The sequence below is a fragment of the Strongylocentrotus purpuratus genome, unplaced genomic scaffold (genome assembly GCF_000002235.5).
Source record: "Strongylocentrotus purpuratus isolate Spur 01 unplaced genomic scaffold, Spur_5.0 spur5_scaffold_3, whole genome shotgun sequence".
Taxonomy (NCBI): Eukaryota; Metazoa; Echinodermata; class Echinoidea; order Camarodonta; family Strongylocentrotidae; genus Strongylocentrotus; species Strongylocentrotus purpuratus.
The window spans coordinates 10,988,509-11,109,089 of NW_022145609.1; the positions used below are offsets into that span (position 1 = coordinate 10,988,509).

Consider the following 120,581-nt stretch of genomic DNA (forward strand, 5'->3'; position numbering starts at 1 on the left):
GAACAAGCAGTTTACTTAGTCAACCATAATATTTATTCAAGCACATTGGGAGACACGTAGGGTTATGGAATTGTGCAAAATTTGTGTACATGAATTTAAAATAATGATGATGATAATAATAATGCAATAAACCAGACTACTAATCAAACAATGATCAAACAATGTTTTATTGGAGCGCGGTGGTAGATTAGTGATGGTCCTTCTCTCCCATACGAGAGGTTCTGGGATCCGACATCGCTTGTTGCTTTAACATCCTTCGACAAGGTGTTTTGCCCGCATTCGTCCCACTCACAATTCTGTAACAAACCGCACTCCATAAATGAGTGGAGAAAGTTCGAATAAAACAAATACGGACTGACTAAAATGTCTTTCAAATGGCATTGCTGATTTGATTTATGTTGTCCAACCCCCAGCCTTTTTAACAGTCTTAGTCGATAGAAAGTAAACATTTCTCCTGTGGTGATCTTCTAACTCAATGAGTTACTCTGAGGATATTGTGCTCCTTTTCATCAAATTGTATTTTACCCTCCATTTCTAATGATTTATTTCCTTATAGGTCTGGGGATTTTCCTACACCTAGGCTTTATACTTTTAGTAGAAATTTAGATGGAGACAACTAGGAGCATTTCATTGAAATATCAATGTTTTCAATGCACAACTAGGCGTTGTTGCGTGCGCCTGTAATCCAGCTAAAAGTGGAAGTTACAAACTGATTCAGCCGAGGACGCATGCAGGTTCGAAGCTGAGTCACGTCTTTCGGATGGTGACGTTAAAGATCGTTCACCAGACGTAAATAATCATATCTGATTGAAAAACGTCTGTAAAAACCCAATACACACACTTATTTTTTCAATTGTTTTTTTTATTGATTCCAAACAATACAAATCAATCTTAGAAATAAAATACAGTTGTTTTTCCTTGACATGAATTCAAAACATTTTCATTACATAGATTGTACGATTGATGAAAGCAAAAAATGAAATCAGTTGTAACATAAAACAAATAACCCCCATCCAACCAAACACACTATGTAAACGTAAGGCCAATTTACCTGCCCTCCCTGCAATATTCTTTTCTTCTACCCTAAATTCCAACAGTTCTTTTTGAAACTCCCCCAAAGACAATATTACGGACTTTTCCCTGCATCTATCCTTTTATCCCCAAACAATAATAATGAATGGAATCAACTCCCACAAACAGTAGTAAACAGTCAATCGCTAAATATCTTTAAATCGGCTCTGGTAAAACATCTCAATCTAGATTTTTAAAATAGAAGTGTCTTGCAATTTCTAACTTGTATTTCTGTTGTTGTATTTATATTGAACTATAACCTATGTCATACTTCGATATTTTATGTATTAGTATTTACTGTGTAATTATGTATGCCATTTTACTGTCCATATCTGGGATGCAAACTTGTATGGGTTTTTCTAAACCTTGTTTTGTAACCCAAGACATGTATATATTTTTATATTGTCTGAATAAAATAAAATCAAATCAAATCAAATCTATATATCCAATATTTCATTGCAAAAATACAGCAAACACACACAAACACACGCACACAAACAAACGCATACCCTTTGGTCGCCACACAAGATTTGACTCTCTTAGCTTTTTTAATCCTTCCCTTACGAGCCAACCCACATCTCCTCCAACACACAAATGCACGACTCACTCATGTTTATGACGCACATCGAAACAATCTCAGGCTAAATGTCAATACAGATGCTCATACAAAAACACCTTTGTGAACATCGCATTTGGAACTCGATATGTATACAAATCAATCACCCTTGACGTTTTATAGTTCCTGTTTTATTCACTGCATCGTTCATGGGAATGAACTGTAAAAACCATGAAAACATCTATTGCTATTCAAGCACATTTGGAGAAGAGGAAGAAGGCAACTTAAAAACAGCGCTCATTTTAACCTCTAGTTCCTACGAACACGTATCTGTTTTCCGTATCAGATTTGAGACTTAACCAGAATACTACATTAAGTTTCGTCCTCGATGTTTCCTGGTTGGATTAAAATTCCGAAAGAAAAATCATTCTGATTACTAATCGGTTTTTTTCTCTTTTTTTCACAGCATGTTACATCGGTATCTTAGAATCCAGTCACCAACAACTAATTTTCGATAAAATGTGTGATCTCGAGCAGTAATGACCAAATTTACTTTATCAGCTTTTTAATTACTTACCACTAGTAATCTAAGGTAGTTGATAATAATAAAGTTAATAGTCACAATAATTATAATCATATATAAATTTCAGTGTTCCTGTTATGATTACTATCATTTCATTTTTTTTCTTCGCGCAGTAGCGGAAAAAACAAAAATGCTATTTTTTTTGTTACGATTGTTTATAAACATTTTTGCACATTTTAAAGTTAACATGTGAAGCAATAGGAATTAAGTTTAAGGATTATATTGATTTTCGGGCAGTGAGATGTCTCAAGTTGGAATGTCGCCTGGGTTGTGACACTATGGCGAGAGCGGTGAATAAGTATTATCAGACACTCTCCAGAATCATCCATTATTCCCCCCAAATTATGTTAAAGCCACACATCCCTACTTAAGCTACTTGTGCCCTCTAGATAGCAAACAATGCCTTCTCGATAACCGTTGGGCCCCAATGATCCCATTTTTCCTTATGTTAATTGAGAGCTGATTTGATGAGATAACCACCTGTCAGTGACCATACAGGGAGGTCTAATCCCTCCTGGCCAAACTAATGCAGATGGGCTTTAATAAAGTGTTCGTCATGATCACTAAACGTCCGCCCATTTTCTGAGAAAATATCAAATGTAGAGAACATAATCTATATTGTTCCACAACTTTTGGCGAGCATGACTTCCCCCCAAATGGTCTACAAATATTCACCACTGTCATAAGCTATTCTTCATTCAACTGGTCTGAAAACCTTCTTTTTAATCGACAACTATTATTAAATCTTTTGCCCCCCCCCCCCCCCCCCACCTCCAGAACGTGACGAATAGTTGAATAATTGCAGAAAAGTCAGCGAATACACCGACTGGTTGGAAATTAATAGCAGAATAGTTACAGATACATTGAGGAATTGTGTAAACCATCTCTTAATTCTGGAAATCCTTCTTTAAATACTGCCTTTCGTCAATATTTGAAAATGTATATATTGAAAATGCTGAGCTCTGATTCTTCCGGGAATGAAGAGGAATGTTGGACCTACCATTTTTTTTTTATATAGAGATGGATGATTGAAAGTTACATTTCGTTCCTTCTCACTGACACTTTGGGAAACAATAAACAAATAGAACAGTATACAGGAATCGGTAAATATATTCAAAAGCAGAAGGAGTCGAAAAACCCAGAAAGTAAATGCTTGTGTTGGGAACGTCCATTACAATTATGATAAGTTACAGTAGAAACTGAGAAGAGAGTTAGGCATTGGAGGATAGATTCATTTGAATTACATTTTTATTGCGTGCATTGCTTGGAACCTTCTATACTAAGAGGTGTTTGCAATGACACCAAAGAAACTAAATATATCAGTGTACTTGAATGTTATTATTAATAAGGAACACACATATCATTTGAAACCGCCTGACAAAACTGTCCCGAGGAGTATTAAATTGGAGTATATAGGCCCTACATTAACATTTTCAATATACAAAACATGATTTCTTCTTCAAAAAGCTAACATACATTGAATAATAGTATATTATTCTGCAAGAAGGTAACAACGTCAAATACAAAACGTAAATACTAGCAAGGGGATAAGCGGGTAGTATAACACGTTTTGTCTTTCGAGAAAAAGTTTACATAGAAAGCGACTTCTGTAAGCTTTAAGGTAGAATGTTCCAAATATTTAGACCCAATAGGGAAGGCTCCAATTAAGGATTGTGATCTCACGAGGATATTATTCCCGGCTATTCGCAGACTGTTTAAAAGCTTTTCCTCAGTCTGTTTTAAAATTTTCACCAAGCAATGTAATGATCGCTATAAATTTGTCACATTCGGCGTATAAATGTCACTGACTGTTCTTCAAATCGTGAACAATTCGTCATATTGAGTTTTTCTTTAACTTTGCTTCAGTTTTTTGCCTGATGTTCTTCAAAATGTCGCCAATGAACATGCCACAAAGTATTTATCAATCACGGTTAGCACATTACTGCAATGACCCCGAATAGCCACACATCTTTAAGACATGAAGATAGGACCCACTTTGTACATTTTGAAATAATCACTCCTACAGCGATGGAGGTGGTATATAAATAGCCTTTGTTTCCCCTTTTCAAAAAATACTTCCAGCTGTGTATCATGGAGTGCACTGCTTGTGCATAAATGAATAATGATTACATAACTTTCATGAGCGCGTATCAAGAATAAACCTCTCCATGTACTTCAAAATTTGTTCTGCAATGACCTTTATCTGCTCATGCTCAGACTGCAACCGTAAACTGGCTTATTAGGGACTTTTAGATTTGCGTGGACTGATACGTGTGACGTCCATTCAAGGCAGTGTATGAAAAGGACGTCGATCGTAGCAATACACGTTGTCGTTGTGCAAATCTAAAAGTCCCTATTATTAAGATTTGGACTCCCACTGACTTGTAAATACTTCGCGGATATTATAGGGCCGCCAAAAATGCGTCAGTAATTGTGACGAACGCAATTTGCCGCTAATTCCGCTATCGCCATACTTTCGCCGCTCATTGAAATACAATCTTAAGGATCCTCAAACTTTGAAAGTGGGTTAATTGCTTGAATATCGTTATATTCGGGTAGCAACAATGCCAGAATATATGATCCTCGTATCCTCTGTATTGCATCTGGATGACGAAATAGCAGTTTACCATGACCATAGTAAAAATCTTATATTTTTACTTGCTCCCTTCGCCTAAAAAGAAAAGAAATTCCAAACAGGATGGTTGATGTTCTAGCAAGAGGCCTCAGCCCCCTTGCGGAAAAAATGCGCACGTATCCCTGTGGGATTAACCCAAGGTTTGCATATTAATATTGATAATACATGAGATTTATATAGCGCCATTATCTATTTTAATTAAACGCTCAAGGCGCATGAAATTAGCATTTTGGTGAGTTCAAAGGTGGCTGTGAAAGTTCCCAACATCCCTCATTTGTTGTGATATCTTACCTTTACTCTGTGAAGGAATTGCAGCTTTTAAATGATGGAAACTAAGCTTCCACGGAGCTATGCATCATGACTTTATATAGCAGATAAATAACCAAGACAGCAAGCACAGCAACTGTTCTGCAAACACCACCGAACCGTTCTCGAATCAGGCGGCGTGGAGAGTAATGTACAGGTGGCATTGTGTTGCATATATATATGATTTGCACGCATGATGCACAAGATCAAAACAGAATTCGCACATGAACTACGGCGTTCAAACAGAGGAAATTTATTAAATAAGCTCACTATGTTTTCGTTGATGTGTCATAAAAGAGGAATTATTTGAAAAATAAAATAAATGCAATTTCAATATATAATTATTTGATTTTTTAAAAATATTTTTTGCCATGAGGCTGAAATATATTAAATGAAAAATTCAAGATTATAAAATAAAGGTCCATTAATATTAAATACATAAAAATCTGATTCAATGAAATACAATAATAGAGAAATAGAAGAAACATTGAATAACAACATCAACGGTAGCCTTTAATCACGGGGGAATTGCTGCCTCCAGTCCCATAATGCTTGGTCGATCAAGCTGTAGACGTGTGTGGACTCCCGCGATCAGCGGACTATTCCGCGCGTTTCAAGGATAAACCATGGGATCGACAGAGCAGCAAGACTGCCGTGATTAAAGGCTATATCAACAGGGAAATGAAAAAGAAAACCCTCAAGGAAATGAAAACGACGGATTTTACGGATTCAAATTAATAGGGAAAAGAGGAAGAGTAAGAAGGAGAAATGGAAATGAATGTAAAACAATTGCATGAAACAATGATGATTAAAATTGGAACTACAGTCAGGTATTCAAATTCAGGCATTGACAATTTGTATATTGCGATCTATTTATTTATTTGTATTTTGTATTTGTTAACATTTATTTCCTTCTCAACAGTACAATATGAAACACAATGTATATACAAATTATATAGGTAACGATTATTTCAACATAGAGTATTACAGTAAATAATTCAGATACGGAAGGAGACGAAAACCCGGAAAGCATAGCTTGAGTAATTGGGAACGCCCATAATAAGTTAACACAGTTACCGAGAGAACAGAATTGAGATTTAGAGTAATAGATTAATGTCAACAGTGACTAGGAATAGTCGTGAAAGTATAAAATTACATCGGCAAGACATATACAACTATTATCATATGTATGGCCTATCATTGTTATTCTATTAATATAGTTTGTATTATTATTGTGTATTGTTTGTTATCAACATTAGTATAATTATTATTATAATTATCATTAAATTTACTGTCATTATCAATATCAGAATTGCAGTAGTGTATGATCAGCATTTAGTATTATTCATCTAGAGTTTGAAAAATATTAATATCAAATAACAGATATGAAACGTAAAAGACTTCATGTCGTCTATCGATAAATGAGAAATGATTTTTTAACACGTGAAAAAGCACAGTAATAGGTGTCTAGGACAATGACCCCTGAAAAATTACAAGCGGTACAAATACTCCCGAGGACAATTATCCGCCGGATAATAAACTCCTGGATAATCACCCCTAGGGCAATTACCTCCTTAGGACAATTACCCCAATGACAATTACCCCCAAAGACAATAATATACCTCCCGGAAAACAAATTACCCCCTAGGACAATATTACACTCTGAGGTTAATGACCACCTAGGAAAATTGCCCTCGGACGCATATCATCTAGAAGATCACCCTAGTACCTTCTCCAAATTATCTGCCGGATAGATGCCTACCAATCGTCACAATTATCGTGAACCTGGGTGATAATTATTGTTGACTGATAATCATGAAGGTAAATGCATCTGAATGTGTTTGATTGCCATCCAACCGGCTTGCACTTTCTTTATATGATATATATATATATATATATATATATATATATATGTATTTCATAGGAACCGGAAGTGAAGGGGGCAGGGGGCGCCCCCCCCCCCCCCCTCTAACGAAAATTTGGGGGCAAAACGTATTCCCCCCGACAAAAAACGATTTAAAGGAGGGCCCCGGATGCTCATCTGACCGAAATTAAATACATAAAACCCCTGAGCTTCCGGGGGCTCTGCCCCCTGGAACCCACCAAAGGTCCTAAGGCAGGCCCCTTTGATGCTCATCTGACCGTAATTAATTGCCTTAAACCACTGAGCTACAGGGGGCTCAGCCCCCTTGACCCCACGCTTATTAGTGACCTGCCAGTGCCACAAAAAAGGTAACTAAATATGCTTATATGACCGTAATTTAATGCCTAAAACCCCTGAGCTTCCGGGGGCTCTGCCCAATGACCTCCGCTGAGGCAAAGCCCGTGGACCCCATGCAAATTTACGCTCTACCTGATCGTTATTACTCAACTTTGAAAAACATTTCGCGGGCCCTGCATGTAACATGTAGGAATGGTGGTGATGCAGATTGTTTTTCTCCCCCCAAACGTGTTTGCATATTACGCCACTGCCCCTGAAAGGTGAGCCCCCTGGAATGTTTGCCCCGCCACCATCCCAAACTACTTCCGGTGCGCCTAATGTATAAACATGATATATGATATGTTTTCTTATATGACATACTACCTGTCTCTTGATTTTACCTACTCTCATTATTCTAATCACATGTAAAAATAACTACTTCCATCACTATAACTGCGTATCACGATAACAAGCCCCTGGAAAATCTCCCCCGGGAAATTAGAAGCGGGAAATTAACCCCCGGAGTTTTAGCAATAGGACAATAACCCCCCCCCCCCCCCAGGAGAATCACCCCTGGGATATCACCCCTAGGGTAATTTTTCTCGGGGCAATACTCTTGTCAAGGGGGTAATCGCCCAAGGGGGTAATTGTCCTAAGGGGAAAACTTTCCTGGTGTGATTTGTCAAGGGGGTCATTGTTCTAAGGCTATTATGTTCATTGGGTATTTATCCAGGAAGTTGTTGTCCTAAGAGGTTATTGTCCTAAGGTGGTAATTGTTCTTCGTGGTAAATGTCCATATAGATAATAGTCCAGGGTGTAATTGTCCTAGGAGGGTTTTTCCGGGTGACATTTTCCTCAGGTCTGTTTTTTTTATTGGGGGGGTGGGGGTAAACTAAATGTCATATTGTCATTTTTTTATACAATGGGCAGCACTACCAACAGAAAGGTGTATGTGGGACAAACACGTCGCTAGACTAAAAGTTTGGTTGAGTCTTCGGAGCTATTGAAAAGCAATCTCTTTTAGTGGACATTCGTTTTCTGACACACTGGCTTCCCGCACAGCCAAAAAAAGAAGAAAAAAAAATCAGCAAACTAATTTTGTACCTTTACCATAACTCAATTTTCTCTTACAAGCCAAGCGAACAATTAGATGCATGACGCTATGCATTCATTCCACAGACGAGGAATTATATATAGAAAGAAAAATATATGAGTCGAAACAATAAAAGGGGAAAACCCACATTTTCCACTGCGCTCGGTTGAGAGACTTAAAGTGAGAAAAACAAATAAAACGAGCGACCGTCAAGGTGAATAGGCCGCTATTCGAATGCTTCAGTTTAGTTCAGTTCAATACGGTTTATTTTACATTTTATACTTATATTTATATTTCACGTGTCAATTTCTTTACATATATAATTGTTATAGCACTACAGATGTTTATTGAATGAACTAACTATAAGATATATTAAATCACATTGGTTTAATTGTAGTTACTAGTAATCCAACATTATTAAAGGGGATACCTATCCTGATATTAAGTTAATAATAATAATGCAAATAATAGGCATTTCTATAGCGCCGTCTATCTAGATAATTCTATTCCGAGGCGCATTTATCATTACACCGGCTTTAGCTTAGCTGCCGTTTATACAGCGCTCCAGCATTTCAATAAATTAATTCCTGCCAGGTACACATTTACATCACCTGGGTTGAGTGTGGCAAATGTAGATCAATGTCTTGCCAAAGGACATCCGTGCCGAGGCGGGACTCGAGCCGCGGACTTTGTGATCGGAAGTCCAGCGACGTATCCACTGGACCACGATACCTCTACCTTGGTTTAAAAGCAAGCATAAAATGAGAGACACAAATTCGTGAGAATTGTGCAATATCCGATTTAAAACAGGAAAGATGTAAATTTTTGAAGTTGTCATCAGTGAAACACAAATTGGCAACACTTTTATTTTGTTAGTTAATGCTAACAGAATAGATTTTTTGATATACCTCACTTAAGAAATCCAGCCATCTGATTGATCGAAATTGCATTCATAAACTTTAACTATTCCTGTAAAATTCCCGGTAAAATTCCAAACCCGTGTAATAGTTCTAAAATAATAGTTCTAAAATCCCAGTTACCATGATTACCGGGAAAATAGTTGAGTCTTGGTGAAATACCCATAGGTTCACATGTTAAAAACTGGTTTGAGCGATCGAGGATACCGTACGTGTGCGAAGAATTGGTCGGTAATTTCAAACCGAAGGCAAAAATGGCTGAAGAAACTCTCCCAAGATTTCAACTTCTTGATGATGATCAAATGCAAGACTTGCTGACAGCACGGACATGCTAGACAGAGCACCAAAAAGGGTACGTTAAATTCTCCATAATTTTTTTCTCAAAAGTCTAGGCCTAGATTCTAGTAAGTACTGTATGTCTAGTAGTGCTAAAATCCTTCCCGTAGAAACGGAATTCAGATTGCACACATCCCTATGCATTGGCATTGCCCACTGGCATTGCATTGCAATATGCATTGGCATTGCAAACTAATATTGCTCGTGATTCTGAAGGTAATACTCAATAAGTGAGGTGTCATATGAAAGCGCACGTTCTTCTCCATATTCCCCACAGGGCCGGCCCACCCCAAAATTGTAAAAAATATCTTGCTTAGACTAGAATCTAGATCTAGTCTACTCTCAAAGATACACTCATAAAAAAACAACCGTGCAGATAAACTAGAGAAAGGCCAAGGTGGTGTCATAATTTGACTCTTTTGTTTTCGGCATATAAAAGTATTAATGACTGCTTTAATATTCGAGAAATAGTTGTTTTTATACGCTCAAGGGAAGGTTAGAATTGTGCTATTGCGTAAAGCAGTCATTAATACTATATTATCACACAAAGCTTCCATAAAAACATATTTGCAATAATTATATTTACGGTGAAAATATGATTTATTTATTTTTGAAGTTTTTTAGTACTGGGCAGTTGGGAGTGGAACTCTGAAGATTCGTCACAGAGTTGCCAATTCGTGTTTGATTGATCGCACCTTTAAAAATCCATGATTTTCTTTTCCTTTTCTTTATTTTAAGCTCATTTTTCTGCTTCTATTAAAAACTAACTTAATTTCAGGGTAGACCTCCCTTTTAAGGACAAAGTTAAATTGAAAATGAGGATATGATCGAAAAGGAAAGCCTGCAATTGTTGGTTGTAGGTTCCAGAGGATAATGCAATAATTGTAAATCGAGCAAAGATGTGGGTACGAACTGACAAACAAGTAAAACCATTTTATTTGCTAATAAACTATAGCGTTAAAGAATCCATCACATTTAAATGATTAGTCATTATTCAACGAAGAGTACATCAATAGCTTATTTTGTATTATCTCACAGTTCCAGTCTCGAGGAAAGAGACAAAGAATACACCAGTCAGGATAAACCATCGCTTGACTCCCCTAGTCAACCGGTGACGAATCTCCATTGTCACGTCACAATTAGTCACTTATCATACAAAAGAAGCTCTGCAAGAACAATTGGAAAAGAATGGAAAAGAAAAAAATAATGTAAAAACATAATAATATCCAGCCACATTACGCTGTATGCGCATTATGACTAAAAAGAAAATGTGTCTGGAAAAAAATATCCATAACGCAATTAAATTACGAAGTTTCAACTTTGAATTCATTTCGGCTGATCGATGTTTATTATGTTGGTTACAATCGACAAGCCATTTTATTTTCCTTCAAGTTTTCTTAAGCAATATTGTTTATTTTTTGTTGTTTTTTTTTGCACTGAATGGTGTGAATGTTAAAACAAGCGCATTTAGAAATTAAAAAGGAAAAAATCAAGTAGAAAAAGAAATGACAGGCACCCAATGTTCTGCCATTCATATTGGAATCTATGGAGTTGCAAGTTCATGATACAACACAAAGACATGCCAGGCACATTTAATTTAGTGATAGTGGCGTAGCATGGGTATAGCAACATATGGGGCTTTCGGGGGGGGGGGAGGAGGGGGTGCACCTGAAGTATTTTGGTGGGTGAAATGAGAGATGGCAAGGCAATAGCGTGATGACGGGAGGTGGGAGAGCTTTTAAAAGTACTTCTCTCACTACGAATACGGATTGGATAATAATTTATAATAGAGAAAATTTCTTAACGATATAATTTTTACCATTATCAAGAGTATAATGAGTACATTTCAAATTACTTTTTATTACAAAGAGCAACTTTTATTATTATATATCTCTGTTACAAACCAAACTGTAAAGATAGTATTTCAAATTGAAGAAAACAATAATAATAATGGACTGGGGGGGGGGGGGGGGTTCGAGGAACAATGGGTAAGCGTTGCTCCGTGTGTTTTTCATGACATCCATTCAGTACACGACTGTTTAATGCTGTTGGCGCATTAAACAGTCGTGTACTGAATGGATGTCATGAAAAATACACGGATCAACGCTTACCCATTGTTCCTCGACCCCCAGCCTTTTTTTCGCTCTGTCTCTATTACTCGCCTTTCACGCTATGGCTACGTTGCGTTCACATTTTGTTAGTAGGGACTTTTAGATTTGCACAACGACAACGTGGATTGCTACGATCGACGTCCTTTCAATGCACTGCCTTGAATGGACGTCACACGTATCAGTCCACGCAAATCTTAAAGTCCCTACTGATTGTGTCATATGACGCACATATACCTAGGTTTGTCGACAAACCTCCTTTGTGAATTCAGGCCTCAATGGTGCCTTTGCCCAACCCCGCCGGCCTATTATGGATGGATGTCATGAAAATACACGGATCAACGCTTACCCATTGTTCCTCGACCCCCCAGCCCTTTTTTTTCTCTCTCTCTCTCTCTATTACTCGCCTTTCACGCTATGGCTACGTTGCGTTCACATTATGTTAGTGATTGTGTCATATGACGCACATATACCTAGGTTTGTCGACAAACCTCCTTTGTGAATTCAGGCCTCAATGTTGCCTTAGCCCAACCCCGCTGGTGTGACCGCGTAGAATGTAACCCGCACCCATCGTCCGCCTAATAGAGATCGATCGAGAGCGGACGATCGGTGCGGATTTTATCCGCTCAGAATGTACGTGTCGGACATTCCGTGTGCGCCTCAAATGTCTGACGGACAATCTGTGCGGAAAAGGTCTCGCACCAATAGTCCGCCGGGCGCACCGAATGTCCGTACTCTAGTCCACAAGTATACATATTCAATACAATTATAATTATACTTAATGAATGAAACGACTGGATAACCCATATTCAGCTTTGCCAGCTAGCTAGGGATGACACTACAGGTCTTCCCGGCGCGGATCCAGGGGGGGGGGGGCGAGAGGGCCTTAAATTGACCCCCAACCGCCAACAAAAAAATGAAGAGAGAGAGAGAGAGAGAGAAGGTAAAGCGGAGAGTAAGGGAAAGGAAGAAGAAAATAAAAGGGGAAAAGAAGGAGATCGGGGGCGAAAGGCCTTCGCCACCCCCCCCCCCCTCTTAGCAAAAGAGAGAGAGAGAGAGAAAGAAGGAAGGAAGGAATAATGGAAGGGAAAGGGAAAGAAGTTACAAAGGGAAAAGAAGAAGGAGATCGGGGGGCCGAAAGGGCTTTGCCTCCCAGGCTGTTGCCCCCCCCCCCCAGCAAAAAGAAAGAGAGAAGGAAGAGAAGGGAAAGAAAAAAGGGAAAAGAGGAGATAAAGGAAAGGAAAGAAAAGAAGGGGGATATCAGTTGCAGTTTTCCCGCCAACAAGTTGGGGATCGGGGGGTGGGGGGCAAATGGCCCTTGTCTCCCCCCCCCCCCTTCTACAGCAAACTTAAAAGAGAGAGAAAGGAAGAGAAGGGAAAGGGAAATAAAAGAAAGGTACGGGAGATCAATAATGATTTTTTCCCGCCATCGCGGTGTGGATCGGGGGCGAAAGGCATTCGCCTGCCCTCCCCTGGTCCCTCAGCAAACAAAAATAGAGAGAGAAAGAGAAGGAAGGAAAAGAAGGGAAAGGGAAAAATAGAGAGAAGAGGAAAGGAAGAAGAAAAGAAAAAGGGGAAAAGAAGGAGATCGGGGGCCGAAAGGGCCTTGCCGCCCATGCTGTTGCCCCCCCCCCCCCTCCGCCAAACAAGAGAGAAGGAAGGAAAGGGAAAGAAACAAAAGAAGAAAAGAAAAGAATGGATATCAGTTGCGATCTTCCTGCAAACAAGATGTGGATCGCGGAGAAAGGCCTTTGCCTCTACCCCCCCCCCCCTCCCTCCACGACCACCCCCACCCCCTCCCCGCAAAAAAAAAAAGAAAGAAAGAAGGGAACGGGAAAGAGGAGAGCTAAAATGGAACACAAAAGACGAAGAAGAAAAGAAAAGGATGAAAAGAAGCAGCGATCAGTTGCGATTAATCCCTCCAACATCGTGTGGATCGGGGGGGGAGGGGCGAAAGGCCCCTGCCTCCCTCAGCGAACTTAAATGAGAGAGAGAGAGAGAGCGAGAATAAGGGAAGGGAAAGGGGGGAAAAGAGGAAGAAGAAAGGGAGGGGAGATCAGTTGCAATTTGTCCTGATTTGTACCCCTCCCCCCCCCCACCTCAGCAAAGAGAGAGAGAGAGAGAGAGAGAGAGAGAGAGAAGAAAGGGAAGTGAAAGGGAAAGAGGAGAGAAAGGGACAAAAAAAAAACAAAGAGGAAGAAGGGGAAAGGAATTAGGGAAGATAATAATAATAATAATAATAATATGTCTTGTTTACCCAGGGCAGCCTCATCAGTATTCAAACTGTTGCGATTTGCATTGGTTCTTCTATATCATCATTGTACAACTATCATTGTACAAATGTATTTATATATTCATTTATTATTCCTGTTTGATAACAAAAATATGAATATAAACTCATAACAGCAACAAAATTAAATGTAGAAGGAAACTATCTTGCTGGGAGCAAGAAGCGCAAAAATGATCTTTCATTTGCATGTACATGACTTTTATTATTCATATTGTTAAATTAAATCATGTGAAATAGTATGCATTCAAGCTTTTGGGACTTTTTTGGTGTATTTGTATGAAAGAAAGCGTTTGGAGCTTATAATGCACATGTTGCAATTTCAGGTGCAACTTAGTGTTCAAATATGGGTTACGCACGGCCAGGCATTAGTGTAGGAAATCTTTAGATGTTAATCAGGTATATGACTAAATTACTTGTTTGTTGCCTTACGAACAAAATTATATTTAATCAGGCCTGAATTGAGTCGCAAAACAATCATTGTGTTAAAAGGGAAAAAAAAACATATTTGCTGACATTCGAAATTCCCCAATAAACAATACGATTGGAGAGCGAGTACTCGTTTTGTTTTTCTTCAAAACTTACTTAACTATAAATAGCTGGCCTCTCACAAAACGCAAGTATAGGCCTGATGTGTCATCAGGGGCGTCGCTAGACCTTTTTTCAGTGGGGGGGGGGGGGGGTATAGAGGCCAACGATTACTGACAAAACAAGCTACCAATTAGCGACAAAATTAAATGTCCCAATATCTACAAATTTAACCCTATAAACCCGGGGCCGAAGGCTAAATTGTTATGCGCAAATAGTCATTTTCGTCGACGACATAAATATACAAATTATTTCGTCAACTTAGTAAGCACCATAACTCTATATTTTAATGCAGGCGCGTAGCTAGGATCTTATTTTAGGGAGGGGCGGTATTGAGCAAGCGATTCACTTAAAGAGCGCGCAAAGCGCTCCCTAGGTGGGGGAGGGAATGGTGAAAGGCTTCCCGCGCGAAGCGCGGTAGCTTAGACGTTTCATTAAATTATTATGAAAAGAAGACGATTTGTTGTACCGTTCTCGACTCTTAATCCTTGTCTGAATTCAGTTTCCCCATCCCACGCGAAGCACGGAAGCTTAGACGTTTCATTAAATTATTATAGAAAGAAGACGATATTGTATACCGTTGTCTACTCCTAACCTTGATTGTCTGAATTCAGTTCCCCCCCCCCCCCTCTCGGGCGAAGCGCGGGAGCTTCGACGTTTCATTAAATTATTAGAAAAAGAAGACGATTCATTGTACCGAATCTAAATCATTGTCTGAATTTTCAAAAATGTTTCTTTGTCCGATAAAAAGTCACAGTTCGAGGGGGAAAACATTGCTGGCCGACCGACATAAAATATCCCACCGACTTCAACCCCACCCCCACCCCTTTAGCGACGCCCCTGAATGTAGAGTGGCCTGAGCGGGTAGGCACAGGGCGTGGTTCTAAACTTACAGAGACACTTCGATGAAGACTCCCTTATTTCATGAATGCGTGTGTTGAACTGCCCTGGGTTTTACAACTTTAAACCTCCAGGGTTTATCTTGCATATTTTTTACATGTTCATTTATATAATAAAAGGAAATATTGAATATTCAAATATCATAGGTAGCAAATAAAGGATGACTATTAAACAGAGGAATGAAAACAAACAGATAGGAGAGGATGGTCAAGCATAATGATGTGCACCAATCTATAAATGTGAATGACTAAGTAGCCTGTTCACACTACAGATTTACAGTAACAAAGCATTTGTAGCTTTAATTTTAAGCAGTTGAAGAAATTAATAAAAGTAGGCCTACTTGAAGAAATCGTTGAATTGTAAGATATTCAGTTTATTTTTATTAAGTAAGACAAAGTACTAGGTGTTAACATAACAGACTTTTCTTCTTTTGAGGTGCACATGCAGCCTCAGACAAATGTGCCAAAGAAGTTTTGTCTTCTTGTGTTCCTGGAAACAAAGTTTTGGGCAATATTTTTCAAGTCCAGTTTATCTGTACGAGATTTATATATGAGTAATATTAAGCATTATTTGAGCTTTCTTTGGGTCATTGTACTTATCAGATAAGTTTTGAACCCTTTCAAGACAGAGAATGTTCTCTCGCAAGTTGCCGTTGTAATTGGGATGGTAAAGTAAATGAGAAGAAGGATGTGCACCTCTGAGAATGATCTCTTATAGATTGGACTGTTGTTGAAAATCTCACAGATTGTTTTAATGTATTTGATAGGTTTCCTCTCATCGTCACACACGTCTTAGAGGCTTGTTAGCTGTCGAGTTAATGCTACGAAGTCAATATCTCCGGCATACACTTCCCTCAACTCATCAGCACGAACAAAATATTGGGAAGGGGGGGAGGGCTCATGATAACCGAGCCCGGCCGAAATATTGGGGGAGGGGGGGGGGGGGGAGCTCAATGATATCCGAGCCCCTCAAAAATATCGGGGGGGGGGGGGCTCCGTGATGTTATCCGAGCTCCACAAAAATATCGGGTGGCTCCGTGATGTTATCCGAGCCCAACCAAAAACAATTGGGGGCTAATGATATCTGAGCCCCACCATCATATGGGGGGGGGGGGGCTCAAAGATATCTGAGCCCCACCAAAATATGGGGGGGGGGGGGGTGCTCAATGATATCAGAGTCCCGCCAAAATATTTGGGGGTTTCAATGATATCCGAGATCCCCAAAATATATTTTTGTGGGTCAATGATATGCGGGATCCGATGTCTGAGCCATGTCTGTCCCACCTTGGGACCTACAAGGCTGGCCCCTGGATGCTAATCTGACCTTTATTTTAATGCTTAAAACCCCTGCGCTTCTGGGGGCTCGGCCCCTTGGACCATATACGCCAATTAGTGACCTGCCAGTGTCATGAATAAGGTATTAAAATATGCTAATTTGACCGTAATTAAATGCCCCACCCCCTGAGCATCCGCCAATTTGTGCTATGCTCTACCTTATCTTAAATACTCTAGCATCCCCACTCACTTTCAACCCCATTTTTAATCACTTTTATTTCCCATTTAACTCCTTCATTAAACCTCGAAATGCCTCCATATACTTGGGGCGGGGCCTGTATCACAAGAATATACTAGTAGTGAGTTGGTTGAAGTACGAAGCCACGTACAAAAGTATAATCGATTACAACAGTTGTGGGGCCGATATCACGAGTATGCCTTCATAGAATAAAGGTTTTAAAGAAAATATTCACTTCTACTTTCAAAAGGACTGGCCCATTTGCTTTCAAAAATTGTAGAGTTATTATTATGTAATTTCTAGAAAAAATGTCAACCACATGATTTACAATGAGTCTAAATACGTTGATTTGCCGAGTTGCTTCCTTTTATCAAATATAGGCCTACACGTAAAACAATGGGGGGACAGAATGTGCGGATAGCAAACGAGCAGAAAACCGCGTTATGTCTGACGGACAAACGAAACTGGTAGGACAAACGGCGCGGTCACACCGGCACGAATTTTTTTTTAAGTATGAAAAACTATAGAATTAGAAAATCACTACAAAAATTGGCAATTTGGTTATCAGTTTGAGACGTCATTGCCTCACTATTTATCAATTGCTTTAACTATTTTTATCCCATTATTTTCCCTTTTAACCCCCTAAAATTGATTTTCCCATGCCTTTGCGGCCCAGGTAATATGATATTTATCATATTGCGTGCATGATATTTTAACAAAATCTATTATGAACTTTGAAGAATCGATACTTTTTTTCTGATATTGTGTAGGCCTATTCATAATCATTGGTTTTTATATGGACTAAATAGTTTATTAAAATTTACATTTTTCATAATTTAACTGAAAAAAATTACTAAAAATTAGTGCATCCACACAAAAGCATATAACTATCAATAGGCCTATAACTAGGATGCTAGTGTGAGGAAATAACATTTTTTTTTGGGGGGGGGGGGAATTGGAAATAAATTATCAATATAAAGAAGTTCATTCAAAATTCATAAATTTCTTATTAGTTATCCGAGTTTGCTCGTTTTTTAAAAAAAATTGGTTTGTCTGATTTTTCTGCTTCTATTGAAAATCAGTTATTTTTGGAGTGGACTTGCCCTCAATACTAGCAGTAAACATGAAAATAAAAGATCTATTTAAAACATCATGTCTGGAAGAGAGGCTATGGGCTGGACGAGCTCGAGGCCAAGAATGTAAAAGCTGCATGACGTGACGTCGTAAAATCAAGTGACAACTTGAAAGAAAATTGTGAGTTTTAGATAAGGTAGATGAAGTATATTCCTTTCATATCTGTTTTTAAGATTTAATTCATTTACTAAAGGAAAATTTTGTTTGGAAGTAAAATATCTGCTGTCAAATGCCAGAGAAGGCGACCGCTTAATAAAATACCTCTTCGATTGGGGCCCGGTTGTTTCATATCTACGGTAGACCGCTTTCGGGCCGCTTTACGCGCATAAAAGCCATAAGCCGTAGGCCTAGCAGGTTGAGTGCTTCGGACTTTATGATGCGTAACTATGTAACAAGTTAGGTCTAGGCCTAGACCTACTAGTACAGTCGACATTTCTAGGTAGGCTAGAGCTAGCCCCAGATCTAGAGTACACTAGTATTAGTAGTCTCAGAATGGTATTAGAAGCACTAAACGTCTAAAGATGGTGTGTCTCTTTCGTTCGTTGCCTCTTACTTCTAACGTTAGTCTTATTTGGGTAAGGTCGGTCAGCTCCTCTAATAAATTAGAGACAAAGCCAACCATAGCGTCTGCTCTGCAGAGTCGGAAGCTGAATCTAGTCACCAAATTCCGGCCAAACTTTTCGACTAAGGGCGCTTTTTGGGATTTTCTTTGTCAAAATTGAACTCGGCTCTGTGTTGAAAATTTTGCAGCCATAGTTTACTGCGCATGCAGGATGTAGGGTCTTGCTCTATTCTTTGTATGAAAAATATGTGCAACTTGGGAGGCTTTGTTGTGAGCGTGCACTAGATTCTAGATCTATTCTAGTTTCCTGTCAATTGACCTCTTTTGGCTTATGATGATTCAAAAAATGACTTTCGTATAAACTCTCCTTAGTCTTATTGGCTATAGGACTTTATCACAACTGACCTAGAAAGCTAAGGCATATTTTTGTATTTTTTATATGCAGAGAATGGACGACTCGGAAGGAGTACGTGGTGAAAGCTCCAATTTTCAGTCAGGTAAAACAAATACTGGCGGTAATGAATACAGCAATGAAGAGCCACATTTGTGTTCAGCAGAGTTGGAAATGGACAGGTAATAGAGGGGTCTATTCTGTAACAATTAATGTATCAATCTTAATTCTATGAATGCAATATCTTAATTCTATTCTTGTGATTGTCATAACAAATGTAACTGATCTTGAATCACATATATTTTAATCACAGGGCCATAAACATTCATGATCAAAATGCAGCTCATTAATTCAAACAGTACAGATTACTCGCTGCTGCAAGAATTGTTCCATACGCACAAGTTTGGAAACTTTTACAATCATGCATGGTCGACGTTGGCAAAGGAATCTTTAACAATTTCAACTGATATATTTGGACATTTATTTCAGGGCTTTACACTAAACCGGGACACATAGGCACTCAATATATAATTCCGGACTCCACAAATTATAGATTTTAGCAAGGGGCTCATGCACACAGATCCAGATATCCTATTCCAAACCCCTACTGAAAAGTTATTAACATGGAAACCTGCTTTTTCTCAGAAATAAACTCTTATGTTTTCACTTTGTATTTGGACTACTTTATTGACCGTTTCCATTAGTTGACCCCAAGACTAGAGAGACGTTTGACTGAATCGTTGACTACTTTCTTTTTCAGTACACAGCAGAATTTACAACATTCATCTGGAGACGCATTTCACCATGCAGCTGGAATGAGCAACGTAGGTCCAGTTAGGAGTGATGACAAGATTACCAGACAAAGACCCTTGCTTTCAAGGGAAGCATTGAATGACCAAGCTCAGCAGTTGATTGAGAAGATCAACGAGAAGAGGAAGAGAGATACCAATGTACTCGATGACTTTAGGAAAGTTCTCCAGGATAAGGTAATTTGTTGGTTGAATTAGTGGCTCAACCATGTAGTTGGTTTAAAGGTATAGACCAGTTTTGGAAACGCCCCCCTCTCAAGAAATGAAATGGAAGCTCTCATTACCAATCATGTGAAAGAATATGTTTTGACTAATACGCAATGATACAAATTTTGCCGGGATACCGCCTACTAATTGATATATTTCGTAAATTGTCATATTGATCAGGCCTGGGCAAATATCGTGAATGTGCTTCAACATTGAACATAAGGGCATACATTTCTGCTTTTTTGCAAACTTAGGTTGAAGTATTGCCATCTAAACCACTGAAGGCAATATTTAAACAATATTGAAGGGATATTTTGTACCCAAAACCCTTGAACCGCAATTTTACCACAACCGGTTTTTATCTTTAATAGTCAGCTTTCCGTAGGATTGCAGTTTCCCTCTGGCAAGAATTATCTTTCATTTAGAAGATTTTTCATTTTTATTTTCTTGAATTCATGTAATGAGTTGGAAAGAGCAGAATGTTTTGTATCTTATGAGTGTTTCACTGTCAAAATCCATCAACTGTAGTAATGTCATTTCATCAATAGTTTGATTTTACCGGGCTTAATTGCGTCTTCATGATCACTATGCAATCTGAAACTCTGTTTGATCATGATTAAAGATAATAATCTGCCTAGAGGCAACATGTTAACTCACTCAACTCAGAAGCTACGGCCCTTCTGGCTTTCAATAGATGACATGAGAGTATTTGCTTTCAGTGTAGTTTTACATCTTGCACTGATCAATATGTGTTGTATTTTTATGTGTTCTTGGAATCTAGAATATGGCATAATTGAGATGAAGAAACCATTTATTTTGCCTGAATAGAATATCATTTTACTTACGGTTCACTGTCTTTGACTGCAAATGTTTTATATAATTATTCTATTGACTCCTTCATTTTACAAGATGTAAGATGTAAAATGTTATTCTTAATGAGGATTTCTTGAACAGGTAGGCCTACTGTCTGATATTTCACATTATGCTGTATACCAGTACTAAACTTTCTAGTTAACATTAAAGAGATTTCAATATATTTGTGTGCATCTGTCTATTCTTACAGGTGGCGTTGACTTGCGGTGCTCTCGAGGAGCGAATGTACAGAGTCTATGAAACAAGTGGGAAGAACATGCAGCCCAAACTCCAGGAATTCTTTGCAACCTTAGACAGAGTAGCAGCCATTGAACGGGAACTGGCACATTTTAAAGAAGCTCTTGGGGTGCTGTACATCGATATTCAAAAAACAAAACGTTAAATTCATAATTTTTTTTTATTTTAGTCACATTAGAAATAATTGGTATTTTTAATTTGTCACTTGTTACAAATCCATGTCCCATTTGTACATATATCTATAATTGCCAGTTGTCGTTTTCATTTGAGATCTGTATCATTGTGACTTTTTATATTGTGCATATTGACAAATTTAGTTGGCTCTGAAATCAGTCATCTTTTCTAATAATTTATTTAATTTCAAATGCAAATCTCCTGAAAAATTCAGTACCCACTTCCATAAATATTGGTAAGTTATTGTAGTCATCAATTTCGTATTTTCAGATTTATTGTATTCATTATGTTGACCTTCATATTGCCACTACCAACATTATCAAAGATTCAGTAGAGGTAAACAAATTGTACATATAAATATTTCCTGCATAATCATCTTCATTAGTCCTTATCAAGATCATCATTATCATCATCACCATCATCACCATCATCATCATTGTCATCACCACCACCATCACCTCTACCGCCAGCACCATCATCATCATAACCATCATCATCATCACGATCACCACCACCACCATCATCATCATTACCACCACCACCACCATCGACACCACTTCTACCAGCACCATCATCAATATCATCACCATCACCACCATCAACATCTTTGGCATTGTACAAATCAACAAGTGGTTAACAGATATATAATAGGAGCACAATGCATGGAATGCAGTATACAACACCCAATGTTCTAGGTACAGAATACCGGTATTGAATATGATTTGGTGGTGTGACCAGTTCCATGGTTGTACTTTCATAGGCAAGGGAATGCCAGGCAAGAATTGCCTTGTTCTTAAATCTTCTGCCATGTTTAATACGTGCATGTATTTTAAAAGTAAATGCAAAAGACACATTTGGCAACAATATGCAAGTCTGAATGAAGGGCTTTTTAAATGCACAAGTATACATAATTTACACCGCAAAGTATTCTTTGGTTTTTCTCTTTCAGGTGCAAATGTGCATGTTAAGAATCACAGACATTTGATAATTTGTGGTAGTTAGAGAATGCAAACTGTTAAGCCCAACTGAGAAATTTACTAAACTTGCCTTCCAAATAGCAAAGACTCTTTTTGCAAAAATAGCAAACATCCCTTCCAAATATGAAAGACAGTCCTATTGTGTAAAGGAAATAATAGAATGGGAAGTGGATCAGGTGAAAAAAAAGAACATTACACATTTTTATTTTCTTATTCAGTTCATATCAAATTTCATATGGCCTTATATGTTTAAAAGAGACATGGTGAAATCATCCATTTATCATCTATTTTGGGAATTCTAGTCCTCAGACTGGACTCTTATCCCGCTAGTTTCAAATCGACTTGTGGAAAGTTGTGTATAAAGTGTGTGCTCACCTGAAATGGTCTAAAACCCTGAAATTGTAGTTGGAAATCTTTAGTATCATTTACAAAATATGATATCTCTATAAATATCTGCTCTGAGCAAACTAATTCTACAGCAGAGGGCATGATAATGAGTCTATTTTACTTTCATGCCTTTGATATTCAATAAGTGCCTCTGTTGGAAATATCGTTACAAATGTTGGTTTATTAAAAGGTGTATGATCAAGTGGATTCATTTGCTCATGAATGCTGTATTTTATTCATATTCTCTACTTTAATTACATGGAAAGTAAAAGAAGGCCTGTGGAACTAAATCATGAAGATGAGCATGATTTGAAAACTTTTTTTTCAAACTTAGGAGGATAGATGAATCGATTTATTCCCAGGTGTGAATAGGTATTGTCTTGGCGACAAAGATTATTAGCATTAAAGGGGACCAAGTACCACAAAGGTTTTGACTGTATGTATAAATTCATAAGCTGGTATATTTTATTCAATGGGTCAGATTCAAATATAAATATCCGTTAAGCGATATCACGAGTTTCAATTCACTCTAAAGAAAGACCAAACGTGATTGTGAATGGACCAAACATGATTGTGAACAGACAAAACGTGACTTGCGAACAGACAAAACGTGACTTGCGAATAGACGAAACGCGACTTGCGAATAGACAAAACGCGACTTGTGCATAGACCATTCATGCATGCATCAGCGAGGAAATTGACGCTTGGGTTAATTTCTGATACATAATTTGTGCCCTTGAATCTGGCCTTAACCAATTGAATATCTCATGGTATTTTGGGTGATTTTTATGTCTTCTATGAATATACCAGTCATTGTATTTCCTTTTGGTGATTGGCCCCTTTTAAGGAGTTTATTTCTGTTAGGTAATTATATATTCACACAACAACTTATGAATTGCACTATTGTAAACACATGTTGTAAGCTTGACTGTTTAAATTTAATATTCACTAGGTTTGCAAGATATGGTGAACTGATCACAATAACAATTTATTAACATGACACATTTTTAAAAGGTTTAATCTGAAATCTCTCTAAAAATCTGAAGTAGGAAATTTCTCTACTGGCTGGTTAAAATTTGTTTGATTTCATAATCTATATGGTTTGCACGAATATAATAGGAAATACTGGTATGTGAAAGAAATGGCAGCTTGCACGTTATAAAAATACATATAAGTGCAAAGTAGTTTATTTAATACTTTAGAAGATGATAATAACATTATACTTCACAAATAATGGGTAGTGTCTATTTTAGATGATAAGACACAAAAAACCAATGACCTCCGTTAGATGGTCAAAATGCTGTCTAGTGAAAAAAAGGCAATCTAAATACTTTATGATAGTTATGGAATATCAATAATGAAAAAGAAAAATACCTTAAATTTAATTCACAATTATTAGAGCATATGTTATAGAAATTGTTTCTGGCATTAATCATACAAAAATGAATGAAATCAGATGGATATAGTAGACATCGCATATACAATGTATATCATTTCATTTTAGAGAAACTTTTTTCAAATATCAGGAGAGACGTATATATGTAATTATTGTTACATGTACATAAATATACATCTAGTCTATCCTCTACATCCAACTCATTGACTAGTCATAGAAGGGGTTTCTATTTCATATTTCAACTGTAAAAAAAAACATGCAGTGATTGGTCTTTAAGCCTTTTGAAAATTTATTGCAGTGTTTTTTTCTTCTTTGAAATGAAAGGTAGCTCAATCCAAGTATATCACTGGCATATCAGTTTTTCACAATGGACATGAACTGCTTGGCAAAGGCAACAAGATTCTCTTCCACAGCAATTTAGCTGGAAGTTTCGTCAGACATCCTTCAGAGATCAATTCAGAGCAATATCAATTAATATAACTGCCATTTTCTTTTTTTAATTTGTATCCAATATTCTTTGAAGAGGGTATAGCCCCATTAGTATTTAAAATACTGTTGCATTTCATCACAAAGCAATTTTATATCAAAATCACACACCACTTGACTGGAATGATCTATGATCTAGGAACACACCCAGTATGCATGTCGACAGATCCTTGGATCTTTGCCGTGAGCTGGAAACACTTTGATTTCTTGCACTTGAGTGTGACGCAGCTGAACCTGGCAGGAACAGAGATCGTTCCACTTGGTTCGCAGGTGCTTTCATCACATCGAGGAACTTTGGAGGTGCAGTCGTAGGACAACCCATCTTCCAAAATGACATTCTGCTTGGATATATGCCATGGGGTAGGGACGCATTTATCGCCTGGAAAGGAATAAATACAAGAAACGCATATTAAAGGGATTTACTCCAGAGTTAATACTCGATTCGACCACTGATTACCTCAACATTATGTGCTTGTTAGAGCTCCTCTCTTTATTGATCACTTTGAAGGCTCGTTCGGATATGACGCAGCAAAATGTAAATGTAATACGCTCTACATATCCTATCTTATGACACAGAGTTTTGTGAATATGCGTATGACCGTCATTGCACAGGTGCCATTCATTTACAAATTTTTAAAATGAGGCAGCTTTATTGTGGCAGTTTTAATACCTCGTCATATCTGAACGAGCCTTGATACCGAAGATTGCCTTTGACATCATGAACATACCACTTATATCACTTAAATTAAATCTTTTGGGGAGATATCACCCTGTACGTTGGAAGTCTTTGAAATGTTAAGAGACCACTACTATACCACTCCCACATCATCCCCCTTCAAATGATAATAACCACCATAATGATGATAATACCAGATATTTTTATAGTGCAAATATCCAACATGCAAGGTGCTCTAATATTACCCTAGCTCAAGTTAGGCTCCTAAATTTCGTGCTCACAGCATTCAAGGAATTCCTACCAGTACCCATTTAACACCTTGGTGGAGAGTGGCAAATGTAAAATAATTAGTTGCTAAAGGAGACTGGTGCTGGGCCAGGGCTCGACCCCATGACCTTCGCATCTCTAATCAAGTGTTTATACCACTTGACTATGAGAACAAATACTTATTGACTGATGACTACATACCTCCCGTGCATTCTGGTGTGGCTACTTGGTAGGACCTGGCAAGTTGAGGTCCGTTGGAGTAGACCTTTCCATCTGGTCCAATGAATTCCATCTCTGGACTAGGATCCCCGTTGAAGTTACCACACAACCCACACTGGAGACCCTGGTAGCGCCGAGCAATCTGATAAACAAAACAATTACCAGGTTTAGTATTCTACTTATAGTTATCATTTTCTTAAAATACAATGTAGATGTATATATAGAATCTAAATGGCTTACAAATAAATACAGTTTCTGTTAACTCCTTCTCAATCGACTATTAATTGTTTCTAGTGAATTAAGTCTGTGCAATTACTAAACTTGTTTTAGGAAAAGAGACGTGAAATTCACATTTTTTTATATCAGAATAAAACGTACAAGAATTTCCACACTAGAAAGTGAGCAAAAGAGAATGGAAAAAAGGTGGTTATGGGTGGAGGGGAGGGGGACTGCATATAGGGATGGGCATTATTTCTATTTCAGTCCCAGTAATTGAACTTCCATGTGTTACACATCTTACAGAGCACATGGATTACATTTAAAAGCATATGTACATGTTTTTGTTTTGAAAAAAAACACTAATAAAATCTTTATTACAAAAAAATCAGGACGGTCTATTGTGAGAAAAAAGTCTGTATTTATTGGACAAAAGACAAAATACAGTCGTTTTGATAGCGTGGGTTCTTATCCCACTGCTGCCACCAACGTAAACTTATTATTTCTTATCTCAGGCTCTGCACAAAAAGTGTACTCTTCTTGCTTCATTTACTTTAATCACCCTTGCACTCCTTAAAAATACATCAAGGAGAAAAAATGAAGAGATGCCTTGGTGAGACTAGATCCTGTGTTGCACTGACTTTACTTGGAAAAACTCATTTTTTATCATATTGGAATATAAGTGACATCATAAATAAAGAGCCAATCAGAAATTTATAAATGGAATAGTACAACATAAACGGAAGAACCCAGGGAGAAGGATGGACCAAAAGACAGCATGGAATGGTTATCATGAGGAGTTGTGAATATAAGTGAGAACCAAACAATAGAACCATGTGAAGTGGAAATGGAATGGAAAAGGCTTGGATGAAACTTATAGGCACGGAAATGGCAATGAGAATGGTGTGCGAAGGTTGAGAGGGAAACTGAGGTTATGAGCTCAAATGTAAATGAAATGTAAATCATAGCGAATAGAAAGACAAGTGTAAGACCTCAAATGAAAATTAAAAGAATAAACACTGCAAAATATAATTGGTAATTTTTTAGTCCCAGTCCCAGTACCTGGACTCTGACAGTGGTGCCATCAAACAGGACAGCAAGCCCTTCCTTCCTGGCAATGATCAGATATGTATTCTCCATCCTGAGCAGAAGAAGGGTCTCCTTGGGTTGGGGTGGGGCGTCGGTGGATCCGTTCAGGAGGGGCTGGTAGAACCTCTCAAAGTCCTGTTCCTCATCATTCAGGGCCAGTTCTACGTACCGAGTCAGACCGCCCCAGTAGAGGTCATCGCTACGGACCTGTGTTGTGCAAGGAGAGATCGATGCAAGCAGCTAGACTAGTGTACTTTATTTATTTGTGGAAAGGACATCTCTAACTTTATGTCCCAGACTAGAATCCTGTATAAAAAGGTTTTAATAAAACCTCCTTGTTTTCTTGCTTTGAAGCAGTTTAGAGATACATGAACATATAGATTCGGATGTTTTAAATGGTATTGTCAAACCTATATTGTGTCCACCTCTATATAAAGGTGATTTTTCATTGGCAGCAACTTTTGTCTTTTCCACCAAGTAAAAACTGTCAGTTATATATCAAACCAGTCTGTTGGCTTATTAAACTGTTGTTGTCTTGATTTATTAATGTATAGATAGCTAAATATGCATAAAAGATGGCATTTTCCCACTAAGAAATAATTGCGTCTTATAAACCTGTCAACAGCATCATAAAGTGGATGCATCATAATGTAAACATCAAATAAAAGAATTTCTAAACTTGGTGTTTTGCGTTTCACGTCCACTGTTCCAACCCCAAAAATATACATGTATTTGTTAAAAAAAAAAAAAAAAGAATGACTGGGGCGATTATCTCTCAGACATTTTCCTACATCGACGTTTCACAGGAAGATCGACGTACCCTATCATAGCTATGATGACTGTGATGATGATGCTGTTGATGATGACTCTCTGATTGAGGTGTGTCGTGACTGTGGAGGTCTTCGGAATGACCAGTCAGGATCTCGTGGACAGTTCTATTTTGTTGCTCCTGCTGGGCTCCTTGAGTATCGTAAGTCACCTCTACAGGAGTATCCTCTAGGTTGGCTTCCTGGTCCGCCTTCTCTTCTTCATTCTCTAGGTATCTCCTGGTCTGTAAAATTCCAGAATTTTTTTTTTTAGGGTCTAACTTTAAAATAAAAAAGGATTATATATAGCTTAATTCATTTTTCTTTTTACAGCCATATTGTATGACATATCAGTATATTCTCTATTTCTTTCTTAAAATGTTCTTTTTCTTGGCCGTTTTTCACCTTTCAGTCAAAACAAGACTAAAGATATGTCCTGTTGTAGCAATTCAACGCACTCTTCATCATTAACCACCCAACTTTCTACAGTTTATCCAAGAACCTTGTAAGGCAAATTTAGGAAATAAAGGCTACATTTTTCTTTTGCGTAAAAGCTACCAGAAAACAAGAGGAATCCTACCATTACTCGTGAGGCTCCCAAATAAGAACCATTTCTCCAAGAGTAATGGTTGGCAACTAGATTTCATCGAGAGATTTTGGAGATTTTAATGGAAGAGAACTTCAGAATTACTTGTGCATTAGAACACTAGCCTTCAAGTATTTCCTGGGTAATGTGAGAGTGATTTATCGCAAGTGTATGCAACGTAGGACCTGCGCATATATTCTCTGAGTTTTGTGTTATAAAAATTGAGAGATGTAAAGCGTATTGGACTTTACGTCATCATAAAAAAAGCTCTGCGGTTTGCCACACCATATCTGAACAACCCTTAAAGGTAAAGACCAGTTTTGGAAACGCCTCCCTCTCAAAAAATGAAATGGAAGCTCTTATTACCAATCATGTGACAGAATATGTTTTGACTAATAGGTGATGATACAAATTTTGCTGAGGAACCGCCTAATAATTGATATATTTGGTTAATTACTATATCTATTTGGACCTGACAGATATCGCGCACAGGTCGCTTAGTCACATAAACATTTTTCTATGTATGGTGCTTGTAACTTTACCAAGACTGGGCCAAATTTCTTATCATTTTGAGGATTCCAGAACCTTGCAGTACACATATGCTAGATGATCAACCTTTTCTGATGGATGCCACAACGTTTCTTTCACAATGCAATCGCATGACCATCTTTAAAAAAGTTTACTCCTTCTTTGATCTATAATAAATCAGAAGCAATCGAACTAATTCCTCTTACCACATCAATCACTTGGGGGCGTGGTGCTTGGACCCGCAGATCCCTGCCTTGTTCCAAAACTTCTGTCACATTCGTTCCATCGTCATAAAAGACCAGTTGGGATCGTTTGGGAAGCGTAACAATCTCACCGTTGATCACTATACTCATGATGCTGGACTGCTCATAGGGAGTCAGCTCCAGCTTGTTAGCCCCAGCAAAGACTGAGATTGCCTGAAAAAAATGTACATGTATGTAAGTTATGCTTTTTGCCTGATTTAATTCATGTTGGCACAATTTGTTTTTTCATAGATAATAAACATACTTTTATCATCCTTTTAACTCTCAATCTTCCTTATATTTCTCTCTCAGTACCTCATTCTCACCCACCTCCTCTTCTCTACCTTTCTGTCTCTACTTTAATTCCTGTATATCTTTTTCATCATCGAATGTTAAATATTATCTTTTGAAATCTCACTATCTTGCTAGAAATCTCACTATCTTGCTAGATATTTCTTTCTTTTTATCAAACTAAATGTCATTGTGTGTATCTGTTTTTCTTTATCTCTCAATTTTCAACATTTTTCCATGTATCAATCATGTCTATATGAGCCATAGGTGTATGTGTAATTCTCTTTACATTTTTCTATTTTCTACCTCTAATTTTATCACTTCCAGTTTTACTCATATCTATGTTACATGTATGACAAGGCATGGTGGCTCAGTGGTTAGAGCGCCCGCCTCATGCACCGGAGGTCGTGGGTTCGAACCCTGGCCGAGTCATACTAAAGACTTATAACAATGGGACCTTCTGCCTGCTAGCTAGGCGCTTAGCATATTAGATTGGAGAAGGGTAGTAATAACATATTATGTTATGCAGGGCCCGCTGGAAGAGCAGTTTCATAACTGAAGTGGCTACCCTGGGTAAATAAAACGTTGTTATTATTATTATTATGTGCGCGTGTTTGTGTTTCTTGTATCATTCTCTCTCTCTCTCTCTCTGTCGTTCTGTCTGTATTTCCATTCCCCTCTCTTACCTTCTTATCACCATGAAGCTTCCTGGTCAGTACAGTGAATCTCTGATGTTCAGAGCAATCCTTAGCCACCACATGTTCGCATTCAGACCAGACGTAGGGGTAGCTAACATTGTCAAACGTGGTGATCTGACCATCACTTGATAGCGTACATTTGGCTGAATAGAAAATGAAGTATTGTAATAACTTTATCAATGTTTCTTAAAGTTTATGAAAATAGCTGTATTCAACATTCATATTTCTATAACAAGTAATCTGAAGAAAAACACAAAGAAGAGTCTGTTTTCAGAAATGAGGGGAGAATACTAGCTAGTATACTGATATGATCTATACTTTGAATGTTAGGCTTCCTGTGAGTAATTTCGATTTGTGAGGAAGTTTTGGCTTGCTCCCATTGTTTCCAGTTGGTTTCTTGCTGGTTACAAGACTCTTTTTGACTTGTTTTTAATCACAACATTGAACAAGCCATCTCTATTTACTGGGTTAAAGCAACAAATTCTCACAAAACGATCTATGTACGTCTTTACAGTAACAAAGAAACAAAATATATATGTGACCTTTCATGCTTCTTTCTCTGTACACGAAGACACAAAAGAATGTTCTAGGTAATACTACCATTATTGAAAACTATGCTACAAAAAGCGTTTAAGTAATCTGTATTTTACTGATAGTACAAATAATTTGAGATTAAACCACTTTGTTTCCTCCAAATAAACTGAACACAGACCAGCAATACATTTTTAACCCAATATATACTTAAAAGCCTGTTATAACAAATTGGAGTCGTGGCTTTGAAGAAGGCAAATCCTTAAACTTGGCATCACTGTAATTTGGAAGACAACTTGAAGTGAGAGAGTTTAAATGATCTTACGAGAGTAAGGCTGTTTCATCGCGGTGCTCATGAATGCTTCAAGGTAGGTTTTTCTTAAGGTATACGGCGTGACCTTGAAAGGCAGGTTGACATTGTTGAATCTCACCAGGTCATGAGGCTCAGACATGGTGAGGTTGACCTTGTCCAGGGAGTCATCAAGGATAGCTGACAGCAAGATCTATATGTTTATCAAATGAGATGAATAGAAGTGATATAGATTTAACTAACAAATTATGTAGAGGAGAATGTTTTTTTCAGAAGACATAATAATCTAGCGGCGATAAAATGTCAGTCTGATGATGCCTGCAGCAACGAGTAGGCGAAATTCTCACAGGTAATACAAACTTTTTGATCGTAACACTATGAAAATTCAATCTATGGAATTACTGCCAATCAGATGAACCTTTTCAATGACATTAGGATTAGATGTTAGGCACTATAGACATTGTTGAATAGCACCATGTCATGGGCTTGACATGGTTAGCTCGACCCTGTTTAGGGAAGTTTTTCTAGATAGATTCAAAACATACATAAAATTAACATCAAATATCAATTCATTGAATTCTGAGGTCATGATTATTTGTACTGAGACCCCTTTGAAATGCCTGTTGAATGTAAATGATTTCATGATGTGAATAAGACATATACCTGTCCATGTATAGATCTGTACCATCAGAAGATTAGTTGAACCGAGACCCCTTTGAAATGCCTGTTGAATGTAAATGATTTCATGATGTGAATAAGACATATACCTGTCCATGTAGATCTGTACCGTCAGAAGTCTCTGTCTCAGCCTTGTTCCACATGGCATGCTTCAAGTTCTCAACGGCATTAGATATACCTGTCTGCACAGAATAAGGTAGCTACAAAATAAGAAGAAGAAAAAATATATAGATTAATATTACTTGTAGTAAATACTGTTGTATAGACAAAGGTCAGTTCCATTTTGATCATCACATGTGTGGTTTTCTCCAATGATCATCTACATTATTGTGTTACAAGGCCCTTGCATGTATATCAAGCATCAATTTTACAGACATAGAGACAAGTATTTTGAACAATTTACATCTTCTTAAATTTAGGTACCACTTTTTAGTATAACCCAAACACAAATTATGCGATACAGTATAAGAGAAATATTAACCCATCGACTACTGAAATATCTTATTCCCATAGATTTCATACATGGGCCACCAGGGGGGTGTTTCACAAAGATCCTAAGTTGAACTTATCTCTAAGTTGGACTTAAAAATTATGGAAAGCCATTAGCAAAGTTATTTTGAAAGGCATTAATTGTTTATTCAAATCATTCATATTGTCTATCATCAAGGAGATTTCATGTTCTGGATGTGGAATTCACAAAAAGTCTAAAATACTTGAATTTCTGCTTTTGAATATATTTCATTTTAAGACTCCAATGGCTGTCCATAATTTTTAAGTCCAACTTAGAGTTAAGTTCTACTTAGGATCTTTGTGAAACACCCCCTGGTCCCCATAGTCATTAGGTTAACTAAACTACTGAATGACAATTCTTCAATCACATTATGGTAGATTGTAACACTGCCAATTTGATGGCAGAACATTCAGTAGACTCCTACAAGAACTTACATGCTGATGACTAAAGCTGAGATGCATGGCTCTAAGCTGTTTTTTATCATGTAGATCTCTTTGCTGGCTCCTACTCCTTTCAAACAGAGCCTATATTAACAGAAATAATAATAATAATAATATAAATACATTCATAGAGCGCAGAAACTATCCAACATTAAGTATATATTCTACTGCGCTACAAGAGCTCCTGATATGCTTAGATTTACGGTTAATTGAAAAGATGTGCTTTCAGGGTCGATTTAAACATATTCACAGATGGTGAATATAGCGCAGCAAACAAATGATTCTTAGCAGTAAGCCCTACGTGAAAAAGTTAAATTGTTGTTTTGATTTGTGTCTTTTATAATGTTCAGTAACAAAAATGTTTTTTATACTTTTTATCATAAAAAATGAGTCAACCTTTATATAAGGATTATATGTTTCATTTCAGGTTGCAGCCTATTCAGTTTATTTTTATGTCCTTGTCTAACATGTTCTTAAGTTTTATTTTATGTTATATATCTGATTGTTGTATGTAATGTTGGCTTTTTGACTGAATGAAATTGAATTAAAAATTAATTAAAATATTACAAAATCGAGACAGAAATAGCGAAGAAAAACTCTGAGTCTTATACGTGAGGGTATAGAGGGGGTTTGGCTATTGATGGCCGAGGCACTAATGTCGGGGAGGGGGGGGGGGGGTCACCAATCTTACTTAAGAGGAATCCTTGAGAACAAGGCCGTCAAATGTGAGGGGATGATTTGGGTAAAATTAGACATATATGAATTGATAAAAACATGAATGAGATATAATTAGAAGTGATGTAGATTTAACTAACAAATTATGTAGAGGAGAATGTTTCATCCAGACTGTGTACATTCATGATGCTCATCACTGTGGGGTTTTGTCTTGTGCAGTCGGCTAATTAGCTGGTATATGAGTAGCTATACCACTGATAATGACTATAACTCCTTCTTCTCCTTTCATAGAGTAGTGAGTTAGATACATTCTCACCTTGAACTGGACTTGTTTGTCCGACGAGCAGCTTCTTCCCCAGCCCATCTTCAGAGAAAACTGAGCCTGAGGTCCGATCTCAGCTACGGGCCCATGTCCATGGCCGTGGAGGATTGGTAGAGGATGATCATGAGAGTCATTGGACGATGGGTGGAGATGATGATAGTCATCATGCTCGTCACTATGGCTGTGGTGATGGTGGCCTCCTGCAAGGAGACGATGAGCTTGATGATAAGACGTATTGGTTGCTGGATGGAGATGCTCATCGTGGTGTTCGTCACTATGGCTATGGTGGTGAAGGTGTTGATCGTTCAGCTCCCCGACATGGTGGTATTCGTCGCTATGGCTGTGATGATGGTCATGGTGGTCTCCGGAAAGGAGACGATGAGCTTGATGATCTGACGTATTGGTTGCCGGATGGAGATGCTCGTCGTGGTGTTCGTCGCTATGGCTGTGGTGGTGTAGGTGACCCTCCTGGAGGTTTCCAAGGACATGTACATCATGGTGCTCATCACTGTGGCTATGGTGGTGGTGGTGATACAGAGCCTCTGGGGTGGTGTCATTGGTATTGGGTTGGGATATCCCACTCCTGACGCCATGGTGGAAGGTATCGTGGTCATCATGACCATGAGAGTCATGATGATAGAGTGACACTGGAACTTTGGTTGGGGTCTCAGACTTGAAAGATGGAAGATCAGCTTCAAATTGCATGCAGAATACCTGTAGCAATAATAATAGAAAGAAAAAAACAACATAACAAAGTGTAAAAAAAGAACTTTCTAGCTCATCAGAAGCCAGTGAGTATTCATGCCCACTAAACTCTGCAAAATAATGTTAAAGGAACATCTATATCATAACTAACATTTCAACTCTTATTTGGTACATTTCATTTAAGAAACATGGACATAATGTATACCTGATGAATAATCAAGACTGCAAGGACTTTTGAAAATCAATGACCATGTCAATCCTGAATACAGAAACTAAAATGATGTTGGTACACTCGGAGCTTTGCTACAATGCAATTTAAACATATCTCAATCCATATCTATAATTTATATGAGTCATCATGCTTATATAAGAACAGGGTAAATTTGATTAAGAGAGGGGGAATTTTGTTTTCAGCATTACTGAATACGAACCTGCTTTTGGTCTTCATGATGATGGTGATCATAGTGATCATGGTAATGAGAGCTAAAAGACAATGGTGCCTCGGGGTCCTGTAGGTCTGTTGGAAGCTGGACAGCCGGGAAGACTTGCATGTTGACTGCCTTGTGGCTACGACCCTGAAGGTCAGCATTGACCTTGACCATAACTGTGCGGTCATCACTGGAGTTGTGACCTTTAGCTGTGATCTACAGAGCGAGGAACATCCAAAAGATATATGATACTTTTAATCTTATTGTACCTTGCATCCTCTATGAAAGACGCTGTTTAAATTAAATTATCATTATTCTTCTTTCCATCTTTGTCTTTACTCTATTTATTCATTGTATTTTGAAATGCTTCATACAAATGATAATGACACAAGTAGGTAATTTATTAACACAAACATTTTATATGAATTACCGTTTGTTATTTTCTACATATTTAATCTAATTTGAAGTTAGTGCATGAATACAAACTTGTTAAACTATTATATTGTTTCTATATATCTTTACAAATCATTTTTTCCACATTTGTATAATTATTATGCCTATATATAGTAAACAAAATATTCATGTACTATGTGAAGTTTTCTAATTAATACAAAATACAAAGATATTTCAGTATTTAATTTAGGCAACAGAGAACATGGGAAACACTTAAACTGTAAACGAATCCCAATAAAACATGATGAAATTTGGACTTAAAAATCAAAGAACTTACAGTGACTACCGTAGCAATGACCTAGAAATGTAAAAACTGTGTGTAAATGAGAGTACTTACATTCAAGAAGAAGTTCCTGGTGATGATCTTGGTGTACTTGCTGGCATCGAGGTTACCAAAGACTTGGTCAAACGCTTCACTCAATGTGAGATGGGTGTGGTGATGATCGTGGCTATGGTACTGATCATGGCTGTGATTGTCATGGACATGTTGGTGATGCTTCGCAGTATGATGGTGGAGGTTATCGTGGTGATCATGCCCATGGCTGTCATGATAAAGGCTGTCCTGGTGTGCATGTGACTGGCTATGGAAACGATGCAGTCCAAACCTTTGATTTATAACATCCATGACTCCATGTAGCCATGCCGTCTCCTTAGTAGGAGTAGGTTGGTTTGCTTCCTGAGTGGCATTCTCTGTTTGAACTGGTGCTGAGGGCGTGGTGATTCCAGTTGGCTCTACATCAGATTTACCAAACCAATAATCCATGTAGCTGCTGATTTGATCTCGAAAGGTTAAGTGCGCCTCGGTGACCTTATTCAAGACGGCTTCTCTTAGAGATGCCTTGTCAGTTGAAGATAAGTCTTTCATGGGAAGATGATCATGATGATGCTCGTGGCTGTGATAATCGTGATGGAGATCAGAGGCTCCTTTCACAGGCACTGGGTCTATTTTGTAAACAGGATGGGTGTGTTCGTAAGTTTTGATTTCAATGTTGCCATCAACATGTTCGTGGTAGGTGTGGTTGTGCGTTTCGTCCACTGTAGTTATATTGTAAGGGGAGTGATGATGCTCATCGCTTCCACTGTGGTGACCGTGATGATTATCTCCTAGAAGACCATGATGTTCATCGCTACCACTGTGGTGACCATGGTGATGGTAATCTATCTTGTTTGTCTTTTTCTGAGGCAGAGGCTCAATCTTATACACAGGATGACTGTGCTGGTATGAGATGGGTTTACCATTCTGATCTACATGATGGTAATCAGTGTGATTATGTTCATAGTCCTCTATCTTAGTTATATTATAGATCGGAAGATGATGGTGCTCATGGCTATCGCTGTGACTTCCACTGTGGTGACCGTGGTGAACATCTCCTAGAAGACCATGATGTTCATCGCTTCCACTGTGGTGACCGTGGTGAACATCTCCTAGAAGACCATGATGTTCATCACTTCCACTGTGGTGACCGTGGTGAATATCTCCTAGGAGACCATGATGTTCATCGCTTCCACTGTGGTGACTGTGATGATAATCTCCTAAAAGACCATGATGTTCATCGCTCCCACTGTGGTGACCGTGGTGAACATCTCCTAAAAGACCATGATGTTCATCGCTACCACTGTGGTGACCGTGGTAATTATTTCCTAGAAGACCATGATGTTCCTCACTGCTACTGTGGTGACCGTGGTAAACATCTCCTAGAAGACCATGATGTTCATCACTGCTACTGTGGTGACCGTGGTGAACATTTCCTAGAAGACCATGATGTTCATCGCTTCCACTGTGGTGACCGTGGTGAACATCTCCTAAAAGACCATGATGTTCATCGCTACCACTGTGGTGACCGTGGTAATTATTTCCTAGAAGACCATGATGTTCCTCACTGCTACTGTGGTGACCGTGGTGAACATCTCCTAGAAGACCATGATGTTCATCACTGCTACTGTGGTGACCGTGGTGAACATCTCCTAGAAGACCATGATGTTCATCGCTTCCACTGTGGTGACCGTGGTGATAATCTCCTAAAAGACCATGATGTTCATCGCTCCCACTGTGGTGACCGTGGTGAACATCTCCTAAAAGACCATGATGTTCATCGCTACCACTGTGGTGACCGTGGTAATTATTTCCTAGAAGACCATGATGTTCCTCACTGCTACTGTGGTGACCGTGGTAAACATCTCCTAGAAGACCATGATGTTCCTCACTGCTACTGTGGTGACCGTGGTGAACATCTCCTAGAAGACCATGATGTTCATCACTGCTACTGTGGTGACCGTGGTGAACATCTCCTAGAAGACCATGATGTTCATCGCTTCCACTGTGGTGACCGTGGTGAATATTTCCTAAAAGACCATGATGTTCATCGCTTCCACTTTGGTGACCGTGGTAATTATTTCCTAGAAGACCATGATGTTCATCACTGCTACTGTGGTAAACGTGGTGAACATCTCCTAGAAGACCATGATGTTCATCGCTTCCACTGTGGTGACCGTGGTGAACATCTCCTAGAAGACCATGATGTTCATCGCTTCCACTGTGGTGACCATGGTGATGGTAATCTATCTTGTTTGTCTTTTTCTGAGGCAGAGGCTCAATCTTATACACAGGATGACTGTGCTGGTATGAGATGGGTTTACCATTCTGATCTACATGATGGTAATCAGTGTGATTATGTTCATAGTCCTCTATCTTAGTTATATTATAGATCGGAAGATGATGGTGCTCATGGCTATCGCTGTGACTTCCACTGTGGTGACCGTGGTGAACATCTCCTAGAAGACCATGATGTTCATCACTGCTACTGTGGTGACCGTGGTGAACATCTCCTAGAAGACCATGATGTTCATCGCTTCCACTGTGGTGACCGTGGTAATTATCTCCTAGAAGACCGTGATGTTCATCACTGCTACTGTGGTGACCGTGGTGAACATCTCCTAGAAGACCATGATGTTCATCGCTTCCACTGTGGTGACCGTGGTGAACATCTCCTAGAAGACCATGATGTTCATTGCTTCCACTGTGGTGACCGTGGTGAACATCTCCTAGAAGACCATGATGTTCATCGCTTCCACTGTGGTGAGCATGGTGAACATCTCCTAGAAGACCATGATGTTCATCGCTTCCACTGTGGTGACCGTGGTAATTATCTCCTAGAAGACCATGATGTTCATCGCTTCCACTGTGGTGACCGTGGTAATTATCTCCTAGAAGACCATGATGTTCATCGCTTCCACTGTGGTGACCATGGTGAATATCACTTCCAATGTGGTGTTGACTATGATCATACCCTCCATCTTGCATCACCTTTCTGATATGGTTAAGTGACATCCATCTGCTCTCTGCCGTTCCTAAACTCCAGATGTAGGGAGAGTCATGATGATGATGGTACCTTTCACCATGTGGATCATTCAAAACCATCTCGTACTTGTCTTTGATGCGAAGATGGAGCTGGATCTCTTTAGGGGTTGTTTCTCCTGCAAGGATACTTATGTTAAACTGCATTGGACCCCTTAGTAGACTGCAAGGAGAGAGTTTATCTGATGGATGGACGAAGGAAGCACCAAGCCCAACTCCAAGAGCCTCCACCTTGAACTGTTGAGTTAAAAACATACAAAGACAAAGTGAGCATGCAGACAAATCAATTGGTCGCAAGTCTTCCCATTAACTGCAAAGTTAAACTTCGATATTTCTTAAAGCCACACTGTCCTACTTGTAGCTACTTGCTCCCTCTATATAGAAAACTTCCCTAACCAGTGCCTGTTGGTCCCCCATTATCCTCTGTTTCTTATGTTAATTGAGAGCTGAGTTAATGAGATAGCCACCTGTCACAGTGACCTCGCTGGCTAGATGGGTGGTCTAATCCCTTCTGGCTGAACTAGTACAACCAGCCTTTAAGATAGATATCAAACTGATGTTCAGTTGGCATTCATTCAGATAAATCACAAAGCTTATGACAATGCCAAGCCGTCTGTATCAAGCCAGGTGTGATAATAATTGTACAAGTTTGCTTTTTCCTTCTGCAATGGTGCTTTGTATACTGTAAGCTTTCACACTCTAGACTGATCTCCAACATTATTTGTTTTTTTGCTGGCCATTTTGAGGATTGTTTCTCAATGAAATTAACCAAGCCTATTTTACATCACAATAAAACATCACTGCTATTAACTTATCATGAAATAAAATGATTACAGAAACATATTTATTCAATTCTTCAAATAACCTAAAAATATCATGTTCAACACATTACCTTAGATGGTCTTAGTTTCTCCACACTTGATATTTCTTGAGTACTCAATTGGGATTGTCCAGCCTGTAAATAAAATAAGAACATACACAGTCATATGAAAACTAATGTTTTATTGCCATGGCAACGTTTCAAGCACAATAAACAATAATATGACAATCCATGGTTTACACCAACTTTCTCATTTGTCATCACTTTATATGCCGCATACACTGTTGTAATCCTAATCATAATCATTGACACATTTTCATGAGCCAAGACCATATCTGAGTATTGGTATGTCTATCATCAACACTGCATCTACGATAGATACCATCCATCATCATCTAATTCTTCAAAGTTTTGCAATTACGACCATCATCATCTACATGAAATCCATCTCCGTCAGCTACCACTCATACATCATTATTCCCAAATATCATCACCACCGACAAGAAGACAAGCCATGGCTCAGTGGAGGTGCAGCGGGAGGTCACAACCAAACCCTATTGGCAGTGACCCGTCATTTGCTCCTGTGACAACTACACTGGGCTCTATCTTATCAAAGGTATATGGTTAGGGTTAGGGGTACAATTGGGTTTTATGTTAGGTTTATGGGTATAGGTCTAAGTTAGGGTTCAGGGGTTAAGTTAAGAATTTGTTTAGTGTAGGAAATTGGTGCAGCGCAATTATTCCAGGAGCAGGTGCCATAGAATCCAATGTGCATCTCGGATAGGAAAGCAATAAATCCTAGTAAGCTTGCCTATCAACAAGCATATGTATGTACTTGCTTTCTTACCACTCAGGTAAAATAAAATCATCATCAAATTACCCGTAATATCTTCTTCATTATTCCGAATCTCCAGGACAATTACTCACCTCTTCAAAGATAGAGCTCGTCACATCAAAGTATGTGAAGGGTTTGGTCTTGATTGAGAAGAGCTGCTGGTTCTCCTGTGGAGTGGTCAAGTTGGCCGAATAGTCCTGGCGCTGGAGGTCAACCATGACAGACCCATTGAGGACCAGAGAGGAGTTGAGGGATACCCTGAGAGCTGTTCCGATCTTGATAGATCCACCGATGCTGACCCCCATGTCTCCTACCATCTCCACAGCAAGGCTATAAAGGCAGTGGCATACAATGAGTGAGTTTTAGACGATCATGGAATGAAAATGGTCAAGACATTAATCTACATTTGCCACACTCAACCCAGGTGATGTAACTGGGTACCTGGCAGGAATTAATTCCTTGAAATGCCACGCTAGAGCGCCGTAATGGCAGCCGTGCTAAAGCCAGGGTAATAATCGGGAGCGGGAGAGTGTCAAGTCGGACAGACATGAGCGCTATCAAAGAACCCACTATTATTATTATTATGAAATACCTGACATTTCATAGGGTGGAGGACAAGTCATGTGGGCTAAATTAAGGATGGGCGGTGTCATATAAACGGTTAACAACTAAACTATTCATACCCTTACTAAGTTGTGTAATCATTTTTAAATTATGGGAAAAATGTATTTGTCCAATTTCTTAAGGTTGTGACATACTAAAGCTTACATCGAAAAGTATTAAAGGACCTGAACCAGTCCACCTTTCATTCTCGAGTTACAAAACAAACAAAAAAATTTACAAGGGGCATTAATATTTTAGTTTTAAACTGTAGGTGTATGCATAGCTAATAAGAAATATGTATAAGTGAATCCTATCAAGCTGTATTCATTATGAAGTTAATATGGAATAGGGCACTTTCAGATACAAAATAAAAGCGAAAAAGAACAGTGCATTATTGTTTCCTAGGTCAAAAGTCATATTTTTTCAACTGATTGGCAAAATAGAATCACAATCTATATAAGATGCTTGCTACATTGGCAGAATGCTTAGTCTCAACAACGAACCAGTAAGGTTGTGTAATGCATCAGTAACACCTTTGCGTATTTGGCTTGCGTATTGCTGCACATTTTTTTTTTTTTTAACAGAAAATCATTTTTTGACATAAAAAATAGGAATAAATGTTAAAACGGCTTGCCATAAATACGCAGCAATACGCAAGCCAAATAAGCAAAGGTGTGACTGAGGCATAAGACTTGTGACTTACCGTGGATTGAAAAAGCCTTCAACACTGACTGCATTTGGCAAACGCATGTTGGCGACAATGTCTTCAAGAGGAGGATCGAGGGTGATGGTTCCGGACCCCTCAACGGCTGCGACGGCTGAGCTGGAGAGCTTCAGGGTCAGGGGGATACCCATGGAGGTCGGGATACGCAGGTATCCCTCACTCAGGGTCGTGGCCTTCTGGTAAGAGATGCGGGGATGGGTGAAGAGTTCTTCAAGGGTGCTCAATCTAGAGCTCTCTGTTCAATTTTTTGGAATAAGAGAAAGAGAGAGTGAGAAAGAGCATAACAAGATGGGGGAAGAGAATGGGGGGGGGGGTACAGATAGACAAGCAGAGAAAGAAACAGAGTAATAATGATAAACATATATGTATGAGAGAGAGGGAGAGAAAAAGAAGGCAAAAGGAGAATGCTAGAGTAAAGTAGTATAAAACAAAGGGCAAATTGGAGGGAAGAAGGGAGAGAGGGAAGAGGACAGCAAGCGAATGAGACCGCATAAGAAAATGATGGACATATTACTCAACTGCGACACGGCGTCGTGCTTTCATCCCTTCACGGGCATCAAGTTCACAAATAAAATCCAATGTGCTAAGATTTTATCCTGATTATTTTGTGTTCCTAGATATCTAACTTCATGACTGATACCATACGGTTTTCAATGTGGACAGATTTATTTTTTAAAAATTGGCATTGAAAGGGTATATTATTTACCTAGGTTCATAAATGAAAGGATAGAGCTTTTGCCAATGGCCATTCCTCTGATCTCTCTACCAAACGCTTTCATGTACAGGCTTGCCATAGGGTCTGAGTCTTCACGTAATATGATGTCAAGCTGTGGGAAAAACAAGTTGATTTGATTTAAAATATTTCATGTTAAATTAATCATTTACAAGCTACATGTACATGTATAACTTGAATATTGTATTTCATTTCATGGTCTTGGTCTTCTACGGCCAATACAAAGCTGTGTAGAAGTCTGCAAAACGATCCCCTTCCATCTTTACAATATGTTAGTGCTCTTTTAAATGTGTTCAAATGTATTATGTTTTTACATGAAAGTTTACTGTCAATATTTAACTTATGTCTACTACTACTGTGTTGCTGTTGTTTTTTATGACCACTGCATCTATTACTTTAATAAACATTCTCAATCCATAAGGGCTCTACATTTTTATGGAGCTACAAATACTTGTATTAGAACTATTCTTTCTACTCAAGTACTCTTCATTATACTTCTACTAACTGCTACTTTTACTGATACTACTACTTCTACTTCTACTACTACTACTACTACTACTACTACTACTACTACTACTACTACTACTACTGATACTACTACTACTACTACTACTACATAATCAATCACCTGTCTGTCTATTTCATCCAGGAGACGGTCCCGATTATCTCCATCTCCACTTTCACTGTTACTCATAAACCTCTCCAACATCAGTTTTCTCAACCCCTCAACCTTGAAGCCAACCTCTAGAGGGTTCAGACTGAAGCCCATCAGATGAGTGTTCAGCTTGGCCGCTAACCCAGATGTATAGGGAGAGTCCTGCTCCATGATGTACTTCAAGTTGGCAAAGACTCCCAGTCGGTCTTCAACTAAGATAAAAAATAAGTAGAAAGGAAACCTTCAGCAACACAGGCCTATAACGCATAAAAACGAACTGAAATGCATGGCTCTTGTACTACTGGTTTAGTTGGGTTTGATATAATTACTTAGAAAATCCTTTTCTTTATTAAGTTTGACAGTTGTTAACATTGGAAAATTTGAAGTGTAAATCTCCTTTGCTTTTGACAAATATTTAATTTTGAATTACCTGATTCCAAGCCCATTTTGTAGCTCTTAGAGTACTGGAATCCATAATCTGCTGTAGGGGTTATCTCCAGTAATGATCTTGCCACACTTGACCTAAAAAGAGTAAAATAATATGGGATATTCTGTTATTACTTTTCTTCAGGAGGAATCTGTAAGTACATCAGAATTAAATTGTCAATTTATAAGTTTCTACAAAGGTTATTAATTTTCCTTTTCTTGAAATTGATATATTTCACAGACCAAAATGTAATTTTCCTCTCCAGAAACATATATGTCTATGATTTCATTGTTTAATGTTTAATGAAGGAATTGTATAACAGAAATTTGTAGTGCCACACTGTTTATAGTATGCTGTAAAAGTAGAAATATTTTTGGTACGTTAATTCTCACGAATTTCGCGCTAAGATCGGCAAGCATGAATTTTAGAACTCGCGAAAATGATTTATGCTTATGCACGATTTGAACGGGCTGAATTGCGTGCAACGCGAATTTAAGAACCAGCGAATATATCTTGGGGTCGCTCAGCACAAAAAATTAATCACGCCAAAGTAACATTGTTTAATAAACGTAACTTATATTTTTATGCACTATCTGCATTTTGGGTTGTATGGTCACCTCTACGTACATTTTGGGTTTGTGGCTACTGATAAAAAATGTTTTAAAGTAAACTATAAATGCTTATTAATATGACTTACACATTACTTGGCACCTGCATGCTGCGGTGGCTCAGGGCTTCAAAATGAGAGGAGACAAAGCTCGACACCTGAGCGCTAGTCTCAGACTCCAGGCTGTTCATCAAAATCTTCATGATGGAGGCACTGGGTTTGGCATCCATAAGCACGACAAAGGCAGCGATACGCACCTCTGCATTGTTCTCCTTGTTGGTGAAAACTGTCAGCGACAGTTGGATGATCTAGTGAGTACGGGTAAGAAAAACAAAATCGTTATATTGTGTTATTATTGATAAACAAAGAAATCAAATGTGAAAAATCAAGGTTAATGTTAGATGGAATATGTTTCTAAATGTCATATACACTCTCTTTATATTAATTAATATAAATCACTTGTTCCTTTGTTTGACATTCGATAAATTTACTTCAATTAAAAACAGAATTGAACCACACCGTTGCCCTACAAATAATCAAGATCGTTCGTTCGTGTCTCCTTAGATCAAGATTACTGTAATCTTGATCTTCGGAGTAGTTGCTACAACCGGCCGTGTCAGACACGTTGCCCCGGGGTGCGAGATAGGACTCTTGTAGCGTGCCCCCATTTAAAACAATTATACAGTTACAGTTAACAATACATTTAATTAATAGTATGAAACTATTAAAATTACTCTCATGTTACGGGAAAAAATATTGCATATACATATATTATGAATCAATTGATTTGGTTGATCCAGTTCGATGGCACAAACACGGCTCTACTGGACAGAGATCCTAATAATTACAGAGCTTGGTCTTGTTGCTCTGTTCGCCAGCAGTTTAAGGATGTGGAATCCCGCGGCACATTACTCACAAGAGTTCTAACAAGCCAAGCTTATACAGAGCCTATAATAAGTAATGTCGTACATGTACCACCCACCCGATCGATCAAAAACTCATAACTCATAACTGAAAAAAAGTAAAAAGAAAAGAAAAAACATGAAATGGTAACCATCTAAAATTTCATAGTTGTGATAAATATCTATAAAGATTTATCAAGCACCAAAAATAAATAATATCATGTTCAAGAAAAGGATATATACACTTGTATTCTTCTTTCGTGTCCTCAAATGCTCTGCCAGGCCTTGGCACACTGGAGAGCCTTCTCATTTGCTGCCACCGGGTCTTCCAGGCAGCATTGGTCGATTAGGAGTGGACATCTTAATAGGTGTGACATGGATTGCACGGATGTTCCACACTCGCAGTTGGTGTCTGTGTCGTCAGTACATCCCCATTTATTCATGTTGTATTTACAATCCAGATAAACCACACATTTGAAAATGATGACAAATTCATATTCAAAAACATTTTATTCACAGGCTTTTGTAGTAAAATAATTCTGTGTTACGAGTCCCTTCACCACACTGTATCTAATAAATTCATTGAACCCCACACTTTGAGTTGAACAAAACATTATGCATAATGTATAATCTACATTTACTAATTATATCTTGACTTTGAAACAAAAAACCACAAGTTATTTTAACCTCAAGTAGAATCAAGTATAAAGTTTATGTTACATTTCTTGGAGCTAAATTGATTAAAAATAACTTCAATTTTTTAAATCTTCAAAATTTACAAAAGAAAGTCTTACATATTTCCTGGAGCTACTTCCTGTGAGTTTCCTGAGTGAGTAAATAGCCTGACATCTAAGCTCACATGCAGTGTTTGGATCGTTGATCAAGTTCTTTAGGTTCTGGGCTTGACCGCTGAGACCTGCATTGCCTAAAGCCTTGAGAAATGTCCGTCGTGTTGATAGAGGATGCATGGCACTTGTCCCATTGTATAGAGGCTGAAAATGAAAAAAATTGGGAGACTTCATGATCAGTGAACCCAAGTTTGCTCCTGCGACAACTGCTCCAGGCTTTGTTTCGTTAAAGGTATAGCTAGGATTAAAGTTAGATTTTCAGTCTGTTCAGATGTGTCGGACATAGCAAAACTGCAGCATTTTTTAGTTATGATGATGTACAGTGTAATATGCCTCAGACTTCCGTATCTTGTAAGAGCCCAGTGAATACGCACAAGTCCTTTGTTGCGCGCAGTTGCCATTCAATTTAAACATAACAAAAACATGGCAATTGTTTTTTGGCAGCGGTTTACAGCGCCATTTCTGAACAAGCCTTTAGGATTACAAATAGGTTTTAGGTTAGGTTCATACTTAGTGTTAGGTATACTGTTGGGTCCAGATTTGAAGTTAAGATTTCGGTTCACTAGTGAAGGGTATTGACACAGAGCAATTGTTGTAGGAGCAAGTGTTGTACATGTACAACCCTTCATCATCAAATTATCACCGAGTTGCAGACTTCAGAATCTTTGCTCTCTCTCTCTCTCTCTCTCTCTCTCTCTTATATTTCAATAAATAATTAGGAATTGTTTGCATGGTAGGGAGGATATAACAGTGGAATTCTTGGCAGAAATCAATTAATCTGCCAGAAACTTTTTGTTTCTTTGTCAACTTACACTCATCAATCAGAGATAGAGGAGGGCATAACAGGCAATTTCCACAAACCCACTCAAGAACAGACACTCCTACATGTACTTCGTGAGAACAGTGCGTGATTGTAACCAGCTTAAACCGAAGACTATCGCCCACACTGACCCTGTCAAATTCAAAATAGCCCCGACGTCACCCCCCCCCCCCCCCCCCCCCATCTACAAATTAATCCACCCTATCCGCACCTCCAGTTAAAACTCAGACGAGTATTTTGGAGGACCAACCAACCAAGTACCAAGTATCAAGTTGTTTTCAAGTCTATAAATGAGTCATGGAAAAGTACCTAAAATATGTATTTAGGTCCATCTTCAATTTCAATTTCAATTTCATTTATTTTCACAGATTCATAAAAGACAATGTAAATTACAATCAAATATAAAAGTATTACAACAAAAGATGAACCTGCAGAGGGGGTGATCAAAAACCACAGAGGTTTATCGGGGATCATCCCCTGCTTAAAATTACAATATAAAAATACAATAGTTTTTTTTTAATTAAACAATAACACATACATGTACGAAAACATATATAGATATTACATGCAAATCTATGCACGTACCATGAACCCAACATTCAAATAAAGCAAACTCTATGACTTTAAAAGGGAACGATTCAAACAATGATTGAAAATATATGTATTCATGAATTTTAAACAATTATTTAGCATCCTGAAAACTGTCCCTTTTTTTATATTCTGGAATTCTGATGCTGTCCAATAGAAGAGATCCCAAAGCTCTTTTAACCCGGAGGAAATAGTTAATGGTATCTGTTATTACTGTCATTATCCCTATTATCATCATCATTGTCATCAATTACATAACCATTATCATAATCATCATCATCATCATCATTAATATCATCACCATAACCATCATCATCATTATCATTAACACCATTATATCATCACTATTATCGCAATCATTATCATCATCACCATCATTAATATTGTCACGAAATTGGTTTCATTTCGTAGATAGCTATTTCGGCGTAGATGGCGTAATTCAAGTTAAATAAACGATGCTATAGTCACGTGTCAATTTCAAGAATGTTTGATCGTGCATGTTTTCGACAGTTTTAGTCTAATTACTTTTCTACCATGAATAATTACTTATTTTCTTCTGTTTAGTTTTATAGATTAAAACTAGTGCTTTCATTTGATATATGGTTTGTTTCAATCTGATATTGGAAAGTGAAGTTATATCAATGTTTATGTAATTATTGGAAACCTAACGAGAATAATAAATGTATAAGAAATGTGTATATAAATCAAGTGTCTCACGTGTCTGTGAGTTTCCTGTCATAGTCTACATAATTGCCGTCGCCCACTGGGCACACTTACATTGTAAGGCAATCAGATTATGTTTGGATATTTGCCCAATAAAGTATTGCGTGCAACGAAATGATTGAGATGATCATTTGCATGTCTTTCCATGGGGAAACCTAAAGTTGAAGTCTGATTTTAGGTGACGACCATGGTAAGAATCTAGGTTGTGTTTGTTGGGTCTTTTACGTTCTGGTATTAGACAATACCAGGGACTACTGTGTAGCAGAGCCAGTGGCATGGTCGAGAGTAAGCTGACTGTACGAAGTCAGACGGTCTGGTTGTTTGGAGGTGCATGAAGCAAACTGGTGCGGCCAATTGGAGTTGCATGCACAAGCAGACTGGTATAGACGTCTGGAAGGTGCATGAAGCAAACTGGTGCAGCCAATTGGAGTTGCATGCACAAGCAGACTGGTATAGACGTCTGAAAGGTGCAGAAGCGGACTGGCCTAGTTGGCTTGTGGTATACGACGGTACAACGGTTGGTAGAAGACGGTGGTCGAGAGGTGGTGCGGAGCAATATATCAGACTGGTGTCAACGTCAACGGGGCAGTATATTTCTGCCAAACGGATCCACGGTAAAATTGGTACCGGACCAGGAAAACCTACCAGCAGAAGGCATCCTGACAAGAGAAGCTGCTGGGAAGAACATCGACAGGAACCGGTTTCGTTACATGTGGTGTCAGAAGTGGGATCCAGTGACAATGGCACAAGGAAGAAATAGGCAGAATCGACCAACGCCAGGAGAAATGATGAAGCACTTAGAAAGGAGTATGACAGAAGTAGATCAAATGATGGAGCAACTACGTGCTTCGATGAGTCAGGCACCAGTTGCAGACCCAGAACCAGGCCGCCAGGAAGCATTTCCCCCAACTCTGGGTGGACAAACTGCATCAGGGCCAACTGCAGATTCACAGATGCCAGCGACACAGCGGGTTAGATTTAGTTCAACGCCCCGAGAACAAAGTAGACGGCTGCCCAGTGCAGGAACTGGAGTTCATATTACACCACCGCTTTTCTCTCCACCTATGCATGATGTGGGGAGGGCAAATGATGCATTAATCGGCAGACGACCCCATATGGTACCAGACAGATTTGACGGTCGCAGTCCTGTCGAGGATTACTTGCACCATTTTGAGGCATGTGCTGGAGTAAACAGATGGACCAAAGTAGAAGCAGTGCAGTTTCTTGCTGCAAGTTTGAGAGGATCTGCTGTGAAGTTGTTAACCCAACAGCCTGGAGTGGATCTGACATACGACGAGTTGGTATACAGACTCATGAACCGGTTTGGTCTTGGAAGTAAAGCTGAGGTATACCTAGCAGAGTTGAGACAGCGTCGTCGGCAACCAAAGGAAAGTCTCCAGGAATTAGGACAAACGATACGGGAGCTGTGTGCATTGTCCTACCCCGAGTTCGATGAAAAAGGACAAGACCGACTAGCCCGTGGGCATTTTCTGGATGCCGTAGTAACACCAGAAATAAGAGAAGGATTGTTCCGTGCTCAACCTCGCACGCTTGATGATGCCGTGGAAGCAGCTTTAAATACAGAGGCCTTCCTGAGGATGAAGGATCAGAGAAACGAAGTGAAGCGTTCAACCGCGTACAGTCGAGCACTGGAAGAGTGTGAGGTTTCAGCCATCCGAGAACAGCAACCAAGGAATCCTACTATCGATGAGATAGTAAAGAAGGTATTAGATGCCTTAGACATGAGAAATGGGAGGAATACGATTAAACCAGATGTACCAGATAGGAGACCGGAACAAACCATGCCAACTAAAGTCTCGGAACGGGAAGATAACCGGTGTTTCAACTGTAATGAATTGGGACACTGGAGGAACCAATGTCCTTATCCAAGGAAAGTTAGGGGAGGAACAGCACCACCAGCAGCAGAGAAAGCAAATACAAACTTGCAGTGGGCAACTGCAAATGGGATGACAGATGAAGAGGAGCAGACCAGAGTTGGTTCGTCTCAGGATCTTAACAGGAAAGGACTTTTCCTGGAAGGGAAAATCAATGGACAGTCCTTGAAATTACTGATCGACACCGGAGCCACCAACACTTTGATTTCAGATAAGGTGTTTGACCGGATAGAGGATAATAGAAGACCTGAGTTATTACCAGTGACCAGTGTGGTACTACAAGCAGATGGGACCCCGTTGAGGACCAGAGGTAAATCAAGGCTGGAAGTGCAGATCGGAGATTCACTTGTCACTACAATGGTTACTGTGGCCAGCCTCAAGAACGAAGGCATTCTTGGGCTAGATTTCCTAGTCCAAATTAATGCCGTACTTGACTGCCAGAAGATGGAATTGAGGACCGAATGGGGCATAGTTCCATGCCTAGATAGTGAAGGAGAATCATTCTGCAGAAGGATAGTAGCGGGGGAGGAATACTCAATTCCTACAGGACACGAAATGGTGCTAGCAGACAGAGTAACAGGTGAAAAGATAGCACTGTGTGAAGGACTGGTAGAATCTCCTGTGAACCCAACCGAGTTATGGAAAAAGGGACCCATCGTTGCCAGATCTGTCGTAAAGGCAGGTGAAGATGTGTTGCCTCTCAGGGTGTTCAATTCAACAAGGAAACAGGGGATCACAAAGGCAGGCACTGCCATTGCCTCATTGTCAGCGCTGGAAGAAGTGGGCACAGAAATGTGCAATCAGACGATGCCCATTGAAACCAGTGCAAGCAGAAACTTGCCACCCGACAAGCAGGGAGACAAGGACGTTGATGCCCGACGTACGACTACCCACTTCTTTCAATGTGACTCTTGTACCAAAAGTTATGAGAAGAAAGACTCTTTGCAAAGACACAAGCGGGAAGTGCATATCCTGAAGTATCGTTGCGACCAATGCGATTATCGCACGGGTAGGAAGACGGAGATGGAGCGGCATCAGGGAGCCCACGATGTAGCTGTGGTTCCCGTGAGAAAACACAGCTTAACACCTGTTTCTTCGCCAAGATGCAAACCCACTTCCACGCCAATAACAGGGACCTCTGAAAAAGCTGATGCATCGTGGCGTCATGTAAGAATGGACTGGCGGTCACCACCACGTGATGATCCAAGATTGGACCAACCTCGAGGGAGGTCACCACGTCGTTACCGCTCATCGCGACGAAAATCCAAATCGCTCCAAAGAGACCTGACGAAATCGTCATGTCAAAAGACCCCGGAGTCTCCACAGCATGATGGATCGGAAGCTTCCCCTCGACATAGCCGACAATCTACGCCCGAACCAGGAGAAGAGTTGGATAACGACGAAAGGTCCCCTTCACCACTTGACTTGCGATATTCATCTAGGAAAATGGCGTCGGAGACTGCATGGGCTAGTGAGTGGACTGAAATTGCTAGTAAGAATGCTGAAACTCAAACTGACACTGATAGTTCTCGTTAAAGAATTCAGTCAGTACTGCATTAACTTAGAACCGCTGGTTCCGGTGGGAAGGATACAGATACCAATGGACGTTATTTTCTGTAAATGTGTTATATGCAGTTTGTAAATTGTTGTTAGAATTCGCTCGGGGACCGAGCTAAGGAAAATAAGGGAGTTGTGTCACGAAATTGGTTTCATTTCGTAGATAGCTATTTCGGCGTAGATGGCGTAATTCAAGTTAAATAAACGATGCTATAGTCACGTGTCAATTTCAAGAATGTTTGATCGTGCATGTTTTCGACAGTTTTAGTCTAATTACTTTTCTACCATGAATAATTACTTATTTTCTTCTGTTTAGTTTTATAGATTAAAACTAGTGCTTTCATTTGATATATGGTTTGTTTCAATCTGATATTGGAAAGTGAAGTTATATCAATGTTTATGTAATTATTGGAAACCTAACGAGAATAATAAATGTATAAGAAATGTGTATATAAATCAAGTGTCTCACGTGTCTGTGAGTTTCCTGTCATAGTCTACATAATTGCCGTCGCCCACTGGGCACACTTACATTGTAAGGCAATCAGATTATGTTTGGATATTTGCCCAATAAAGTATTGCGTGCAACGAAATGATTGAGATGATCGTTTGCATGTCTTTCCATGGGGAAACCTAAAGTTGAAGTCTGATTTTAGGTGACGACCATGGTAAGAATCTAGGTTGTGTTAGTTGGGTCTTTTACGTTCTAGTATTAGACAATACCAGGGACTACTGTGTAGCAGAGCCAGTGGCATGGTCGAGAGTAAGCTGACTGTACGAAGTCAGACGGTCTGGTTGTTTGGCAAACTGGTGCGGCCAATTGGAGTTGCATGCACAAGCAGACTGGTATAGACGTCTGGAAGGTGCATGAAGCAAACTGGTGCAGCCAATTGGAGTTGCATGCACAAGCAGACTGGTATAGACGTCTGAAAGGTGCAGAAGCGGACTGGCCTAGTTGGCTTGTGGTATACGACGGTACAACGGTTGGTAGAAGACGGTGGTCGAGAGGTGGTGCGGAGCAATATATCAGACTGGTGTCAACGTCAACGGGGCAGTATATTTCTGCCAAACGGATCCACGGTAAAATTGGTACCGGACCAGGAAAACCTACCAGCAGAAGGCATCCTGACAAGAGAAGCTGCTGGGAAGAACATCGACAGGAACCGGTTTCGTTACAATATCATCACCATAACCATCATCATCATTATCATCAACACCATTATATCATCACTATCATCACCATTATCATCATTATCATCACCATCACCATTATAATCATTATCATCACTATCATCACCATTATCATCATTATCATCACCATCATGTGCACATCTATGTTTACCTTTGCATAGCTGATAAGCATACTATCTTCACATGTCCAGACTTGTCTGTTAATCCCTTCTCCACAGGCCTTGTTGAGCAGGGAACCGTAGGCCAGCCAGCACTCTGGCATACTGGTGCTCTCGCACAGATCCTACACAATAGACAAACAATGCATTATTTTGTATACAAATTTCCTTATTCCATTTGTGTTTTAAATTTTCCTCTCTCTAAATTACGTCCTTCTCTACTGCTACAGTTTTTTTCTTCTTCAATACTTATTTTTCCAGGTACCTATAATATACAAGCACTGCTTTTTAATAGGTTCCTCGCATTCTGCTTAATCTATTATATGAATTGAGAATCATTGAGACGTGCTCATTTATACTACATGTAATGTATCATTTCTTATTTTACATGCATGTCTATATTTTCTGTAAAATGTGGAACAATAAAAACTTGAAACTTGAAACTCGTAAAAAGCAGAGGCTTGCATGACCCCTTTTTCACAATATTATTCCATGGAAAATCTACACTTAACGTAAGAGGGAAACGTCTGTTGGAACTGTTATTTCGGAAAGATAAAGTTGCAAATAAAACATTTCAAGCTCACCTGAACGCTATCCAAGAAGGAACGTTGGAAGGTGGTATGGAATGCCAGCATGCTTACAATCTGAGATGCTCTCTCACCAGTAATATCCTCATTAATCAATTTATTCTTGATGATGGCTACTGACTGGTCAGTTCCTAGTAGTGGCAAGACATCCTCCAGAACTTTCCTGTTGATGAGGGTCAGTTTGTATCAAAGGTCATTTTACTGATCAACTCTCCTAGATCCCTGATATTTCAGGTCATAATGAGTCATTTTAAGATTGATTCATGTCATTATGATGGAAAATAAATCCAAAGTCTAGTAAGTTTACTTTAGCGCACACAGAGTATAGCATTCAGGACTACGTGTGTATTATCTCACAACAACTATTTGCTGGCTTAGAGCACTGGAAAATACTGCATGTTTTTTTATGAAAAATCATGTGATAGTCTCTGTAAATGAGTCACATGTGACTGCGTTCGACCAATCATTTGATTAAAATCTAAGAGTGAGTTGAAAAACACCTGTTAACAAATCTCTCTAACATGGTGCAACTGTAATCATAATAATAATAATAATAATAATGCTTTATTTACCCAAGGTAGCCACTTCAGTTATGAAACTGCTCTTCCAGCAGGCCCTGCATAACATAATATGTTCTTACTACCCTCCTCCAATCTAGTATGCTAAGCGCCTAGCTAGAAGGCAGAAGGTCCCATTGTTATAAGTCTTTGGTATGACTCGGCCGGGGTTCGAACACATGACCTCTCGTTCATGAGGCGGGCGCTCTAACCACTGAGCCTACTGTAAATCTAAAGTAGATGTGAATATATCAAGGGAATACAAAAATGTCATATCCCTTGATATACTTTAAATTAAATATTACTAGTTCATGGGAAAATTAAGGGTACCTCTTTCTCTCATGTTCTTGTGTCTCTCCCTCCATCCTCTGTGCATGGTTGTCATAAACTGATAAGACTTCTAAAGGGGGGGACATGCGTAAGGTTTCTGTGAGCTCAGCAAACTTTCCAGGAATGTTGTTGGATATATGCTCCATTTCAAGGCTGTTTGCAATCTCCTCGACCAGAGCGGCAACCTAAATCAAAGTGAAATGCTTCAATGTCAGCACAGTTTTTGTTTTGAAATTCACTGAAAACAGCCTGTAATTGACCCTACCGCAACTACTAGCGCGGATACCCTAGCGCGGATACCATACAGTGCTTTTGGTCTGCGATTCCCAAATGATTATAACATTCAGTCATCTTCCCAGCGAAGATTTTCTGTGATGTTTTAACTATCTTTACTCAAGAAAAGGACAAGCCTCGGTGCGCAATTGAAGTACTTAAAATCATGATCACTTAATTTTCAAGTTTAAGTTCGCAAGTGGTGCAGATTTTTGAAAGCTTCATGTTACAAAGTCATTGTATTGCAATTGAGACTACACTTTATTACACAACAGTTTTTTTAATTTGCAAACAAAATTTCCTTCCGTGAAAATAGCTCTATATCACAAATCATGAAAATTTCATGTCGCAAAAGTTTAGGTTTAAAAGTAGAATGAGCTTTTAGACTTTACCAAATTGGAGAGTATGCTGGACTCCTCCTCCGTGACCTCTGACCTTTCATTTAACGGAAACTCAAAGGACAGGTTAGTCCAGTACCGCTGTGAGGATCCCAAAGGTCGAGTCGTATCCACATTCATAACTATCCTGGATCGGGTGCGCATCAATTCTTGCCTAAAGAATAGAGTTAATATGGTCATAAAATAAGAATTAAAAAAATGATTGTATATAAAAGAATATATCTAGAGAGCGAAATTTTCTTATATTTTCTTATATTATGTACATGTATATATATATTTATGTTTTTCACTTCTTGAAATAATTATACACATTTTCTCATGAAAAAATATCTCCATCAAATTTTGTTTTTTAAAGTACATTTACGTTGACCAGATATGAAAACATGATTGTTCATTTTTTTTAGAGTAATACAAGTATTTACCATGGAGTAGATATATGAAAGGCTTAAAGATAATTTATCTGTTTCCCATGCAAGATTTAATGATCTAAACCGGTGCTAAAAGGGTTATCATTGAGCTCATAAAGACCAGAAATGGGTAATTTTTACAAAGCCATTGTGTTGCACAAAGCAATATCCCTCCATCAGTTGGTGCCTTTTGTTTTGTGCAAATTAAATGTGGGGCAAACAAGCAACTGTGCAGAAAGGTGAAGTAAGCAATGGAAGTGTTAACAGAACTGCCTCTTCCTAACAATATCTAAGGGCCTATCAAAGATACGTAGCTCAGTGAAATGAAGTGGTACAAATAGAAGAGGCTGTTAAAGTAAAATGCTTAATTTTTGAAAATCATTATTCTACCACTCAGTTTAAAGGCATCGTCTAACAATGTTAAATCTGAGATGCATGGCCCTACGTGTTATCAATGTTTGTGATATGGTGTAATAATGAAGCCCTAAAAAAATCGCGCTTCAAAATGATCATGACGTCCCTCAAAAAAGTAAAAATCTTTGAGTGACCGGTTTTACCATACTCATTTTCCCCAATAGACTGTAGTGGTATGAAAACCGTTAGGAAAACGCAAAATTTACATACATAAATGTACATAAATACATACATGTATACTACCTTGATTAGGCTAAAATATTACCTAAACTGTCATTCAGATATAAATATTACCTAAACTGTCATTCAGATATAAATATTACCTAAACTCTCATTCAGATATAAATATTACCTAAACTGTCATTCAGATATAAATATTACCTAAACTTCCATTCAGATATAAATATTACCTAAACTGTCATTCAGATATAAATATTACCTAAACTGTCATTCAGATATAAATATTACCTAAACTGTCATTCAGATATAAATATTACCTAAACTCTCATTCAGATATAAATATTACCTAAACTCTCATTCAGATATAAATATTACCTAAACTCTCATTCAGATATAAATATTACCTAAACTCTCATTCAGATATAAATATTACCTAAACTCTCATTCAGATATAAATATTACCTAAACTCTCATTCAGATATAAATATTACCTAAACTGTCATTCAGATATAAATATTACCTAAACTCTCATTCAGATATAAATATTACCTAAACTCTCATTCAGATATGTCAAATAGGAACTTTCAATTCATCAATATCACCATCCACTACGTCTTTTACGTTCAGGACGCGTATGTTTCTGCCACAACTTTTTACTATTAAAGCTTCCTTGGTTTAATGAAAGCCACACAACTCTGCCAAGTCTTCTAGACACTCTATAACAACAAACGAACAAACAAACAAACAAATACAATGACGGAATATTGCCTGACCTCACGAAGGTGGTGAAGCTTGGTCCATCCATATTGAGAGGATTAAAAGCATGAATCTCTTCGCCTGTGACAGAGTCTATCAAGAAACTCTTCTGGTCACCTCTAATGGAGTAGGATACCTCTCTGGTAGAGTGCACTAGGTTCTGTGACACATCCAGGCTTGGATCTGACGGAAAACCGCTCAGCAGGAATGCATTCTGCTGTCTTGGTGGATTACTGCACTTGTTGAAGTTGAAAGTCTTGGTAACATTGAGTCTGAATTGAGGACCTGCATAGAAATCCAGGAAATTATACACCACAAGGTAAGAAAATCATGTTTATTTAAGATACATACAAATTATAAACTTTGTGCTTTTTCTTCCATGTTAATTGTCAAGTTAGGGAGTTTCAAGAATTATACTGGATCATTCGCACCTCTATCTAACAAATTAAATCATGATAATATGTCATCTAGTGGTCCAGTAGATAAGTCACCAGACAGTAGATCACAAGGTACGGGGTTCTGATTTTTTGCTATCGCCACTATGGTATTTAGCCATAGAGGGCTGCACTGCATGGCCGTAGGTATATGTGTCCCATATAAATACAATGGGCCAAGAACTAGAAATCATAGTTTTGGAGCCAGTATAATATTAGGCATTGGATCAAGATGGTGCCTAGATGAAACGTGAACAATTTTTTGGTAAAATCAGGAATTTGAAGACACTGCCGGACATCCTCTATGTCATGGAAGCTGGAAGGATCTCATCGTCTTCCCCTGTATCATATCTCTGCATGTGCTGACCTGTGTAGTGTGGGAGGTATATAGTCACCCTCTACTGTCTAATGGTGGTATAGGGACAATTGAAAAGGACAATACATGAAATGAGTTACATGTTTGTATCACTTTCGATCTATTGTCCGTTCTTAATCCAAAAACGCTAAAAATCTCTTGCTATGACCATTGACTTATATGCTTCAGTTATGGCAAAACTAGAAACTCTTGCGGGCAAGGAAATGTTTAAAATCTTGGCAAGTGGTCCAAATAAGTTATTTTTGATATGCATGAATTGATACATATCCTTCCCCTGTCTCTCTCATTTCCTCTACATCTCCTTCTATCTCTCTTCTCTCTCTCTCTCTCTCTTTCCTTCTTTCTTTCCCTCCCTCCCTCCCTCCCTCCCTCCCTCCCTCCCTTCTCCCTCCTTCCTTCCTTCCTTCCTTCCTTCCTTCCTTCCTTCCTTCCTCCCCTCCCTCCCTCCCTCCTCCCTCCCTCCTCCCTCCCTCCCTCCCTCCCTCCCTCCCTCCCTCCCTCCCTCCTCCCTCCCTCCCTCCCTCCCTCCCTCCCTCCCTCCTTCCTTCCTTCCTTCCTTCATTTCTTCCTTCCTTCCTCCCTCCCTCCCTCCCTCCCTCCCCCTCCCTCCTTCCCTCCCTCCCTCCCTCCTTCCCTCCCTCCCTCCCTCCCTCCCCCTCTGTCACTGATAATGAGTTTAGTAGTGTCACTTACTCTGAAAAACATCATTGGTCAACAGCCTGCCCTCTAAGTTAAAAGGCTTCACATTGTACACTGTCTCACATTCACCAGCTACTCCAGCCTTGAAAGAAAAGAAATAAATGAAAAAATGCCAAATACCATCAAATAACTCCAAAGGAAAGCCCAATGATATAGAAATAGAAAAGAAATAGAGGCACATACCAGGAGAAACCAACTGCACATATCAGTCATTGCAAACAGCATTTAAAAAGCATGAGACAGTTAAAAAATTATGAACTTAACTCAAAAGAGGAAAAACAATTTTATTCATTAAAAAAAAAATTCCTACATAGCTTTTTAAAATATCGTTTACATATCATGTTGCATTCTTAACATGCACTTTCAAATCCTTTGGGAGAAATATCATTTATCACTCCCGTGCATTTAATCTCTGGTAGAGAAATTAAAGCGATACTAAAATGAAGAACTTTCTGCACTAGGCTACTGTTTATTGCAAAGCCCCATCTCATGGTTAACTTGCCGACAGTGAAATAAATAAAAAAGAATAATGATGCTTCATATATAAACCCCCATATGATATTTTTCATAACAAACAACACAAAATGATTTGAAACCTCCATCACAGTGTAGAGTGTCTTCTGTCCTTGTTCCTGCAAGGTAGCGTCTGGATCAGACTCGCCTTTTAGATCCAGAATGAAGAGGGATATGATGGATCGTTTGATGTTCACCGAAGTCAGGGACTCACCACTTTGAGGGAACATCATTTCAATCTAAACCATGAAATAAAATTGATAGGTTTAAAACACTCATGCTTTATGTTCACTGAGGTCTAGAATCTTGCTGAGGGAACATGGTTTTGATCTAAATCATGAAATAAAAATGGATACATTAAAAAAATCATGCATATGATCACTGAGATCACGGACTCGTCCCGTCAAGGAAAATGGTTTCGATCTAAACCATGAAATAAACTTGATACGTTTAAAAAAATCATGCTTATATGTTTTACGAAGGTCAGGGACTTCTGTAGTTGAGGGAATATGGTTTCGATCTAAACCATGAAATAAAAAAATAATATGTCAAAAACTTGTGCAAGATGAAGGTTTATTCGATGTTGAGGGTGCCAATGCCCAATGCATAAGCTACAAAGCACATGATACTGAGTTACAATCACTGCCACAGTGCTTATCTCCTTTGGCAAGTCATTAATCTACATTTGCTACTCTCCATCCAAGAAAAGTAAATGGGTACTGGGTTGAAAGAAAGTTATCAAATGCGTAAGTTCAAAATACACCAGTCAGTTCTGGGCATTCATTATCATCTCTTTCAAACTATACATGTACATAAAATTTTATGAAATAAAACCTAGAAATAAACTGCATACAGTACCAGGCCCGAGTCGTAGGAGAAGTCAGTTTGCTCGCGTAGCTCTTCTACGAGGCGTCGTGCCTCGGCACCCTCTACAGGTATAAAAAGAGCAGGTTTCTGAATCCGAAGAGGATCATCGACTTCATCCTGGAATCTCTCTAGGGATATGCTGTTCATCTACGTCCATAGCAGATCAATGGATAATAGTAAAGCAATTAATTATAGGATACAATTAGTTATTTATTTCATTTTTGTTATCTGGTACATGTATGTTTATGTTATCCATATCAGGTGAATTTTACTGTTGTTCAGTCACAGGGCTCTGAATATCATTAATGTAATGAATACCGCTTAAAAAACAAAATAGAAAAACTGTCTGACATGCAAAAACTTAAAAAAGATCCCCACTATAATCTAGTTGAAAATTGGCCCGAAGGAAGGATTGAGACACGTATGTAGATGTACAGTGTAAGTTACTTTTTCGGCAGTTATCAATCCCAAACATGAACACAAAGTTTTCTCATTTTTCAAAAGCATAATCTTTTCATAAGTTGGCCAAAAGAGGTGTGGGGGGGGGGGGGGGTAAAATGTGTCAAAACTCTAGCAGTCTGTTGCCTCCCCCCCCCCCCCCCACCCCCTACCCGACCCAGAACTCTCCTTACCAGCATAACAAAGTGGTTGCCAGGATGCATCATGAGCTTGATATCAGCAGAGATTTTAAGACCGGAGTAATCGTTTGACTCCCCTCCATCTATTCCTGTTAGAACCTGCCCCTCGTAGTGGTACGTGTATTCACATCTCAACGTGTAAGATTCATCTGGATAATGCATGGTGACAGAAAATGGGTTAATCAACTGCATAGTAATTTAATTACAAACTGTTGGATGGACAATAGTGGTGAAAATTTAATCGGATAGGAAGATTTTTGTTAGGGACAGGGAACAGAGAGGGTAGGAGAGGAGGAATCCCACAGACATTTAGTTTAATACAGAAAAGTTAAGTGCTATCAAATTTCTTCCACAGGAAAGTTATTTTAATATCTGACTTGTACATATTATGATATATTCTGTAGTAAATTTCATCTCAATCCAAAAGGATAGATATAACTCGTCTGTCATTTGGAGATAAGTAATTTTACTCTTGCCCCCTAAAATAAAAGGACCATCATACAACATTTCGCACGTTGCATTTACGTACTTGTTCATATGCCAGGGATACATAACTCTTTTAAGGAACAATTAATACCCACTGCCATAGCACCAGTAGAGCTCTTCTAATGAAGAAAGAAGAGATGAGAGAAAATTGAGGAAGATAAAGAGAGAAAGAGAGCAAAAACAAAAAGGAAACAGGAACGAAAACTAGAGAGGAAACAGGGAAGGAGAGAGAAGTTGGAAGGTCCTCCTTCATAGTTAAAGGTAAAGACCAGTATTGGAAACGCCCCAATTTCAAAAAATGAAATGGAAGCTCTCATTACCAATCATGTGAAAGAATATGTTTTGACTAATACATGATGATAACAAACTTGCCGGGAAACTGCCTACTAATTCATATATTTGGTAAATTTGTTTCTCTCATGGTCTGTGAGAGATATAGGGTAGTCCCATATACATCTTTCTGTGTATAGTGCTTGTAACTTTACGAAGAATGGGCCAAATTTCTTATCATTTTGATGATTCCAGAACCTTGCAGATGCTAGATGCTAGATGATCAACCTTTTCTGATCGATTCCACAACGTTTCTTTCACAATACAATCGCATGACCATAACTGGTCTTTACCTTTAACTTTCAAACTTACTTCTAAAAAAAGTCTTTAATGTAATAAAAAGGAGAATGTGGATGGTAAAAATGGTTACAGAGTAGGGAAAATCACAGACATTTCTACTACAGTAGTGATGTATGTAAGTTATCTGTTGGATTTGCACGGTATGAAAATATTCTTGCTATTTTTAATTACTATTGAATTCTCTAAATACGGTAATTATTTTTGAAAAAATTAACATTAATCTTTCTCATACAACATCAAGCTTCTTTTTCTTCTTATCGCTTAATAGGGATGCTTTTCCATATATACCAGGATATCTAACAAAATGATTCAAATACTTTGATGACCATTTAAAAGAGTTGTACTTTAAAAGAAACACAAGAAAGTGTGTCAACTTACCACATGTGTGATTTGATTGTCCAAATCCTGGGGCCACAAAGGCCACAACAGCGAACAAAAACAGGATTATATTCCTCATATTTCTTGGGTGGATAAACATTGTTATCACATCACAAGCAAAGTAAGAAAATAAGTCTCAATCCAGCAAGAAAATAAGTCTCAATCCAGCAAAGAAAAAAGTCTCAATCCAGCAAAAAAAAAAGTTGCCTAATGTATACCAATTACAAGTAGGACTAAATGAATCACATCTGCGAAGCTTGTTTTGCAATCACATCATCTGACAATTATCAGAAAACTTGCGGTCACAGACTACCTGATAGCGAGGAAAATGATAGGGCGATGCTATTAATATGTTTGTATTGGATTTGCAAGGTGCGCAGTTCACTTACTGTTCAGGAATTCTGCCTCCTGTAGAGAACGTGACTTTGATTCTCCTTGTGATGTTCTTCTGCATCAAGTTATTTGTTTATTCAACTTTATTTAAGTTTTGCAAGCTTTTTTATTTTAATGGGTGACATTTCAAGATCTCAACAATAATAGTGGACATGAAGATGTGGTAACACCCCCATGCAAATAAAATAGAGGAAGATGTATATGGAAAAAAAAATTAAAAATACAATATGCAAGATGCACACTATGAGTGTTGAATTACAAGAACATATATTACAAGCCATGCAATGATTGATTAATATATATATATCCGCTTTTTAGGGATGATTTTCCATATAGTCCACGATATCTGACTACATGATTAAAATACTTTATATATATATATATATATATATATATATTATTGGAAAACGAATGGAACTAGAGTACTAATTAACAACATGGTGAAAATAGTAAAGAGTTTATTGAAATATGTGGAATATTTGGGGAGAATCAACAAGGGTTTATGAAAACATATACCTAATTACCAGCAGATTAAAATATTTTCTCTAATGCAATCTACATGAATCTAATGTCTGAAACCTATTTTGAAGCAAAAAACAAAAGAAAATTTAACAGTGGCCTCTCCGAAGTGGATTGGATGACTTCTGATTGATTATCATCATCCCAAGATCTTCAGGCAGACTTTGATCTGCCCTTCTATCATTGTTAAAACAAGGTCTCTGGCCCAGAGAAGATAACAGCTCATGTGAACAATGGTAGTAGGTAAACATGGAAACAGTATCCAATTGATACTGCATTTTTAGTTCAGAAGACAAAGAGCTAGGGGGGGGGGGGGGGGTTATGTCATGTGTCATGTCACGGAACTGTTTCTTAAGGAAGTTTTTCGGCTCTGCTATTGAAGAAAATTTTCTATTCATAGTTCTCCATTTTTCTCCTTTTTCTTATATATCTTTCTTCGCAAGCTTCCAAGAAAACCCAAAAGAAAACCATCTATTATGCCACTAATTGGAATGACCTATATGGTAAACTTAGTGCTAATCAAGCTGTAAAGGTTAGCTCTCTGGTCAGCTTTGGAGAGTATCAAGCGTAATCTTGCACACATTAGAGAAAACAAATTGCAAGAGCTTAACTTGAAATTACTGTATAATATATTGCCAGTAAAAAGTGATCTTTTCAAATGGGCAATATCTAATGACAAGAAAAAAAAAAAAAAGGGGGGAAACAAAATTATCAGTATAATCTTTATGTTAATGATGACTCAAATGTTTCGTAAAAACTTAATTTCAATTCTTTGTTATGCCAATAATGATGCTTTTGTGATTATGTAAGTTTGATTTGTATCCTTGTATCTTTGAATGTAAACCATGTATATCTAATAAATCCTCTGATGAGGCAAAGTAAATATATATATATATATATATATGTATATGTTTGTATATATTGTTTTCTCACTGCGCACTGTTCAGTCCATAAACCGATACAAACTATTTTAAATGACCATCAAATAAACATGTACACTGTAGATACATGTAGAAGCACTTCTTGACCGTAATTCAATATTAAATTCATTATATCCTGTGCAATGACGCTATTTTGTATAAACCGCATTACAAAATGTATTAACCACCAGATTTAGAAATCGATTTACCCATTTGGTTTTTTACTTTTTTAATTATTATATTGGATTGCCGTTTCTACAATGTCTTCTTTTTCAAACTTTCAAACCAATCAGATATATGGGAGGTGGAATATATCTCGCTTAGCAATAAAACTACCCATCTCAAGTTTTATACATGCAAGACAGTAAGATATTACTAATACTTTAAAACAAATTATAGTTTTTAACATGCATGAACATACAGTACCATGTATTATAGAAAATGCCATATTTTTGAGAAAATAGCTTTATAAAAAAGTGGCTAACAGTATAATGACTGAATGAAATATTTCATTTAATTATTAGCAACAAAATTCAACAAGTTGATTCATTTGGGGGGGGGGGTGCAAAAGGAATTAATAAAAATATCACACTTCATAACATGCTTGAAGCTTGTGCAATTTAATCTTGTAAATATTGCGCAAGTTTATTCATCTCCCATGCAAATGTATACTGTTGACTTTTGGTAGGAAATTCAACATTGAAACATTACGACTCAATGTCACTCATTCAAAGTTTCATGACCTTTCCGCCATTGTATTAAAAGTTATCACCAAGGCACAAGTATTATTGTGAACTTAACACACAGCTCAAATCTGAATCATCAACTATTGATTAAAAGTCCTTGAAAGTAACACACAGAGGCCGGTACTTGGATAATGTAATTTTATTTTTTTTTTTAATTTTGAAATAAACAGGTGTATTCTACTATACATTCCTGCTCATAAAATGTATAAATTATGACTTTTTCACATCCTATACTTCTTAAAAGTATTTGAATTTGGAATCTTGTGCAAAAAAACTTTCTGTTGTATTCAATTATTCAACTGTTTTAGGTTCAAATATTCCTTGTCAGATATTTTTTCAAAAATGTGAGGAACAAAAAATCTGTAACGAGCTTGTGTTTTAAAATATATTTCTTCATGAAAAACATCGGTTACCAGGTATTCAAATCATAAAAGCAATTGTTTTCTTCTAACAATACAAAGATTGAGAATGACAAGATGTATTAGCATTTGTTTTGATTTTCTTATTTTCTTAAAATTGTAATGTACTTGGGCGATTGCGCAACTTCTTTCAAATATATCATCTTTTGCGAAAAAGTTCCTGGATGACCGTGCAGTAATTTTTTTACGATATTTCGTGGATCGGGGTACACAAACACTTAAAATGGTAAATATGGATTTAAATACCCACAAGGTAAAGACAATGGATGTCTGCACACAGACCTTGCATCCCACTCAATGCCATTCCCTAATTAAACATCACACTTTTACAAAACAAAACAATTAAAGTTAGTTCATGCTTTCTCTTTAAATATTTAATACAGAAATATTAACATTCTTTTAATATACAATATGAACATAATACAAATATACAATATACTTATTCACAAACCTTTATCTATATATACCTATTTACATAATCATAGAGAATAATTTCGGATTTATAATACAAAAATCAAATGCTACTCCGGGTAGATAACATTCAGTTGAATGTTTTATTGAAAAAATACAAAATATAACTCCTTCGCTTATGAAAGAATTATCTTAAACCATAATGAAGCTGGGGGGGGGCATTATCTCCCTCCAGAATTTTTTGAGCTGCGTCTTAACCGCTTGAATTTCTGGATTCATGTTTCATGACTTTTTTCTTTCAAGTCTCCCGCACATTTTGATACCAAATTTGTGCCATTGGGACTTACGGTAGGGGTGTCAAATCACAATTATTGATCACACGTGACACGTCAATCAAAATGTGAATTTTCTGTATTTGCTAGTGTTGAAGAATCAGTTGATCTTTCAAAATCAGTTGATCTTTGTCATTATTAAGAAGGTTTACACTTCTACTAAATGAGACCTATCTTGGGTTCATCCAACAAAAGAAAACTTAAATTATAAAAAACAATAGAAAACGTAAGAAAAAAAACAATGAAATACAAAGAAAATTGAAAACGATGTATGTTATTTGACAATTAATGTATTTTACATAACTTTAATTTTAAATAAACCATATAGTTCATCTGTTGGAGTGTTGAAATATTATCAAACAACAAATTTTCCCACCATTTTACACTGTAAAACTGCCAAAAATATGTCAGACAACTATATTATACATTTTGTATTCATACAATTATTTTAAAATCTTTTACATAGATATCTTTGGCTTTGTACTCATAAACTGAAGTAAAATTGAAGTTCAAATTCATGATGAATACCAAAAGCTTTGGAAATGATCCAGTCAAACTGTTAAAATATTTAAAGCCCATATTTATAACTGAAAAATAAATCAAGCTGTATGCAACTGTTTTTATCAATGACTAGATACAGCCTCATTAATGCATTGAACATTGCTTTCGGTTTCATAACACTCATGCAATTAGAATGTTTAGTCAATGTGTAAAAACAAGAAACAACAAATCAACTAAAAAAGTCACAGAAAATTCAGATTGTATTATATTTCAAATGTGTTAGAGTATATCAATGATAAATGGGTAACAATTTTATATGAATTTATTAATGAAGTTAAAATTCTGGTAAATGGTGACTGAAATATAGTAAAATATACTCAAATATATTACTATTTTTTTAGGGGTGAATTAAAAGACAATAGGTATTGCAGTGCATTAGTCTTCTTCACCAAAGCTAATAATATATAATCATACAGCACTTCAATATTGAAAATTAATCAGCATACACAAATATTGTAATAATTAACACAATTTTTATTTAAATTCATTCAAATTCCTTCCTCACAAATATTGTAATTCTTTGTGAAAACACACAATTTACATTAAGAGTTAAGTGCTCAAACTTGATATTACATTTAAGTTTAATTCTAAATTGATCTGTAAAAAGAAAATTACAGTGTTTATAGAGGAGGGGGGTGGGGCAAAACTCCAAAAATAGAATCCATCATGCAATGTGATGTCTGATCCAAACATATGGTGAAGATGATAAAACATGCAAGATGAAGGTGGGTTTACTTTCCTGGCTTTTAACCTCGGTTTGGTTTGGCTTGGTCTTCCATTGCGAGGCACTTGTTGGTCTACTCTTAATCCATGCCATCCACAACTGATGAAAAGAAAGTAGATTGGAATTAATGTTACATTCATTAACCTGGTCATTTTTCATATACAAATTTTTTTATTCTTTTTTTATATACAAAAAATACAATTTTGTGACAGTATTTGCTCCATATTTTTGTGGTTTTTCCTAGAAAAATAGATTATTTCTTTTATTTTCTTATGGAAAAAATGTAAAATAGACAAAAAACATATTTTTAAGCTTAGGATTTGGAGCAAAAGATAAATGAAAATATATATTAAAAGTTGAAAATAGTATTTATTTGTATTTGTATTTGTGCTGTGGTTTCACTGTTTTTCAACATGTTTTCAACTTTTTTTTTTTGTGACAAGGACATTAACACTTTCCATGCCAACAAGTTCATTTGTTGTAAGTGAACTTTCATGATTCTAATTTTGAACTTCTTATGCTTTGATTTAGTATTGAATTAGGAAATAAACTCCAACTGAAGACCATGTTTTTGTTTCAGACATAATTAAGGTGGCAAAATCACTGCATTGTTTTTATGATGACATACCTATTACATTTCTATATGTAATAATACAGAGCTCAGTGACTATGTCCTTTGTGCATGCAGCTGTCAACCATTAACACGTTAAAAACTGAGGCATAATTTTTGGGGTAGTTTACTGTGCAAAATCTGAACAAGCCTTCATGATTTTCTTCAACGTTAGATTGGATATAAGATATCTTTTATAGGAATGTCTCCACTACAACGATCTATGTTTTTGTTTCAGGAAGAACAATTAACATAGCCAATCTCAAGGCTTGTTCAGATATGAATGGCGCGTAAACCGCTGCATAATAGCCGTTATCTCATATCTGAACAAGCCTTTAGTCCAAATGCATTGTTAAACACTAACATTCTGGAGTAGATTTTGCTGCCCCAGGTACAAAAGGAGTTAAGTACATGAACAAAAAAAAAGTATTGGCAACGAATAATTGACTACAGGTCAGTTAAAAATACTTCTTGCAATGAAAAAAAAAACAGGGATCTGTTCATTCACATAGGATAAAGAAAATGATTCATATTACAATTAGCAGACATGAGCAAAGGTGATTTTAAAATAGCTTTTTTGGCATAATGCAGGTAAAAGACCTGATACAAAATCAGTACAACTTTTATCCCATTTAACTTAATATTTGTGTATTCTTTTGTTCTGGAAAAAAAATATTCAGTCATTGTAAGAAAGGTAGGTTCATATGACTTGAAGCAGCATTTTAAATTCCTGAGATATGCAGAAATTATATATTCCCTTTTGTTTCAAGAGCATTGTTCTTCCCAAAAAATCAAGATCAATTTGGTCCTTATCTATTTAAGTAAAGGTGAAGAAACAAACAAGGCATGACCTACTTCCTGGTATGTTGACCTTGTTTGAGCGAAGTACATCAGCTTGGACTGGGCTCATTACCATGTATAGACTCTCTGGGTTGGACTAGAAGGAAACACAATATAATTACATGTATACATGATTAAAGTATGAAATCAACACTACACTGTATATCATTGAAACGCACAAAATCTTTCTTTAAAAATACTTACAGAAATTTGAATGAAGAAGGATTAAAGTATGAAAGTATGAAATCAACACTATCATTCAGGGGTGATTTTTTTTTTCCCTCAACCACGCACCCTTGAGTGAAAAAAGAAAGAAAGAAGTTCCCCCTTTTGAGTACCGGTAACAACAATTGGAAAATAATAGGGAAGGAAAAAAAATGGGGTAAAAGAAAAATAATAATCAGGAAACCGATTTAAATCTGGTTTTTATCAGGCCTGATCATTACAACACACAAAATCACCCTTAAAAATCCTCCCAGAAATTCGAAAGAAGAAGGATTAAATTGTTCCAATCCCTTTAAAATATCATTTGTGTTCAGCAAGGATGTATGAAATTGATCAACACTGAAAAAAATTGACCTGGCACTCTATGGGTTAATGGTTAAGAAGTATGAAGAAAATAAAGGATACCATGAAACTTGATGTATGGAACCAAAGTCGGACAAGGTTTCATGCGTCAACTTGTCTTTTCACTAGTCACTGTTTTTTTTTGAGAGAGGTGCATTTGAACTTGTAATCTCTCTCATGTGTTTATGAATTATAACATACAGAGTAAGATGGTTTATGGAGATTGGTAAACTAAAAAATCTGAGGGGGAAATAGTTACATTTTATGATCTGGATGGAAGTTACACTCGCTTTACATGTGAAATACAGGCAAGCCTGCATGCCAACAAGCCTAGTCACAAGTCAATAGTTTACACTTTCCACCTACAATATTTCTTTGAGAAAGTAAAATTTGAAGCCCATATTTTCAATATAAACTGTTGCTGGAACAATTTTGTTGTTACCTTTGTTGATAAAATGATAATTGTGACATTATGGTTTATTTTTGATAGATTAAATTGATATATTCTAAGAAGTTTATTGGTCACTCTAAAGATTCACAGAGATTGATCAATAAAATTCTGAGAAAATTATAAACAATCACTTCACAAAAAGAGATCAGAAAAAATTATTCCAATTCAATGGGAAACAGAGTACATGGACTATTTTTGACATGAACTCCAAATGTACAGATCAAAATATTTTATATTTCATGGTGATTAAGGCCCTTAAACATTGAGGACAACACTGACAAAGTATAAGCAAAAATTCTTATTCCATCTTCCTCCTTATCTCTCCAAACCTCTCATTCTTCTCATAATATTTACTCAAAATTGTGCAGAGTAATCTTTGGAACTAAGATGATTCAATGTTATCATTGCTATCATGATATGCATGCATTACATGCAACGTGAGCAAAGACTTGCAGTATGTTTCATAGCATATTACAATTATAAGTTCTTTGCATACGAAACAAATTAGTCAATGCATTGTTCAAATGACTTATGACAAATATGACAATGCAAACACTGTTATCAAAGTTGAATGGTCTGAAATTATAATCATGATTATTATTATTATCATAAGAATAGTTTGATGATGCACACTTTAAACAGATAACAGCCAAAGAGGTAGATATGACACATCAATCACTGTCAAACTAGCTAATTACATGGATGCCCTCCCGAACCATGATGACCTTGAAATACACTTTGTAACTCAAAGTGTATTGTCTTTCATAACTGCTACGACCCCTCAATAACCCATGTCCAAATTCCACAAAGACTCTGAACAAGTTTCTCCCCATCGATCCATTTCAACATTTCAATATGTGATTTAATACTTAGTCTACAGAGTTTGTCTTGTCTCCATTTTCAATTATTCACCACGAACTGATAACAAGATGAGCTAAGGTCTAGACCTCTATTGTTCTGGAAATTTACATGTGTTTACCAATTTCTCTGGCAACATTGCACCATTCTGTTTTGGAAAGCATAATACCATGAACTTTATAGATATTGTTAACTGTTATCATTATTTTGATAAGATCATTGTGGTGACATTGTGGTGACAATGAAGAAACACAATGTAGAAAACATTAACCACCTTTGGGGAAATTTTGTAGTCATTCAAATTGCCAAGTTTTGTGCATGCTACTGCTCATAATAACAAAGTAAACAACAAGAATAACAAAGTAAACAACAAGAAAAGAAAATGACAACTTTCATGGACTCAATCCCCCTCCCCCTCCCCCTCCCCCTCCCCCTCCCCCTCCCCTCCCCTCCCCTCCCCCTCCCCCCTCTTCTTCCCCCCTTCTCAAACCACATTGTATGCCATGTTGGCATTTGGCATTTTAAAAACTTATCCCTTTCTTCCATGAAATGTTTTTTACCTTTTCCTTCGGACAACTTTCCACCTTCCAAAATTTCAAACAGGTCCGCAGATTTAACCACAAAAAGAACAAAAAGATAGTAATAATAATAAATCACTGAGGAAAGGATTGTCAAAGCTTACCATGAACATCTGATATAAGGTGTCTCCCATTGCTTCTCTACAGTTCTCATCCACAATAGGAAATGTGCTAACCAGGTACTGAAAATATTTTAAAAATTAGATTGATAATAAAATGTCAATTAACATCAGCTGCGCAATCTGTAATCTGCATAAATCAAAGGGATGTTTTAGGACATTCGGTATGTTTATGTCCCAGAATCAACATGGATGTACTTTCACCACAAAAATGGAAGAATAACCCCCTAAACAACTTTGATAGAATTTCAGAAATTCACAAGGCCATATCATTCTGAAAACTATGCTATTGTTTTTAATGTAAAGAAATTGTTTACCGTCTTTACAAATTAAAATTGCACAGATTTATCACTTATCATTGGTGCTACCACAGATGTCTATTTCTTTAATTAATCTATGTGGGTGGCCAGCTTTGCACAAATATTATTCAACGCCTGGTCCAACTTTTGATTTGTTATGACAATATCAAAATTGTTACACTAAGAATAATAAATGCATTATGAATACCATCCCATGTTAATGGATCAAATTTAATAATATGTTATTTATTAAACAAGTGAACTTCTGTTTGATAACATGATTAACTTTTCATGATCATGATCACCATTTTATTAGAGTCAGCATTTTCATTCTCATGGGGGTTTACTGCTCTTTTTCTTCACCATATCTTTCAACAAAATCTTTGATCTTCCTTCCCTTCTTGCGCTATCCACTTCCAGAGGACCACACTCTTTTCACAGGTTCATCATCTCCCTTCTCAACACATGACCCATCTATCTCAATCCACTTCTCTTTTCAACGTCCACTGCAGTTTCTTTCCAGACCCAACCTTTCCTTGAGCTTACTTGTGTGCTTTCTATTGGACAGTTTCACACCACAAAGTTTTGAAATCAGTGTGAGTATACGGTAGCTACCTCTAATGTGATGCTAGCCTGTCTCTGGCTGTCTGCATGGTCTTCATTGCCCATGGCTATGAGAAGGTTGTGCACCACTCGGAGTTGGATTAGTTTCTCACAGTTCTGATGCGACTCCCTGGAAAGGATGCTACAAGGTAAAGGAAAACAGATTTACAATCTTTTGGGTCGATCTGCAGGTGGGGTCTTGCGAAATTTGTATATGTTTGCAATTGGCCGTCGCTGCCTTTTTACCTTTTTTTTCTTAAGTTCAAGTTCAAGTTCAAGTTCAAGTTCAAGTTCAAGTTTATTTTCCACATGTTCATAAAAAAACAACAAGTATACATACATGTTCAGACATATAAAAAAATACAGTATTAACAAACAATAATATTAAGAGAAACAAATAGCGAACAAAATCTAAGAACAACTAAATACATGTATATAAAAAACATGTGGGGGGACCAACAAAGGCCAGGGGCCTGTCGAGGCTAATCCCCAGTACAATATTAGATATTTTATATATAAAAACAAACCAAAAACAAAAACAAACCAAAAGCCCACAAACAAAAGCGACGTACAGTACATAATAAAACAAAATTAAGTTGGTAAATTAGACAGGCAAACAAAAAATTATATCGTACCACTATAAGTTTGTGAATTGTTTTTATGTAAAATATACAGTTTAAATTTACGTTTAAAATTAGAAAGTGTCGGACTGTTCTTAATCTCTACTGGTATTGAATTCCAGGATTTTACACCAGTGTAAGAAATTGTTGTTTGAGAGAAACTATATTTATATAACGGTAATCTTAAGTGATTTGAATTTCTGGTACTATGGCTATGAATTGTACAATTTGAAGTGAAATAATTATTAAAACTATCTGGTAAAATGTTCTTAAAAAAGGAGTACATAAAAATTGCAATTTGCAAACTACACATTTGATCCACTTTTAAAATACTCAGCTGCTGAAATAAAGGGGTTGTGTGGGCAAGAGGTTGTGAATTGCAAATAACACGTATTGCACGTTTCTGGAGTACTCCAATTCTATTTCTCAGATACAGTGCACTGTTACCCCATACAATATTGCAATATGATAAATAAGGTAAAATCATTGTGTAATACAGAGTTAAAAGAATCCTCATTGGAACAACACTTCTTAATCTATTCATTACCCCTACGGCTTGAGAAATTTTTGCACAAATGTCATCGATATGTAATTTCCATGTTATTTTATCATCAATTGTAACTCCTAAAAATTTTGTTTGTTTAACTTGTTGTATTAAGCAATCTCCAATAAATATTTGTATTAAGTCTTCATTAATGAACTTATTCTTAGGTTTGAATATCATGTAACAAGTTTTATCAGTATTTACAGCCAATCGATTAGCAGAGAACCACTTAGTAACATTTTTCATTTCTACGTTCAATACATTATTAACTTCTGCTACATCATTACCTGAAATAAAGAGACTTGTGTCATCGGCAAAGATAATTGAGTATAATACATCACTAATAAATTGAAGATCATTTATAAACAATAGAAATAATAGGGGCCCCAAAACGGATCCCTGGGGCACACCAACAGATATATTACATAAATCAGATTTGTGGTTGTCTATAAATGTATATTGTTTACGATCACTGACATAACTCCGAAACCATTTTAAGGGTGTACCTCTTATACCATAGCGTTCCATTTTGTTTAAAAGTATTTCGTGATTAATGCTGTCGAATGCTTTCGATAAATCTAAAAATATACCAATTAGTAAAGCAAATTAATTTAATCTGTCACTAAATTAAAATAGAATGTAATAACATAATTAATAAACAATAATATAACTATGATATAATTATGTTATTATGGTAATTTAAGGACATAACAAATTATTCAAAAAATATATTCATATGGACACTTGGCATTCCATACTTGGATTAAACCATGGACTAAAGTTAGTCTGCTTTTGAGAATACCACCCTATACAACTAAGCCACTCACCCTATTACTTTAGCTGCTGATGCCTGCTGTACAAACACTGCCAGAGGGCGCTTTAGGTCTGGAGCACTTGGGTCTAGTTAAGAAAAGATTGAAAAGGTGAGTCAAGTATAATTCATATAACTATATTTAACATAAGACAATTTATTATGACAATCGTTTTGCGTGTACTTGAGCCCTAGGATCAGTAATGCTGTATATATACAATACAAGCTGACTATTATTTACTTAGAAAATGAATTCATTTGCTTCACTATGGAACTTCTCACCAACAAACAACATCATTATTCCAGGATATATTCAATGAGCTGCTGAAAACTGGGAATTTTCACTTCAATTCTCAAGATTTGCATGAAGAATTTTTTGTTGGGGGGGGGGGGGTAGGGGCGGGAGGGGGGTCTTTATATTGTCTAATCTCTTGGAAAGCCCTCCTTGCTTTATGCATGTTGAAAGTGCAAGGCATGGCAATATATAAAGCATGGATAGCATTCTGAGAGCAGTGCAGATTATAAATCGCACTGTTTATGAATATTTGAATATCATGCGCATTTTTCCACACTCTGTCTTTTACTATGTTATCTTTCCAAAATGTACATGCTGTGTTTGCTGTAACAGCGCTTTGATCAATCTTTTGTAAAAGTGCTCAATAAGAAACAATATCATTACTATTTATCTAAAAATGAGAAGATAAAAAAAGGCTCTTACCATCAAGGATTTCTGGTCTTCTGAGAATCTCTTCCCTGGATGGAACCAATGCTGCTACCAGGTTAGTTAGTAACTGGTCCTGGATCTCATAGTTCATCAAGTCTTTGATCAACTCAGTACCTGACAGAGAAAGAGAGAGAGAGAGAGGTTAAAGGTTGTCATAGTCGACAGGGTTCTTGTTAATTTTTCTGATAGCAGGCTATTTATGATTTACAGGAGGCTACTAAAATTGCAAAAGAAAAATTTCTGTGCGCGTAGCGCACATCACGAGCGCGAAGTCCCTTGCGGCCGGGGTCCAGGGCCCGCCCAAGGGCCCTGGAAGCTTTAGGGTTTTAGATGCTCTCTGGTGCTATCTTAGCCTTATTTTTGAAGATATGACCACACTGTATGAGCCATAGTTTAATGATAAAGATCATGAATATTTTGGCTGAATAACTTACTTTTCATATGATATACAATATGAAATGAAAATGCTCCATTATTGTTTCTGATAAATCAATCATATTTGTGATGAATCTACAATTTTGAATTACATGATAATGATACAAGGTAGTCCTGGGCAAAAACGGTTAACTGACGTGTACAGGACCTTGTCAGTGAAGAAAATCGTTTGCGATAAAAAATTTAAAAAATTGGAACACACATAAAAAAAATATGACAAAATTGGATTGGTAAATGGTTTGCAGTTATGTGACAGCTGTCACAGGGGTCTGGGGGTGTTACGAATACGTTATCGAATCGTGCATCGCCAAATCAATCACAGTTTCACACTCATTATTACTACCGGTATTATTTATAATTTAGCCTACATTATTATTTACATTTCAAATAAAAAACTTACCTGTACGTTGCTTCTTACTCTTAATAGTAACAGGGTTCGTACGGTCAGGGAATTTCTGGAAAGTCAGGGAATTTAAAAATGTTTTTTCCAGAAGTAAAAAGTCAGGGAAAGTCAGGGAATTCATCCATTTCTTCTGGAAAGTCAGGGAAAATCTTTTTTTTTCAAGATGTTTGTTAAAATGGCATTTAATTTGTCTTGTGAACAAAGGAAAAAACATTTGGTAAAATCTGTGGTTCACAGGACCTTTTTCGTAACACGCAATATCTTTAGGACCTACTGGTACCGTGTCTATTGTGTCTTTCATACTGTATGCAAGATGTTTGTGCGCGTGAATGACTTGCAGTGACAGGTGCGGTGCGTGGTGCCGGTGTGTGTACATACAAGAATGCTGCATGCACGCTGTACGATTACTTTTTGATCGAGCTTGTGCTTTGATTTTGATTAAAAGTTTGAATGAAGGTGTTTTACCCTGGGGTTTTACCACAGAATATTCATGAAACAATAATTTAAATGTAAATAACTATGTATCATGAGCCACTCGTGTTTTCTTAAGAACCCCTTTAAAAATTGTGTTGCTCTTTACTCGAATATCGCAACCCTGAATCGCATTTGATATACATTTGGCGTCCATTGTGCGAGCGCGAGCATACAGCCAGTAGTTAGCCTAGCCTCGTGGTTGCTGCTTTCCCCAACGTCCGCAATGAAGGCACACTTTTTTTCCCTCAGCAAAATATCCAAAGTCGGGGATGGGCCTTATATAGTCAGGTACAGGATATTTGAGTCCTCAAATGCTACTTTTTAGTGGTTTCAAAAAATCTCTGTGTCTCAACATGAATTACATAATGCAAATAAAGAATAGGATCTACTATTTGAAGTTAAACTACGTTCCAAATTTGAAAGGAAGAGAGTTTTTTTTCCAGTTTTTTTTCTTCAGTCTCGATAAATTATGCCCTGTCACAAGGACTTTGCCGGCCGAAGCTCTCCCGTGTCTCCAGCTCACTCACCTGTATGATGCAAGCTCACTTACACAGGGGATAACGAATCACCACGTGAAAACTAGCCTGTCCACATTTCTGTTTGGACTCGGAGGAAAATTCTGTCATCTTTAGTTTTAAAAACAACATTGTTAAATGGGTCTAACTTAGTTCACAAGCACTTCAACTGTGCCTCGTAATAAAATGAAAGTATTTTCGAACGCTGTCACTAAAATAAGAGCCGATCTGATGTTAACAAAATGACCAATGTTGGCTTTTTTTTGGTGGCTTTTTGTTAACCAGATCAGATCACGTCTTATTTCAGTGTTCGAAAAATACTTTTACTTTTCATTATACAAGGCACAGTTGAAGTGCTTGTGAACTAAGTTAGACCTAGGTCTAGTAACAATGTTGTTGTTTTTTTCCAGATTTTTTTTCAGATTTTTTTTTAGATTTTTTTTTTTTATCTTCGAAATAGGGGTGCGCCTTACAGTTTTGTAATTTGCTTCCTAGTATTGCGATGATGTATAGTTGTACGCTTTAGATTAAGACATGTTCATCATTGAAAATGGTCATGGAAATTTACATTATCCTGCTCTGGAAAGTCATGGAGAGTCATGGAATTTTTAAAATGTGTAAGTGTACGAACCCTGTAGTAAGGAAGGAAGACATCGATGTCTGCCGTTTCAATTTCATTTTAATTCGACTGGCGTGCGATCTCGGAGATAAATTCACTCAGCTAGCTCAGCTCGGCTCACAACGCGCGCTTTTCTTGCGTAAGCTAGCTTGCCGGCCTGCGCTTGGCTCTGGCATATACTAGATAGCTCTGCCCCCGCGTGCGCCACGCCGCAAGTCCATATTTTAATAGGGTTTTATTTTACGATCGTTTCGGAGACGTTTCATCTCATTTCTTTACGACCGTTTTCACAACCCCGCGCTATGAAAGCGTGTCTTCGTGAAGCTTGTGATAACAGAAATTTGAGATAGCGACTTGACCGAATATGATGTGATTTTTGTATTATTATTATTTTTTTTTGGAGAGGCTTACAGCCGGCTACGATTGCCGTTACAGCCGGAAAAAATAGCCGGTTGCCGGCTATTAACAAGAACCCTGAGTCGAGTGGTTTAAATACTAGACTGGAAATGCAAAGAGGTTGTGGGTTTGAGCACCGTCAAATAGCAGTTGAGTCGTTTAGATGAAGGACATTTTGATTAATTTTTCTCATTAATTTTTTTTTTTAAATTTTAAATGCTGGAAATAACATTCCTAGAAAATCACAGGAGACCTTTGCATAATATGAGACCACGTGTTGGAATTGCCAGCTCAATAAACTTGGATATTCCATTAAAGATGCACCTTCATGTAATAACAACTTTCCATAATCTCATGTATCTCAGGTTATGAGGGTCTAAATACCCTTTATATCTACACATATAGACTATAAGTCATTATAAGAAGATGATGACGTGGATCCTATATGATTGGTTGAACACGTACATGTGACTACGCATTTATTTTGCATAATGAGTAATTTGGATAATGACTGGTCATTATCCAATGGTAATGACCAGTCATTATCAAAATCATGTAATAAAAACATCATTTTATAAAATACATAAAACATAATCTTATAAAACAAATAATACACATCATTTTGTTCGGGCATTAGTAAAATTACCCACACTCGGTACCTTCAAAACAGCCCTCGGCTATCTCCTCAGGCGTGTTAGACTAATCCAAAGGTACCTAGTGTGGGTAATTCTTACTAGTGCCTTCACTACTGTGTATCATTTGTAAAATAACCTACCTTCAAACTGTACTTCTAGATGATAGGATCTCAGGAGTGCTACTGCAGGTTCCACTATATTGGGATTGGCATGCCCAACTATTTTCTGTAAAGTGAAATCAATTTCATTTTAATCCATTAAATGAAAATATTTTCACCTACAACTAGGATGAAATTTGTATGAAGTTACTGATGGGAACCTGGTTTTTTAAACTAATAAACATATCATTTTAACTTGAGATGTCTAAGTGAAAATATAAGCATCACAAAAAAGAGATTCCTAATATTAAGCCTACATGTATGTGTTATTTCATAAGGGATTGAAAAATACAGTATTAGACTTTCCATCAGTAGATTTACATAATGGGATTGCAGGGCACTCACTGAAAACAATTATATATTAATACTGAAGAAGCTATGCTAGGTAAACCAGACACAATCAATACTATCATATTTATTATCATTACTTGGGAATAATACAAAGTTGACCCCAGTAACATTTGCTTCAAGCTATATTTTGTACAAGGTATAGCGTAAGGATTTGGGTTGCAATAAATCTTTTGCTCAGATTGAAGTTAGCAATTGTCCACAAAACAATTGTCCTTGCATCTCAGTTAGAATCCATACAAAATATGAGAACTTTAGAAAGAGAAATATGAAGAGTTATTTCAAGAGTTATTACACCTTAACAAGGGTAAATCAACATATTGTCAGTCAATTGTTAAATTCGACCCCCTAAAGTGCCTTGATCCTGGAGGCTACAATGCCTGGGCCCAGTAACACAAAGCTTTATTAGCAATCGATTGCACTATTAGTTTTTGTAATTGATTGCACATAATGGTGCAATATAAATATAAATTCTGTAGATTTGTGACCATGATTTTGTATGTCCCATGAGAGACTAATGCTAGTAAATGGTGAGAGCAAACAGTGGCTTTAAGTCGATCTTAGTCTTTGTGAAACACCCCACAGGTCACTTGAATAATTTGAATAATCATAAAGAGAATGCTGTGTACCTGTACTATCCTGAGAGTCTGCGCAGCCATCTGCTGTGCCTTGGGTGAGCTGCATGGCAAGAGAGCGATCAGACCCTTGTAGACCTGGGACTGGAACTTGGGGTTTCCTTGGGCAAGGTTCTGAAGCAGACTCCTGGCACATTCTTGGGTCTCTTCTGACTTGGACCTAGCCAGGCATTCAGCCACAGCTCTGATGCCTAGAAAAAGGACGGTGATGGAGGGAGGGAGGGAGGTGGTAGTTGGAGGTGGAAGGAGGTTGGAAGGAGAGAGCAAGGAATATTATTATTATCTTCACAAAGAAACCACAGATTAAGAATATGATATTGCTTGGTTAATCAAACACAGAATTGGGCCCTGAGTTAAGCCTATATGAGAAAGAAATTTAGCAGTCTCAAAAGGGTATACTTCAAATACTTGAAGATTATCCACATTCTAGGCATAACTTTTGAAAAGTCTGTCTCCTCTATTAAAAATGTAATGATCGTAATGATAAATGTCATAAACTCAAATCTAAAATACAGGGATGCCTGTAAGAATTGATCAGAGAGCCTGAAAACCACCTAAAATGAGGTATTTTGTACACAAAAAAAGCCTAAACTATGGCCTAAAAATCACAAGGGCCTGAATTCAGGATTGCCTGAAAACTGGCATCCCTGAAAATAGATGCATTCCTTACCATAGCTCTCACAAATGAGTTCCTTGTACTTCCTGCCTGAGTTGGCAACACACTGGAGGAGGAGAAGTGCTTGTGTCTTGTCCTCTTCCTTAGCTTGCTTGAGACCAAGTATCTCAAGGATTGTCATCACTCCACCTACCTCTAAGAATTCAGCCAGGAACTTGTGCCTAGAGATTGGAAAGATGGGCATAGATTGAACGCTTCTAAAAAACCAACTATGGTACATGATACACACTGAACCAGTGTAATAGGTAGCTTAAAGGTATAGACCGGTAGTGGTAAAATTGCGGTTGAAGGGTTTTGAATGCAAAATATCCATTCAATATTGTTTAAATATTGCGTTCAGATGTTTAAATGGCAATACTTCAATTCTCCAAAAAGCAGAAATATATGCCCAAATGTTCAATGTCGAAGTGCATTTGAGATATCTATCCAGGCCGGATCGACATGATAATTTACCAAATATATCAATTAGTAGGCGGTTTCCCGGCAAAGATTGTAAACCGAATCATTATTTAAGCAATTAGTATTGCAATTAATTATCAATATGGGAATATTTATTGGAATATATGGAGTAATAATTCAGGCAAAATCAAATGGATTTCATATATTTTCTAACTGTAAGGATAATGTATTAGACATGAATTTTCAATATCGCTTCAGATCCAATTTCCTACATAGTGACACAAATTTAAATTAATGATCTGATTCATTTACAATTGAAATAACTCATGAGAAATACTTACCCACTAGAGGCTGACAGGAAGATGGTCATAGCCTGAAGCTGTAGATTTAAACATGTGCCCACCATGTATCTGTTTGGCATTCATGTTAAGGAATATTAACATTCACATATTTACCTGAAAGTAATCAATTACAAATTGGCCTCAGATTAATTTGTTGGTAGTCTTTACATGTAAATAGTGTCACAACCAAAAGTGTAATTAATAGCAAGATGAAACAAAAATGATTAAATCTACGGGAAGTATTTATCTAATAAAAGGCGCTTTAAAAAAATATATATCAAATAAAAACCGTTCTTGTCAATCCACTTTTCAAAATAGGTAATAAAAGCACAATGAATGAGCCACAATAATCTTTTGATATTGAAGTATACGCTCCATACGCTCATTTCAATCACACTAAGATTAATTGAGACGAGTAAACTACTCATGAATTATACATTATAAATGGAGAAAAGTAATTTTTTATTTAATGATTTTTTGATTTTTGTTTTAATGAATATTTCTTCTTGACACAGATCTGATAATAACTTTCCACTCCTAGTTTTAAGTGAGAGAATGAAGACTGTTAGTGTTATGTTTAAAAAAAGGCGCTATCAAATTACACTTGACAGACTAGATTGAGTAGGAATTCGGATTTAGGTGGATTAAATTTTTGAAAGGATACGTGAGACGGAGCCAGGCTGTCAGCCTTGCCAAGAAAAGACTAGCACCTTGAGCAAAGCGGGCTTCAATCTCTGGCCCGGTCTTGTTCTGGTTGTTGAGTACAAACTCCAGGAGAATTTGGGCTCGGACTGACTTGGACCCTTTATCCCACTCTCTAAGCAATGAAAGCATGTTGCTAGTTGCGGTAGAAGCCGACGCCATTTTGAGCTCAACGTGTAGTAGGTGCTGATGTAGGGCATGCACTCACAATGGGTTGAATTCTTCAGGAGCTACATGTAAATCAACAAACAAAAGTTATTCATTAATTTGAAGCATAAATGGGCCCTTTGATTTGAAAAAAATATTCATGCCAAAAACCTAGAGAAAAAACTAGGAGCCAAATACATACAAAAAGTATACAATTTTAGCAGCAAGCATACACATGTAAGCCATATTTGTAATCATTTATCTGATGTCTCATCTTGAGTGATAAATAATGTGGAATTCAAGTGTGAGAATAATTAGATGATGGTGGACTCCTTACCTTTACCAATTTTCTTGAGGAATGATAATTAAGATTCAAGAAAAAAAATTGAAGTGCATATTGACAGTGTATATTGATAATATCTAGATTTTCAAAGATATTTCATTGAATTGTCAGATGGCTCAAAGCTAATTACTGTAAGTAGATTAAGTTTTTAATTCAATCTGTTTGGTTCCTTAAAACTGAGCAGCCATGTTTTTACTTGTACCTTTCACTTTTTACTGTCTATACTCTAATTCCACTGTCAGCCATTCACTGCACGTGCCCCATTCCAGGTATACGGATTAACACTTAATTAACGCTTAATCTTAATTAAACTAAAGTGTCCAAGCCCAAGATCATATGATTTTCTGATTTTTTTTTTTTTTTTTTTTTTGGGGGGGGGGGGGGTGGAAACTGCTTTAATCTGTTCAGACTAGGCTCTGAATAATTCTACTCTTTCAACTTAAGATAAACAGCTCAGTCCGCCCACAGATAGGGGTTGAGTGTCTGCACACTTAACAAACATAAAGCCTTCTTTTTTGCCTTCAGATTTAAACGAAATATTCATCAAATCGTACGTATGCACTAACCATCTTACAATCATGAATATTTGTCCTTTTCATATTTTCCAACACAAGTCTAAGAACATTTCTGAAATAGAGCTAAAAAAATTCTTAAAATTGCTCATTTAAATCAACTGTCCGAAAAAAACTCCAGCTACAAAACGACACATCTGTTTATTACACTGTAATAAACAAAATTAAGACACCCTCTAAACTCTAATGATTCTCAAAACTTCTCACACACCACATACAAAACTCATCAGTATTCATTAGAAATCAGCACTTGTCTTTAAGAGTTTAGTGAAAATTATTGAACCTAAATACAAATTATAATAAATTCAACTCATTGATGCTGGAAAAAATACTTGTTGAAAATTCAAATTAGAAATTCAAATTGGAAATCTATCAATATTAATATCAGCAGTAGGGGCGCTGGTCCAAGAATGAGGATCGTCCTCATAAACGCAGACAAAAATAAGGATCGTCTGCATTTTCGCGGACGTTTTTTTTCATTGGCCCTCTGCTGGTTTTGGGTTACCGAACCGCCTGCTGGCGATGCCAAAAATGGATCCCCCTGGGGAAAATAACCCTAGTTCACCGTCTACTTTCATGGGTTGTCCGTCTTCCCAAGGATTTGTTGCTCATGATGTGAAGGTCTCTGTACAAAGTCAATGTAAAATGCATCAAGAAAATCATCACAGAATCCGTTTTTTGCATCGCCAATGCGCCAATCTAAAATAGCAGGCCTTAAATTAATCGACGGCCATCGACGGCCAGGCCGTCGATGCCCCTATGACTGGCCGCGGTGCCCTCCCAAAAAAAGATAAATTCACGGCCAAAAAGGCCGTGCCCTTTTTTTCAAACTGGCCGACGTGCCTTTTTTTCCAACTGGACGTGCCCTTTTTTTTAAATTTGCGCACATAAAACCACCAATTGCGCCCATAATCATCTAAAACTAGACGGCAAGGCGCAAGTGTTTTCCGTGAAAATGCGCCCATAAATTATTAGAACAGTAAAAATACACGAATCACGAACAGTCTGCCGCCCACGAGCTCTCTTCTAGCTTCGTATTTAGTGCTTTAATAAGGCGCAAGTGCCGTGAAAATGCGCCCTTTGTTATTATATAGGCAATGCGCTAGCGCACGTACAATCACGCGATCGCATGATATGCATATGGTGCATGCTGTTGACGCACGCACGTACGTACGTACGTACAAATCGAAGGCCAGGATCAAGAAAACAAATCGTCAAATGGAGAAATAAACAAGCATTCAAATAGTCATTAGAGATCTGTCGAGGTTTGTTTGTAGGTCTAGTTTATTATTTTATCTCAAATAGAATTTAGAATTATCTTATTAATAAGTTAAGAACACCTACGATGTTCTCGATCGTAGTTACTCTCATTTTGCCACCAGCCGACCTCGCTTCAAAAAGCTACCCCGCCAGCTTCCCAAGACGAACGTTTCGAGTCCCGGTAAAATTACGCGCTGCGAATCTCCGAGGGTGCATCGGTTTCGCTGGCAAACTTCCAGCCCGACAGCTTCCCACCAAAAGTGGCGAGAGTGTGTGTGCGAGGAACGATTTTGGTTTCGTGAATGCACGTTACGCAACTGAGCTGAGCGTGTCACTTTCAGCTGTCGAATGTCTATAAGGACATTTTTACATCTTATTTCATTAGTTAGGCCTATCTAGACCTTTCTATACAACAGTTAAAAAGATAATTTCTTCAAATTTGCTCCTACTACCGAGAGAGTGGCGGAAGGTTTGTGTGTGAGGTGCGATTTTGATTTGGGATACCCGGCCCGGTAAACTTGCCAAGTCCTTCTGACTTTCGTGTTTGTGAAATTGACAATTTATTTATTCATTTGCTCATCAATATTTTTAGTTACTTTAAAATACTGTTTAATGTGCAAGTTTGATGTTCTTAATCAATCTTTCCTGTTCATATTGTTAAGATTAAAAAGTTATTAAATTGATCGTTCGATCTATTCACATTATGAAATTAACATTTGTAGACTCTCTTTGAACTTATGATTAGATAAGGGGGCCTATCTCTTTTTGGAAAATTGCCCCTTGCTCTGGTAAATTCCCGTGGCAAAGGGCAACTTAAAAAAAAAATTGCCCCTTGCTCCTGGCTGCTAAATCTAAGGCTTGCGGGCCGCCGCCTTGTTTGTATGTACCGTAGACCTCTATACATTCTGTGAAGAAGCTGGTGCTAAAAGTCATGGGAAATTGATCCCGCACAAGTTTCATAAAATACACATGACATCTAACAAAAATAGAATCAATTTTTTTGGCCTCATACTCGATGCCCTTTTTGTAAAATATTTTGGCCTCGATGCCCTTTTTGTAAAAATATTTTGGCCTTGGTGCCCTTAAAAATATGAGGTACTCAAGGCCAAACTGGCCTTGCCCTAAAAATGACGAAATTTAAGGCCTGAAATAGAGTCTATAAAACGTCTGTGAAAATGCAGACAATCCTCATTTATGAAGACGATCCTTATTCTCGGACCAGTGCCTTACTGATCAGCATCATCATCATGATCATCACTTGCACAATTTAATTAATTATAGACCTAATGCAGTTATTTTTCTATTTTCTAGCTGGCTGGTGTGACAGTTATTGTCATGGATGGAGCATCCATACCTCCCTCCCCAAGCTCATAATTATCATTCCCTTGTCCTCAAGTTCATAAGAATCTTGCAGGATGTCGAGTGCTCTACCTCTGCCGTCTATATAGCGTCTTTCACCTCGTGGGATGAACGGCTCGGAGATGCAGCCCGCAACCGGGGCGGGCGCGTCCGTTAAGCTCACTCGTGCTCGCTCAATCTCAATCACTTAATCTCTTCATCACGATTCACACACATCGAATTAAACATGTGGGGACAGGCTTGATCAAATTCGGCGGAGGTGGACAATAAATTAAACAAATCGTATTCACAGTCGTTTCAACATGACTATCCTCTTTCTTTCTCACTGAGATGTGTACCCATAACTAAATGTCACCAATATATGTCTAAACTCACCCAAACTGTAGAATTGTGTGTATTTTCTAGTAGTAAACACAAGATTTTCGTTTCCAAAGAAACCTCAAACTTTGTTTTCTTCGGGTATGCGCATGCGCAAGCACATGTACCGGTATTTTTGTAGTGGAGTCGAGTGTTTCGTCTCTCTTGCAATACAGTACGTGCGTGAGCGAGTGCAGTACTTTACTTCCAATTCCACACAGCTCAGGAGCACAGTGACACTGCCTCTGTACTCACTACTGCTGACATCCCAGTTAATTCCCACAGACTCATACTATAAAGTAATAGTCATGGAGGAATTAGATTATCATGTGACTTTCCCAACCAACTTTTCAAAAAGCAGGGAAGTTTCAGATGTCTCTGAATCTGATGTTAGAAGTAGATCCATCACTGGTGATATGAGGACAGTTCCTGTCATTGTTCTGCTTGGATGGTATGGTTGCCAGGACAAGCACCTTGCAAAATACAGTTCAATTTACCAGTCGAAAGGCTTCATCACTATGCGCTACACTCTGCCACACGACTACCTTTTCTCAATTAAAAAGAGCTCCACCAGGGATGTGGCTCTCAAGCTCTTGGAAGCTTTCTTTGACCTAGGCCTCCAAGAAAATCCCATCTTCTTCCACGTTTTCAGTAATGGCGGCGGATATGTGTACAGGCACATAACAGAGACAGTGAATGGACCAAATCCTGGTCAGTGTGCTGCACTTAAGATCACAGGAGTCCTATGTGACAGCATGCCATCGTATCCAACGGCAACCTCGGCTTTCCGTGCGATTGTTACAGCGATGCCTCAGTCACAACACTGGTTCATCTTGTACGTCAAGTCTCTTGGGGTTTGGATTTTCTTCATGGTGCTCACGCTCATTTCTTATATACGGAAGGGAGGAACGTCCGACCAAGGAACCTACTACAGAGCAATGCTTGCTGACAAAATGCAGTGTCCACAGCTGTTTTTGTATTCAAAGAAAGATGCGATTGTCCCTTACAAGGATATCCAGGGAATAATTAAAGAAAGACGTCATAGAGGGTTTGATGTGCAGGAGGTAGTATGGGAGGACTCGGATCACGTTGCTCATCTTCGAAAACATCCTGAGGAGTATGTTGCTGCTTGCCTGAAGTTTGTGAAAGACTGCTTGGAGAGGGTTGATTGAGAGATGTAGGAGCACTTTGGGAGAGGGGGTGGGGGAGTGACACCCCATTTAAAACTTTAAAGTTTGGCATGTAAATAAAAAAACACTTATGAATCTTTTGTCTGAAAAAAAGAACATCTGTTAGCAAATTTGGAAATGGAACAATAAGATGACAAGGGCCCAGGCTCTAAATATCTCTGTTGATGGATTGGAATGCTTAAAACAAGGTTGAACAGTAATAATAGGCACATGGGTGCCCAAAATCTATATCTAGCTAGGCCCTTCCCCCTCCCCCTCCTTACTGCTAATGTTGACAATTTTAGCATGGGGAATTGGGGATCATACATACAGACTTGAAAAGCTGTAATCCTTGCCTCTATCTTAATGTGAGTGTGGAGCACTTTAAAATAACCTAAATGTATGCAATGTAGATCAGCTTTTATTTTAACTATAGACTTTGATGAGGAATAATATTTTAGAGTAGGATATTACTCGCATAATAAAGTCTGTATAAAGGTTTCAAACCAATATTTGCTCTGTGTTTGGTTGATATGAACAACAGTCGGTAGATGAGATCATATTTGCAGAGCATATAAGTGTGGGTATCTTCAGAGGCCAAATTAGCCAGGCCAAAGTTGACTTGATTCAGCTCTGATAAAATAACACAAATGCACATATAATGTACATGTATGTAAAGTGTTTACACAAAGAAATTACTTGCAATATCTTACAATGTACGTCTCTAAGTCTCATATATTTTGCAATATTTAGTCAATAGTAATGTGTATTGAGATGTATGTACATTGTAAAGGGCATTTACTTTACCCAAATGGTCAGTTTGGTTTTAGCTCAGTGAATATTTCAACTGAAGCCTGTGTAATTGTAGGCCCAGTTTAGAAACATTTGTGACATAAATATCCTTATACAAGTAATACAGTAATAAATTATCTGTGTACTATATTGAAGTCAAATCCTACTGCAGTCCATGCATCCTGAGCAATAAAACAAATTATAGATGCACAAACTTTTGAAATATTTATAGAGCAAAAAGATTAATCCTTTGATGAACACTTTCTAAGAGAAGAAAATTAGAATACACTTGTCAGAGAAATTGAATGGTGAAAAATTGAAAGGTAAACAAAATACAATGAAATGCATTATGCATGTTGTTGTTTAGTGTTATGGCAATTAGTCAATTTTGACGATTATCACCAACAAATTTATCACCAACGAATAAATACAATATAGAGATCTTAATCTAGAAAGTCACTTTGATGTATACATGTAAGGATGATATTGTCAGTTGTTTCTGCACACAGAAATATGTGTATTAAGTTAACCAGTGTTGGTGTCAAGACCAGAGATTCTGAGACCAAGATCAGGGGCGGTATTCCTATGACTCACTTGGCGGTCAATTAATTTTAAGCCTATTTTCACATCAAGACCAAGAGTCCAAGACACCAAAATTTAGAGACTGAGATTGGTCTGGACTCCATCACTGTTTCACCTTTCACCTTTCTCAGTGTTATGTTCATTAGTGTTCATTAGTTCATTAAACTTCATTCCTTACTTTAGAGACAACTGGATAAGTTTAATGATGTTAATAATTTTAATGATATTGGATTGTTCATTTTCCCAACATAACATCACTGTCATATTTTTACCTGTTTTAGATTTCTGTAGATTCTTTAAAAATTGTTTTTAAACATTATTAAACAATTGTATGTTTATTTATCTTCAATTTTTTTTTAACCTAAAGGGTGATCATCTTTATTGTTATTACTTTAATATTTGATTCATGTTTGTAAGATACTGATTATTTAAGATCACAGTGAGATTTTAGAAATCTACCTCGGAATCAATTGTAATTGAAACAGAAAAAAAGTCTATCTTGTACAATTTTATTGCATTGATCTTGTATTGCAACAATGCAAGGTGTTTTTTATGCACGGTATAGTAGTATATATTAAACTTATCAGATACCAGTACATATATACTCATTCTTTCAAAATCTGTATGGATCATGTGGTTGATCACATTTTGGGGTGCCTTAAAGGATCTCAATTATTCACAAGGGGATCAAAGGGTGGGGGGGGGGGGGGCTCTTATTTGATCTTTCGATATTCCAAAAATGGATTGAGGGAGGGGGAGGGGTGGGCGGCAAAGGCAAATGTCACATACTAATCAACAAGCCAGAAGCAATAATATTGTAGAAGCACCCGATCGAACAATTAAGATTATTATTTTAATAGAAGGCCATCAAGATCGACTGTGGCAAATGATGAGAGAACGAAATGATAAACATGGATAAAGAAGGTGGAAGCAAGGGGGAGAGGTGGGGTGAGAGTTGGAGGGGGAGTGAAAGAGAGAGGAGAGGAAGAGAAAGAGGTAAAAGAGAAAAGAGAGGAAGAGAAGAGAAAAGTATGTATGTGAGAGAGAGAGAAGAGGAAGAAAAAAAGGGGAAGGGTAATCTAAATTGTAAGAGAGAGAGAACAAGACTAAGGAGAGGAGAAAGACGAGAATGAGAGAGAGAGAAATGGGAGGGGGACAGGTAGAAAGAAATGCCTCTGTCATATGAATTTCTTGCCTATTTCTGACATTGAGCGATAGAAACACACTCTCTCAACTTACACAACAAAGTTTGTCTTTGGAACTACTTCTATCGTTACGGATGGGGGTCCGGGGCCCACCTTAATAATAACAGGGCCTCTGGTGGGCTGCAGGGATAGTGCCCCTGCCAGGGATCCATGAGTCGGAACCCCCGGAAGCTCTTGAGTTTTAGCAATTCAGAACCTTCAACTTCAAACTAGCCGTTGTGAGCGATGAAAACTCTAATCCATCCCTTGAAATTTGAATTTGCCCCTTATTGTGGCTCTTTTTTTTTAAACAGCAAGTGCTCCCAGAATGAGCATTCTATCTCATTCAGCTGTAGCAGAACAACTTAAGATTCCCACATTTAACATTTAGTTTGAAACGCGAAGAAAGGTGAAAAAAATCCATGCATAATGAATGAAAAGAATTAATCCCCCACTGAATAGGGAGTCTGTCTATTCATTAATATATCTTTGCTCCAGTTATCTCGAGGCATCAGTCAGCAAGAAATTCTGTGGATAATAAAAAAAATCCACAGGATTGAACTCCTTGAACTAAAGCTCGCCTACTAAATGTTAGAACTTGGTAGAAGCTTAAACTACATGAAACACACACCCTTTCCTAAACCTATACAAAAACCAAAAAAATAACGGTGAAACAAAAGAAAGAAAAATGTAGGAGGCGGTGTATTTTGATGCCCCGCGCTCTCACAGCTGATCGTGCTCACGCTAATTAATCGGGGATTTCCCTCCTCTAAGCTATCACACGTGATCTCGAGCTCTCTTGCGCACTCAAGTTGGAGAGACTCCTAAAAAATTGCGTTACTTTTTAATTATATCATTACAAATCTTTATCCTCAGTTTTCTTATTTATAACTGATTTTCCTTATAAAATTAAAAATAATTATGGCGTATATATTCAACATTGAATGAACGCCAATAAACAATTACCCAACAACAACAACAACTCAAGTTGGGCGCCAGCTTTGACCGGTTTCGGCTTCAATTCTCTCATTGCTGTGTTTTCTGTGAAAACCTTATGATGGAAGTTCAGTCAACGTATCCAATTACTAAAAAGGTTGGTGATTATTTGTGCTATATTGTGAACACAAAATATTAATAATTGGAACGAAAATTGAAGCACCAAACCAAGGCTTCATTCAAATATGACTCATCATGCTCGTAGTCCCTTGCATTCAAAATTGTGTGAGTTTGTTTTTAAAAAATGAATGAATTAAACCTACCGGTGGCGGAAGGCGTACTGTCTTGAAAAGTAACATGCATGACTGAGCTATATAGTTCAGGCCTGATAAAAACCCAATTTACGATTTTTTTTTTTTTTTTAATTTCCCCGATTTTTTCCCGATTTTTTTTCTTCTTCCTGATTTCAAAAAAAAAATAAAAAAATTCTTCTTTCCTCTTTTAGATCTAGACCTATCCTGATTTTACTGATTTCCCCATTATTTTCTCTAATCTTCCCTATTTTGCCCTATGTTTTCCCCAATTTTCTCCCCAATTTTCTTACTTGAAAGGAGGGAATGTTGTTAGATGCCATGTTTTACCCGCGAATCCTCTTCTCTCTTTTTTACTCAAGGGGGGCATGGTTGAGGGGAAAACAAAAAAACTTTTTTTTTTAGTGCTCACTATCACCCCTGATAGTTTACGAGTGCTGAAAAACCCCAAAATTCATTTAAATGTCGCTACCCTGATGATCGTTTATGTCTCATCATACTCCAACCATCTCACTTTCTGTAGTCCTAATCTGTGAGCGATCCAGACCATTCAATATTCATGTTAAACATGTTAAAACACAATTATTAATCATTATAGTTTCAGGTTCATGGTGTGAATTTTATTTCATTTATATGTGCATTATTATACATTGAAAAGAGCCCTTTTGTATGTAACTGTTCTAAACTATTGTTTGGTTTTATTTTGTCTGTGATTTCTACATTTAACTTGCATATAGTTCTTACAATTGAGTTGACTGTCTATCAATTTCTAAAGCTTGCTTTTCACTTGAACATTTTCTTTGCAGTTTTTAATGAAATTTTCTATCATTTTAAATACACACGTAATATTATGTATGTTTTGAATTACTACAGGGGGCTGTTCTTCTTGATGGAAAACATGTTGATGTCGCCTTGACAACGTTTGAAGATAGATTTTTACTTGTTATTACCCAGTATCAAAAGTTTGGTACACTGGTAAGTAATTTGTAAAGAAAAGTATATTTGAATATTTAGATAATCCTATTGAGACTACACATTTACAGTAAAGTTGATGATGATGGTAAATATGGTTTGAAAAAATAAGTAACAGGCCAAGTTTCATACTACACAAAGATAGCAAGGTCATCAACACTTTTTGAAATGTTGAGGTTTTATTCTCTGGTTTGTTAGGATATATCAGATCTGCACAATATGTGTGAGTGCATGCACTTACCATATGCAGTTTCCTTCTTTTTTTTAATTTCTAAAAGTCCAGATAGTATTAGATTGAATATTTTGGCCTTGTGAGAACTAATTACATTTAATACATTTCCAATATTTTTGCACTTATGCTTTTTGCATGATTTTGTAAATTCCTTCTGAATATATACATTAAAAGATTAAACATTTTTCACACTTTGCACTCTGATAGATGTATCAACTTACTATCATGATAAATGCTTACATTTCTATTTTGTTCTTTGCAGGTTCATGTCACACGAGACAATCTACCATTAGATAAGAGAGAAGAGATATACTCCACCCGGGTATTACTTGGAAATGATGAGGTAAACATTTCCTCTTCCAATCTTTGACTTAGGCCCAATTCTATCTGCCTCCCCAGTTAATCTCTAAAAATGTATCACATTTGCAGTTGAAGTATTCAAAAAATACCCCCCCCCCCCCCCATACATTTTGTTTCTGATTTTGTTGTTGTTGAAACACCTGTATAACATTTTTACTTTGCAATTCCATTTACAATATACATGTACATTACTACATGTACATGTAAATGTACACCTATTAGAATAAGTTAAGGTGATATTGATTTTTCACATCTTCCCAGAGGATTCAAGCCTTGTTTTAGCATTCCCAGATCAGCATTTTTGTTAAATTTGTGTGTACAAAACTTATAGAAAAAAATTAGGGGATGTCATCATGTCTCTAATTTGCATCCTATGTTATGCAAAACTTTGAAATTCCATAACTTTCCTATTTTTCATCTGATATTGATGAAACTTTCACTGTAATGTTTGTTTATTTATTTTTTCTATTCAATTCAAATTGCCCTTTCATGAAGAGCAGAAAAATACATGTGTCAATCGTTGTGATGTAAAATGACTTTAAAAACATTTTTATTTCAACAGCCTGTGACACATGTATTTGCAAGGAACATTGCCAAACATGTTCTGAAGACCCATTCTAAGCCTCTTCTTCTGAGTATAGCATTGGAGGATTACACACCACAAGTAATGAAGGGCATTGAGAAAGTCATACAGGACTATTTGATATGAACTGAGAACTGTCAGACATGAGAAGGTCATGAACATGACAAGGTCGTTTTAACCGATACTTTCAGCTCCGTATTGGTGTACATATGTGGGGGAAAAGACTGTTTAGGAATTTTGCACCAGACATTTGGAAGGTCATTGAGAAAACTATACAGGAATTAGGAATATGTTATATGAAGCCAGAACTGTCGGACATGACAATGTCATCTTAACTGATGGTTTCAGCTCCGTATTGGTGTTCATATATGTGGGGGAAAATAATGTTTAGGAAATTCACACCAGAAGTATTGAAGGGCATTGGGAAAACCATACAGGAATTATGAATAATTATGTGATATGAACTCTAGAAGGACGTGATAACATCATGGAGACACTTATCCCGGCTTTTGTGTACATATGCGGAGGAACAGGCGGAAGATGAAGGACAGTGAAGGACCGTTACAGTTACAAAAGAATATTTGCCATTCTCCATTTACATCATACCTTTAAAGCCCATCTGTACTAGTTTGGCCAGGGGGAATTAGACCTCCCTGCAAGGTCACTGACAGGTGGTTATCTCATGAAGTCAGCTCTCAATTAACATAAGAAAAGGAGGATCATGGGGGATCAACAGGCACTGATAAGGCATTTTTTGCTAGGGCGCAAGTAGCTACAAGTAGTGCAGAGGGGCTTCAAGACCTGTAACTTTAAAGGCACCTTATGCTCTCCAAATCATTCAGTAAGATACAGTATACATGTGAATGACCCACCTTCATATCTATACCAATAAAGAAGGAAACAACTGCAGGAATATATCACCTGTTTAGAGCCAGAAGAGCGTTAAATTTGTGGAAAAATATATGAGTTGATACGCTTTAGGCTCTAAACAGACGATATATTACATCAGGGCTTTGTTCCAGTCAAGACATTTTGTTCAGCCGGGGCAACTAAATTGTGCATTTTTTGGTTGTTCGTGATTAAACATATTGTTTGTTTGTTTGTTTGGGAAAGTCTCCATCCAATATCATTCCCTCTCTCTCAGGCATCTCGTAACTCAGAAGAAAATAAACGTATATTTCATTGCGTATCATTATAGAGTCCATACACTTGTCTCATCCATTTTGGTCACTTCTCAAACAAGATAGTAACACTTTAGGCCTTCTTGTTACCCAGAGTCCAGCATTTGCATATACATGTGCGTGTAGTTCTTCTACTTTGGCTCATTTTAATAAGCCCTCTGTATGACTGTGATCACATTTGGGAAAGTGATTGCAGCAAATTAAATTAAATTGTTTTTATTTACATTTAAGTTTGTTATATTCCTATGAATATTGTCGTTGGAGTAGAGCCAGTTTGGTCTTTCCTCCAAAAAGCCTACACCATTCAGTTGCACTATTCATTTGACTGTAAGAAACATTCCCCAGGTTTTAACATTTCAATTTTATGCACAGAATACATCTACAAACTGGCTTTATATTGTCAAGTCCAGTTTTTATGTTCAAAATTCTTTCAGAATGTTAACATCTAAAAGTTTTTGTCTACTGTGCTGAAAGCCTTTAAAGGTAAAGACCAGTATTGGAAACGCCCCAATTTCAAAAAATGAAATGGAAGCTCTTTATTACCAATTATGTGAAAGAATATGTTTTGACTAATACATGATAAAAATTTTGCCAGGAAACCGCCTACTAATTGATTTATTTGGTAAATTAGTTTTATCTATTGGACTGTGAGAGATAAACGCATGTGTTGCGCACGTGTGCGTAGTCCCATATACATCTTTTTGTGTACAGTGCTTGTAACTTTACGAGGACTGGGCCAAATTTCTTACCATTTTGATGATTCCAGAACCTTGCAGTACACACCAATACTTATATGCTAGATGATCAACCTTTTCTGATCGATTCCACAACGTTTCTTTCACAATGCAAACGCATGACCATAACTGGCCTTTATCTTTAATATTTTCTATTGATATCCCTCGGCTGGATAGTAACAACATTCAAGTTTTGCATAAATTACTCAGTAATAAGGTAATTTTGCCAATGAAAATTAAAATGATACTAGTGTTAAAATGTTAATGTAATGGCTATATGTTTGTCTATTTCATTGTAGAAGCTCAAAATAAACACAATGTCGGTAATGATGAGAGAGAAGCGAACTGGATTCAGTGAAAAAAATTATCATAATTTATTGCTTGTAAGTACAAAAATTTAAAAAAATGAATGGTGATACACATAAATTGACTATTAAATAAAGTGTAGGTGACCATGCAACCCTGTAGAAGCCGGATAGATAGACTACATTTAACATTTTGTGGATGTTTACATGTCTGAAAAAAAATCACCAACCAAATGTAGTCAATTAGACGTACTGTAACTCATATTGTCGGACTTTCGATATATATACTATGCAAGATACAGTATACCCTGTAGGCCTACAATTCTCGCTATCGCCAATACTCCCAATTGCCCCGATGTAGTCTATTGGATGTAAATTTGATCCACTTCAGGTACTTACATACATCCAGTGTACGGTGGCTCGTTTCATGCATGCGCATTGTACGTAAGAACCTGTCTGAAAGCTTTTTCTGGTTCATCATTTTTTGTGTCAGCTGCAACGAAAAACAAGAGAAAATACTCCAAATCATGTCAACGACTAGATTGAATTAAGCGGTGGAAGGCCATGCATAGTAACTTTGAGAAAATGACGGGCATAAGTAACTTTAGAATACCCTACCAAAATGTATAGTAAAATGTCTGTTGGTCATCCAACATGCCTAGGAAACCTATATTGTTATATACGTTATTTCTATGCCTCTACTTGCTCTTGCCCATCACACATCCAAATATCTTATTTTAGTATGTTTAACAATGTTTTTGTACATTTTCATAATGATCCACTCTTGAAATCGTGTGAAAATTGTAAAAAATAACTGTGATTACTGTCGAAAAACAAAGTTTACACACACAATCAATGCACAGTACAGATCCATGAAATAGACCGGAAGTGACTAAGTCACCAAGCTATCCCAGAGTGCATTTAAAGTGAAGACATGAAAGAAACATCCAGGCATTTGGGGGTATTGGGGATAGCGAGAATGGTAAGCAGCTACATTCACTTTCCAAATGAGTCATATTTTGCCATTTTATGTAATCTCTTAATACTAAAATAATCCAAATTTGTTACTAATAGACCCTGACATCCACAATCAGCACCATGTGTGATATGTCTTAGTTTAACACTGTTGACCAAATAATACAAATACACATTACAAACATGACTTTAAAGAATGAAAAGGATATTGCAGGGTAGAATATCTTGAATGTTGATGAAATGCGATTACATGAACATTTATAATCCACTAGTGTGAATGAGTACTTGCTTAGCCCAAGAATAATACTCTCTCTCTCTATCTAAGTAAAGTGCCCTATCGATTGACTTTGGCGATCATGCTGTTCCACAACCCTCGGATCCTAGCCTTCTCTATTAGCACCACTCCCAGTTCTTTCACTCCTCTCTCTTCCAACAATTTCTGCAGACTGTCCATCCACAGTATCATTATCATTTGGAATTCTTTAGAATTAGAGGTTATACAATACATAACTGCAAACAACAATGCCCCTTACATGTGAATTTGGTGTTATAAGTTTAAGATAAAGAATGTAATATACAATCCAACCTGTGTGAGTGGCCACCTCTATATAAAGGCCACCTGTCTACAGTGGTCACTTTCTCTGTTTCCATTGGGTGGCCTTAGTAGACAGGTTTGACTGTGTACATGTACTCGGGGGGGGGGGGGGGGCACACTGCACTTCTCTCATTTATTTTTTCCTTCTTTTTCTTTTTATTTTTAGAGCAGTTACATGTAACCCTCCGCTCTTTGGACAAGGCTTTTGACATCCTTTATTTCTTTTAAATATTCTTCCTGTCAACATTTGTATTTTAGGAAATACATAAACATGAACTAAATTAACTAAAACTCCCTGCTTGAGCAGTATGTGAACCTTCCTGATGAGAATGTATTACCGGTACTAGGAATGTCAATTAGTACAATGATGGCTATATATGGAACATGCATTTATATATCATCATGCTGAAAGCATCTGAGTATACATTAACAAGCAGTTTGGTTATATGAGGTACAAGTACAGTAGTACATGTCGGGTATATACATCTGCGGTGACAAACAGGGAGTTCATAATTTCAACCGGAGCCTCTCAGTGCATGTTTGATTAATATTTACGCTTGATACAAAAAGGTTCTTGTTATCTATGAATCTGAGGAATACTGAGGAATAAGGATCACCCAACTACCTATGCATATTTGATCACATAATAAAACCACTATTAGACCTTGTGTTACAGACTGCAGTAGAGAAGTTGTGTATTGACTACCGAGGGCGGGTTCAGTGACACAAAGACATAACTCCATATTTTACCAAAATGAGTATTTAATAACAAAATGTTCAGAAAAATGTGGGCTTTCCAGGAAATACAAAGACCCAACTCCACCCGACACCCCATTACAGTCAATGGCTAATGAAACATAGACTCAACTCTTTAAGGCCCAAGTGGACCTCTATCTTTAAACCACTTTTTCTCAAAATGGAGTTACGTCTTTGTGTCACTGACCCCTCGATATGTAAGGCTGTTTGCATAACATGCCTAAAATGATATAAGCAAGATCATGGTTCACCATCAATCCTATCCCCATTTCAAATTAAAAATTGTCTCAAATTTGTAACAATATCACGAAACATGAATATAAAGTGAATACAGTCTACATAAATATAAAGCAATGGTGATGAATAACAGTGCATTAATTTGTTCAAAATATACAGAAATAGCACTTTTCTGGAATGATCGTTATACAATAATTCACAATAACTTCAACATCCCAACATTTGAGTTCATTTTGAAGTTATATTTCATTGCACAAAAATATAATTTAATTTATGTACAGAATTGATATGTAAATCTTGGTATCTGTCTAAGCCAGGCCTTCTCAACTGGCGGCGCTTGCGGTTAGTCGGAGTGGCACGCGACTGTTGCAACAACAAAACAAAAAACAGAAAAAAAGAGAATGCCTGTTTTATTAACAAACAGGAAGAAAGGGGGAATTTATCGTTTTTTACCATTTTATACGAATCTAAAAGGTCTGAACAACAATTAGCTTACGATGAGATATTTCAACATTGCCAATATCTGGAAACCTCTCGTTTTTGTTTGTTTAATTTCACTTTATTTTGACATTTCCCGTGTTTATTGCACACAAAAAAACTACATATAAATATACCTCCAGTGTAATTGTACTATTTTTTCACATCAATATGAAATTATGAGTGATTATATTGTGGAATGAAATGGTGCTAAAAATGCCCCATTTGGGCCTTTAGAAAGCCCTAAATCTACAAGCTTCAGGGGGCTCAGCCCCCTGCTACCCCTGTTAGGGCTTCGCCCCTGGACCCCACCCATTTTCGGCTCGGTCACTACACTCCCTCGCAGCACAGTCGACCTTACAGGGTGGCACTTCAGCTACAAATTCTTTTCGTTTTGGCACTTCTAATAAACTAGTTGAGAAGGCCTGGTCTAAGCTATCTAATATACTAAATTGAAAGATACAAAAAAGTATTAAAGAAGATAATAGAAGTGTAATAAAACTGATTTTCTTTTAAAAGTGCACAATGGTAAAGTTTTCATTAATAAGGGTTTCATCAGCCCATGTACATGTATATCATAATCTGTTAGTACTCCTCTTTGTGAATTCATAATATATTTATATAAAAAATGTGGATATATATATGCTTTTGTTTCATACATGGAGTATCATAATAGTATATTTGTAAAGCGCTTAGAGACATTTGTATTAAGCGCTATATAAAAATTAAATATTATTATTATCATCTGTTAATGGCCATATTATTGTCTATCATTTTACCAATCACCTACAAATATTATTTGTCTACAGCTAGACTGTTTAAAATACTCCCCCCAAAAAAATTATCTGCCATTATATAGGTAAACGATGGAGGAGTAATAGAAGGAAATAGAGGATAACATCAAACCCTGCTCGCAGCAGAATAATATTATAATATTCCGCCTTTATAAAGCGCTTAATACATCTATGATGTCTCTATTAAAACGCGTTACAGATTATACAGAGCCCAAGTCTACTTGTTCACTCAGAATGTATTTAAATTACAACATCTCTTTGCACAGAACCTATGCAACTGCATATGCACGAATTAATTAGTCTACTCGACAAGACTTTTTACTGATCACTTAAAAGTATTTAAATTGCAATATCTCTTTGAAGTAGTAATATGCGTGCACCAAACCCATGTTGGTGTCAAACCCAGGCTTATCAGCGTTCATGGTCAAAAGACATGTGCAGAGACGTGTCAGGTGATGCTGGATCGACAAGAAGAACTAAGTGTTAGTTTTGAACCAAAGCAAAATACATTGGTGCTGCATATTACAGTAAAGGCTTGTTATATGACGCAACCGCAAACAGCCGCCACAGATTATTTAACATGTAAATGAAAGGAAAGAAAAGCCCTGCGCATATTAATTGGGCTCTGTGTTATAAGATACAAAAATGTGAAGCATATTACATTGTCATCCTACATTAAAAAAATGCTGTGGTTTTGGTGTGTCATGTCTAAACAACACTTTTTAAGTGCTACCAAGTCTTTCTATTCCCTGCTAGTCAATACTGAATGTACAATATACCTATGGCGACTGCCATAAAAGGCAAGTGGCACAATCAATTTGTCCAAATCTACTTTCAAACAGAAATTAAATTACAATGTACCTCCTAGAAAATGAGTAAATAACGTTAACTTGCACCATTCAAAGTCGAAAGCCTACTATAAATACTGTCACTTTTTCAAAAGGCACATAAAATACCCAAAACATCAAAACTATTCAACAAATTACTGTTACTGCAAAGTTTGTTAAAGCTTATACTGAATAGTCACTAGAAAATTAAACAATTAGTATATAACAATGTGGTATTTTTTTTTACCCAGGGCAGCCACATTTACAGTGTGAGTCAAAAAACTAGGTACCTATTTAATTGACCTTTGTCGAGAGGGACAAACTTAGGTAAAGCACCTTGGCCAAGGATGTATAGCACCAAGCAGGGATTGAACCTGAGACCTCTCAGATGAGAATCTACAGCCTTCACCACTTTCATTATACCTTGTCACATAGGCCGTTTCAGTAATGTAACCAAATTGAATGCATGTGTAAGGTGCCTTGATACCTTGATACAAATTATGTCATTTACCCATTACAAATTAATTGGATTTCAATATTCAGAATGCAAAAAGCATATATTAACTGATGTTAGGTAGGACAGGCCATAATGTCTGTCCTACCTAACAACAAGTAATGAGAGAATTCAGTAGTTAGAGGGTTCGACACTGGTAACTTACTTAATCAATGATCTAAAAAGTGCTCTTTCTAAACGAATCAAGACGTTATGATAAAAGTATCATGACTTTCCAGACTTTCCTCATCTTGTGCTTCTAAGACTAAGATCGACTTTAAGTTGGACCTAACTATGGCAGGCCGTTCTGGTTCATGCCACTAGTTGTTCTCACCAATGGTCTCTCAATTATGATCTTTAAATAATATTTTTTTTACTTCAATAATGAACTATCAAAAAATGTAAATTCTGTAGATTTGAGACCACGATTGATACGTCCCAAGATAAACCAATGCCAGTGAATGATGAGAGAAAATAGTGGCATGAGCAGCCTGCCATAGTTAAGTCCAACTTAATTTGATCTTAGTCTTTGTGACACACTGCCCTGAAATAATTTTGATTACCCTACTTGTCCTGATACTTGATGCATCAAGTTCAGAGAAGACATGGATCTTTGTACTGTGAAATACTGCTTCTTTCCTCCACTGCTTTTAAATACTTCACCAAAAATGTATAATATATACAATATTACAGGCAAACCGTTTTTGTCTTACTTTAAGTTTAAGTACACTTTGATGCTGGGAATACATGTATATTCATAATAAATAATGGTGGCTTCTAGTAAAGTGCTTAGGTCTGTCAAGCACGACCCTGATGGTGCTATACTGTACCTATATATACATATATAGAAGAAATACATCATAAGAAGAAGCGTTAATAAATAAGGATATAACAAGCGAGATGTTTTTAAATTGTATATGATAAATAAGTGTAAATCATTTTTCATCCTTCCATTTTCTTCCTTTTCCATTATGTATAAATATAGATGTGACGCATACACATACAATACCTGAGGATGTGAAAGAAATATCATGTGAAATATATTATTGCATGTTTCAGAATAAACAACAAACATTTTTTAACCAACAAGATTTAAGCAACATCAGAGAGGTCGGGATGCTGGGCATGATCGTTAAGTCGATGCAGGAGAAACTGGATGGAATTGAAATCTTTCTCTGAATCCCAACCTGCTTGCCGTTCCTCCCCAGGCAATGCGTTGCTCCTTGGCGATAGGGGAGTGTTGGGATGCGACAGCTTGGTGTACGACCCCACCCCATCACCTATCTCTGAATCCGATGGGGACAGGCTACCGGAGGTCGCTGTGTCTTCAGAGTCAATGGATGCCTGCTTCCTGGTTGCTTTCAACATGGAGTACTTGTCAGGGAAGGGCGCGGTCTCTGGATACATCGAAGCAGAACTCATTGGAGTTCCTGCTACATAACCACTGTCTGTATACTGTGGAATGGATGACATCACCGCATCATCATGACTTCTATTGTTTGCATCACCTCCCGGGTGAAGCTTGCCGTTATCTATCAAGACCTTGCAAAGATGGTTTGTGAAGGCATCGAACCTAAAGTACCCATTGTCTTCTGCAGGTTTAGCTTGGTAAGAGGCTGGCTGCATCTGGGGAGGAGGAGACTGTACATAGCCCGAGTCAGTGGGAGATGGGTACCTTGGTGGAGGACATAAGCTGTCCTCACTGCAGCTGGTGTCCATACTGCTACCACTGCACTGCAAGGATTCTTTAAAGACCATCTCCCTAGAGCCATCATCAATTCCGCATGAAGAAGATGAGGGTGCTAGAGATTGTGCATTTCCTCCATCTGTTTCCATGGCAACGATGGGATCGCATTCCTCTGAAAGAGAGCCCTCTGTTGAATGAGGCGGAGACCGATCAGGAATGGGAGCGTGTGGCGATGCATCTCCGCCAACTCTTCCTGCAGGGGGCGTCTCGATCAGAGCAATTGTCTCCGTCTCATCTTCACCATCATCACCATGTGGAGGAGGAGGAGGGGGATGAGGGGGGATACCTACCAGGGTATCAAATTCTTCTCTCTCTGGTATCTTGGGTCTAATATCTCCCATGGCAAGAGCTGCTTTCTGCAATGTAGGAAAATGGAAGGACAACTGTGATTAAATCATAACCTCTTTAAAAGTATTCATTTGGTGTGGCTCAGCAGTAACAGAATAGAAAATCACTATAATAGTATAAATTGAATACACAGTAAAGCTTTACAGGAGTAACATCCTCCACTGTCACTGGGAGAAAACTTGGATATCTATCAACAACTTTCTTTAAATATTTGAATACTTGCAATACTTCAGGGTTTATTCTCAATTAGGCTTTAAAGGGATCCGGTAACTTTGTCTAAGATCCTTAAAAAAAAATCCTTGATTTAGCTCATGCTGCAATGGTAATTATACACCTTTAGGTCAGTCAGGAACCCCATGACTTTTACAAGCCGATCGCCTGTCTGATTATCAAGCTATTTATGATTGAAAATCAAAATCAAATTTTGCGTTTGCCAAACAGTTTTTTATAACACTATAGTCTATTGGGGAAACTAGTATGGTAAAACCGGTCACTCAAGGTTTTTTTTACTTTTTTGAGGCACTTCTTGATCATTTTGAAGCGCGCATTTTTTTTTAGGGTTTCAATATATAACACCATATCACAGACACTAATAACACGTAGGGCCGTGCATCTTAAATTTAACATTGTTAAACGATCCCTTTAAGTACAAAAGGTTTCAAAAGAGGGTTCAAATGAGCCATGTCACAATATTTTTATAAGGGCCTGTTCAGATATGGCAAGAAAAGAAAAAGGAAATCTTACAAGAACCACATTATTGCTGATGTCAAATGGCTGTGTTGAGCGAGGCCCGTGCTTTACACACAGGTAGGCACATACAATCAACAAGAAAATGAAGACGGCTAGCAGTATGGATAGGATGAGTATAAATTTGTTACTAATTGGACTACTCCTGGGCATCGCTTCTGGGGGTAGAGAAGAAAAAAACATAGATACAAAACTGTATTAAAACCAAAAAAAGAGACAACTTGAAGTCTCTTTTATGTTCACACACAGTATATTCTACCCTACAGTATAGCATATAGCATTATATTCCACATACTTAAAGAATCTTGCTTTACGATTGGTCAAAAGTAAATCACTTGATGAAAGATAGTTTGCCCATCATTGATGGGAGAAGAAAAGTTTGTTACACTGTGTAGATAGTGCTTGTATCTTCAGTGAAAGTGTGTTGCACTGTGTAAATAGTAGTACTATCTACATAGTGCAACGCACTTTAATTGTATACATTGCGTATACGTACGTAAGTACTGCATGCACTGTACGTATCGTACACCATTTGCTAGCTGTTACTTGATGACTTGTTGCTCTAAAATGACGGAAGAAGTGAAATGTTTCTGATGTGGAATATAAAGCAAATAATCACCTTTAGGTTTCAGGCGATGGCAAACTATCACTTCCTCGGCGATCTATTATGTGTACGCTATCTGTCCTCAGCTTCGCTTCAGAAAGATAGCTACATCAAACAGCCTTTTCACACACAAGTAAAATTCTTTAAAGCACTTTAAACTAATCAGCTTTACATATGACATTATTCACACACAGAAATTTCGGTGCAACCGTTAATCGTTTTGTGATTAACTACTGCTCTTAAAATGCGCAGTAGTGCCATTGCGCATTGAAGGTCATGTCATATCAAACAAAGTGCACGCTCCATCCAGTTTACACACGTATAACAACCGTTCACACACAAAATGTCAAGCTCTTTAGATACAAACTTCGTATCTGCAGCCTGCTTTGAGGGGCGTATGAATCGCGACTTTGTATCTATCCGAACATCGTATAAACGATGTTCACACAGGGAAAATTTTCTTTAAAGCTGTTTAAAACTGTTGAGTTAAACAGCTTTAAACTAATCAGCTCTAGATACTATGAATTTTAGCTGTGTGTAAAAAGGCTGCAGATTGCCTCGGAAGTGATAGTTTGTCCCATCACCTTCACCAACGGTAATTATTTGCTTACTATACAACTCCTCACATGCAGAGCAACACACATTTAGGTGATTGGTACACTTTAAACTAAACATCAATACTGACAGATACCAATTAGTCTTACTTAACAAGCCTTAAAAGGGACCTCTGCCCCATAAATTCTGTAAACTACGAAGCTTGAAAGAGCCTGAAATCACACCAAAGCGTAAAAACTGGCATCCCTGAATACTCAGTACAAACAGATTGTAGGAGCTACACAAAACATTTTTTTAGGGGTTTTATTCCTACCTGTTGAAATTTCTGAGCCTTTGATTGCTGGTCCAGTCCCGTTGTAAACCATCGGCGTAATCTTCACTGTATACACAGGGCCAATCAAATGAGTGTCCAGTATGTAGGATGTAGTGTTTGTGAATCCTAAGTGCTTTTCCTCAGTCGATACAGCATAGTTCTTGATGCAGTCTCCACTGTGAAGAGACCATGGGTTTTCCCATTTCAACAGCCAGACACCCTGCTTGATTTCTTTGGTTGTCACGTTCTGAGGCTGGGACTGTGCTTGTTCTGCAAGTAAATCAAGAAAGAGACAGAAAAATAAGGAAAATAGTTCTAGACAAGTATTTCTATGTGACAAAAATTTAACTTCACGATAAACTAGCTGCCTCCTGTAGATTTATTTTCTCTTTTCAGTTCTTCATCAAGTCCCACAAACTGAAAGACATCAAAGAATCCCCCTTTTCTATTACTCTCTGAACCTTCCAAAACCAGATCTCCAGGTCTCCTGGATAAGACACGCAGAAGGAATATCACTTACTTGACTTCAAGACCTCAAACTGATACACCGAGCTTGACATCCCACCGACGGAGTTATTGGCGAAGACCTTGACCTCGTACGCATCCCATCGGGAAGTATCCTTTAGGGTCACTATGTTGGAGTCTGGAGGAGGGGATGGCAGGTTCAGGATCTCAGAATGCCATTCTTCATCTGGATTGCTGGAGACAACTCGGTAACAGATCTCATAGAATAGGAGTATGCCATGGCGTTGGTCCTCTGCAGGAGGCTAGGAGCAAAGAAATAAAGGAAATGTCAGAGAAAACAGAAGAATTATTCGTAAGTGGTGACCAGGAGGGTGTTTCACAAAGATCCTAAGTCGACCTTAACTCTAAGTTGGACTTAAACATAATAAGGGCCACTTGTAGCCTTAAACTTAAATATTTCCAAACCTTTCATAAATTCCACATGAAATCTCTTTAATAATAGAAAATATGAATGATTTGAAACAACATTTATGCCTATTAAACTATCTTTTACAAGATACTTTCAAAGATGGTAGCAGCTTTCCATAATAAGTCCAATTTTGAGATAAGTTCAACTTAGGATCTTTTTTATATATGATATTTTATAGAATTAAAGAATGTAGCATACTTTGTCAGTGGAGGGGGCTACACTTGGGGAACAACATAAGAAAGGAACTGAATTTTCAATATAAAATACCGGTAGTAAATATCATACAAACGTAATGCCATATCATTGGCATATTGGAAAGGGCTAGTAGCAAGGAATCACGGAAATGTAATATAAAGACACCTGAAGTTTCAGCCTTTTCTCCATCTCTCTCTTTCTCTTTCTCTCTCTCTCTTTCTCTCTCTCTCTCTCTCTGCCTTTGTCTCTCTAGATGTCTCTTTCTCTCTCTTTCTCTTTCACTATCTCTTCCCTTGGTTCAGTGGCACAATATTTTTCAATGACTTTTCATGACCACTGGCCAAAGTTCTGCACATGTTCATTTGATGACCGACTATTTCTGTTGCGACAATTGCTCCAGGCTTTTTTTCATCACAGGTATAGGGTTGGGGTTCGGATTGCAATTGGATTTCAAGTTAGGTTTATGGTTAGGTTTATTTTAGGATTAGATAAAGCAGAGCTGCCAACCCCAACTAAACAAAAATCATATTGTTCCCCCCCCCAAAAAAAAAAAAAAAAAAAAAAAAATATATAAATAAATAAAAATAGAAAATCCTATTTTTGAATGTTTTTTTGTTTTGTTTTGTTGGGAGTTGGGGGGGGGGTGCCAATTATGGACCAATGTTTGAATAACATGCATGATTTTGTCATGACTGGTGGGTTCGATGAACCAATGAACATCCCCAAATTGCTGATGTAAGATGCTTGTAGGATACTTTACAGGAAAGATTGGGCTATTCGCCATTAAAAATGGCACACACACACACAAAATAAAATATTCAAAAAATAAATAAATGAAAAAAAATGGAAAATCATACTGTCGTATTTACTTCTAAAAATCGTAGGAAATACAATAAAATCGCACTGATTGGCAGCTCTGATAAAGTGATTGTTCCAGGATTGAAGTTAAGAATTTTGTTAGTCTATTGTCGCAGGAACGTAGCATTGTACAACCAATTAATTACATAGATACTTACCTGGATCGTGAAGGTGATATTTCTCAAGTCCGGCTTATCACATCCTAGTCCTTCAGAACTTGTTTTCACAATAGTCGGACCACTTGAAGGGACTATGTTGAAGAAAACAAAAGGAGTTAGTTAAAGGGCATGTTTACCGAAGAAAAATAAAAACAAAACAAAATATTACTAACATAAACAAAAAATCTTGATGAAATGGAGGAGAATGATCACCAAAGAAAATGGATATTTCAATTCGATTAAAAGACATATCAACATAAATTGGTACATTACAACACAAAGCTGAGGAGCCTAGCACATCTTCAGATCACCTTGGGGTAATGGATTTAATCATGGCCCTCAAAGTAGTCGAAAATTGTAAACAATTGAGGAGGATGGGGAGGATTACAATAATACTATTGAAATTCTCTTACCATCTTCCTTTGTGGTGAAATTGTAAACTGTGCTTTTCCCGTCCACATTATTTAGCTTGCACCATATCACTATGCTGTAGTTTGAGAAGGGCGTCAGCTTGTGTAGGAAGATGTGCAGTTTTCCATTATTTTCATTCAGCTCACCAAAGTAATTCTTCAAACAAACAGAAAGGAATAACATCAAAAATCAATTTTTGTGGTATGCCAGTTATATGCTTATGCAGCAATTGCTTCATAGATGGTCCATTTCCCAAACTAACAACATTTCTAACTTTGACTCTAGACCAAACACTTGACGTAACCCTAACCCCTAAAAGCAAGCTAAAAAGATACCAGAACAACACAGAAAGAAAGAACTTTGAGGATCATTCAGGTGCCACGCCAGCTGTATGTCACACGGTAGCTCCCATAACTTTTGAATAAGAGTCCTAACAAATATGCCAGATGCACCAGCAGAGAGGGCAATTTTTGTTACACAGGCTGCATCCATTTTTCTTGCATGATCTTATTGCAGCTATCTCATTTAAAGTGCCAAAATAAAGGAAATATCACCACTGGCAGTAAATATAATAACAAAGTTTTAAAACCCCTAAAATTGCAATGGGCATCCAAAATTGTCCCGAGTGTGTGATGTAGGATAGTTCATTTGATGACGTCACACTATCGCATATGTTTTGTCGCCGTCATTTCAATTTGTAGGTGTGGATCTGGAAAGGGTATCAAAATTGCATTTAAATTATTCCTCACACTAGTGAGGGCTTAAAAAGTACTCATAGTTATTTTCTTAAGGTCCTCACCAATTTGTAGATGTATAATTTACCTATTTTTCAAAATTGCATTGAACCTTCTCTTTAACAGTCAGTTAACAAACAAATCAATAATAATAATAATAATAATAATAATAATAATAATAATAATAATAATAATAATAAATTACATTTATATAGCGCTTAATACAAAGTTTCTAAGCGCTTAACAAAAAATAAAATTAAAGTAATGTTAACTTACAAATTACAAGAATATAATACATGATACATAATTATAATAACAAATTCTTAATAACAATAATACAATAATAATAGTTAATATTTACATAAAGCTTTATAGTTAAACAAACAAAATATGATTACATTACATTACATATTAAACAGATAAGTCTTAAGTTTACTTTTGAATGTCTCTAAGGTTGGGGACTCGCGTATTTCATGGGGAAGATTGTTCCAAAGTTGGGGGGCACAGACAGAAAAGGCACGATTTCCATAGCGGGTGTGGGTGCGAGGGCCTGGGGCAAGATGAAGATGTGCTGTGGATGACGATCTGAGACGCATAGATGAAGTACGAGTTTTAGGAGTGATGAGTGCCGAGAGATATGAGGGAGCAAGTTTGTGAAAGGCCTTGTATGTCAGCATGAGAATCTTGAATTTGATACGTTGTTGGAGGGGGAGCCAGTGTAGTGAACGAATGATCGGTGTGATGTGTTCATGTTTTCTTGTACATGTGATGAGGCGTGCTGCTGTGTTCTGAATATGTTGAAGAGGGGCTAAATGAGAGCTAGGGAGATCAAGCCACCAAAGGGAGCTGCATTTAATAGGTATTACACAAATAAACCAAGCAACCAAAGGAAACTGGTCAGAACTCATGTTTCTCATTATGCCTATATGTACATGTTCAAGTAATTCATACTTTTGATTTGCATACAAGTACAAGTACATCCTTTGACATACCGTACATGTACTGTTGGGCTCGAAAGTTGACAAACACATGATATAATTATAGAAAGCAATATATGTTTTCACACCTTCGCTCGTTCATGTCAACTTTTCACCTCAGGAGAAGACAGACAGATTAGGTCTCTGTTTTATATATACTGCACAGTATATCAGCTATAATCACTCTGAGACACTTACAGTATGTAATTTGAGAAGTTGACAAAAATGTGAGTAAAATGTTTTTCTTCCAGGTGTATGTAAACTTGTTGGCCAAACTGTATATATATGCGTATAGTTTACACAGACCCAACACCTTGCCTTTATTCAGCAATGTGAAACTCTGCAAGCACACATAAAGTTGACACAAACTGGTCCAATGTTATTGAAATTATCTATTCCATTGACTTGTTATTTAAAATCTGCATATCTTACACCCATACCAACGCAACACATGGTTTACACGGCAAGTTCTTTCACATGGAACCAAAAACCACCATTTTTCCCCCATTACCAAAGCTTAACTTTCACACATATAAATGCGCCTGCTACATCATTAGACTCGTCTAGAGTGAATGTTTGGATGAATCTTAATCGCTTTCTTATGTTCATGTGGAACAAATAAACTTCAAACTTTAAACTTCATAATTCCCACTTCAATATCAAAATCGGGAAAACAAAGTTTGGGTACATGGCAATGTTTTCGCACAACATTATGAAAGGTCTGTACTTAGCTTTGCAATAAAACCTGCACATAAATAAGCCGCATGTTTTTACAAGGCACTGACAGCATCATAACCAATATACACGTATGAACTTCCAAACAACACAGAGCAACACTGAATGCCAGGCAGCAGCTTGTTTGCATGCACAAACCTTTTTAAGTCAAGGGCATAATCCTTCACAAAGTGTCTGAAATACAAGACTATGCTGACTCACTGCATGGTCTAGTGCCCCCTATAATAGTATAGAGCAGTATACCGGTAGTACATTATAAAGCAGCTCTAAAGAAAGGCTCGTTCATACATGACACAATGTTTACATGTAGCTTGTAAATAGACTGCATTATACTTATCCTTTTATTATTGTCAGTTTGTCACTATCTACATATTCATTGTACATGTACATGTACATGTATTTGTGTTTACTAGTTGGTTCATTGTTCATGTTTGTACTTTCATACACTATATACCTATTATCCTTTTTATCTTTGTGTCATTATCTATGTATAATGTATGTGAATTGTATTCATAAGTCATGCATTGTTATTTATACTTTTATGTTTGTTTGTACTCTCATACCCCGAGAGGGGGTCAAAGAGTCAATAAAATTCTACAAAAATTCTACAATAAATTCTACAAAAAGGTCCTTTAGTAAACCACAGCAAAATAAGTCAACAGTTATATTACACTATGCATAATCCTTTTGTTTTCGTTTCCGAACTAGGCAAACACTTCTTATTTATACTTACATGCATTTACAAGAGCAATTCTGCGTATTAAAGTCAAACAACAAGAGATTCGTCTGTATTTCTATGGGTTAATAAAGCGAAAGTAGGGGCGCAGAAAAGGTATCTGCATTTGACTGCATACTCCCTTTATCTGTTTGTATTAAGATACAGAAGTGTGAGGCTCAAAACATATGTAATGTTGTTTTGTTGTGGGGCAATTTTTTTTTTTCTTTTCTTTTTGAGAGGTGGTTTACTGTACCATATGTCAACAAGGTATAAAAAAAAAAGCCCATTCCATAGCTACTTCATAGACATAGTTACGTCACAGGAAGTTGCTTGTGATTGGTCAGACATTTCATGAAGCTCCAAAATAGTTCCCTCTCATAGAGAATGCTCATGGGAGGGATATATTTGACTTAGCAACATGACTTAACCTCTGACCCATCTCGTGTATGCATACATTCATGCGTCACAACTGTCTCTCTCAATAGGCTATGGCCCATTCCAAGAATAAATATGTTTGAAAATCAACTTGCTGCATCTTTTTAAATATTTCTGCAGTTCACACATGTAGCCAGGGTTTTTGCATGTACGCCTGTAACAAATAATTGATGTGATACTCACTCTGTTCAATGGCTGTGAATTTTTTTCAATCTAAAGTAAAGTAATTAGCAGAGATTTTGTGAAATACATATTCATCACAAATGGCAGCAAATTGAGCTTGTTTTTTGGTGAACATTGGTCACACAAAATAGGAAAATATATGTTGTTTAGAAGATGTCTACTTTGAATAATAATAATAGTAGTATGATAATAACAACGCAAAATGAGCTTCCCCTTGCTGAGAACAAATGGCCTATATTTTGCAATTTTTGTATATTTAATGAGCTGTGACCTTTGACCTTTGACGCACATACTCAACAACATTACTACGTTGCATATTTAATGAGCTATGACCTTTGAGGTACATACTCTGAAATCGAACTTAGGCTGTGTTTTGATACCATGTACCTTCATATCAAATTTCATTAAAATCTGTCAAACATTACTAAAGTTATTGAACGATAACCAGATTTGTTACAGAAGTACGGACGGACGGAAGGAAGGATGGCACAGTTACTATATATCCCCTCCAACTTCGTCAGCGAAAGAATAATAATAAAAGCATACAAAATTGGAAGGTTAGTTCATTATAATTCAACCAACAAAAAAATGAATTAGTAATAGCACAATACAAATTAATTTTCCAGATGGAATGCTTTACAAATGACTTCTACATGCAGTTATTCCCAAATTTCTAGTTTGAAACTGTTGACAAAGGGTTATCAGGCAGCCAATTAACTGAATTAAGACTAGAATTGGTTCATCGTGACAACGTTTTGCACAAAACAATCTTTCTACTAATTGGTGCCTAATGTTACGCATGCTAGTATTACAGAAGGAACTCACATAAACTCGAGACCAAGTTACCATTTTCTGTAAAGCAACAAGGAATTTTCATAATTTTAAAATTTTAAAATTTTAAAATCCACACTTCCTTATCAGTGTCTTTACTTTCCTTAACACTTTCTTTTATCAATCTGCTTCTCTGATTCTAATGAAAGCAAGTTATTCTGGGATTAAGCGGCCTTTAATATACAACAATGCAGTGTGTGAAGCTGTTTGGGCTACTCATGGCAATCATGAGGTTAATAGAAATTAATGCCTTAGTACTGATCATTCATCAAGAGCTGTCTCTCAAACTAAGTTTCACTTCCAATTGAAAAGGAGATAAATTGATATCATGTGGGAAGCCTTAAGAGTCTCCATACAAATGCATTCAATATTGAAAGTCCACCTGAACAAGGGAAATGCCCCTTTGCTTCCCCGCTAGAAATGAGAGACAATAGCATCTACTATTTAACAAAAAAGTAGCAAGACCCTTGAGGGATATTAAATTTTATGTGCGATACAATTAATACAAGAACCAGGGAGATGCTAAGTCACATTTCTCAACTATGAGCTACATGTTAAAATGCTCTCCTGGCTCTCAACAGACTTAAAAATGCATTCAAAAATACAAATTTTAAATGCAGAGGCTTTACTTGAAAAAAGAAAGAAAAGAAAATACCTTGAGATCATGATTGGCTCTTGATCCATAAGCATCGGTCAGATTATACTCGCACTTAACCCCATCTTTTGATACTCTCTGGCCCATATAGATCGGGGATTTCTCCCCCTCCCATGATTCCCCTCGACATCTCCGGTCCCGATGATCATAATACAGCGGAGTTTGAGCCCCTTGGATGACGATGGTGATGTTCGTGGAGTCGATGAGAATGTCTGGAGAGAGGATGTTTGGTGCCCCCACTGTGTCACCAAAGGATCACAAAGTGTTAATTGTCACTGAAACAAATTGCGTGCTTTGGCAGTGCTTTGGCATTTCATTCTTACAGATTACATTACAATGAACATAAAAACTTGAACTTAAACTTGAACATTTGTATAAAAGAAGATAATGATAACATTAAAAATAATAATAAAGCTAAAAATGCTAATAATAATAACAGCACTTTTTCAGGAACACATAACATTACATGGTACCATGAAAGTTATAACAGAAAACAAGAATCTCATATTAACATGTATTACTGCTCTCACACAAGGCAAAGATTGTTACGTTTCAAACTCCCTAAATTTTCTTTTCATTAGGAGTCTCTTACCTCTGAAATGGCTATTCAAGATCCATTTACTACTTGGCGCTCTCCCATCTACTTCAAGTGTTACAGCTAAGACAGAGATCAATGGACATGGTTTGTCTTCCAGCAGTTTTCCTCCCAGGAAACAACTTGTAGCACTGGTGTAACAAAGGTTTCTACATAAAGAGACACAATACCAGAGAAAATACATGTAGCAGAATGGTCCACAAACAAAAATGCAAACCTTTCAAATGACCATTTGGAGTATGAAATCTGAGCCTTATTTTGAAGCATTGTCAAACAAATTATATGACTAATATTTTAAAAATAATCATAATGTCACTTTTTTGTATATTTTCTTTCTTAAATTATCATGGTGATTTTTTTTTAACCTGTCACTTTTTCACTTAACCTGTTGATGTTACATATTAAATACCCATCATGGACTACCTGGCATTTACAACATGTAAGCATTGATAATAATTTTAAAGATAACAAACATCTATCTTAGCATGCAAAAATAGGAAAAAGTGTGTTTACTCTTCTGTAAGCTTACAAGTAGCATGGGAATCACTACATTGCATTCCATTTGTTTAAAGCCTCATAGAGGTAGGCTCACACTGGTGTCCATTTAAATACAAGGGCAAATAATGAAGAGTGATATTACCATGGTCAAACCCAAGGTTTTCATCCAAATAAAATGTCACAATTTTCAACAACACAACTCAATCATCAATTAAACATAATTTGTTAACTTAATAATAATATTTAGCTTTATAAAGCGCTTTATGTCTCTAAGCGCTTTACAAATACACTAAAGGGATTGGATATCTTTGTCTCAGATTCTAAACAAAATCCTGGATTTAGTTCATGCTGCAATCATAATTATCAACCAATAATTATAATACCATTACGCTTACAAGCAGATCGCCTGTCTGATTATCAAGATATTTATGATTGGAAATCGAAATTTCAAAAACTGTTTTCTCAACAGTTTTTATAACACTACATTCTATTGAGGAAAATGTGTGGTAAAACCGGTCACTCAAAGATTTCTACTCTTTTGAGGCACTTCATGATCATTTTGAAGCGCAATTTTTTAAGGGCTTCGGAAAAGTTCAATATTACACCATATCACAGATGCTGATAACACGTAGGGCCATCCATCTCAGATTTGGCATTGTTAAACAATGCCTTTAACATGATTGGAAAAAAAATAATCATCAATCTGTGAATAGATTATATTATAGATCATTTACATGTACCGGTACTCACTTTTTACCAGGATCCGATGTAAGGTGGTACATGCCAGTATAGTTTTCTATAGGGTTCCATGATGCCTCAAAGTTGAGATTCCCAAGATCAATTACTCTTAGCGGTGGTGCATAGAGTGAATACACATACTCTGCAGGGGTGATCATGAGAAAGGGAAAGAAAGAGAGAGATAGATAGAGAGAGAGAGAGCAAGCAAAGAGAGAGAGAGAGAGAGAGAGAGCAAGCAAAAGAGAGAGAAAGAGAAGGAAGAGAAACAAGAGAAAGAGAAAAGAGAAAGAAAAAGAAAAAGAAAAAGAAAAAGAAAAGAAAAAGAAAAAGAAAAAGAAAAAGAAAAAGAAAAAAGAAAGAGAAAGAGAAAAAGAGAAAGAGAAAGAGAAAGAAAGAAAGGGAGAGAGAAAGAAAGCAAGAGAGAGAGAAAGCAAGAGAGAGAGAGAAAGCAAGAGAGGGAGGGACGGAGGGAGGGATGGAGAGAGAGAGAGAGATAAAGAGAAAGAGAGACAAGGGGGAAACCAAATTTAGAGCAAAGCTGATTCAATTTTAAAAGAAATTGAAAATACATTCCAATATTTTGATCAAAAGATACATGCAGTACATTAGTGCAAGAAGGCACATGCAGAGATGGATGTGCTAAATTGAGCAAACCCTGTGCGTGCATCTTATGGAGCTCTCACACTCTGCCGTGTAGGCCTACCGTCCAACTGCCGGGCTATTAAAAAAAAAACAGAGTCCAGAACGTTGGGTTTTAAGCGAACTTGTCCCCGGCCGCAAAAAAAAATTCATAAAATTAATCTTTTCACCGTTTCGTTGCCATCTTCTGACCGTTCTCACCGGGTGCATACCGGGTGTTGAACGTGCTTCTACCGTCTTCACCGCCCAGATTGACTTTTGTTGAAAATTTTGGCCGTTTCAATACCGGGCCCATACCGGGTCTCGAACGTGTGCACCGGGTTTGTAGCAGCCACCTACCAGTCACTTAGCGTCCCCTCACCACTCGGAGCGTCCTGTGAGCGTGTCCCCGGACTGCTGACGTCGTGACACGACTGCCATAAATACTCCGATTTGAACGGCAACGGTCAGTCCGCTCTCCATTTTTCATTACCGTTCTGTAACGGGTTATGAGCGTGTTGTGAACGTGTTCATACAGTGTGACCGTTTTCATAACGTATTCATACCGTCCTCATACCGTTCAACACCGTCCTCTTGCCGCTAATTACTTGCGGCCGGTGCCAGCCGGCCAAAGTTTTGAACATGCCCAAAACTTTCGCCGGGTCCCACCGGGTGTAAATAAGCGCCAACGCCCTATTAACGTGTTGCCCGCTTTGATAACGAACCACCGTGTGCCCTCGCCATTCTCCACCGTCCGCAGACATTTTCGCGCACGGTGGCACACGGTAGGCCTACACAGCAGAGTGTGAGAGTCACTTAAGGACACTATACTAATCGCTATTATCATAAAGTAAGTATTGCCAATGTGAAACAGCAGATTTGTGTACTTGCTTTTTCCGGCAGAACCAACATTGCAAACTCTTATGAGAAGTCAGTGTTTTTGTAGTGTAAATTTGCCTGTTAGCTTCTTAATATCAGGAACATGTGCATTGTGCAGGGTAAGCAAATCGCTATCAAATTTCACATTTTTTGTTAAAGTTCTTGACCGATTTCAATATGCTTCATCTTTCATCTCCGCACCATCACTCAATTCTTTAAAAAATAGTTCGGACAAACACTGGTCATCCCTACACACCAAATTATTCCATAAAATATGTGCTTCCACCCACCATGCATGTACATGTAGGTTTTAACCACTCCAGCAAAGCCTAGAGAGTCGATGCTAAGGCCATGTAAAATTGATTTCATGTTGATCGTCCCCGCCCGCTTCCTTTTTGGGGCCGCCTCCTATTTTTTGTTATTTGTTATTTTTTTTTTTATTTTTTTTTTTTTTTTTTGAATTTTTTTTTGATTTTTTTTTTTTTTTGAAAGAAAAAAACATGAAAAACACTGCTAAAATGGCTCTATTTCTGATTTAAAAAAAAAAAAATTGTCGGCGGCCATCTTGAAAAAAATAGCCTCAACTGTCAGGGAAAATGTACCGAGCAGCCATTTTGAGCGGCCATTTTGAAATATCAAATATCAAATAACATGGTACACCCCTCCTCTTTTTCAAAAAATCCGGACGATCAACATGTAATCAATTTTACATGGCCTAATGCGTATTGGGTTTTAACAGGATCACCTCTCACTTCTGTACACTAATGCTGAGGCTGATGCTGTTTTGTAATTGATAATAATCATTCCTTTGAATGTTTCCAAACATTGAATTTTGATAAAATTGTCAAATCAAAGTTTCATTTTTTGCAATAATGAAAATAAATTTAGTTTTTTTAAATGATCGCAAAGCTACATGTACTTTAAGGCTGGGTGATATAACTATCATATTTCATATTATCAGTATATCACCTACATGTAGATGATAGATCTAGCCCTTGGCTTAAGCAAGGCTACCTCTAGGCTCTATCCAAGAATCAGATTTAAAGTTCTTCTTTTTTTTAATCAAAATTTACACATTTAGTCTACAAAAAAACGATTACAAATAAATGTTGAACTTGAAAGATTTTTTTTTTTTGCAAAACAAAAAATTGAATTAAAAAAATATATATATTGCTTCAATCTGGCTGAAACTTAGCAAAAGTTAACACTTTGAATTTGGCTTTGCTTAGTTTTACTATACCGGTAGAAGAATAAGAAGAAGAAGGTGTAACTGTTGTTAGGGCCATAGGCCTAAATCATTTGTATGTGTTGACAAAAGATAACTTAGTTTGAGTTTGACAATCAAAAAAACAAAATATGAATGTGAAATTAAATTAAAGTTAAAAATAAAACACCAAAAACATTAAAGTAAAGACAAAGTAGGCTGTAGGCCTATGGTAAACTAAATCTTCTTCTTCTTCTTCTTCTTCTTCTTCTTCTTCCAGTTAAGTGCCACTTCATGGTGATGAAGATAATCGCACTGGTTTTGTATGTATATGTGGAGACTTTCACATGTCCTGTTATTCCACATTTTAACTTGTTGTTCTTGTTGTGCAGGTGCATAGATTCTATGAATCTATTTATTTAAATGGTCTAGATCTAGATTCTTTCTAGTCTAGATCTGAAGTCTACTTACCATTATATAAAATGACAATCAACACAATCAAAATACTTCCAAACGCCACCATCTTCGTTACAGAGAGATGAAACGTCAACGAAAACAAAATTCAAGTCTCCAAAGTCACCAACCACAAGTGCCAAATGCAAAGCCAGGCCAAGCCCAAGGCAAAGCCAAAGATGAGCACTTTAACTTACACTAAAGTTAGTATACGGGACTGAACTAGCTGAACAGTGAATTCTGCCATTATAGCAAGTAGCATATTTTGGCACGATTCCTGCTGAGAGAATGGAAGTAACATTGGTCGAATCAATTCAGTTGAAATATAAATCAGGTGACTCCATCAGGAAATTCAAGAAGCGAACATTTTCTCAGCATCTTGTAGACTGTCTAGTTGTGGTCAAGCGAAGGCAAAGGGGCGAAGGCATATTACAAGTAGATTACAAGTACCGTAGTAGTACGGAGTGTATACGGCGCGCGAGCGCGAGCTGTAAACATGATGTAGGCTAGGCCTACTGTAAATTGCGATAGACACCAGTGGCGGATCCAGGGGTGGGGGCAGGGGGCACGGGCTGGTCTAAAAAAAAGATAAAAACACCTTTTTTGGAGAGGAAAAAAAAAGGAGACGGGCCCCCACACCTGGCAAATAAATGCTCATTACTCCCCCCCCCCCCCCCCTTCCCCGCTTATTCGCCGGCTGATTTGCCGCAAAATTTCTCACGAGTTGGGGAGGGGGGAGAAAAAAATTAGTGCTCTTTACCCACTGAATAAGCGGGGGGGGGGGGGGGGGGGGGGGGGTAAGAAGATATTTTTTTTTTTTGGGGGGGGGGTATTGAAATTTGAAAATCTGACGTTTTGCACAGTAGGGGGGGGGTAAGGTCACCTTTTTTTTTTAGGTCGGCCATTGGCATAATCTTTTTTTTATTAACAAAAAAAAAATCCACAAAAGGGGGGGTTGCTCAAAAATACACACATAATACACCAAAAAACAAACTTAAGGGGGTTTAACCCCCCCCCCCCCCCCCCCCCCCCCCCCCCCCCACCCTGCGTACGCGCCTGCGTACTATACAAATATACCAAGCTGTGAAAAAGTATAACTTATTATTCAGGTCAAAACGTTCAAGCCGCCCTCTAAAGTAATTGGAGCCCCGAATTCACCAACAATTTTGATGGCAAAATTTCATTTCAATTGTATTATTATGTGAAAGAGGATGTCATTTAATTAACACACTATTCTGCAAAGATCTCCCTCCCTAAAAAGACAAATATTGATAAAACAATACATAATTTGGGTTTTCTGTTGTAGCTAGCCTACGCAGAAAACCTAAATTTGAAATATATCATCAATATTCGACTTCAAACACGTTTGTTTTGAAAATCCTTCCATATATATAAATGCGTTTAAAATGACATCCTCTTTCACATTATGATATAATTCAAGTGAAATTTTGCTATTTGGGGGCTCCTAGATTTAGAGGGGCTTAATTGTTTATCTTTCAGTGCTAGATGTGTATGTCGATCTCCAAGAATAAAACACACCAAGGAGCATTTTTTTATAAAATATCAAAACAAAAAAATAATTTATTATTGAAAATCACGAAAACAATTTTAATGCACCCTCATTAAACAAACTTGGTCGGTGTTTACTAGTCTATAGGGCGCATTTTCCTGAAGAAAAAAATGTGCCTATTTATTCATCTCTTTTGACCATCCGCGCTATTTATACATGTGCATATAGGCTTACATCGAAACTAAAACGGTTCGGGCTAGCGACAAGTGATCGCGGCATGCGCATCATCATGTAGCCATAATTACCCGTTCAAAGAAATATAGATTTCATGTCTTTAACTTATCAAACAGCTAATACCTTCAAACAGTTACAATTTACTGATTTTAGGGTTACATCATTTTTTTTATAATGACACAAAAATTGCGTTTGCGAACTAAATCTTTGTAACTAAAAACCTTTTTAGCTATAGCCATAGACTATTTGAATTTTCATTTGAACAATCTGTGGCTTATAAAATATCAAATATCAAACTTTACATGTATTATATGTCAAGACCCGCGATAACGACCCAACGCGATAAGATTTACGTATACTAGTTCGTGCTGAATGGGACATCGTATATAGTTAGCATAATTTATTATTGAATGATTGGATTGTTTATTGAACCGAGTTAATTCTTTCATGTCTGATGTTCGATGCCGCCAAAACAGACGAGAGGCAATGATTTATATTCAAGAATGAAAACGGTCGGCCTTCATAAACCTATTCGTTATATTTATGATCTACACTATAAAAATCAAAACATAATAGTTTTATATAATAAATGTATATGTACTAACAAAACAAAAAATCTTGATTTCACGAACCGGTGCACCGCGGTGATGCCTCGATCCGCCGTCTCTCTCTCTCTCTCTCTCTCTCTCTCTCTCTCTCTCTCTCTCTGTCTCTCTCTCTCTCTCTCGCTCCCCTCTCTCTCTCTCTCTCTCTCTCTCTCTCTCTCTCTCTCTCTCTCTCTCAAATAAAAGCTGTCTAGACGAAACTTTTCACCTCCCCTTCCGTGTTATTTTAAGCAGCAGGATGTTTGTTTGCTCTGTTTGAAGTCACTTGCTTGTACAAAATTATGTTCATATATTCTATTAAAAGGTGTCCCAAATATATCACGTCCCGGTAACAATTTCATAACTCAATAGGCCGTTTTAGTAATAATGTAGAACCAAATTGTGAAGTGCCTCGATACAATTGATTTCATAACAGAATTCAAATTGCATATACATGTATTAGTTGTTGCTAGGTAGGACAAACATTATGGCTTGCTTTACCTAATAAACGTAATATATATGGAATTCGCATTTTCACTCTTGAAATAATACTTTTTTTGTAACAGGTAAATGAAATCATTCGTATCGATAAACATAATTTGGTTACATTACGAAAATGACCTATTAAAGAAAAAGAAAAAGAAGAAGAAAAAGAAGAAGAAAAAGAAGAAGAAAAAGAAGAAGAAGAAAAAGAAGAAGAAGAAGAAGAAAAAGAAGAAGAAGAAGAAGAAGAAGAAGAAGAAGAAGAAGAAGAAGAAGAAGAAGAAGAAGAAGAAAAAGAAAAAGAAGAAAAAAAAAGAAAAAGAAAAAGAAGCAGAAAAAAAGAAGAAAAACAAGAAGAAAAAGAAAAAGAAGATGATTAAACGAAGAAAAAGAAATACAAGAAGAAAAAGAGGCAGAAAAAGTAGCAGAAAAAGAAGCAGAATAAGATGAAGAAAAAGAATGATGAATCTGACTAAGAGGCAGAGGATCGAAGAAGAACAAGAAAGCAAAAGCATCGAAGCAGAAGTAGAAGGGGAAAATAGAAAAGGGAGAAGAAGAAAAAGAAGTCAAAGATGAATCAGAGGAAAGAGAAAAAGAAGAACTTGGAGAAGAAGTAGTAGAAGAAGAATGAAGAAGTAGTAGAAGAAGAATGAAGAAGTAGTAGAAGAAGAAAAAGAATTTAAGAAGGAGAAGGAGGAGGAAAAAAGAAAAAAAGGAAGATGAGGATGAAAGGAATAAGAAGAAGAAAAAGAAGAACACGGAAAAGAAAATGAATAAGACTAAGAGGAAGAGGATCGAAGAACAACAAAAAAGCAAAAGCATCGACGCAGAAGTAGAAGGGGAAAAGAGAAAAAGAAGTCAAAGATGAATCAGAGTAAGGAGAAGAAGAAGGAAGAGATGAAAATTAAACCCCATTATGATTGTTTACTAATGTTCTGCATATTCATACATCACAAAATCCCAATTATATTG

At 37.3% G+C, this 120,581-nt stretch overlaps 6 protein-coding genes across 9 annotated transcripts; 3 read left to right on the top strand and 3 right to left on the bottom strand.

Moving 5' to 3' along the window:
• The first annotated feature begins 18,290 nt into the window (after positions 1-18,290).
• Positions 18,291-21,893, top strand: LOC105443176 (synaptonemal complex central element protein 2-like). Its single transcript, XM_030996530.1, has 4 exons — positions 18,291-18,346; positions 19,234-19,361; positions 19,940-20,165; positions 21,259-21,893. The coding sequence occupies exons 2-4, from the start codon at positions 19,237-19,239 to the stop codon at positions 21,448-21,450; spliced, it is 543 nt and encodes a 180-aa protein (XP_030852390.1). The 5' UTR covers positions 18,291-18,346; positions 19,234-19,236; the 3' UTR covers positions 21,451-21,893.
• A 1,866-nt stretch (positions 21,894-23,759) lies between these two features.
• Positions 23,760-62,067, bottom strand: LOC583660. Of its 2 annotated transcripts, none has more exons than XM_030995978.1 (31): positions 61,758-62,067; positions 60,258-60,412; positions 59,617-59,772; positions 58,842-58,997; positions 58,240-58,327; positions 56,754-57,021; positions 54,974-55,133; positions 54,309-54,493; positions 53,419-53,584; positions 52,828-52,959; positions 45,852-46,049; positions 44,246-44,463; positions 43,552-43,643; positions 43,095-43,333; positions 42,440-42,560; positions 41,713-41,968; positions 40,499-40,736; positions 39,644-39,706; positions 36,981-38,988; positions 35,734-36,764; positions 34,947-35,159; positions 33,805-34,524; positions 32,808-32,897; positions 31,952-32,062; positions 31,200-31,377; positions 30,332-30,486; positions 29,319-29,528; positions 28,013-28,243; positions 27,166-27,399; positions 25,870-26,029; positions 23,760-25,104 (listed from the first exon to the last, which is right to left on the bottom strand). In XM_030995978.1, the coding sequence occupies exons 1-31, from the start codon at positions 61,855-61,857 to the stop codon at positions 24,854-24,856; spliced, it is 8,583 nt and encodes a 2,860-aa protein (XP_030851838.1). In that variant the 5' UTR covers positions 61,858-62,067; the 3' UTR covers positions 23,760-24,853. The 2 variants fall into 2 exon arrangements, with proteins under 2 accessions (XP_030851838.1, XP_030851837.1); XM_030995977.1 differs by having other exon boundaries at positions 35,734-36,855; positions 36,964-38,988.
• Positions 62,068-65,106: 3,039 nt separating this feature from the next.
• LOC583616 (armadillo-like helical domain containing protein 1) lies at positions 65,107-85,320 on the bottom strand. Its single transcript, XM_783518.5, has 12 exons — positions 85,199-85,320; positions 81,105-81,372; positions 80,441-80,509; positions 79,695-79,861; positions 79,019-79,215; positions 78,024-78,108; positions 74,401-74,520; positions 73,699-73,771; positions 71,720-71,849; positions 70,791-70,868; positions 68,248-68,329; positions 65,107-66,881 (listed from the first exon to the last, which is right to left on the bottom strand). The coding sequence occupies exons 2-12, from the start codon at positions 81,302-81,304 to the stop codon at positions 66,862-66,864; spliced, it is 1,221 nt and encodes a 406-aa protein (XP_788611.2). The 5' UTR covers positions 81,305-81,372; positions 85,199-85,320; the 3' UTR covers positions 65,107-66,861.
• A 54-nt stretch (positions 85,321-85,374) lies between these two features.
• Positions 85,375-86,424, top strand: LOC105444733 (transmembrane protein 53-A-like). The gene has a single exon (XM_011679373.2). It carries the CDS (start codon positions 85,489-85,491, stop codon positions 86,350-86,352), a length of 864 nt encoding a protein of 287 aa, XP_011677675.1. The 5' UTR covers positions 85,375-85,488; the 3' UTR covers positions 86,353-86,424.
• A 3,470-nt stretch (positions 86,425-89,894) lies between these two features.
• On the top strand, positions 89,895-93,912 carry LOC100892637 (proteasome assembly chaperone 3). The gene is made up of 4 exons (XM_030995611.1): positions 89,895-90,000; positions 91,028-91,129; positions 91,621-91,701; positions 92,281-93,912. The coding sequence occupies exons 1-4, from the start codon at positions 89,962-89,964 to the stop codon at positions 92,425-92,427; spliced, it is 369 nt and encodes a 122-aa protein (XP_030851471.1). The 5' UTR covers positions 89,895-89,961; the 3' UTR covers positions 92,428-93,912.
• A 4,134-nt stretch (positions 93,913-98,046) lies between these two features.
• On the bottom strand, positions 98,047-117,241 carry LOC100892563. 3 transcript variants are annotated; one of them, XM_003726695.3, is made up of 10 exons: positions 116,817-117,241; positions 113,657-113,786; positions 112,406-112,557; positions 111,814-112,052; positions 106,548-106,701; positions 106,135-106,226; positions 104,510-104,756; positions 103,990-104,259; positions 102,515-102,675; positions 98,047-101,778 (listed from the first exon to the last, which is right to left on the bottom strand). In XM_003726695.3, the coding sequence occupies exons 1-10, from the start codon at positions 116,866-116,868 to the stop codon at positions 100,768-100,770; spliced, it is 2,508 nt and encodes an 835-aa protein (XP_003726743.2). In that variant the 5' UTR covers positions 116,869-117,241; the 3' UTR covers positions 98,047-100,767. The 3 variants fall into 3 exon arrangements, with proteins under 3 accessions (XP_003726743.2, XP_030851473.1, XP_030851472.1); XM_030995613.1 differs by having other exon boundaries at positions 102,515-102,672; positions 112,406-112,563; XM_030995612.1 differs by having other exon boundaries at positions 112,406-112,563.
• Between the last annotated feature and the right edge of the window lie 3,340 nt (positions 117,242-120,581).

Bases quoted from the DNA above. Each gene is read 5' to 3' on its own strand.
- LOC105443176 (XM_030996530.1), top strand. From the start codon at position 19,237: ATGGACGACTCGGAAGGAGTACGTGGTGAAAGCTCCAATTTTCAGTCA. The intron at 19,362-19,939 runs GTAATAGAGGGG...TTTCTTTTTCAG, and splicing joins GCAGAGTTGGAAATGGACAG to TACACAGCAGAATTTACAAC. The intron at 20,166-21,258 runs GTAATTTGTTGG...CTATTCTTACAG, and splicing joins GGAAAGTTCTCCAGGATAAG to GTGGCGTTGACTTGCGGTGC.
- LOC583660 (XM_030995977.1), bottom strand. From the start codon at position 61,857: ATGTTTATCCACCCAAGAAATATGAGGAATATAATCCTGTTTTTGTTC. The intron at 60,413-61,757 runs GTAAGTTGACAC...TGCATTATCCAG, and splicing joins ACAATCAAATCACACATGTG to ATGAATCTTACACGTTGAGA. The intron at 46,050-52,827 runs GTAAACATAGAT...TTTCATTTTCAG, and splicing joins TGCTTATCAGCTATGCAAAG to CCTCTATACAATGGGACAAG.
- LOC583616 (XM_783518.5), bottom strand. From the start codon at position 81,304: ATGGCGTCGGCTTCTACCGCAACTAGCAACATGCTTTCATTGCTTAGA. The intron at 80,510-81,104 runs GTATCCTTTCAA...AATGCCAAACAG, and splicing joins ACAGCCTGGCTCCGTCTCAC to ATACATGGTGGGCACATGTT. The intron at 66,882-68,247 runs GTAGGTCATGCC...TCTTTTCATCAG, and splicing joins CAAGGTCAACATACCAGGAA to TTGTGGATGGCATGGATTAA.
- LOC105444733 (XM_011679373.2), top strand. From the start codon at position 85,489: ATGGAGGAATTAGATTATCATGTGACTTTCCCAACCAACTTTTCAAAA.
- LOC100892637 (XM_030995611.1), top strand. From the start codon at position 89,962: ATGATGGAAGTTCAGTCAACGTATCCAATTACTAAAAAG. The intron at 91,130-91,620 runs GTAAGTAATTTG...TGTTCTTTGCAG, and splicing joins ATCAAAAGTTTGGTACACTG to GTTCATGTCACACGAGACAA. The intron at 91,702-92,280 runs GTAAACATTTCC...TTATTTCAACAG, and splicing joins TATTACTTGGAAATGATGAG to CCTGTGACACATGTATTTGC.
- LOC100892563 (XM_030995612.1), bottom strand. From the start codon at position 116,868: ATGGTGGCGTTTGGAAGTATTTTGATTGTGTTGATTGTCATTTTATAT. The intron at 112,564-113,656 runs GTGAGTACCGGT...TTGTGTCTCTTT, and splicing joins ACATCGGATCCTGGTAAAAA to ATGTAGAAACCTTTGTTACA. The intron at 106,702-111,813 runs GTATTTTCTTTT...GTTTGTTTGAAG, and splicing joins GAGCCAATCATGATCTCAAG to AATTACTTTGGTGAGCTGAA.